This window comes from Arvicola amphibius, chromosome 6, assembly GCF_903992535.2.
Source record: "Arvicola amphibius chromosome 6, mArvAmp1.2, whole genome shotgun sequence".
NCBI lineage: Eukaryota > Metazoa > Chordata > Mammalia > Rodentia > Cricetidae > Arvicola > Arvicola amphibius.
The window spans coordinates 135,948,850-136,093,028 of record NC_052052.2 but is presented as its reverse complement, the minus strand read 5'-3'; the positions used below and the strand labels follow the sequence as shown (position 1 = coordinate 136,093,028).

Below are 144,179 nucleotides of genomic sequence, written 5' to 3'. Positions count from 1 at the left end.
GGCTCTCCAGAAACTCACTTTGTAGACCAGCTGGCCTCAAACTCACAGAAATCTGCCTACCTCTACCTCCTGAGAACTGGGATGGAAGACATGCGCCAGCACTGCCTGGCTGCTCCTAGCTCTCTTTATCACACCCTTTGAGCCACTAGAACGCCTTCTCTTGTCACCTACCTTGATTACACACGGCTTCTCCATGCACCCCTTGTTGTTTCTGTTCTCACACGGCAGCGCCACCCCACGACTCTTGGCCCTTCCCACTACGTCTGAACCACCAGGAAAAGTACCATTATATTCAGTGATACAACACCTCTCTGGTACAGATATCTACCATCCAAATTCCCCCATAAATTTCACACACACACACACACACACACACACACACACCTAATTTAAAGGAAGAAATGAGTTTCAAGTCCCAATCTCACCTGTTCTTTCCTTGCTCTCCTAACGTAGCTCAAGAAAGCATTGGCCCCATGCACAAAAGTGTCATAGGCTTGCGAAAGGAATTCGCAGAGGCTGCAGTGTCTCCCTATGCCTGATGGTGAAAATGGTAATCCCTGGGGAAGAAGGCAGAAGCTGTGGTCGTTTGGTATTTGTTTGTTTTGTAAAAGCATAAAAACCTCTCAGGTTCATTTGGAATTGCAAGGATCCTCAAAGAAACATCAGTGCGGTGAGAAAGAAGAAAATCTTTCACCACACTCAAAACTTAACTCTGATAAATCAGTGACTTAAATAAAAGCATTAAAACAGTAAAGCCCAGAAGAAAACACAAGAGGCAGCCATGACCTTGGATGTGGCAGGGGAGTCTTAGACAGGACGCCAACACAAGAGCATCTAAGGCAAAAACAAAATGTACCTCAGAACTGAAAACTTATGTACATTGAAGGACCTTACCAAGAAAGAAAAAAGGGAATCTATACAATGGGAGGATGATTGCAGACCACACATCTGATGAAGGTTTGATATCCAGGATATGTAAAGAACTGTCATTGCTCAACAAGAGGATCCATAATGAAGTTTATAGAACTGGCAAGCAGGGCGTGGTGGTGCACGCCTGCAATCCTAACGCTTGGGAGGTAGAGGCAGTGGTGGGGGTTGTTCGAGTTTTAGAAAGCATGAGTTTCTTAAACTTATACTCTCTTTAAGCATCTCTGCAGCTTTGCTTGGATGCTTCCAGACCTTCCCCTGGATCAGGGAAGGACTTCCACAGATATTTACTATTAAACTAATGAGTCAGGTACCTGCCAACTGACCATGTATATCCTCAAATATTTAAACCTCCTAAAATGAAACAAGCTTCTCCAAAAGCAAAAATAAAAGGGCGTGGTGTGACTAACGCTTCCTTTGCCCAGAAGTTAAGAGAGGATCTTTAAATGGCGCTTCTGCAGAGCAGCTTTGGGTGGATTGAACACGACAGTGCCATCATTTAGAGCTGTTCTCTTTTGCTTCCTTTGTTCTGCAGCTACCCCACACAGCTGGTCCCAAATGCTCATTGCTAGGACAGTGCCTGAGGGGAAGTGGATTCAATTAGCATCCCTTCTTTAATTACATAGCAAATTATAGATTTCACATGTATAATTATTTATTTTGTGGCACCATGCCATCATATAGATAAACAAAGACTTTGAGAAAATTTACTAGCTTTTCTGGGAGTGTCTCCCCAAAATGGGAGTGTCCCATTTTTCTGGGAGTGTAATTTTCAGCCTAACCAATTACTAAGATGAGGACAATCTCTACAAGTAGATTGCTAGCCTGTTGGCATATAACAAGCTCGGCTCAGAAATTCCCCTCATTAATTTTTTTCCTTCTTATGTAAAATTTCAAAAAAAAAAAAAAGTTCATTATACCAGCAGGCACAAAGGATGATTGTGCAAATGAAAACAATAGAGAGAGGGCTGGGGAGGTGTTCAGTGGGGAAAGGGCTTGCACAACACGAACCTGAGTTAGGATCCCCTCCGCCACATAAAAGGCAGGCATGTAAAAGCACATGCCTGTAACACAGGTGGAGATGGGCAGATCCTGGGGACTTGCTGGTCAGCTGGACCAACCAAAATGGCGAGCTCTAGGTAGAGTGAAAGATCCTGTCTCAAGAACCTCAGGTACACGGGCAGGGAGGAAGTTTGGCGTGTAAAGGCATTTGCAAGCCTGACAACCTGAGTTCAATTCAGGTTGCATGCAAAAAGATTTTTGTTTTGTTTTGTAACTTTAATTTGTATTTAGAAAAAAAAACAAAAAAACAAAACCAACAACAACAACAACAGCAACAACAAAAACCACTCCTACCATGAGATGGAAGGTAGTAACAGGAGAGAGAAAATCTCAGAATTCTCCAGAAGCTCACAGGTCAGCTATCAACAAAAACAAAAGAACCCTGACTCACCAGGGTGGAAGGAGACTCTGGAAAATTGACCTCTGGCTTCCACATGCAAGTCTCAGCACCTGCACACTCACAGTTACACATGCAGCGAATTAAACACTATTACATGAATAAAGAGAAGACATTCCAGTGTCAGCCTCTGGCACTCACAGGCTAGCATGGGAAAGCATTGATAAGCAAGGGGTACAGACAGACTGATAACAGAACAGACGAAAGAGAGTTGGGGTGGAAGATGGGTGGGGTGGGGAGGTTCGCCAGGAGGAAGGAACAGTCCTGGGTGAACACAGCAGACTGAATAGGACTTTCTTCAGGGGCGGTATCAGTGATTCTCATTCTGACAGTAAAGTGTGAGTAGCATTGGGTTACAAAAGTCAAGGCAAACACTCCAGGAATGTGCTTAGCTACAGGAGGAGATTTGGTTGTTTGGGGAGCTTGGGGTGACCACTTGTCAGTCAATAGTGTTGTGGGAGGAAAGGGGAATCAGTGAGACCTGAGACCAGGAGCGTAGGACCTGAAGATACATGTATTATAGGACTTCCACATTTTACCCTCATCTGCAAGAGAAAGTGAGAGCCACTGCACAGTTAGTTTCCCGTCACCTTGAAATATGCACCCTAAACTGCGTTATTGGATTGTAAATCTGGTGAAGGGAAAGTGAACAATCTCAGAAGCCACAGAACCAAGAGTCTTCAAGCTCAACCAGAAAGCCACTGGCATGAAAAAAGTCACCCTCGACACCTCGCCCTCCCAGTTCTCAGAAATGACCCATATATTACAATCAGATAGAGATTTAGTGTGTGGCATTTACCAGTGAATACCATGGTGACTGTCCCCTGATGGGCAATGAGTGACACCAAGGTTCTGTCGTGGCTCTTCAGGCATCCAGTTCCAGACTGAAGAGGTATGGGAACGAAGTCAGAAGCAGGGCAGAGTAAGTATGCGGGCTGAATAAGGGATGCCACAGAGAGAATGTGAAGAAAGGGGAGGAAGCAGGCTGGAGAAATAGTGGAGGAGCAGAGGGACGTGAGTGAGTGAGGATGGAGTAGAGGGACGTTTATGTGCCATTTCCTCTCCCCCGAAACCCCAAAAGATTAGACATGTCTTTGCTTCAAGACATGACAGCAGAGCATGGTGGTACATACTTGTAATTCTAGCTTTGGGGGGCTGATGATGTGTGTGGGGGGGGCGTGACTAGGAGTCAAAGACCAACCTGACTTCCCTGAGTTAGACAGTGAGACAGACCATGGAATGGTGTGTGTTGATCCCAGTATTTGGAAGGCAGAGGCAGGTGAGTTCGAGGTCAATCTGGTCTATATAGTGAGTTCCAGGACAGCCAGGGCTATATAATGAGATGAGAGAGAGAGAGAGAGAGAGAGAGAGAGAGAGAGAGAGAGAGAGAGAACATTTGTAATTCAACAAATTACATTCTTTTTGCAAAGTAAATATCATTTTAGTAAATTATCATGGTGTATTACTGGGAAGGGAACCTAGTGCTAGCTCTGTGGTACTCTAATGGGCCTTCGAGAAGAGAAGTATCCTAAGGAGACACATATGACATTCAGACTATTGAAATAATGGACCCCAAAGAAATAGGGATTCCGTCAGAGATCTCATACTGGTAGAAGGGAAATTCCCCAGCCAGAGAAGATCTTGTCTCCCAGAAAGCAATTTCACAGAGTTAGAACAACTCGTTGTCAACCCTAACAATGATGAACCAGTGGTGGGTTGGACCACACCTTCCCCATGTCTGCTTAGATGTGTGTACCCTTGGCCTTCTATGTCTGCTTAGATGTGTGTACCCTTGGCCTTCTATGTCTGCTTAGATGTGTGTACCCTTGGCCTTCTATGTCTGCTTAGATGTGTATACCCTTGGCCTTCTATGTCTGCTTAGATGTGTATACCCTTGGCCTTCTATGTCTGCTTAGATGTGTGTACCCTTGGCCTTCTATGTCTGCTTAGATGTGTACACCCTTGGCCTTCTATTTAAGCTTTTAGCTCACTTCAGGATCCTGAAGAGGTGTTTGGGAGAACGTACTGGATCCCTTTGTCCTTCTACCAAAGGTGGTCACATTGAATAAACCTCTTCTTTATTCTTTCCTTTTTGGGTTGGCTTACTGAAGACAGGTAACCAGACCTGACTTGGGGTACAAGCTGTGTCCCCCACATTCAATAACAATGCCTATTTTCAGTATATTCTCATTAAATCCACCAAGTGTTCCTGCCAGACCAACACTGCTAACCCTCAGTCAATTTTCTGTTCCTATAGCAAAGATCTAAGTTCAAGGTCAGCCTCAGGTAAACAAAACCCTATCTCAAAAAATAATTAAATTAAATAAAATAAAGCTGGGCATGGTGACACATTTCTGCAGTCACAGCTACCTGGGAGGCTGAGGCCAGAAGAAAAATTGAGTCTTCTACAAGTTTAAGATCTGTCTGGGAAAGAGAGTGAGAATTGATATTTAAAGATATGTAAGGGACTAGAATGATAGCTTAGCCTTTGTCACTCTTGCAGAGGGCTCAGTTCAGTTCCTAGCACCCACACCGTGGCTCACTGCCGTCTATAATTCTAGCTCCAGGGGATCAACTCCCTTTCCAAACCTTCTCAGGTACCAGGTGCCCGTGTGGTGGACATGCATACACTTAGGTGAAACATTCAGGCACATGAAATAAACAAATCTAAAAAAAACTTAATGTGCTAATAAATAAAAGCACATAAATGTAAATAAAATGATGAAACATGTAATACTTTCTTAGACTGGATGAGCCAAGCATATCTGTTCTCGATGTTTTGCTCAACAACACATCATTAGAAGCCCTTGTCTTGGAAGCAATGCAAGGGAAAAAAATCAAAAGAATATAGATTTAGAAAGAAAGAAAAAAACTGTACCCAGAGACAACATGATCCTGTAGATGAATAATCCTCGGAATTTATTTAAAATTCCTAGAACCAACAAAATCGCTCAGCATGGTTGGGGGCAGAAAGCTAATACATAAAACTGTTTTTCAATATATTAATAGTGAACAATCCAAAACTGAATTTAGGGCTGGGAGTGAAGCCCAGAGATAGAGCACATGCTTAGCATGTTTGAGGCCCAAGGTCCAATCTCCAGCGCTAAAAGGGAGAAAGAAAAAATTGTTTCCTTTATTGAAAATCAATTCCAGGATGCTCAGGATGTTCAGATGGCAGAGCGCTTGTCTGGCAGAAAGTTTAGAGTAAAATTACTAACAGTCAAGCTTAGCTAACGGCCTGCCTGCCGATGTGACTAGGTCATGTGTCTGATAAGCTTTAGAATAAACAGGATGTTGACATAGAAACAGACTAATGTACACTATTAGTTGAGAAACTACAAACCCAAGCAGACAGAGGGGGAGATAGGAGCTAGCTAAAATATACATTGCTGTACTCCTGATCACTCAACCGGTGAGGAAAGGAGGAAGGGTCTTCCACTATGGTGCTATAAAAACAAGAACTGTTCCCTGAAGACTGGACACATGGCTCCGAGGTTAAGAACATTTGCTGCTCTTGCAGAGGACCCAAGTTCAGGGCCCAGCACCCATGTCAGGCAGCTTATAACCACCCATAACTCTAGTTTCAAGGGATCTGATGCACCCTCTTCTGGCCTCCAAAAGCACCTGCACACGTGTGAACACCCTTATACACACACACACACACACACATACTTACACACACCTAAAAATAAAATAAATCTTGGGGCTGGAGAGACGACTCAGTGGTTAAAGCACTAGTTCTTCCAGAGGTCCTGAGCTCAATTCTCAGCACTCAACATGATGCTCACAACTGTTGCTGTGTCCTTTTCTGGTGTGCAGCTGCACATGCATACAAAGCACCCATATGCCTGAACAAACTTTTAAACAATAAAAATAACACACACACACACACACACACACACATATATATATATATATATATATATATATCTTCAAAAAAATTTAAGATTTCCTTCTAGTGCCTGTGACTTTCTTCTTTCATTCAGCTGAGTTTTCTGTTGTGTTAAGATGAGATTTATCCAGGAGTTTACCTTTTCCATTGCTTTCTTTGAACATAATCTATTAGTTACTTTTGGTAGCTGTAATAAAATACCATGAACAAAAGCAACTTGAGAAGAAAGGCTTTTTTTGTCGGGGGGAGCTGATCGCAGCTGGTCACATTTTATCCACTCACACACACAGGAAACAGAGAAAGAATAAGAAGTGGAGGGAGGCTATAAACCCTCAAAGTTTGCCCATGACAAGCTTCCTCCAGCAAGTCTGTACCTTTTAAAGGTTTCAAAACTTCCGTGGATAGCAGCACCTCCTAGGGACCAAGTGTTCAAATACACGCGCCTATGGGGGACATCTCTCATGCAAACCACCACACATACTTATCAATCACACTTCTGGATTCTCTGTTATGTGATTCACTCTGGCTGGAATCCATTAAGCTGGAAGTGAGTTTCTGGCACACGTGTGATTAGGTTGCACAGCCTAATTCTAGTTTCCCTCTTTGATGCTCTCTTACTTGCTCTCAACTTAGCTTGGTGCAGGGTGGGGGGGTGCTGAGGAGTGGGGGATGGGAGCCCTTGGTTTCACCAGCAGCCTCAGTGTTCTGCAGTTCATGATCCAAGCAACTTGGGAGAGAAGGGTTTATTCTGCTTCCACTTCTGTATCTCTGCTCATTGTCAAAGGAAGTCAGGACAGGCACTCAAACGGGGCAGAGACCCAGGGGCAGGAGCTGATGTAAAAGTCATGGAGGGGTGCTGCTTATTGGCTTGCTCCCCATGGCTTGCTTGACCTGCCTTCTTAGAGAACCCAGAACCACCAGTCCAGGCATGGCATCACCCACAATGGGCTGGGCCCTCCCCCATCAATCATTTAAGAAAATTCTCTACAAGCTTGCCTACAGCTTGATCTTGTGATGGCATTCTCTTAATTGAGGTTTCCCTCCTCTCAGATGACAGTAGCATATGTCACGTTGGCACAAAACTAGCCAACACAGCTGCTTACTGGGTAACTCCCCATGGCTTGCCCAACTTGCTTTTTTTTTAAAATAGAGTCCAGGGTCACCTCTCCAGGGCTGGTACAGCCCACAGTGAGCTAGCCCCTCCTACATCAATCGTTAATCAAGAAAATGTCCCCCTCCATCCACTTACCTGCCAATCTAAATAAAACATTTTTCTCAGTTGAGGTTGCCTCTTCCCAGGTGACTAACCAGTACTTCATTTCACCCAGAAGCCTTCTGTCTTGTGTGTGTGTGTGTGTGTGTGTGTGTGTGTTACATGCACATGAACATGCAGGCTCATGTGCCCATGCACACATGTGCAGAGGCCAGAGTAGGATATTAGGTGCCTTCCTCTATTGCTTTCCACCTTTTTAACTTGAGACAGGGTTTCTCACTAATCTGGAAGTTCACTGATGCATCCAAGAAGCGCCGAGGATCTGCTTGTCAGTCCCCCAACACTAGTCTTACAGGCATGCAGAGCAATGCCCAGCTTTTTACATGTGAGCTACATACATGAGCACAACTCCTTACGCTTGCAGAGCAAGCATTCTTGCCCACTGAGCCATCTCCCCAGCCTTCAGAAATCTTAGGAGACTTTTTAAAACATAGAATTTGTTAAGCTGACTCTCAAAGTTATGGGGGGGGGGAGTACCAGAGGCGAGACAAACAATTTTGAAAAAGGATGAAGTTGGCTCTATTGTCTCATCTTAAAGCTTACTATAAAGCTGAAGTGATCCAGATAATCTTGTGTTGCAAGATTCACATAGGCAGAGTCACATAGAAGAGTGGGCTAGAGCCAGCCAGCAAAGTCTCGTATGTATGACCAGCAAAGATACGCTGATGTTCTCCCAAGGAATCTTTACCAAATAGCTATTTGCTTAGACACCCTGATGCTAAATTTGGGCCAAACCCGTTGCATAGACTTGTCTGCTGTTTTGGACACCTCAGCCAGAATTTTTCTCTGTTACCAGGTTTATCAGGCTCTGTGTTCCTCAGAAGAGAGCCCATGCCCTCACCAGGATAAACACCCTCAGTGGAGGAAAAGCAGCGCACGACGCTGACCCTAGAGGGACCGAGCAACCCCAGATGGGTTCTGAGTCTGGGTGGTTTTTTCATTTGTTTCCTTTTTTATTTTTATTTATTTATTTATTTTTGAGACAGGATGTCAGCATCGCGCTCTGGCTATCTTCAAATCCAGGGCAATCCTCCTGCTCCAGCCTCTGATGTGCTGAGATTACAGGCATTGAACTACCATGCCCTTCTCTAGGTGGGTTCTGGATTCAGATTTTGTTTGAGACAGTGGATTCTAGAGAATCTGAGCGCCATTCCCCTGAACTCTCAGGTGTAGCTATAATCAGCCATTTGTTTCGTTGACGTGAAGACGTGACACGGAAAACGAGCCCTTCCCAGAGCTTTTCACCACCTGGTCTCTGTGGCTGAGGGCTGAGAGCAGGTCTAAAATCCTAGCTCAGCAGTGTGGTGGAGGACTCCACTCACCTAGTGCCGTCCCAGCAGCCTTGGCATCACCTATCGGGGGCCAGGGCCAAGCCTGCCTGAACAGGACGCCTCCTGGGCTGCCAGCTGCAGTGGATCTTTCCAGGATGCTGGTATACCTCAGGGAATGGGCACAGCCGGAGAAATAAGGTCTGTGCCTGTGTTCTGGGCGGCTTCCAGCTGCCGGGGTGGTTTTCTTGCTTGTAGTTCAGGAATAGGTGTGGAGAGCAGCAGGCGTTTCTTCCCTGCTAGTGGCTAAATCGGGGGTGGGGGGGTGGGGTGGAGGGGGGGTTGTGCCTGCACCAGTTCTCACATTCCTGATTCTGTTTAGGGATTAACTGCAAAGAAAAGTAAATCCTTCCCAGGAGAACAATGAAAGGAAGCTATATTCTAAAACAAGGACAGACAGCCAAATGTGTTTTCAAAGTCATCCTCTTACAAACACTTAGAGCATTACATTTAATGATTATCAGGCAAGGTAGACCTATAATCCCAGCACTCGAGACGCTGAGGCAGGAGGATTGCCATGAGTTTGAGGGCTTCTGGACTACACATTAAGTACCAGTCTAGCTAGGGCTATATAGCAAGACTCTGTGTGTGTGTGTGTGTGTGTGTGTGTGTGTGTGTGCCTGTGTGTGTCTGTGTGTGTGTGTGTGTGAGAGAGAGAGAGAGACAGAGACAGAGACAGAGAGACAGAGAGAGATGGGGAGGCTGTGTTTTGTTACAAGATTACCTTTCCTTCTGCCAAATAAATTAAACTTTGAAATCTCTATTTCTGTTTAATAGCAATGCTTTATTTTAGAACATGCCAGCGCCCTTAGCAGATGCATTAAACAGCATTCTTTATATCAACAAAGACACCACAATTAAGAGATTACAGCTCAATAGTCACTAGTCTTATGTGAGTGTTTCTCAACAGTGTTCTTCCACCTACCTTTTTTGGAGGGAAAGAGGAGAAATGAAGAAAACGCCAGCTCCCTGTTCCTTTTTTGATATTTTCAATATATTTAAATAAAGTAAAATACAATAAGGAAACGGGGCTGGAGAAGTGGCTCAGTGGCTAAGATTATGCATCGCTGTTGCTAAGAATCTAAAGAATTCAGTTCCCAGCATCCACATCTGACTCACAACTGCTTACAACTCGAGCTCCAGGGGCTGACATCTCTTCTGGCCACCTTGGCCACCTTGCATTCAAGTGTCCTTACCCCCAGGTATTTACGTGTGCCCAAAATTAAAAACAAAGTAATCTTTATAAACAAACAAACAAACAAATAAATAAATAAATACGGTTACAAAGAAGAAAATCCCTAATCCTTCCCCCAAAGGTAATTGCTGCAAACCTCTGTGGCTTGTTTCCTTTAGTCTTAATGTATAATTCAGTACTCCCGACACCTCAAAACTATACAGAAAATAAATCAAAAGCAGTTTCCCATCATGTTCGGTTAGCTCTTTCAGTGCTCAGTATAAAGCCCAGGGTTTTGAACAGGTAAAGCATGTCCTCTACCTCACGGCAACACTCTCCATCCCGCAAGGTGTTATGTTTTGCTTTCCATTCTAATCCACGTGCATCTGGGATGAGGGATGGACAGTTTTTTTGTTTTGTTTGTTTTTTTTTTTTTTTTTTTTTTGGTTTTTCGAGACAGGGTTTCTCTGCAGCTTTGGAGCCTGTCCTGGAACTAGCTCTTGTAGACCAGGCTGGTCTCGAACTTCCAGAGATCCGCCTGCCTCTACCTCCCGAGTGCTGGGATTAAAGGCGTGCGCCACCACCGCCCGGCTGGGATGGACAGTTTTATATTGAGTAAATTTGTTCTAATAGTTCCCTTACTCTTGGTGTTCCAACCATGTCTTATGCTGTTTTGTCCTTCCCTGACACATAGAATCTATTTACCTTCACTGTGTGTTTGTGTGTGTGTGCGCGCGCGTGTGTGTGTATCTGTGTGTGTGTGTGTGTGTGTGTGTGCGTGTGCGCAGCCACATGCTTGGCACACCTACAGAGTTCAGGGAACAACCTTGGTGGTCTATTCTTCCTTCCCACCTTGATTGAAACAAGGCCTCTCTTCCGGAGCACCGAGGTAAGGACACACACACTACCACATCCAACTCCGTGTGGCTCTGCAGCTCTGAATTCAAGACTCCATGCTTGCCCAGGGAGCAGTGTAGCCATTGAACCATCTTCCCAGTACCCGCCTTCACTTCTCTTTGACTCTGTTATGTACCCTGCAAAACTCATGTTAAAACAACTGCTACCAGGCAGTGGTGGCTCACACCTTTAATTCCAGCACTCAGGAGGCAGAGGCAGGCAAATCTCTCTGAGTTCGAGGCCAGCCTGGTCTACAAAGCAGGTTCCACGGCAGCCAGGGCTACACAGAGAAACTCTGTCTTAAGAAACCAAACCAAAACTTAATTGCTGTGATGACAGGAGGTGAGTCCCTGAAGAGGTGATCAGGACAAGAGCTTTGTCCCTTGGATGTGTCCCTGCCTTTGTTTGGGAAATGGGTCCCTGACATGAAGGACGCTTGACTCAAAACTCACATCTCTCTTCTCTCGGCTCTCAGTACCTGATGCCAATCTAAGAAGGCTCTGATCTTGAACTTCCTAGTCTTCTAGTCCCCTAAAACTTGGAGCCAAATAAACTTCTAGTGTTTGTAGCCTGCCCAGTGTGCAGCATCCTGTTGTAGCGCAGCAAACAGACTGAAAGGAGCCCTTTGATTCTTGGGGACATGAATTACACAGGGAAAACGCCACGTGACCAGTTTTTCACCGCATGGCACACAACAAAAAATGAGTAGGGGTTTTTAAGATGCAGCATTCCTTACCGTGCTGCGTGCTTGGGGTTTTAACCTAGCTTTATATTGCCTTTGTAAGGCGGGAATTTCAAAAGACGTGAGATGTCCAACGTCAGGCATCTCTTCATATCTAAGTTCCAGGAGATGGTAAATAATAGTAATAACACTCTTGCTTCCACTTGGGGGATGTGCTCAGAGTTCAGGATTAAGAAGAGGAACCACCAAGAACGTGATCAATAGCCCAGAGGCCTCTGCTAGTCAGAATCACTGGTTCAACCCTCTTTCTTTTCTCTATTTGGTACCCGGGATTGAACCTAGTACTCACACACACTACAGAAAATCACACTATGGTGTCGCTGAGCTCCATCTCAGCCCAGAATCACTGATCCTTAATCCTCCAAGCACATCTCCTCTCATCTGACTAAACCTTAAACGCTGAAATCAGAAACTTGACAGTATCTGTATTCCTGTCTCCTTGGCTCTCTTCAGCCATGCGTGGGCAGACAGGCCCTGGAGAGTAAGGATCTGCCAGCCCCCATGACCCTTCCTCTGAGTCACCAGGTCTCCGGTTTACTTCATCTGCTTAACCCTGCCCCTGAACCATCCTCTCCTCTCTTCCCCAGAAGCCAGGAACTAGGTTTAAAAAAAAATGACCACATTATACCCGAAGTGTAAGAAACCTGCAAAACAAGAGGCCACCGGCCTTTATGGCATGGCCGTAATGACACACAAACTTGGACCATATCCTCCATCTGAGGGCCCCAGAACCTTTACAATGACGCCCTTGGTACAGTCCTCATGCACTCTCTGGAAATGACATGGGCAGTTTCCAAGCTGAGGAAACTGAAATATGATGTGGTTACGGTCATGCTGCATATCATGTGAACAGATGTTCCAGTGAGAACTTAGGACTAGAACTAGGACTGTGTGTGTGTGTGTGTGCGTGTGTACGTGTGTGCATGTGTGTGTGCATGAACTTGACGACAGCATACAACTGAGGACCTTGTACATGCGATGCACTTGCTCTACTACTGAGGTTCAACATCAGTTCCAATGTTATTTACTTAACCTTTTCATTGCTACCCTTCCTGCTGTCTCCCAGGATCCACTTCATGTTTCAATAAATGAGAAAAGACAGAACAATTTTGTACCCAACATAATCTGCAAATAGCAATTCCCTACTTGCACAAAGCCAGGTACTTCCAGTATCACCTTGACCTGGCTTCCAGAAAGTCTTCCCTTTCTAAACTCTCTGGAGAGTCAGATCTTCTTTTATTTCCTATTATGCCAGCATCTTTTTTGGAAGACAATGGCTACCTTGGGTTATAAGACTGATTCTCAAACATCAGTGTGCATGAAGCTGGCACAGAGGCACACACCTGTAACCCTGGTACTCAGGAGGCAGAAGCAGAAAGACCTGGAGCCCAAGTCCAGCCTAGGCTATAAAATGAGTCTGAAGTCAGCCTGGGCTACACAGTGAGATCCTGCCTCAAATAAATACATAAGTGAACCATGTTCGTGAAAATCATTGGAGGATCGTGGTAAACAGGAGACTCTGGTGTAATACAACTGAATGGGGTGTAAGATTCTATATCTCTAATAAACACTCCGGGGGCGGGGGGCTGCTGCCAGTCAGTGGAATACATTATTAGCAGCAAGGACCTTCACTGGGCAAGCCTTTGCAGACAATACTCTTCTAGAAGAATGACGGCTGGAACAGATCCATCATTCCGCCTCCAACTGGGTGCTTAATTTTCTGAGCCTTTATTTTTTTCTGGCTCTTTCGCTTCTGATCTGCAAACCACGCTAGTGCTAGGACATCACAGTACTGCAGGGAGGTAAGAAAGCCATGGTTGTTTTAAAGTCTACGCAAGCCCAGGGAACCAGTATTACCTCTGATTGTACAGAACATGGTTAATAGACGTGGCCCTTTACAGGGTAGTATGGGGGCAGTTGTTTGCTAAGCAACATTCCATGCAAAGACTAAAAAAAGAGAAAAAATTAATGAGGTCATTTTCAGGTTAAAACAACAACAACCTTTTCTTTTTCTTAGTTTTCCCAAGTGTTTGGAGTATGTATTCCAGGCACCTAAGTAAAGTTTTGCAACATTCCATTACCAATGTCTGGCATGACCTTTCAACTCCACTGGGTTAATCCTGTGCCCTGTGACTGTCATGGAGCACTGATAACTGGCCCTGGGGCTTTCCTCTGGACTCTTAGGTCATCTAGGACATCTCATTGAAATCTCCCAGTCTATCATCCTAGACACTAAGAGCAGGTACCTCTTGGGGCACAATTTCTGAATAATAGAAGGGGCATTCTTCTGAGCCCTTCCCATGCTGCAGAATTCTCCATGGCTGAGCACTGTGGTGCATTGCTGAAATCCTAGCACTTGAAAGGCTGAGGCAGGAGGATCATGAGTTCAAGACCACCCTGGACCATATGGTGAGTTTCAGGCAAGAGTGTGTGTGTGTGTGTGTGTGTGTGTGAGAGAGAGAGAGAGAGAGAGAGAGAGAGAGAGAGAGGAGAGAGAGGAGAGAGAGAGAGAGAGAGAGAGAAATGCATTCCTCATTTCTCATTTATTCCTTTGCATGAACAAAAATAATTTATTTACTTCCCCGCGGTCCTGTACACGGGTGTTTTAAATGTTTAAATTGGGGCTGGAGAGATGGCTCAGCAGATAACAGCACTGGCCGCTCTTGCTGAGGACCCACGTGAGTTTGATTTCCAGCACCTGTATGCCAGCGCACAACCATTTCTAACTCCAGTTCCAGGGAATTCAATTCTTTTTCTGGCATATGCTGGCTCTTGTACTCACACAAACACATATATACACATAAATAAATAATAAAGTTTAAATTGCTGACTGTCACAAATGATGTCTCTACAAACACAGTTGTCAGTGGGTTTAGGGTGTGTATATTTACAACTCCTGAAGATTTTTTTGTTGTTTTTGTTTTGTTGTTGTTTTTTGAGACAGGGTTTCTCTGTGTAACCCTGGTGATCCTAGAATTCACTCTGTAGACCTGGCTGGCCTCAAACTCAGACAGCCACCTGCCTCTGCCTCCTGAGTGCTGGGATTAAGGTGTGTGCCATCACTACAGACTCCCGAAGATTTTATTTTAAACCTAGGAGTGGAGCTGTTGGGACACAGAAGAGGCTTATTGTTATCATATACACTATTGTCGTGTAACTGGCAGTTTCTCTCCCGGCCACCATTCCCAAATAACCACTCTGAGGCTTAATATTAATTACAAATTGTTTCATCAATGGCTCAGGCTTCTTACTGGATAGCTCTTTCTACAGATAAATCAACTCATTCCTAATAGTCTATATATTGCCATGTGCCCCACGGCTTACCAAATTACTGATTTATATCATTTTATCCACTTTTCCAATTGTTTTAGTTAAGTCGTATATTAAATTTTTTTTTTCTGCAAACTTCTGGGAAAGCGGCCTCCCTGCAGCTCTCAGTGCTTGCTCTACACCTCTGGGCCTTTGGAAGAGACAGACGTGGACGTGCTGTAAAGACCATGACTTTTCCCCAGAGCTGTGCTCACTTCATCCTCCATGGCTGGTAAACCCAGAGCCGTTTGCCTGCATTCCAAAGGATGATAAACCATTGATCTCCCTCTCTCTTCCAGAGTGCACGGGTCTGTGTGGAGGACAAAGGTCTCTCCCCGCATTCCATGGGGAATGGACAATAAAATTCCCTGTGAACAAATTGTTGCTCTGTTCTCTTATCATCCACCCGCTGTTTTCCATGTAAGATACGTAGGAAATTTAACAATATTCTCCCTTTTCTGAGTTTGTAGTTTTTCTCTATCTTTTGCTTATTTCTTATTAGCCTTTGTCTTTTTCTTTTTCCTTTTTTTTTTTTTTTTTTTTTTTTTTTTTTTGGCAAGGTCTTATCATGCAACCCTGGCTGGCCTCTAAAATCTCTATTCTCCCACCTCAACCTTCTCTCTGTGTGTGACTATGTCCAGCAGTAAGTTCTTTATTGTGTGACATACATCAGTTTTACCATTTCAATCGTTTTTATGTGTGGTTCAAAAGCATTAGGTAAAGCTGCCCTCTCTTCTATGCACAGACCTTTTTCATCTTGAAAAACAAAAACGATTTTTAAGAGACTGTGATCTGTTTTCTTAACACTTTATTATTATTAGTGTATGTGTGTGTACGTGTGTGTGTGTATATCACAGCATGCATGGAGAAGCCAGTAGACAACTTCATAGAGTCCGTTCTCTCTTCCTGCCTTACTTAGGGTTTGAGGATTGGGACTGAACTCGGGCTGTCCGTCTTCCCTCACTGAGCAACAATCCAGCACCTTCATCCACTGAGCCATCTTGACAGCACAGAAAACTGAAATTTTATACTCATTAAACACTACTTTCTTCTCTCTCCCAGCCCCTGGGACATCCTGCTTGGTCTCCAAGTCTGTCAAGAACAGTCACAATCATCCAGTGTTGGTTCTTTGTGGCTGGCATTTCACTTAGCAAGATGTCCCCAAAGGTCTCTGGTCTCCATATGTCTGAATTTCCTTTCTGTATGTATACGTGTGTGTGTGTGTGTGTGTGTGTGTGTGTGTGTGTGTGTGTGTGTGTGTGTTAAAGGGCCCAGAGAGATGGCTCAGCGGTTAAGAGCACTTATGCTCTTGCAGAAGACCCAGGTTCAATTCCCAGCATCCACACGCAACTCCACTTCCAGGGAACCCAAGTCCCTCTTCTGACTTCCACAGGCACCAGGCATGCACACGGCGCACAGACATATAGACAGGCAAAATGCTTATATACATAAAACAAAATGAATAAATCTAAAATTATGTTTCATGTGTAAAATAAAAGACAGCAGAAAACAGACCATTTTAACGTCTTTTAAGAACATAGTTGGGTGGCATCCATTCATTTAACTATCTTTTGTCTGATGAGACTGAAACATTGAGGGATAGCTCTCCATTCTCCCCTCTCCCTAGCTCAGCCCTTAAGCTTGGATGATGTTTTAGCCTTGTACAGCACATAGGGTTTACCCAACCATTCACTGACAGACACAGGCTGCATCTGCCTTTTGACTGCTGTGAATGATTCCAAGTATGAAGCCCAGGCCCCTGTTTGAGTCCCTACAAGTATGTATATATTTAATTTTCCTATACTGGGATGGAACCCAGGGCCTCTCACATGCTAGGCAGGGACTCTACCAAGTCCCTGCTCGATGCTGTCTGAGAGGCAGAGGGCATTTCTCTTGGTCACAACACACTGACTTTCTCACCCTGTTCTTCGTGTTCTCTTCTATGTTGTTGGTGACAAGGACTTGGGTAGCACAGCTGGCCTCAAACTCCCTTTTATACAGCCAAGGATGTCCTTGAACTTCCAATCCTCCCATCTCTACCTCCCAAGTGCTGGGATTACAGGACTCATGCAGCCCAGGATGGCTTCAACCTCCCTTTTATACAGCCAAGGATGTCCTTGAGTTTCTAATCCTCCATCTCTACCTCCCAAGTGCTGGGATTACATACAGGTGTGCACCACCGCTTCTCCCTTTCTGAGGTGCTGAAGCTGGGGCTTCATATTTCCCAGGTAAACACTTACCAACTGCGCTACATTTCCAGCCCATCTGGTTTTTGTGTTCTGTTATAAAATATCGGTTTTGAGACTGCCAGGCTTGCTAAATGGCTGCCTGCCTTCTGGCTTTTGATTCCTGTGGTCCAATAGTCATAATCCTGGGACAGCTTATCCACAGCTGAGGCCCCAGACCAAGGAAGGCTGCCTGGATCATAGCTCACGGGCTGGTTCTATTTTGAAAAGAAGGAAAGTTCCCTTCTATACCCCTTAAGAGTGCATTTAGGTAGACCTAGGGATTAATGAGTAATAAAACTACATGAATTTTATTAATATTATATATACATGGGGATCTTCCTGTGTGAGGTCCATAGAAATGAGCAGAGCATCTTAGCAACCAGTTCCTCTGTCAGTGAAGTTCCCAGATCTCGCTCCAGTCCCTGGGGAAAACCAGCCCCTTGATCTGGAAAGAGCCAGGATTGTGAAAGAGTTTACTGTTTGTTCCAGGCAACGCTTGGTGTCAGGTCCTGACCTCCCACTTAGTTCTTTGTTTACTTCCAGAAAACTGGCAGTTGTGAGTCTTTGCGTGTGTGTGTGTGTGTGTGTGTGTGTGTGTAGGAAGTAGGTCCTGGGGGCATGCCTTTTACAATGATAAAATGTTTTGAGACCATTCTTGTCTGTCGGGTCCATTGCTGGCTGACATGGTTATGTAGGATGTGAATGGACGTCCTGTAAGGAGATGAGCAAAATAGAGAACCGAGCAAAAGTCACTACTTATTTCCAAGGGGAGCAGAATATTTGCATCTATGCATTCATTTGTTTTTGTACATAAAAATCTGTGACTCTTGTAACTATGCATGGAAAACTGGTAATATCCCTGGCCTTTTGGAGATAGGCATGGAGTAGCTAGGGCATGGAAGTGAGAGGATTTTAAGTTGATCGTGTGATTATAATGGTATTTCCAGGAAGGTAAAATAAATAACAACAGAATGAGTAAGCTCATGACAGCCCTAGAAATGCATTTTCATTTGCGAATACAAAATTACACATAAAATTCACCCTAAAGTTGCAGTGCAGTGGCTTTTAGCATTTATATATCACTATCCCAGCAACACTGTCTTGTTTCAGCTCCTCACCCCAAAAAGAAAGCCCCATCTCCCCGACCTCGTCCCTGGCGTCGTCCCCAGCAGCCATTCTAACCTGCTGTCTGACTTTGGATTTGCCTGTTGTGAATACGTCCTAAAAATGGAACCATGCAGTAAAAGGATGTTTAGGTCATTTCTATGGTTTGACTATTGGAAATCTTTTTTCAGAAACACAGAATTTCCAGTCTGAGTGTGTAGCACAAACCTATAATCCTTGTACCTCAGAGGCAAGAAGGAGAATGTTGTCTAGGTTCCTGTGCCCAGACTAGCCTGAACTTCATAGTAATAGCCTACCTCAAAACAGCAGTCAGAGACAGAGAGGGAAAGGAGGGGAGAAGGAGAGATGGTGGGAGCTTTAGGTCATGGGCATTTCAAGACATCTTGATACTCAGAGGAAGGGTTGAGTATCATTTGCTGTCTGTCACATGACAGACATCTGTACACATTTAAAGATAGTTAAAACCCATTCTTGTCTAATAAAAAAGAAATCAAAATTTCATCTAAATTAATTACTTCCTTTCTGTGCACTTCTTACACATCCTCCTCGGTGCTTCCCCATCTTCTCGCATCTTCCCGTTCCCTTGGTTTTGCTGCTCTAGTTCCCTGCTTGCAGTGTTGCATATGGTGGAACCCAGGGCCTGCACATGCGCTGTTGCAGAACTAGCCAGGCTCCCTTGCCTCCCAGTCTGTGACTGCACTCAAGGGTTTCCCCCAAACACCACCGGCCTCTCCAGGACACCTTTCCCTGCTTCCTTACTTCAATGTTTTTTTCATTTCTCCCATTCGCCAAGATATGTAATCATCACTCCTGAATTAATTCAGTAAGGAAAAAATGAAAAAGCTGGCACACCCAAGCTTTACTTGAATAGTCATTTTTGCCATTAGCTCTTGCCTGCAAGGCAAGAGGTTTGTTGAAACTGGTCTGCACCTCCTCCAGCACTCCGTCTGGCGTAAATGTAAAGTTGGGGTATTTTTCAAATCCAGGCTTACTGAGCTCAAAGAGATAACCTTAGGAGAGATTAGGATCAGCAGGAAGCTGTGTTCACCTCCTGAAAAGATTTGGTGAGCAAGAGATCTGGAGACGCCACTGGCACACACATGCACAAAAATGCACAAAAGCACACATGTACATAGGAACACATATGAATATGTATGTACACACAGATACAAATGCATGCATAAATGCACTTGCACATACACATATATGCCCGTGAATGCAAACACATGCACTTACACGTGGGTATACTATGTGCACACAAGTACACATGCATACACATGCATAGGTGAGTACACATGTACATACATGCACACATACCATCTTCATGTGTCCTCCTGGAGAGCTTATAAAGCAAATCCTCAATGCCCCAGTGAGAACTGTGACTCTTCTTCCTGTCTCCTCTATCTTCAGAGAGAACCCCACCCACATTGCAGAGCAGGTTATCAACAGAGTGGCGTCCTGAGACCGGAAAGTCAGAGGTACAGACCAATTCTTGCTCAGAAACTGAGGCTGTTCAGCTCCAGCCCGAATGGAACTTGTTTAGGTTTCTTTTTCTTTTATCTGTTAGAGGATCTCATGATGTAGCCCTGCTGAAGTCTATTACATAGATAGGGCTGGCCTTGTTCCCACAGACATAACCTGCCTCTGCCTCCCAAGCGCCGGAACTAAAGGTGTGTCCCACCATGTCCATCATGTTGAAATCTCTTGATTGATTTTTGTTTTGAGTTGTTTTTGCTTTTTGTTGTTGTTTTTATTTTTTGAGACAGTCTCTCCCACTGTAGCCCTGGCTGGTCTCAACCATGCTGCAATCCTTCTGCCTCAGCCTCTCACATTCTGGGACTATGGGTGTGAGCCACATCACCCACCTTCCTTGGACTGTTAAATCATACCTGTTCTCATCCTACCTTATCAGAATGTCCTTTGATAGAACAATACACTATCTTCTCTAGATGCATCTGTTACATTTCTAATCTAGGTGAGATGATGCTGGCTCTCCTTTGAGTGGTCCCCTCTTCTCACCTTGCTTAACATAACCCACCCTGTACCCTTCATCCTCCTGCTTTCTAGCCTTGGCAGTGCCCCTTCCCCACCCCATGTCTCCTGGTGCCAGCAGGACAAAGTCCACTTTCAAGGTCATAGGATGTGCTATGAGGGGGTCCTGTTTGTCTTCCTAAGACCCTGCCACACACCTGATTCCAGTCTAGCATGTTATTTATTCTCCTCTGGGCAACCCAAGGGCATACTGGGTCCATACAATGTATTCTTTGTCCAGAGCGCTCCTCAGTGCCTTATTCAACAGACATTTACAAAGTCCCCACCAGAAGCCAAGAGTTGGAAGTTCACAGTGACACAGCTGGTGATGGTGGCTCACAGGAAAGGGAGCTTAAAGTGAAGTGGACCAAAGGGGCAAGGTGAGCCAGCATCGGGAGGTGGCGGAAGAAGACTAGCTCCAGTCTATTGCTGAGAGCTCCCAGCATCCTAGGGAGCAAGACTGAGAAGTAGCACATGTCACTAGCGCTCTGCTGCCTGCTGCCGCTTCTGCTTGGAGCCTGTCACACAGAGCCCGGTGAGCAGGCCCAGGGGACACGAGCTCTTCTGTATTTCATTTGACAAGCAAGGGTGCCAGCCTTGTTCTCGTAAGCATATTTTCAGCGGAGCATGCATGCTTCAGCTTGCCCCAGATCTGGATATACTATTCCTGTGGGCAGGGTAGTTTCATAAGCACTGGTTTGTACAGAGAAGGCAGTCAATAAAAAATATCTGCCGAGTGAATAAGAACCAAGGAAGGTAGTCACAGGGCCTTGTTACCTGTTCTCAATGGGGCCTCCAACAGGGGACTCTTTCCCACGTTCCAGGGATGCTGGACAGCGTATTCACTGTGTCCCTAAGGAGACCTGAGCTCTTCAGATGAAAATGATTGATTGGATTTTGCTGGCTAACAAGGGAGGATGCATATGGAGTATATCTTACCTGGTAACAGGGGTCTCTGACCCCTTTAACATACGTGTGTGACGTCCCCTACCAGTGGAGATGGAAATGCAGCAGCAGAGAGCCCAATCCCTTTATAATTTTTCTCTTTATTAAATGTCTTCATCCCTCCGCCTTTTTTTCCCAGCATCTAGAATGATCTTTGAGTACTGGGCGTGTGTTGCAAAAACTCAGAAGAAATGTGTAAGTAATGCAGAACCAAGCTGGCATCTGCCCGAGGGCGAGGCAGCCGGGCTTCTCCAACTGGCTCTCTGGGATGCTAAAGCTCCTCACTCAGCAATTATGTCTGCTCCAGCCACACCCGAGCCTGGAGCACCCTCCTGCCTTTGTCTCTGAGGGGGAAATGCTGCTGAGCTCCAATGAAATCCTCCAGGAGATTACAAATAATTAAGGAAGATCCAGAGTTTGACCCTCCTCCCATTTTTTCTGGGGCCTGAAGCTGCCTGCTCCCAAGGCGAAGGGCAGGCTGAGAGGCAGCCTTCAGAGGAGAAGGCTGTTGGGCCTGCTTGACCACATTCTGCTTGTTTAAGGCGTCCTCTCTGGCTGAGGGCCACTAGCCTCCTCCCCTTCCCCTTCTTGGGGGTTTTATTTTGTTTGAGAGGATCTCACATAGCCCAGGCTGGCCTCAAAATCTCCATCCTCCTGCCTCCCATCTCTAAGTACTGGAATTACAGGTGTGTGTGGTCATGCTTGGGAAATTTCTTTTGTTTTGGCATTTTTTGTTTTCCTTTCTCCCTATTTGTCCATATGTCTGTCTGTCTTGTCTTTCTTCCTCCTCTTTCTCTTCATTGGCTTTGTTTTGTTTTTGTGGTGCTGGGACTGGAACCCGGAATTGCAGGCATACCAGACTCCTCCGTCTGTCTACCGCCGTGTTTGCTCTCCTCTCTGCTTTAAGGTTAACGATAGGTTCTCTTCCCATCTCAATCCTCACCTTCTCTCTGGGCCAGTCACTTACTTCCCTGGTGTCAAATACATTCTCCTCCATCAGGGAGCCCCTAGATCTTTCTACCCATTTACATACTTGCCTGTTCATAATGTCCAAAGGGCCACACACACTCTCTGTAAACCCCAAACTCTGCTTATCTGCTATCAGACAGATTGAGCCACTGTTTACTCTGGAGCTAGGCAAGAGAACTGGCCTCCCACAGTGATTCCGCTTCCTTCTTTATAGCCACTTTGAGGGGTGGAGGTGACAGTTAAACCTTAAGGCTCATCTGTTCCATCTCGGTCCCCACCTTGGTTCCTGCCCACAGTCTCCCTACCACAAGCCTCTCAACACAGTCTCCTGTTTCCACTGTCTCCCCGCCCAGCTTCCACAATCTGGGCTAACAGGCTGTTTCTGCTTTAGTCTGATCGCACCGTCTCCTGAGATTCTGTCAGCAGAACTGCAGGTCCTGAAACGGTTTAAAAGCCAGTCCACACACTTGGGGGCTTTTTGAAAGCAGACGATGGGAAATTCCATGGGCTAAGTCAGGGTGTCTAGGGAGTCTCAAGCAGTCAGCCCCACTATTTGCAAAATCACTTGCCTGAAGACTCGTCCTCACGTTTCTTCATAAGACCTCGGCCCTAGCACAGGGCCTCTTTGGGGGGCAGACAGAATGGCCTCCTTCCCCTCTCTGCAGACACTAGCCTGAGGTCTGGATGCCCTGTCTTGCTGCGGACTTGTTTGGTGACCTTGGGGAAAATCAATTCCCTCCTCTTTGGGCCTCCTCTTCTACAACCTGGAAACCCAGTGCCATCTTTACTCAGGCTGGTGGTGGTTAGACTTAATTCCTCCACACACTGCTCACACGCTCTTCCACTGAGTTACACCCCTCTATAGTGTCTCTAAAGAGACGGCTCCCTCCAGCTAAACAATGGGTTAAGCCTCCTTAGTGGCATCTTAGATAATTTTAGGTCAGCTTTTCTCACAGGGCTGACATATAAATGACCTTCAATAAATATATAACTGGATAGGGATAAACGTGAGGAAGCCAACCATTTTCACAGAATTTTAGAAAGAGAGTAATATAATTAGAAACAACTACAGTTTCTGAAAGCTTTAAAACTCCTGAAACCCCAGAAACTTTCTATATTTTGCCTGAAATATAAGCTCTTACTCCATTATTTCTGAGTTATTTTTCCTAGGGCTGCAAAATGATGGCTCCTAAGGGGAGCAGAGGAAAACCAGGGATGGTGTGTATGAAGCTGACTGTAAGATGGCAGGCCAATCACAGTCTCCGTAGTCTTAGTACCACCACATGCTGACAACTGTTTATTTATCCACGATACTGGGGATTGAACCCAGGACTTTCTGCATGCTAAGACATGCTATGCCACTGGGCTACACCACAGACCCACCTCGGATGTGCTGGGAATTGAAAACAATGTCAATCATAACATTCGTCCGCTCCTTTTCGCAATCAAGCAGCCCCATGCTCTAGTGACTCTTGGGTTTTCATTGTCATCATGGTGATCCCTGTGACCCGTCCAGCTTCATCAGTGTGTGTGAGAGAGGAGACTAGGTAAAAAAATTACAGATGACTGAAAACTACATCACCTGCCTCCTTGACCTGATTGACAATGTTTTTAAGATAATACAGAGAGGGTAAAAGAATTAAATGTTTATCTGGTTATAGTTTAAATTCCCTTTCTCCTAGGAGCACTCACCAACAAAATAAAATATTTCTAGTCACTTCTACAGTGTTTGCCTCTGATCAAGTCCACTCCAATGCAGCTCTGGATAAAGATAATAGCAAGCATCTCTAGTTTCCCTGCAGAAATGCTAAAAACAGAACGGACCCCGACAAGGACATAGAGGATCAGGGATAAAGCCTCAAATGCAGGAAACAGATAAAGCGGGAGTCTAGGATTTCAATGAATGCTGTCTCATTGGAGGAAGCTGGGAATGGTGCGTTTTCTGCTGCAGTCCTCATGGTCTCGGGAGTGAAGACACCAGGCATCCCTGAAAGCAAGAGAGGAGTGACTTGCTACCTAAAGAGGACAGCAAGCTGGTGGAGAAGAGGTTAGGGCTGAGATTAGCCCTACCCCACAGCCACAGAAGTCAAATCTACTCAGGGAAGCAGAACAAGGGGTCCTTGGGCTGGGGTCATCAGGCAGGGCTGGAGGAGAGAAGTGGCTACTGTCAGAGAAGGTGACTGGCCAGAGTGTTCACACCCCACAGAGGGAGGTGGTGCAGTGCCACCCTCCCCTCTTGTCGAATGGGACTGTGTGTGTGTGTGTGTGTATGTGAGAGAGAGAGAGAGGGAGTTCACTATCATCTATAATTCCAGTTCCAGGGATGTAAAATCCTTTATGATCTCTGAGGACACCAAGCAGACACATGGCATGCATACATACATGTAGGCAAAACACTCACATATAAAACTTTTAAAAATAAATAAAAATTTTGATTGTTTTTCAGGATGGGAAATAGAGCTTGGTGGTACAGTGCTTGCCTAGCATACTTGAGGTCCTAAGTTTAGTTCCCAGCACAACCACCACCAAAAGAGAAAGAGAGACAGAGACAGAGAGAAATAGAGCTGGGTAGTGGTGGCAAACACCCTTAATCCCAGCATTCAGGAGGCAGAGGTAGGCAGATCTCTGAGTTTGAGACCAGTCTGGACTATACAGCAAGCTCCAGACCAGTCAAGGCTACATAGCAAAACCTTGTCTCAAAAAACCAAAACAAAGAAAAGAAAAAAAACTAATAATTATTTGATTTTTCACTGATAAATAAAAACAAAACTGTGTATGTTAATAAGGCACCACATGTGTTTCAATGTGCTACCTTAAGCACTGGGTAGGTGTTTAAATCAGGAAAAACACACCTTTGGCACAGATAAGAGTAGCATAACTGTATATTTCAAAATGCTCTGCATCTGCACTGATTGCCATCCACTGAAAATGAAACTTCTCTGAAGAGGCTTGAGAGAAGTGTGGAGCTCTCAAGTCTAAATGGGGCATCACATCCCTCCCCACAACTGAGGGATCTTCAAGGAAGGAAGCAGAAAGACTGTAAGAGACGGAGGTAGTGAATGCCTACAGTGAAACTGTATTTGCTGGCCATGGCCATGACAGGGCCCTTACACACACGAGCTCACATCAGCTGTGGCCATGACAGGGCCCTTGCACCCACGAGCTCACATCAGCTGTGGCCATGACAGGGCCCTTGCACACACGAACTCACATCAGCTGTGGCTGTACGTACAACACCTGCACAACACCCAACCAGTACCAACTGTGGTGACCCATATCTTTAATTCTAGCAGACGCAGGCGGGTTTCTGAGTTCAAGGCGAACCTGGTCTACAGAGTGAGTTCCAGGATGCCAGGGCTATGGAGAAACCATGTCTTGGAAAACCAAAAATAAACATAATAAATAATAAAAATTCCAGCCAGACAAAATCCCTGCATGTATGTGGAAGGGCTTCTTGGAGTCCCACCCCTAGCTGAGGAGCCATTAGCAATGCCGGAGAGGGGTGAGTCAGTTTTCAAGGATTTGGCTCCAGCAGATGTTCTACGTACTGGCAGCACTGAGCGGACTCACTTGTTGTTTAAAGAGCACTTGCAGTTGGGAGGGAAAAGTGGTGTGTGTGATCACAGAAAATTGGAGGGGAGGGAATGAGAGTAGATTTGATAAAACATTATATGCATTTATGACATTCTCAAACAATAAAAATTAAACACACTTTAAAACTGTATTATATTGATATTAAGAGAAGAAAATATATTCATAAAGAACAGAAACAAGGCATGGTGGCACAAATACACCTATAATCCCTGCACTTGGGAGGTAGAGGCAAGAGAATCAGGAGTTCAAGGCCAGCCTCTGCTATACAGAGTTTGAGGCCAGGCTAGGATACATGAGACCCTACCTCAAAATACTAAACCAAAAAAGGGAAAACAAAAGATGTACTTCCCCTATATACCCAGTACGTGATGGATCCTTTAAAAGCAAAAGAAATCAGCTGGGCAATAGTGGTGCATGCCTTTAATCCCAGGACTTGAGAGGCGGAGGCAAGTGGATCTCTGTGAGTTCGAGGCCAGCCTGGTCTACAGAGTGAGTGTCAGGACAGGCTCCAAAGCTATAGAGAAACCCTGTCTTGAAAAAAGAAAAAGAAGGAGGGGGAGGGGTGGGAAGAGAGGGAAGGGGAGAAAAGAAAGGAAATCTGGGCCTGGTAGTGTGCAGCTGTAATCTCAACACTCAGGGCGCTGAGGCAGGAGGATCTCTGTCTGTAGGTTTCAAGCTAGCTAGCAAAAGGGAGACTCAGGAGAGAGAGTTGTAGGACCGGAAAGAGAGGAGAGAAGGCAGAAAGAAGGCATAGGGTGAGTGAAAGTGGTCAAAGTGCATGGAAGAAATTGTCTGCAGAGAAACAAACCAGTAAGGCCAATGAAGATGTGCCAACCAGAACTAAAATCAATACCCACGAAAGACAGGCCAGAGAAGCCAAAGAACTCCATTTCTTTATGACTGAAAGGGCTGCGCACTAGGGGTGATAAAAAATATCAAATTTTATCAACTTTTTGGGGAGCAGGGACGGAGCCTTGCTATGTGACTGCAGGCGGGTCTCAAACTCTCCATCCTCCTGACTTAATTCTCCCGTATTTGCTGGGCTAGGGGCCATCTTTAGGCCGTTTTACTTTTGGTGGGGAGTGGGTGCTGGACAAGGACTCTAAAGTCTGCTTAGCATAACAGTTTAATCTGGGGTTGGGATAGGCTGGAGTTTGGGGTGGAGTGGTGGAGAGGGACTGGTGATGGGAGGGGCTGGGTAGGAGTAGGGTGTCCTAGAGAGATGGCTCAGTGGTCAAGAGCACTTGCTGTTCTTGCAAAGGACACACACAGGTTTACACCCTGGCTCACAACCGTAACTCTAAGGAAACCAGCCAGGCAGTGAGAGTTTCTTGAAGAATGTCTCCGGGAGGGGGGTTTCCTAGGACACAGGAGACCACTGCCTTAGTACTCCCTGGTACTGGAAGTCGGGGGAGCCTCATGAAAGAAAATCAAGGAATGACAGCGTGGTATTTCATTATGCTGTTCATTTTTGCTACTTAAAAGGCAAAAGCAAAAATCCCCAGCACTCAGGAGGTATAAACAGGTAGATCTCTGTTAGTTTAAGGTCAGCTTGGTCTACACAGAGTTCCAGAACAGCCAAGGTCACACAGTGAGAATCTGCCTTACAAAAAGAAAGTGTGTGTGCGGTGTGTAAAGTATCAGCCAACTCAAGGAGGCTGAAGCTTTGTCTGCCATATGGGTTGATTCAAAACTGCCTCTGGGGCAACAGAGGTCCCTCTGGGGAAGGACAGGGCACTGTTGGCCTCAGAACTAGGTGGGATGGTGATAGGCTTTCTGGTCCCCCTCACCCTGGAGTTTCCTGTCAGAGATGAGACCCTAACGAGCCAGCTGAGAGCTGATGCTTTGCTACTCCCACGCCACAAGTCACGGGACATTTCTGCCACCGACACTGAACTGATCAGGCTGGCCTGGACAGGTTATCTTCCCACCTTGAGCCGAGGAGCTTGTCTGTCAGAAACAACTCAAGTGTAGGGTAGAAGAATTTACCAGACCAGAATTTAGAGCAAAGTTTGGATAAATAGCTCTGTGGACACAGAGAGCAATCACAACAGGCAAATTTTGAGGAGATTTGGGGGCGGGGAATAGAGAAATTTGGCTCCTGAGAAAAACAGGGTCCTTTTCTTGAGAGCTAAGAAAAATTTATGCAGCCTTACCTCCAGGTGATGTGATGGGGTCCTATCTGAACAGAGGTGGAGGGGACAGTTCCCTATTTTGAGGTAGTAAGTCGGGACCCTTAGAAGTGAGTTGTTTGAACAAGGCATCACAAACCTTGTTCAGGCTCTAAGCTGTCAAATCTCTAAGCTGAGCTTCGGGGGCAGGGAGTGCTGTTTATTTTTGCCCCTTTTGACTCTGTAGACATGACGTGACAAGAGGGGACACAGCTCAAGAGGCCAGATCATCAAACCCATTACTCCAGATTTGTACCCACCCACCCTCTTGGGCCACCCACACTGTGAGGCTGTGGACTCTACCTGAACTTCCATATGCACAGGCAGTTCTAGCTCCTCCAAGCTGCAGGGCTCATCCTTTATTAGTCGTAACCACGTGTCCAATCCACTTTTCCAAGCAAAGGCAGTTTCCATCAGCAGCACATGGCCGGCAGCCCCACCCACACCTGATCTCCATCAGCATCATTGCTCAGTTTCTTTTCCCCTCCAAAACACAAGGTCATGAAAATAAACTCCTGGGCTTGCTCAGACACCAACAGAGGCTGGCACAAAACCCACCCTAAAGGAGGAGTGCCCCTAAGAGGTGACAGGGTCAGAGACTGTCCCCTGAGATAGCGAAGAGACTCCCTTTGGCCAGGACAGAGAAGCTGCTGGAATTTCAAGTTCTCAAATACGATCAGTTCAGGTGCCTTCTGGGCTTGCCCTTCGTTACCGGATGCTTTTCATCATTCAGATTTTTCTAAGTTATATTTTATTTGTGGAGCTGCGGCACCCAAGTGGGAGTCGGAAGACAACTTGGGGAGTAAGCTCTATGCTTCCAGATGTCTGTACTAGGGGTCGAACAGAGGGACAAGCTCCTGGTTCCCTCCTTCATTCCAGCTGTGTAGATCTCCACGGGCTGCCATGAAGCTGGATCAGACAGAAGCAACAGCACCCAGACAGCAAGATCCCTTTCTCCTCCAGGGTCCTGATTAGCAACCAGCTCAATCTGGAGAAACTCTGGAGACTCTAAAGCCACAGCCCACTCTGCACGAGCGTGTGTTACAAGGCACCTGGAGCTGCTGGGTGTGCACCACGGGTCTGTTCCAACCCCATTAGGACTCTCAGGCTCCAAATGGGAGAGGGACTGTCTAGCATGCTGAGAAGGGCATGGCAGTGACGCAGCTCTTACTGCGGCGTTGAGCGAGGGCTGGCCTGCTTCCAAGGAAAACTGTGGAGTCAGTAGCTTTGGTTTTTGGTCATCCCCACCCTCACCTTTCTGCTTCTCTTCACTTCCTGCCACGCCTCTTCCAGCATTCCAGGTTCCTTCACTACATCAAGATTTGCTCAATGAGAATGAGCCATCTAATTGAAATACTAGTCCCGGCTGGGTGTGGTGATGCATACCTGTAATCCCAGCGCCAGAGAGGCTGAGGCAGGGGAACCAGAAGACTGGCCTGGGGTATAGAGCAGGACGGTCTCAAAACGCAATGGTAGGGCTATACAGTGGCTGAGCACGTCCTAGCAGACTTGATGCCCTGGGGTCACCCCACCCCCCCAGCACTGGAAACCAGTGAAGAAACACGTCTTGCTCTGGAGAACAACATTCCCAGGAGCAAAGTGGTGGAAGTGGTCGTTTTTATTCCTTTTCCAATGGCTATACTAGCGAGGTACTTAAAGACCTATTTGCTTGGAAAGGAGCTATATGTATACATTCTTTGAGAACTTCATACGTGTATACTGACTTAGTTAAGGTTTCTACTGCTGCAATGAAACACCATGCCTAAAAAGCAAGTTAGGGAACAAAGAGTTTATTTGGCTTATATTTCCATAGCACTGTTCATCATAGAAGGAAGTCAAGACAAACTCAAAGAGAGAAGGAAAAAAGCCATGGAGGGGGGCTGCTTACGGGCTTGCTCCACATGGCTTGCTCAATCTGCTTTTTTTTTTTCTTGGTTTTTCGAGACAGGGTTTCTCTGTAGCTTTAGAGCCTGTCCTGGAACTAGCTCTTGTAGACCAGGCTGGCCTCGAACTCACAGAGATCCGCCTGCCTCTGCCTCCCGAGTGCTGGGATTAAAGGCGTGCGCCACCACTGCCTGGCCAGTCTGCTTTCTTATAGAAGTCAGGACCAGGAATGGCACCACCCACAATGGGCTGGGCCCTCACCCATCAATCTCTAATTAAGAAAATGCCCTACAGCTTGCCTACAGCCCAATCTTATGAAGACATTTTCTTAATCGAGGTTCCCTCCTCTCAGATGACTTTATCTTCAGTCAAGTTGGCATAAAACTACCCAACACAAATACAATGTATTTTGATAATATTCACCGCCCAGTCCTCCCCCTAATTCCTCCAAGCTCCATCCAGGAATTCTGTTTTTAAGTACCAAATTGTGCTCTTGAACACTTACCTATTTATTTTTTTTCAGGAGACACGCATCCTAGTCTAGCCTTGAACTCTTTATAGAACCAAGGGTTACTTTATCTTCCTGCCTTCACCTCCCAAATGCTAGGATTACAGGTACACACCACCATGCCTGGCTTACCCAGTGAGAGAGCAAACCCAGGACTTCCTGCATACGAGGCAAGATCTCCACCAATTGAGCTACATCCCCACCTAGCTCACACTTCATTCTGGAAGTGACGATGCATGGGGAAACTGCATCAGATTCCCAGACTCCTTTAGACACATCAACATCAGCAGAGTTTCCCGAGCGTCAAGTCTTGGACTTCCCCAGCATCACCTTTGGCCCACACGGTCCTCATTTCAGAGGAAGGGCTGACTTCATCCTGCTCACCACCTGATGGACTTTTAACCACGTGGCCAATTTCATTATTTTTTTTGTTTGTTTGTTTTTTGAGACAAGGTTTCCCTGTAGTTTCTAGAGCCTGTCCTGGAACTAGCTCTTGTAGGCCAGGCTGGCCTCGAACTCAGAGATCCGCCTGCCTCTGCCTCCTGAGTGCTGGGATTAAAGGCGTGCGCCACCACCGCCCGGCCTGGCTAATTTCATTATGGAGAAGAGCTATGACCAGATGAGAAATGATGCCCCCTTGCTACGAGCCACAGCAACCAGGCAGCTACTTAGGTTTCCATTACAGTAATGTCTTCCCTCTTCGACAGAACTCAGTATGCTGCTTTAGTAAAAACCACTTAGGAAATTTAAAAGGCAGAATATATGCTGTAAAAAAAAAAAAGTCTAGAACAGATTGTGGGCTAGAAACTGGGTTTTCTTTTTTACTTGGAGCGGGGAGAGGACTGAGAGTCTCTTTATGTAGCCCTACAATTTTCTATGTAGACCAGACTTTCCTCAAACTCACAGAGATCCTCCCAGCCCCTGCCTGCCAAGTGCTGGGATTAAAGGTTTATACCATGGAACCAGGAAGAACTTGAGATTTTCTTTTTCTGTCTTTTTTTCCCTCCAAGACAGAGTTTCTCTGTGGAGCATTGGCTGTCCTGGAACTCACTCTGTAGACCAGGCTGGCTTCCAACTCAAAGATCTGCCTGCCTCTGCCTCCTGAGTGCTGGGATTAAAGGCGTGTGCCACCCACACCTGGCTTAAATTGGGTTTTCTTAAGTCAAACCTGTAACTCTAGCTGGACAAGGCCAAGGCACACATCTATAGTTATGCCTAATTAGGAATTTGAGGTGGAAAGATTATTTGAGCTCAAGAGTTCAGGACTAAGCTGGGAAACAGTGAAACGTCACCTCTTCTAAAGGAAAAAAAAAAGTCATGAAGATGGTTCAGCTGCTAAAACACATAAACATCCAAATTCAGATCCCCAGAGAGCTCATAAAAAGATGGATACAGCAGCACCCCTGTACCTCCAGTGCCAGGGTCAAGATGGTGTGGAAGACAGCACATTGGCCAACCAGGTTAGTAGAATCAGTGAGCTCCATGTCTCCAAAATGAGGGGAAAGCCACTGAGGGAGACACTCAATGTTGACCTCCAGTCTCCACCTACCCACCCATATAAGCACATACATATGTTCCTAAGCACAGAGGGAAAAAAGCCAAGACTTTCCAGTTAAACCATGACCTCCTACTATCTGCATCAATATTACTGACTGAAAATGAAATGAATGTTCTATATGTTTTATAATATCTTTTTTTTTTCATATAAACAAGTTTAATGTAAATAACATGGAATACAAAAAAGATTAGAACCATTGTTAATAAAGTGTCTAATTCTACCTTTAAAAATCATTAAAATAAATAAAACAGGACAATTATCAGAATAATAATACCATTATAATCATATAAATAGAAAAGCTACTGTTTTTTTAAGGATGGAACAAAGACAGACAGTACCACTTTTTTTTTTTTTTTTTTTTTTGGCAGCTCAAAAGCTTCAGATGCCCATGATATGGAAACCAGGTGAAAGTACCAGGTGAAAGAGCTGCTCACCCACTAATGAAAGAACCCTGGGTCTCTAGACTTGCCCTTGGATAATTCTAACATCACTTAACAGACAAGACAGGTGGTGCAGTGTCTGCACAGAACTATATACCAACACTTAGTAAAATAAACTCTTATACCTTGTCCAAGTTGTGTGGAGTCTTAGAATCAACAATGTTTAGATGATCTAGTTATAACAATAGATGTGTCCAACTCCCTATAATGTGAGAAATGATGCACCCTTAAGTGTATTTAGGTATATGAGGCAAAAATAATTTTATGTGATAAAAGCCTTATTCAATATATATACATATATTTAAAAATGAGCAGCACAGAGCAGATACAACTCTTTACTACCCATACTCTTGACTACTTCAGAAATGAAGACAAACTTTAGAAAAATACAATGCAAGAAAAGATTCAAGTTGAAAATATATTCCTTTGGTTAAAAATCATCCCCTTTATGATCATTTGTATTCCTTGAACGCAGAGCAGTCCCAGCAGCCACAGGCATGCTCTTGTGTCACTACTACAGTTGCTTCCAGTCTAGAAGGAATGGAGCTCACTGGGCTGCAGCAACAGAAATGAACGGAAAAGCCCTGGAGCATTATCTTCACGGTGTTCTTTACTTTAGGTACCTCCGACACATGTAATTTTCTTCAGACACTGTATAACCAAACTTTTGGTAGAAGCCAACGTTTTGTGGTAGACATTCAAGGGTGATCTTGTAACAGTTCAGCTTCTTGCTTAGCAAAGTCAGAGTTGATAATAACAGTTTGCCGAGCTGCTTCCCTCTGCATGCATCACTAACAACGACGTCTTCTACTCTCCCTCTCTTAGCACATGAATGGATAAATTTATGTTCTATTATCAGAGTTGCTGTTGCAACAATTTGTCCTAGGGTGACATCTTCCACAACTGTAACATAGTAATCCCCAGACTTCTTCATATGCTCAAAAGATTCTTTATTCAAGTCTGCAGTACAAAGAGGCCTCAAAACCAAGCCTTCTCCAGGATTCTTTGGAGAAATGGCTGGAGAAAATGTGGCTGTATTCTGACTCCAGTCCACTTCTTCAGGCAGACTTGGGTCAAACATAGGCGTTTCATCGGGTTTCATCTTTCCAGTAAAATCACACCGAAGCGATCCACACTCCCCTCCAGGCGCGTCAGTCTCCCGGCCGGTCACAGCGCCGCATCCGGATCCGGCTGCAGCGCCAGCCCCACCCCCTCCCTTACCACCCCCCACCGCGCCGCAGCCGTAACTCTGTTTTATAATATCTTGATGCATGGTTTTAACTATGCAATTCTGATATGGTCACCATTTTTCAAGTCTAAAAAGATTCTGTTAGCCTTCATTCTAAATGGAACTGTGCCTATTAGGAATGGGTGAGAATAACCCATACTGTGGTGTGAATGTGTACACACACATTCCAATGTGTGGGTGTAAAGCATGAGTGTGGAGGCTCAAGGGATGTCTGAAGCCATCTTCATTTGCTCTCTACCTTATTGATTGAGGCAGGGTCTTTCAACTGAATCCAGAGCCCACTGGTAACTATTAGGCTAGCTAGTCAGCTTGCTCTGTGGACCCCTGTCTGTTTCTATTGCTGTAATAAAATACCACAAGTATAAGCAACTTGGGGAGGAAAGGGTTTATTTCAGTGTACACTTCCACAGCACATTCCACCATAGAAGAAAGTCAGGGAAGGAACCCAGAGGCAATAACTGAAGCAAAGGCCATGGAGGAATGCTAGTTACTGGCTTGTTCCTCATGACTTGTTTAGACTTTCTTATAAATCCCAGGTTCTGCTGGCCAGGGGTGGTCCCACCAAATGGCCTAGCCCTTATACATCAATCACTAATTAAGAAAATTCCCCACAGGTTTACCTACATGCCAATCTTATGGAGGTGTTTTCCTTTGAAGATTCCTTCTTCCTGGATATGTCTCGTTTTATGTCAAGTTGACAGAAACCAACCAGTACAATTTGACACACAAACCAATAACTTACATCATAAACTTTCCTTTCTTGTTCATTCCTAAATTTTCATGTTAATATCAATATCACAATATAAAACATTCCAAATTTTAAAAACTCCAGTCTTTAAAAATTAAATGCTTTAAAAGATTAATCTCTTTAAAATATTCTCTTTGACTCTTGAAAGTCCCTGTCAAAGTTCAGAACCTCTTTAAAATATCTAGTTTCTCAACTGTGGGTGCCTATAAAGTAAAACACAAGTTAAATACTTATTTCAAAAACAAGCCAGAGCATAGTTACAATCAGATCAAAGCAAACCCTGAGCCCAACAGTGTAAATAGCTCAATGTCAGACATCTGGGACCTACTCACAACCTTCTGGACTCCAAAAGACCTAGGCAGATCTGCTTCTCTGGCTCTGCCATCCGCAGCACGCAGAGCTTGTCCAGGCTTGGGTCAGTTCTACTCCACACCACATGGTGATCATCTGACAGTACTCCAAAACGTGGGGAATTTCCGCTGCAATTGTGGGGGTGGGGCACCTCCACTAATAACCTCATACAGCTTATAAGTCCATCATCCAGGAAAGTCAAGGCAAGACTCGAGGCAGGAACTGGAGCAGAGGCCATGGAAAAATGATACTGACTTGCTCCTCGTGGCTTGCTCAGTCTGCTTTCTCATAGAATTCAGGGCACCTGCCTAGGGGTGGCACCACCCACTCTGAGTTGGACCCCTAATATCAATCATCAATCAAGAAAATGCTCTACAGGCTTGCCCACAGGCCAATCTGGTGGGGGCACAATCTCAAAGAGGGCATTTTCCTCTTCCCAAATGACTAGTCGTGTGACATAGCTCACAGTTTCCTCCTTCCGTGTCTAAGATTATAGATGGGTCATCACGCCACCTGACATTTATGCACGTTCTGGAGACTCCAGTTCCTATCCTCATGTTTTCATGGACATCAATTCATCCACTAAACCATCTCCCCCGCACGCTTCATTTCTTTCTTTCTTTCTTTATTTTTTTTTATAAACATTCATGGTGCTAACTTGCCTGTATTACATTTCCCTTAATCCCTGTCGTGTAATAGATGCCATCCATCATTGGCAAAAAACCGGACATCCTAACCTCACAAACACAAACTTCCAAACAGTTAGACAGTCCTGATGTGTTCACCACATGTTCAGTGTGTGATTTCCTGAAGCATCGTCCTCACAACTGAAAACCTCAAAAATAATTAAATAGAAATGTATTTAGTGAGTGGAATGAAAATTTTCTTGTGGATTTTTTTTTGTTTTTAAAACAATAGATTTAAAAGACATGCCATTCTTGGAGGAGGAATGAAAGGAAGCTTGGAGACACATTCTTTCTTCTAATAATTTTTTTGAGGTTTTATTTTTATTTTATGTGTATGAGTGTCTGAATATCTGTGCACCATATGTATGCAGTTCCTTGAGGTCAGGAGAGAACATTAAATCCTCTGAAACTAGTCACAGATGGTGGTAAGCCACTTGCAGATGCTGGGAATTGAACCCCGGTCCTCTGGAGGAGCCGCCAGTGCTCAGAATCGTTGACCATCTTCTAGTCTGTCTTCCCTAACAACTTTTGCAGAAGAATCTGAGCAAATCAACAGGCTAACAAAGTACTCCAGAAGAAACAGAGAACAATGTGAGTCCCCCAAATTGGAAATGCTCCAAAATCTGAGTTTTTTCACAATAACATGATGAAAAATTTCCAATTTTGAACCGGGACGTTCAACCAGTCTATGCAAAAATGGAAATCGAAAAACCTTACATTTCTGATCCAAAGTATTTTAAATAACAGATACTTAATCTTTACTTCATGTCTTGTTTGTTAAGAAGCCCTGTTTTCTTTCATATATTGTACATATAGCCTGCCTGTATTTAAAAAGCTATTAAATAGGCAATTGAACCATTTTGCTACCTTTATTCTTTAGTAATTAAGATTCCTTAATAAGTTAATTTGAAAAGTACAGTGAATTAGCTTATACAGATTGATGAAAATCCTGTTTCTTCCTATTATGTATATACAAAATCCCTGCATAGAGAATTTACTTAAAATTACTATATATACACATATATGTGTGTATACACACACACACACACACACACACACACACATATATATAATGAGGGGACAGGCATATGCCATAGCACACGTACAGAGGTCAGAGGGAAACTTTGAGAAATCAGTTCTTTCCTTCCAGGATGGGATCCAGGGATTAAACTAGGCTGTCAGGTCTGCCAAGCAGGCCCCTTTGTCCACCAAGTCTTCCAACCTGCACCCACATATGGATTTCAGTGTTAATATTGTCCCATCCCAGCATACGGAAAATATCATTTTGACAAGTAGTCAACATTAACCAGTTCTTCATTTTTTTTCAAGTGTCTTTTCCAGCTAGGCCCCCAGTGCACTGCGGCTCCTGAACAGTGCAGCCTCTAAGCCGTTCTCCATTCAGTCCTGATTTGATAACTGAGGAAGGAAACAAGGCCCAACAATGAAGAATCAGCAAGTGAACAGTACATTACACCGAGTCTACGGCCCTTCATGGGTGTATTTCTGTAAACATCTTATTAAATGTGCATTATTTCCAAGGGAAAAAAAACCCACTTCTGCTGTTGTGGTTTTGAGACACAGTTTGATCTTGGCTAACCACCAACATGTGGCTGCCCAGCCTCTATCCCAAGTGCTGTGATTGAGATGTGGGCTACCACACCTTGGTTAGCTACAACTTCTACAAAGTATCTACTGAGGAATAACTTTGTCAGGGGTTCTAGGAAGGGACTAATTTATAAGCTGAGCACCAAATGTGCCAATATTGGGCCAGTGAGTCTTTTTTTATTGTTATTAATTTATTATGTATACAGTGTTCTGTCTGCATGCCAGAAGAGGGAACCAGATCGAATTACAAATGGTTTTGAGCCAACATATGGTTGCTGGGAATTGAACTCAGGACCTCCGGAAGAGCAGCCCGTGCTCTTAACCTCTGAGCCATCCCTCCAGCCCCTTTAGGGGAAAGTAAAGTGGTAAGGCCACTTCTGTGCCCCCTGTGAGTACCCTTCTCCCACTCAAGTGCATTGGCTGCCAATCATGCCCGTTAAACATCAGCACTCAGTAGCATGTCTCCCTCTAGTGGAACAAAAGGACAATTAACAGCATTCCATAGCCTGGTAAAGGCTGCCTAATGACACACGGACTAGCAAACTTGACTTGTGTGGTGGCCTGCACTTTAAATCCATTCATTTTAGTTCTAATAAACAAGAAGTGATTCCAACCTGGCCCTCTGGTGTTTAAAACAGTCTTTACAAAAACACTGATCTGGTCTTTGTGAGTTTGAGTCCAGCCAGGACAACACAGTGGGACTCTGTCTCGGGAACAAAAACAAAACAAAACAAAAAAAAAAAAAAAAAATCACATCAGATAGATTTTAAAATAATTGTAGGCTGGAGATGGTCTCAGTTCGTGTTTGCACAGCCTGTGGCGAGCCCTGGGTTTAATCCCAACACTGTATACAACAGGATGTCAGAACATGGTCCAAGAATGGAGTCATGTGAGGTTTCTGAAAGCTTGTGAAAAAAACTCCAAGAAACAAGAGTCTATGACTTCAGTTTCTTCCAAACACGGCACTGGTCGTGCACTGGGCTTTTGAGTGTCCCTCCAGGTGCAGCAGACAGGAGCGTGTGCTTGAGATTCCTTGCCACAGATGGTCACTGCTACTGGGTCCTAGGCCTCTGGAAACATGTTTGTGACTGGGCACTTTACTCACGTGACTCCTCTTAACCCTCAGAAAGTAGAGTTGGCTACTGCGCGACACCTTAGTCACCTCCTTTATGGGCTCCATTCTCCTAGTCTGCAGACATCAGGGTGTGGTGCCACATTTCCACTCCGAGTACTTGGGAAAGAAATGAAAGCAGAAGGATCAGAAGTTACGACCATTCTTGATTACACAGGAGCTAGAAGCCAGCCTGGGCTCCATGAAACACTGTAAATGAGTGAATTTTAGATGACATTTTTGTGATCATTCCGTCCAAGTCCCACAACTTACACATGAGGACTTCTTCCCCAAAGAGAAGTGACTCCCAGTGTCACAACAAGGTATCAGAACAAGTAAGGAAGCTAAAGACTAGAGCTGGCACCCCACCCCTCAGAAAGTCTTGCCCATGTTCCCTACCAAGGCATCAGAATATGGACTGGGCTGCCCCATTCCCATCTACTTTTGTACTGGGATTAAGTGAACTAACCTTTTAGGTTGAGCACTTTCTGTGGTATCCAGATGGCCTTATTGAAAGTCTGAAGGGTACACACTGATCACACCAATTCCTAATTTCCATCTTTATGAGCAAGAGGCATGTGTGATATCCTCATCTTTGCTTAGTTAACAGAATAACATCATTTAAACACCTACTGGGTTAACTTTATCTTAGCACAGGACAGATGCCAAGATACAAAATATCAAAGACAAATCCCTGCCCTTGTGAGTTAACAGTCTGAGGATATATATATATATATATGTGTGTGTGTGTGTGTGTGTGTGTGTGTAAATTCAATATGCAAGTTACTTTGTCATTGGGAGATACAGAAAAATAATAAATGATAAAGTTTGCAGGAGCTCAGGGACACAGAAGACAGTATGAAACCAAGTGAATAGGAAGGGCCTTACTGAGTCGGTGACTACACAGCCCCGGACTGAGCATCCTATGTAGACCAGACTGGCTCCAAATCCACCTGCCTCTGCCTCCCCAGTGCTGGGACTAAATAGTGTGTCATCATGACTGGTCAATTCTGTTTGAAAACTGAAGACTGGGTAAAACTGAAAATGCTATTCATCTAAGTAGAAACCCTGGCCTGCCATGCAGGATATCTATCTGGTGCAATGATCCTACCAGGAAGTCTACCCCACCCACATGCCTCTCTCATCAGTGACTCCAGTGGTTTCAGTGGCTTCTTGGATGACAAACCCCTGAAGTCACCTTTTACTATTCTGTTCTAGCTCATTTGTTCCCTTACACTAACTCCACATCCACTTCTAGCAACCTAAGCCAAGCTCCCAGCATCCTTCACCTGGGCTGGCAAGCATAGCCAATCAATCACCATCCAACTCTGCAATTCTCCAGACGCCAGAGTGATGCTTTCAAAATACAAGTTTGATCCTGTCACTCCTCTGCTGAAAACAGTAAACACCATCAGATCTCAGGACGACAATGCCCACCCCTTGATTTGGAGGCTGCAGGGCCTTTCCTGGCTGCTTGCTTTGCTTATGTGTTCTTATGCACCTGACTTGGCTTGGTTGTATCCTCATCTGTTTAAGTAGCCCAGGGTGGCCAGAACTTAGAATCCTTCTATTTAGCCATTACAGCGCCAGAAAGCTCAGTGTGACTCAGCTTCAAGTATTTTGTCAAGTATCTCATTGTGTGGCCGTTTTCCCTAGGCATTCTCTTTATTCAGCACTATTTCTCTCTATATAATTTATAACCTCTTGGAAGAATGTGACTTATTTCTCTATAAGAATACAAACAATTCAAAGGAAGTAATTTTGTTTTATTCACTGCTACATCCCAGTACTTAAAATACTTAAATGCCTGATGATCAAACGACCATGACAATGGCTGGATGTGAAATGGCTGATGAGCTGAGGTCTAGCTAGAAAAGGCATTAAACATGAAGTAGGATCATGTGACAAGAACAGAGCCTCTGTGAACAGCAACATCATGGCCACATGACTTCTCTTATGAGTGGAACTCCAGGTTATAAGTCACAGCTCGGTAATCAGTTGATTTCAGACATGTCTTCGGCATGTACAAAGAAAACAAATATCGCCAAGTCTGTCCAAATGCCTTTATGCTCACTTTTATAAAGGTCATGGATGGTCATCACATTTAAATATTTACGATACTTCTGAAAAAGTTTGCAGGAGAAAATATATAAAAATAAAATGTACAAAGTTCTTCATTAAAATAGTACTTTAATCTATTAAAAGCAGAGCCAGTGGCTGGATCCCGACATTAGGAGCTTTGGGCTTTTGAGGCAATCACATGGCCACACTGCAGTCGTCCACAAAGGAAGAGATGGTAGAGACTCAGGTGCAGTCAAGAAGCCGTCCTCCAGCTACAACTTCTACCTGGGGTTTAAAAAGTATCTGAGGAATGTCCACAACATGGCTCTTCATTCTATTTGCCTTTCTTGGCCTTGGCTGTTTTTTCTTTTCTTTTTTTTACGTGTTTAGGGATTTTACTTTTCCTCTTCTCTCTCTGGGCTTCCTTGACCATCTTTTTTCTTTCCTGTAAAAAGCAAACAACACACTCCCAACAAATTTAATTCACTCAGAATATTTAAACTATTATTAGAACTGAATTAATATTCTTACGCTAATAGGATAAAAGTAAATGTAGCATAAAAATAGCAATTACAGGTTGGTGAAACTTGGGGGTACAACTTTTCTTTGAGGTGCCTTCCATCTCACTTCATTCCCTACCCCCACCCCAAAATCTCTGCCTTCTTCCCTCCCTCAAAACAGACTTACTTTGCTGTCCAGACTTTTATTACACATACACACCCCTCAGCTTCCCAAGTGCTGGGATGATAGGTACCTGTCTTCATATGCATGTTATTTTTCTGTCTGTCTGTACCCCTTAGCCCCCCACCATAGCCCCAACCCATCTACCACTAAACTACATCCTGATCCTTGAACTCTGCTGAAATTGCAGAGTCAAATCAATATCCCTGTATGTTAGTTACTTGGTGTTCACAAGCTCCATACTTTAAAAGAAATAAAGATTAGACAGAAACAGTATTTGCTTCTAGTAGGCAGACATCACACGTCATCTGTGCGACTCTGAAGAAGCCCCTAGTAGCAGTCAACTCTCTAATTTACTCCAAAAGTAAAGTTCACATTTAGTTATGAAAACTACAATTAAAGGCACTATTGATCTCCTTTGGTGATAACCCATACCTTTAATCCCAGCAATTGGGAGGCAGAGGCAGGTCTGTGAGTTCAAGGCCAGCCTTGTCTACAGTTAGTTCCAGAATACCCAGGGCCACACAGAGAAACCTTGTCTCAGAAAACAAACAACCAACAAAGGCATTATTGATGCTTCAAAGTCATCATCCTCAAAAAAAAAAATGAAGATCTTAACTAACCTTTTTATCAATGTCAGGGTCAGCAGTGTGTTTCTTGCATTGGGCATTATCTCCCTGCTCTTTGGAGTCTGTGTCAGAGCACTCCGAACTTCCAGCATCTTCCGAATCACAAGTCTCTTCCTTAACTTCACTTTCTAGGAGTGCAGGGACCTTGAAGTTATAGAACCACGTTACTTAGAGGCAGTTACTTATCTATGTGTTAGTCAACATGTTAATGCCACCATTTTACATCAGTATGCCAGATACACTGTAAAGTCATACACCAAAACATCCAAATAGCAGAATCAACATTAGAGAAAGACAGACAACATCCATTCACTCCAGTAGGACTCAAGAACACACACAAATAAAGGATCTGGCACGGGTGTTCAATCTTCTGACACTGTAACATGATGCTACCGTCTACAAATGTGTGGGGCTATATTCACCGCTATCCTGGCACGCAGGTGGTCCACTGCCAAAGGCTGGGCACATGCCTGATTACTAGGATAATACAGGTGATCTAAATCAACAACGTAAGTCTGCTGCTGCTTTTAGCAAGCCAGATGTGGAGTTGTGATTTAGAAAGGATGTGAGGCAAATAATAATGATGATGATAACAACAATAATAAAGATCTAGCTGGGTAACTTCAGAGCTGTTTTTCTATGAACCACATTACTAGCAATAAGCTAATCTAATCAAATGAATAGTCAACTAAGAAGCTTCATTATCCCTGAAATTTATATTTATTTCACTTTTTTCTTGTTCAAAACAGAATCTCATCACATAGTTCAGGATAACCTTAAACTTTCCATTTTCTTATCTTACAGGTAAGTGGGTGAGTGATGGTAACTAAGCACAGGTCCTCTGGAAAACCAGCAAGAGCTCTTAACTGTTGAGCCATCTCCCCAGCCCTGAGAATTTTCAAAACTTATTATAAAAACTACCAAAAAAAAAGTGTATGGTGATCAGTATTACCCCACACAAATGCAGATCAGGATTAAGAATATTTCACTTTTGTTTGTTTTTTGGTTTTTCGAGACAGGGTTTCTCTGTAGCTTTGGAGCCTGTCCTGGAACTAGCTCTGTAGACCAAGCTGGCCTAGATTTTTCACTTTTAACAGAAGAAATTCAGACACAAAAAAAGAAAAGTAAAAAAGGCTCATTTTCAAACTTAATTCTAATACCACTTTACAGTAAGTTTTGTATCTTTTAAAATAGCTTCCATAGGCTGGCAAGATGGCTCATCAGGTAGCCTGACAATCTAGTTGGATCCCAAAGACCTAGGAGGTAGAGAGAGTCAACTCCCCAAAGTCGTCTTACGGCTACCCACCACACATGTGCTGTGGCACACTTCTGAGCACATGCACAAAAACAATGGGTTATAAAGCAATAACAACACATATTCTCCATACCTTCTGGACTCCTGACAAATCTTTTTTCAATCCCGTGACAGTCTGGTATAGAATCTGGTTTTTTTAAAAAAAAAGAAAAAAGATTAAATATAAAAATTAACAATGATATGCACATATTACACTATTAAACACTGTCTCCTGTGATTCTGAGAACATACTCTAAATCTATCACTGTTACATAGAAAGTAGCCAGCATGGTTCTTGTGTGCCAACCATGCGTGCCCACAGGCCCAATACAATCTAAGTCTAATAGTTTTCAGATGAGCTCACAACCCAACAGGTGGCAGCAAACACTAACTTTGAACTTTATTTGCTGAAATGTTACCCACTCCACAAACAGCCCTACTCAACTCTCATTAGTATATCTACATGTAAAAGTTATAGTGATTACTAAAAGTGCTTGTGAGGAGCTAGAAAGATGGCTCGGTGGTTAAGAATGCAAGTTGCTCAATCATGAGGACCAGAATTAGGATCCCAGCACCTATATCCAAAGGCTCAGAGAGTAACAAGGGCCTCTTCCGGACTGAATGCATACACAGATGTGTACATTTGATCACATAGACACATTAATTAATTTTTTTGAAGTGCGTTTAGGCCAAAGAGTTAGTTCAGCAGACAAAGGCACCTGCCATGAAAGCCTGCCTACACTCCTCAGGAGTCAAAGGGGGAGAGAGTGATTTGACAAAGCTGTCCCCTGGCCTTCCTACGGGTACCATGGCATGTGTACACTCACACACATAATAATTTTTTAAAAATGCTTATGTTTCATGCATGAGAATCTGGTGACCACTTCTTAAGTCTTTATATAAAGGCTTACATAAACAGCTAAGTTTTTCTACATGGCTGCAAAGGCTCAAGGGTTTACTTTCTGGTATGCTAACAAAAAAATATTCCAAGGAGACTGGAGAGATGCACACAGGGGCTAAGAACGTGTTCTGCACCTATGTGGGAAGGCTTACAACCCCTTCTTAACACCAGCTTCAGGAACCTAACACCCCTTCAGGACACCCACATTCATTCATGTGCACATACCCCCCACCACATACACACATAATTTAAAATTAATCTACATATTTTATCTCTCCAAATGTAAATGAAAATGAAGCATAGCGTATCAATCTACTGCAGCCATTTTTATCCTAGACTTCTTGTGAATCAATCTTTTTACTAATTATAGTTCTCTAAGCACATGAAAATGCATTACCCCTCTTAAATCCAGAAGTATCCCTTTACAGCCACTGGGTATGGAAGTATGTTTATACACAGGGAGCTGACCATCTCACTAGTACCACTTTACAGCCACTGGGTATGGAAGTATGTTTATACACAGGGAGCCGACCATCTCACTAGTACCACTTTACAGCCACTGGGTATGGAAGTATGTTTATACACAGGGAGCTGACCATCTCACTAGTACCAAGCCAGGATTAAGCTCGGGACAGTCTCTTTTGTTAGAACTGGCTCTACAGACAAACCAAGCTGCTCACATTATCTTGTTGAGTATTCAAAGCCATGTCTTCTTCCTTCAGCCTCATCATTATATCCACATCTCTCTCATAATTTTTCACTTCATTCAAGGTTCTGGGAATATATGCTTGCTTGAACACCTAATAGACGAAAGCAAAATTAAACTATTATTCCTTTACTCCTGCATTCCTTCAGTATCCTTAGCTCTATCAATCATGCAGAAATCTGTATTTCATCTCCAATACTTTCAGTCCACTTGTGTTCACACTGGTGTTGTGTGTGCTATTTGGTAAGCTAAAAACGATTTGGTAAGATAAAAATAAAATTTCACAATTAATCTTAGAAAGAAAAAGAGTCTATACCAGATGATCTTTAGAATAACATTCCTCCCATACATTCTAATTTCAAAAAGCATCTTCTGAGAGGAAGGACAGGATGGAGTTACAGTTAGCAAGAACTGCCTGCCTGTCAGCAACTGAATACAAACACATATTCTTACTATGTAGGGCATCACCACCCAGCTGCTACAAAATTTCTGAGTGAAATAAACTACAATTAAAATAATATAGTAATAATAAGCCTATTGCGGATCTTAATAAAGATGTCTTGACTTCTTAGGACTAGTTTGATTTTATTTTTTAACAAAGTACCAATATTTAAAGTCTGCTATATTTATAGAATCAGTATGTAAGTCATTTAATTCGTACTTGCAAATTAAGTCTTTTCCTTCTTGACTCTTGCACCCCACAAGCTCTTTCCAAACTTTACCTAAACAACAGGCTAAGAGGTTGCTGAGTGCAACAGTGTGACTGAATTTAAATTACATACCATGTACCTATAAAATCAAGTTCATGCTTTACCAACGAAAACAAAACCATGCAAAACACTGTAATTCAAGAATTAGCTGGGAATGATGGCACATACCTGTCATTCTATCAATCAGGCAGCTGAAGCAGAATGAGTGAGTTTGAGGCCAGCCTGTACTACATAAGAAGCTCTAAGACAAGCTCTAGGTTTATATGAAAAGACCCTGTCTCCAAACATATGACAGAACACCTCACAATTCCACAGTAAACCCAAGTATTCCCCAAGGCTGTGGATACATAACAAACCCCACCTCTTCGTCCACTTGATCTTGGCTAGTCTTTTCTTCCTTGGTCCTCTGGGATGCTATTTCCATGGCCTTTGAGAAAAAGCAAAAAATTATTTTCCTTTACCCTCACCCTAGAAAAGACATATTTTTTCTATTTTGTAATGAATTATTTTTTTAATCTTAATAGGTGTCATGTCTTCACACCTTTAAAGCGAGCTTCTACAATGTAGGTTGGCTCTCTACTAAAGACTTGACAGTCATTTAAAAAGAAACAATAAATCCTTCTAGTCTCCCAGGGCATCTAATGCCTCTGGTCTATACAAGCATCTACACACATATGGTCTATACAAGCATCTACACACATACGCAAATACCCACATGGACACGTAATTAAAATAAAAATGTATCTTTTATAAATATATACAGAAGGAAAGAACATTATTTTCTATTTTTTTAATATATTGACTAGACTCGATACTAATGGTTTAGGGATAAAAATACTTTGATAGTTACTCAGTCAATACATGTTTGGTGGTTTGAATTAAAAATGGCCTCCATAGCTCATAGGGAGTGGCATTATTTGGAAGGATTAGGATATGTGGCCTTGTTGGAGTGGGTCTAGCCTTGTTTTAGAAAGTGTGTCTCTGGGGGTGTTGCTTAGAGGTTTCAGAAACTCAAGCCAGGTCCAGTGTGTCTTTTCCTGCTGCTGCTGATCCAGAGGACGAGCTACATCTCTAGCACCATGTCTGCCTGTGTGCTGCCATATTACCCTCCATGACGATAATGGACTAAACCTCTAAACTATAAGCCAGACCCAATTAAATGTTTTCCTCTGTAAGAGTTGCCATGGTCATGGTATCTCTTCACAGCAACAGAAAGCCTAAGACAACATGCAGTTGTCTAGTACATAATACTGACTATATACAAATAAAATTTCTGTTCCTCAAGAGTTCATAATATGCCAAACATGGTGGGGTGGACAGCTATGACCCCAGGACTTATCAGGCAGCAGCAGGAGGAGCATAAAGTCGGGTCAGCCTGGGCTACAGAGTAAGACCTATCTCAAAGAAACAAACACCTCACTAAGAGACAAACCAACCAACGAACCAACCAACCAACCAACCAACCAACCAACCAAGAGGGCTCAAGATGCGCTCAGTTGTTAAGAATGCTAGCACAGCACACACCAAGCCCAGGCTTGATCCCAGCACCACATAAACTGGGTGTAGTGGTGCACACTTAAAATCTCAGAACTCAGCAGACAGAGGCAGGAGAATCACACACTCAAATTCATCCTTGGCTATACACAGTTTGAGGCAGCCTGGATACAGTGACTCAAAAAAAAAAAAAAAAAAAAAAGAGAAAACAATACCCCTGAAAACAGTGTTTCTCCTGATTTTTCCCTTGAGATAGCTTTCTGACCTGAGTTTTAATATTCACCAGGCAAAGCAAGATGGAAAGGTACTCCAAGGGAAAGGGGAAGTATGAAAACCCTGACTCAGAAGTGCCAAGAATAACAAGAGATAAATGGTCTATATAAAAATATAAAACTTCTGTTTAGGGACAAAAGGGTGCGCTCAACAAGAGGGGTGAAAAAGGCAATGCACAGGCAGAAGAAAATGCTGCAGCTCAGGATTGATGAAAAGGAAACAGGTAGGGTTCAGAAGACAAACAAACTACTTAAAGAAGACAGAGTCTGGAACAGGCGTTTCTCCAAGAGAAACCTAAGAAGGTATTTAGTGTCACTCATTAGAGAAACATTCAACACATTCATAATAAGATGCCACCTTACACTCCTTGGGAAGGGTGAGGACAAGATGAGAGGACAATCAGTGCATGTCAGGATACAGAGAAACTGGAAGCCTAGCACAGTGTTAGCATAATTGTAAAACAGTAGTCAACAGTAGGCTCTCAAAACTTAGAGATATTTATTTATATGCTCATATTCTCACCAGTATTATTCCTGATAACTGAAGCGTGGTAAAGAGCACAACTGTCCACTGACAGATGAGAAAATAGACAAATTATGGTCCATACAAATAGAGTGTTATCTGGTCACACGCTAGAACACAGATGAACACTGAGCACGGTAAGTAAAATAAGCCAGCTACAAAGAGCTAGAGGTGGCTCAATAGTTAAGAATGCTGGCATCGCTTCCAAAGGACTTGAATCTGATTCCCAACACGCACTTCAGGTGGCTCATAACCACCTGTAAGTCCAGCTTCAGGGGATCCAATACCTTCTTTGGGCCTCCTTTGGCATCCACACACATGTAGCATACAATCACACAAACACACATATATACATGTAAATAAAAAATGAAAAATTTTGAACTAAAAAAAAAAAAGGACAAACAGTATGTGATTGCACTTATTAACAGAATCAAGAATAGCTCAATGACACCAGAATGGTGGTTTTCAGGAGCTGGTTGGGGGAGCACAGGTTCAGTATCTGATGATTTAGAAAAGGGCTGAAGATAAAAAACTAATGGTTTGCACAGCACTCAATGCTTAGTACTTAATGTTATGCATATTTTGCCACACAACCTGGCAGTTTTCTTACTAACACTTATGAAGTTGACAATCTCTGTAATCCTGCCAGTTAAGTAAAGTCAAGAAACTTGCTGTTTCTAATTTCACTGTGAGTTGAGATGTGCTAACAAGTTCTGGAAATGAATAATTACACTAAGCAACCCGAATCCCTCAGATGTGAGCACAAAGGCAAGTCATACTTCCTCCTCTCCTCAGCCCGGCCTACCTTTTCGAGATAAGCATCCATGTTCTCAGGGGTGATGGAAGGATCTGTAACAAACTCGAAGAGCTCCCGAACAGTCATCACAGCGACAGCATATTTGAAAAAGAAATCTGTCAGAAGAAAAAACATTAGCAACAGCTCTGCAAGGGAAATAGTTACCACTCCAACTAGTGACAGGAAAAGAAAGAAGAATGCACCATATCCAGCCAATGGTCCTAGTGGCACTGGACTGGACAATTAAACAGGACTTGTTTGTTAGTGCTGGGGATCAAATGCAAGGTCTTCCACATGAGAGGCAAGCACAGTGTTCTAATGCCAAACTACATTCCCACTCCGAGTGACAAGACCTGATCCTATGCACACACGCATAGATGCTATCAGGAAATCCCACTTTCCACTCACCATTGACATTCGCACAGTCTTTTCTCAAGAACTCCAATGCATGTGGGTGATCGTGCTCCACAGACTGAGAAACATCAATGATGTACACATCTCCACCATGGTACCTTGTAGGCAATAAGAACAAGGTACAAGTTACTATTATATTTTTGGGTTTTTTTGTTGGTTTTTTTTTTTTTTAAATCTATTCTGAAGCTGGTTGTGTGGCACACACTGGAAGAATTTGGTGAAGGAGGCACAGCTGAGAAGATCAGGCCAGAATTCAAGGCTAACCTAGGCTACACATTTTTAAGTTGTAGTACACACACCCAACACTTTAACCCAACACTCGTGAGGTAGAGTTCGAGGCCAGCCTGATCTACAAAGTGAGTTCTAGTACAGCCAAGCTATATAGAGAGACCCTGCCTCCAAAAAAAGAAAAAAAATAAAATAGATTCTGTTCTTTGTTTTGAACAGTCTATGTAGCACAGGCTAGCCTCAAACTCTTTAGTCTTCTTGCCTCAGCTTCACAAGTGCTGACATTACAGGCATGCAACTACCATATCTGGTTTAAAAAGAAACAAAACATCTACCTAAAGATAAGTAATTCATAATGACTATGGCAGGTAAGAAAAGGCTGTCTTGACTAATAAAAATATGAAAACTAAAAAAATTTCAAAGCCAATTAAGTCAGCTAAAAATGCACCCCCTCCACTGATACCCTGTAGTGCTGGGGATGAAATCCAACACCTCCCACACACATACTAGACACTTGTTCTACCAATCAAGCTAAAACCTCAGTCCTTCCCAGTAGTCTACTCTGTGACTAAAGTGACTGAAGACAGTGACCACATCTTAATTCCTGCCATGGGAAACCAACAGGGTACAGCATGACTTTATCAATTTGAACTTTTTGAAGGACATGCCATAATGAAGGGGAATTTTCCAGGAAGCAACCACACTCACAGCATGTTGAATTCACTGAGATCCGCATGGACAAGTTTAGCATCCTGATACATTTTCCTCATGTACTGAATGACCTGCAGGTACAACTCCCGGGCCTTTGATTCTGACAAACGAACGTTTTTCAAAAGTGGTGCAGGCCTCAAATAAAAAAAAAAGAACGACAATAAAATTATCAAGATCAAGTTTCCTTGCCTCATTCTACAGTTACATGCACCACTTACTGTAATTTGTCATGTGAACTGACTATGGAGTAATGTACAATGGCAATTATAAGTACTTTCCAGCACTTTAATAAACTAAACAACCCTCAGAAACAAGGTTAACTGTTATTCTGAAGCAGTGCAAAGCTTCACAATGGTAAATAATAACAGTTATGTGCACACAGTAGGAAAGACTCCTGGAAGAACTACGGGAAATACTTAACCTAGTACATAGCTCACAGGACTTAAAATAGTTTCACCTTCCATATACTTACATGTCACCTTTGCCAATGAAGCCCATGAGAAGAACATGACTTCTTAGCTTGATTGGTTTAGGACATGGTATGTTTGCTGTTGTTAGCCTGTGACGTAGATAAAAGGAAAACTGGAAAGTCAAAAGACATATAAGCAAATTACAGCAGCTACAGACCATGGCATGAATACTCTGTTAGGAAGCAGTACCCAGTCCTCTCAACTAGATTGCTTTCATAAACCAGTGGTTTTCAGTGGCAGTATCGTGTGCCACAAAGAACATCAAAACACTGATAAACAATTAAATCCCAAAACCTGTGACACCCAATCCATTTCTAGAAATGTTAAACTGTGAAAAAAAAAAGTACATCTTAGAATTGATAAGACATAGCAACTATGTCAACAATTATCTTTTGAGTTTACTAATCTCAAAAATAAAATCACTGGACACATGCCTAGTGGCTAACTGGGACACAGGAAGATTTCAAAGGACTTCCAAAACAAATGGTACCAGCTTAACAGCAAATTATACTTTAAGTAAAAAATGCTACTCCTTTCTAACATTCTCACAACCTTTGATAAAACTAGGCAAGTGTCCCTTTTAACTGTAGTTATGGCAAAATGACTGTGTCCCAAACTGGACTAAGTAAGAAAAGCAAGTGATTAGCCAAAGAGCTTAGGGCCCGATGAAATCTAGCTAAAATTCCTATAATGTTTTTATATGTCAGAATTGTCATCACCGTGTCTGAATTCCTGTCAAAGCCTTGCTCAGAACAAACTCTACATGCTTTCGCATGGCTCCAGACTCTTCAGATAGTAGAATTCTTCTGCTTAGTTAAGCATATGTAATAGAGCGCCATGGTCTAATGACTCCCCTCTGCTTGGAAAGGGCAGGACACAGATACACAGACAGACACAGCCAAGCGCGTGCACCTCCTCCAACCCACGCACCACCACGCACCTGGATAAGTTCCTCATTTCCTTCTCTGCCCATGTCTTCACCATTTTTCTAGGGTTTCCTTTACAATAGCCACGACGAAATCTGGAGCAAGAAAGCATGTGTTACTTTAATCACTGCATTATACTATTTTAGCACTTGAGGAAAAAGCAATTCAAGAACCTGGACTCACCTAAATTCTCCGGTTACATACTTATCACGATCTTTGAACACCAAAATAGAAGTTTTGTATATTTTGATTGCTCTGCTCTCTCCACTGTTTGTGGTAGCATAGTATACATTAGCCTATTTTAAGCAAAAACAAAGGAAATGAAACATGTGTTAAATAACTAATGTCAGTTTTCCAGTTGATTCTAACCTCAAAAATAAACTGAAACAATATCTGCATCACTGCCATCTCTGAAAGGTGTGAATTAAAATATCAAAATAACTACACCTCTGGCATGCATTCATATGCCAACATATTATGTTCTGGTCAATGATGGGCCCCATATACCAGAGGGGTTCCATAAGATTGCATTACCTATAGTGATGTCATAGACATCTTAGGTTTTACTACATAAAACTGCTTAATGACTCATTTCTCTGAATGTAGACTATTGTTACATGAGGCATACTGCATATAGAAAAGTCCAATTTCAGTGTAATTGGTTTCACACATTTATCTCTAATAAAGATTTTTGCATCTAATTAATTCCCACAGAATGAACTGCTAATTGTGATGGTTTAAATGAGAAATGACCTCTGTACACCCATGGATTTGAACACTGGTCCCACTGACGGTGCTGTTTGTGGAGCTTCTGGAACTTTTAGGAAATTGATATAGCACTACTGGAGGAAGAACACTGCCGGAGGCAGGCTTGGAAGATTAGCAGCCTGGGCTACTTCTAGTTCACTCTGCCTCCTGTCTGCTGCCTGCCAGGCCTCCTCCCTGCCATTAAGGACTCTAATCCTCTGGAACCCTAAACCAAAATAAACTTTCTTCCTTAAGATGTTCTTGGTTATGGATTTTATCATAGCAACAGAAAAGTAATTAATATATTGTTTTTTAAAAGTCACACTTATCTTTTTCTGGACTTACAAATAAAGGAACATGAAAGACTGGCTCATAGCAATGAATCAACAACTTTCATTCATTAATAGCAATATTAAAGGGGACTCAGGACCACTGTGATCTTTGAAAAATTGAAGATCACTGCTGAGCACAGACTTGGTGATACAATACAGCGATCAGGAGAAGGTACACAATTTCATATCAACGAACTATCAAGTAACATAATTTCTAGAAACATTGTTAACAAACTATCTGGAGTATGTAGCCTTCTTTCTTTTTTGAGACAAGATTTCTCTATGTATCCCCAACTGGCCTGGAATTTGCTACCTTGGAACTCACAGAGATCTACCTGCCTCTGCCTCTTGAGTAATGGGATCAAAGGTGTGTCACATTGCCCAGCTTTCCTTTCTTTTTAAAGGCACAAATTAAAAGTGCCTTAGTTTTCCTTGGTATTTGAAATACAAAAGCTAACATGAAAACACTGCCATCCCAACACAAACTCACTTCTTTTCCAGTGCTAATACAGCCATGTATCTCTGATATGTCTTTTTTATCCAACATCTTGAATAAAATCATTCTTGTCCTGGGATCCAAAACCTAAAAAGAAAAGTTATTTTTGATTTGTTTGTTTTCAAGTACAGTCATGAAAACAAATCAGATAAAATAAATTATAGGACAGTAAAAGTACATACCCAGGGTGATCAAGATGGCACAGTGAAAGGTACCTGCCACCCAGAACCCACCCACATAAAGGTGGAGGGATAGAACCAACCCCAGTAGTTGCCCTACGACCTCCACACAGACACCATTGCACAGGGCGGCTTCTCCCATCCTGCACATACACACATTTCAGTTTGGTTTCTGCTGCTGTGATAAACACTATGACCAAAACAACTTGGGTAGAAAAAGGTTTATCTCATCTTACACTTCTAGAAAACAGTTTACCGCTGAGGAAAATCAGGACAGGAACACGACGTAGGAACTAAGGCAGAAACCATAGAGGAAAGCTGCTGACTGGCTTGCTTTCCATAGATTGCTCAGCTTGTTTGTTTATACAGCCCAGGATTACTTATTCAGGGGTGGCACCATCCACAGCGGGCTGGCAAAACAGACTTGCCTACAAAGCCAACCTGATGGAGGCAATTCCTCACTGGAGGTTCCCTTTTCCCAGGTGACTCTAGTTTGTAGCAAGTGAAGAAAAAACTAACCAGCACAACATACAACAATTAGCTAACATTATAAATAGCTCTTTCGTGTCCAATGATTCTTCAGTTCCACAAACTGGTTCTAGACTGCAGGTTAGCCTTTACTTCCTTGGGGGTACAGGACAGAGGGGTGCTTATATCTTAAGTCAAGAAGCTACAGGTCAAGAAGCTGCTATGTCAGAATGTGGAAAGGTACATAAACATATGGGTAGAAGAGAGACCACGTAGGTAGCAATAATAATAATCCCAACTTTTTTAAATAATCATTTTCTTCACATCAAAAATCTAAATCAGAAGATATATACTGTTAATCCCAGCACTCAGGAGGCAAGAAACTGGCATATCTCTGGGAGTTTGAGGGTATCATAGTCTAAATAGCAAGTTTCAGGCCAGTAAGGACTACAGAGAGTATCTGTCTGTCTGTCTGTCTGTCTCTCTCTCTCTCTCTCTCTCTCTCTCACACACACACACACACACATACACACACACACACACACACGAGAGTAAGTTTCAATCATATCCTGCTGGCCATAAGATATTAGGGACTAGCACCCCACCCCTTCCAAAGAATAAAGCACATGTAAGAAAGAGGTCTCTAGTTAGAAATTTGAAGGTATTGCTCTCCCTGCCCTCCATCTATACATGCCCCAGATGCATGGCACGTAGGTACTCAACCTATTTCACAGCAGATATCCAACCTATTTAATGGAAAAGAGAATAAAATTCCTAAAGATGCTGCTTTAAAAAATTCTGGTCTGATAGTCTCTACTTTCCAAACCTCTGAGAAGGGGGAAGCACTGCATAGTACTTCAAGGGTTATAGAAGGATCGTGGCTGTCTTTATCCACTAGGGGTCCTATTATACAGCAAAATGTGGATCACTAAACTTAAAACTGTTTACTCAGGGGTCATTTTAGGTAAGATTAACACCAAGCAAGGAAGTTAAAAACAAGATCCAATTCAGAGAACAAAGAAATGCTAACTTCAAACAAGACCACACAGCACGTGTCAAGCATACCTGTTCTACGGTTGCTCTGTCGGACTTATCTTTAATGCGATACCTAAGCAAAAACAAAAACAGTCAAAACTCAGTGAGAAGTCAGAATCAGACTTCTAAATGGACACGATTCTGTGACAATTCTTAAGGAATTTTTCGTAATTTTTCATCCTAACTTGATATAAACACTTCACTCAGTAAAACTCTATTTCTGAGCACGAGTCAATTCTCCTTAGCAGGCACGCACAATCTTTTGTTATTTCTTTTCATTTTAAAGCTTTTACTTTTTTCCATTTATTATTCGTGTGTGTGAATGAAGTGTAGATAAGAGATTGCCACCCTGCATATGGTGGTCAGAAGACAAGTTTGGGAGTTAGATCCCTCCTTCCACCATCAGGGACCAAACTCTGGTTGTAAGTTTGCATGACAAGCACTTTTATGGCCCCTCTCCCCACCGTCTCCCAGGACTTCTGATATTTCCACAGGACGTGTCATCTACAAAACTGACTCAAGAACCATGCAAGTCTCGTGCTTTAAATCCAATTTATAATTTTCTGTTGGACCATTTTCATTTTTATCCTTAGTCACATATACTCACATATGAGCCCATAGGTTAGATGTGCGCACACACAAATATGTGTGCATATATAATGTTATATATGTAATATATATTTCACATATGCATACAGAGGAAAGGGAGAGGAGGGAAAGGGAGGGAGAGAGGGGAGAAGAGATAAAGAGCGAGGAAGAGGGGAGGGAAAAAGAATTTGTGAGTAGCCGGGCGGTGGTGGCGCACGCCTTTAATCCCAGCACTTGGAAGGCAGAGGCAGGCGGATCTCTGTGAGTTCGAGACCAGCCTGGTCTACAAGAGCTAGTTCCAGGACAGGCCCCAAAGCTATACAGAGAAGCCCTGTCTCGGAAAAAAAATGAGATTTACAAAAGCATATGCTAATAAATGAGAGCACATAAACATCTTTTGCAGAACAACTGTGCTACTCAGTCAGGAAATCAGGCTTCACCAACCATGCTTTATCATGAAAACATTACTTACGATTCTGCTTCTTCTTGTCTACATTTTACGGTGACTTTATTTATGACAGAATCAGTAATATTCAGTTTATCTAAAAATACAAAAAATCACAATGTAAATAATACAAAAGACAATAATAGTCTCTGAGCAGGATACTTCCCCCTCTACCTTCCCCTTTCTATATAGTTTCTTAATAGAATTAAAATATATTTTACTTATGAGACAAGCAACAAATTAAGAGATTGTCTTCACAGTGATTACCTGCAGCACTATAGATATGATTTTTGAGTCAGAATTTTAAAATTTTAGATATAGACAATGCTCAAAAGCACTGGATCTACATATTAAATCTCAGATACTTATATTTTATACAGTATAAATAACACAAATATCTGAATTCAAAGTTTAATTCTGAAAACTTCAGTTTCTTTTCAAGTTAGAGGCACATAACAATTGTGAAATACTTATATACACTAATCTGTTATTTATGGACCATGTACATGAGACACACTGGGTAGGTTTAGAGTCAAAATGGCACAAGGAGAAAATGAAGGCCTTGCATTTTTAAAGCAAGTTTAAAGGATAGTTCAAACTGGGCTGGCTTTCAACTAAACAATTAACACCATCATAAAGTCTCTAACCAAACAAAATAGCATTTTTAGGCTGTCTTAATAAAAAAATCCAATGCACAACAGGTAAGAATTGTAATGAGTATCTGAAATTTCACATTCCTACCACAACAGATAAAAAAGAGAAGCAAGAAAATATGAATTAAGATGTCTTTAGGTCACTAAAAGTTACTTTTCTTCATTCAGCTCTATCACTAAGTTGAATACATTTACTTTTTGAACCAACAGTATTTGGAAAAATCTCTTCATAGCCCAATTATGTAACATTTGTTTGTTCACTTTTTTGAGACAAGGTTTCTCTGTATAGTTATGACTGTTCTGGAACTTGCTCTGTAGTCCAGGCTTGCCTCAAATTCAGAGATCCGCCTACCTCTGCCTCCCGAGTGCTGGAATTAAAGACATGCACCACCATTCCCCAGCTAGGTAATGTATCTCTTTAAAAACTTACTTAGATTTATTTTATTTTCAAATTTTTGCAAGGACTTGTCAATTGGAGTAGACATTTTGGCAGAATTGTAGTTAGAAGTCTGACGATTTGCCTATAAGAAATTTGTTTAAAATAGGATTAGTTATAAATTCAAGCCTAAGGATCATAATTACATTGTTTATTCCCTTAGCCATTTTAAAAATATTTTGGGGGGAGGGGCACCACACATATGGAGGTCAGAGGACAGCTTTTAAGAGCTGATCTTCTTCCACTCTGATGATCCCAGGAACTGAACTCAGGTTGTCAGGCGTGGCACCCGTGCATTTACCTGCTGAACCATCATCTCCCCTTCCCCAGTTCAATTAGTTCTTAAAGCATCATTACATACAGGAGCACACTAAAGAAGAAACACATTCTAAGACTTTTATTTTTTTAAGGTTTTTACAGCTGGAGAGATGGCTCAGCAATTAAGAGCACTGGCTGCTCTTCCAGAATGGGTTTGATTCCCAGTACCCATGTGACAGCTTACAACCATCTGTAACTTCAGTCTAGGGGATTCAAAACCCTTTCTGGATTCCTCGGGCATTTCATGAACTGCATGTACATGATGTGTGTGTGTGTGTGTGTATACACACACACACACACACACAGATAAAACACACATACACATAAAAAAGTAAGGCATTTCTAAGAGAATCCTAAGGTTACTAACTAGAAGAGAGGTCACGTTATTTACTTCCCTTCAATGTATTTTTTGTTATTATAAATAATAATTAGGTTATTTATTTTTTATTTAATTGGTTTATAGTTTTGATACTTAAGAATATTCATTTACCTTCAAAGTGTTTAATAAAGAGCTAAAGATAACATTAAGTTCATTCTAGTAATTATAAGCCTGACATCTCAAGAAAGGAAAAGGGGAAAGAGCCTCAGCCAGCACTTATATTGGTGCATTGCATGACCTTAAATGCCAAAGAGAAGCAGAAACAACACCAAACACTCAGAGAATGCAGCACAGATATAAAGGGCTCTGAATAACTGCTGACTCAGTTTTATTGTATCTAAGCCTGAAACTCGAGACTGGGTTGTCTTATTTGTAAAGAGCTTAAAAGATTAAAAGCTTAAGGTAAAAAAGCTTAAAAGACAGGTAGAACTTTATAAATACAATAAATAAGTAAATAAATAAATAATCTTTTAAATTTTTCTATTAAATTTAATGCAATTTTTTAAGATTTAGTTATGTATGAATGTTTCACCTGCATACATGTATATGCACTGCATGGGTGTCTGGTGCCCATAGAGTCCAGAAGAGGGCAGTGGATCCGTCAGAAGTGGAGTTATATAGAGGGTTGTGAGCTACCATGTAGGTTATGGGAATTGAACCCAGGTCCTCTGCAAAAGCAACACGTGCTCTAAACCGCTAAGTCATCTCTTCAACCCCTTTAACTTTTAAAATAACTTTTGGCCTTGGGATATAGATTAGTAGTACGATACTTGCCCTTGGTTTGATCCCTACCACCACAATAAGTAAAATTCAACCGGTGTTTCCTATCATATACATGTCTGACTAACTGATCTGATTTTTGTCATGCTGGGATGCATGGCAGACAAGTGTTCCAACAATGTACTGTTAGTATTCAGGCATCTGTACTGGGGTCCTTAGGGTCCTGATAGAATACATCCTCAGCTGCAGCCACTAAGAGCACCTCTACCTCCCGTCTCTGTCTCTCTCTTCCGCCAGGGACCGGTCTCTACTCCCCTCTCTGCCCCCTTATCTCTCCTCTTCCAATAAACTCCTATGTGAGCCCTGCTGCATGGCATTTCTCCTTTCCACCATTTTAAAGTAAATTATAACATGCACTGCTCCACAACATAGCAATTTAACTGCTATAATCATCAGCAACCAAAAGTAACAGCTAACACTCAGCATGCATACATATCACAACCAAAGCCAAAATTACCTGAAATTTCAAAGAAAAGATAGAGAACTAAAGAGGAAGATATCTGTCCGTCCGTTTCCCCCCACATATGCATGCAAACACACACACAATATAAACAAATTCACAGAATGACTTCCATACCTGAGGGTTACTGCCTCCATTCCCGGTACAACCTTTGGTGAGTTTTCCAGTTCCATCATCCCAGTACCAATCACTGTCATAATCATAGTTGTCTTCCTCATCGATCTCACCTTCATCCTTCACCTCTGGCGCATCATTCTGAAGGTTTTGAAGTAGCATGTCGTCTTTTGCTTGAATTGACTTCACTTCCATGCTTTCACTAGACATAAGAATGTTCTGACATATTTACACATTCTCTAAGGAGAAAACTATACACATATATACAGTCCTAAAGATTCCCTTACATGCTGGGCAATGGTGGCACCTGGCACGTGCCTTTAATCCCAGCACTTAGGAAGCAGAGGCAAGCGATCTAGTGAGTTCAAGGTCAACCTGGTCTACAGAGTGAGTTCCAGGACAGGCTTATAAACTACAGAGAAACCCTGTTTCAAAAGATTCCCTTACTAATCTGTTTCATCTTCTTCATCTTTTTTATTCCTTTTCTGAGACAGGGATTCTCTGTGTAGCCCCAGCTGTGCTGGAACTTTGTAGGCCAGGCTGGCCTCAACTCACAAAGATCCTCCTGTCTCTGCCTCCTAAATGCTGGAATTAAAGGAGTGCACCACTACACCCAGAGCCAGGTTCAATTTTTATAAAACTTTGTGCATCCCAAACAAAACACATCTAGACCACCAAATTCAATACAATTGTAACCAGCTTTGGCCTTTCATACAAAGAGCAGGCCAGTCATCACATAAAACAACTGATAGTATGTACTAGTTAAAGACATAATGCGCAATTCAGCATCACACCATACAACAGGAACAATACCGACACTAGCGTGGATTTCTGGCAAGGATGACATGCAAATAAGTTAGTGAACTGATATCCCCACTCCTTTTCTTAAAAGACAAGTGCCTCATCATGTAGCCAGGGCCTGGAACTTGTTACGTAGACAAGTCTGGGCTTGAACTCTAAGATCCACCTGCCTCTGCCTTCCTAGTGCTGGGAAGGCAGTATCACCTCATCTGACCATAAAAATAGTCCCCTAGTTCTGAGGACTGAATCCAGAGCTGTGTCCTTTCTAAGCAAGCACTCTATATCATAGAGCTAAATCCCCAGTTCTTCCTTCCCACCCCCCCCCCCAATTATTATTATTATTATTTTTTGAGACAGAGTTTCCCTGTGTGGCTCTGGCTGGCCTGAAGCAAACAATGTAGACAGGACTGCCCTTGAATTCACAGATCCGCTGCCTCTGCTTCCAGGGTGCTGGGATTGAAGGCACTGTCACCACAACTGGCCCCTTGTATTTTTTTAAAAGAAATAAATTCAGTTATCAATTCCAATGTATTAATTGGCTACAGCTCACTGGGCTTCAAATGCCTATGGGCATGAGTAGGAAAAAGCGAGACAATCATTAAATAACTGCAATTTACTAGGACTTCATTTACGTATAAAACATAAACGACTCCTTCACTTAACCAATCTAATAACCTAGAGTTATAAGTTAAAGTCACTACTGTGCAAACGATCCTGGCGTCCTCTACTGTGAGAATGTCTTGCACAAATAGCACTGCCAGGCTCTACCTACCTTCAGATACCACTAGTATAACCCACCCCCAGTCCAGGCATGACATACAAAAATGTGTCTGGAGATTGCCACATCTCTTTGGCGCAGTGGCAGAATCCCGTTCATCAGAAGAGCACTGGTTTATCCTTTCCTGTGTGTATGCGGACAGCGGGTAAGCAGTACACCACCATTACCATTACACATTGACCAGCCAAGCAGGCTGTTTCTTCTTCCCACTAAAACTCTTCAACAAGAATTCCTGCGAGAGGCTCTGGAACCAGAAGACTGGGGCTCTCTAATTCCTCTTGCTAACCCCTATGCATCCTCTACTAACTTATATGCTACTGTTTATTCCTTCCTCCTTTGCAATATTCACCATTTAATTTTAACACAAGCAATTTGCCTCATTATTAATACCAGCTTCCCCTAACCTTTTTTTGTCAATCAAAACAGTAGCTAACACTGGATTTGACACACAGCATGATCCGTATATATCTATCAACATCACTATTAATTGATGAATAACATCTACAAGGCAGAAAACACACAAGATTCTTTGTTGCTTCAAAATGACTATATTTAATTTTCTTTTCTTTTTAATGGGAAGGTTTCCCTCACTGCTTTCATCAGAACACACGTTCAACTTAACGACGAAACCTCAACACTGCTACGGCGAAGCTATCCTATGGCCACAGCTCTAGGAGCCTTCAGGTTTGAACCTGGGTTGTTTGTTTGTTTGTTTGTTTTAATTGGTTCTCTGTTCCACTCTTTTTGTATGTTTGTTTGTTTTTCAAGACAGGGTTTTTTCTGTAGCTTTGGAGCCTGTCCTGAAACTCGCTCTGTAGACCAGGCTGGCCCCGAACTCACAGAGATCCGCCCGCCTCTGCCTCCCGAGTGCTGGGATTAAAGGCGTGCAGCCACCAAAGTCCGGCTCTCTGTTCCGCTCTTACTTTCCAAGAATATCTTTTATGTAACTGACCAGTTCCTTTAATTCATAAATCAATTGACTCCCTGGATCTGCTAAAAAACCTTCCTCTGTCCTTAATAAAACCTGAGCAGTATCTCGACTCCTTCAGGCACCTGTGAGGCTCTACCTGGCTGGTCTCCCTTCCGCCTCAGTTCTCCCATCTGCGTTCGAGGCTCTGGCCCCTAGCTTTTGTTCTTTACAGCCAAGAGGAATCCACTACAGGGCATTCACTTGTCCACAAACGTTGTTTCTCCTCTGCTTCACCGAGTCATTTAATCGGGACTCCTTTGTGTGTGGTTTTAGTATTGGAGATGGAAGCAGAGCCCCATCTGTTAGGCGAGCGGTCTCCCAAGCTATTAAGTCTGGATCTTTCCTGCCCAAGGCATCCGTCTCATTGAAACTATCTGCGTCTGCTCTCCCTTCCAAACACACAGCAAAGACTTGGGTTTGTCTTGTACAGTGGGAGCAAAAATCTGCTCATTGTATGTAGAACCCTGTATGTGGAAGGGGGGAACCCCACGATTCTCAATTATCCCCAACTCTGCTTCTCTGTCAATCATTCTGGAACCCAGACTCCCTCCCTTGACAAGAAGTTTTCACGACCTGCCCAGCTGTAAGGACAAACCCTGAGGAAACCATAGTCCAGACCCGTCAGGCGTCAGCTCCCCGAGAGGACTGGGGAGCTGGTGGAGTCTAAGGAGTCCGTGTGTGGTCTCCGGCCGCCTACCTGTCTGACGCATCCGCGTCGTCGAACTGCCCGGGCACCACCGCGACCATCCTATCCCGACGGCAGTCCATGGCGAGAGAGGCGGCCGCGAGCGGAAGAGACGGCTTTTCACTTGGCGAACCCAACGGCGTCTCCGCGAGTCCCGCCTCACACAAATCGCTCGGCAACCGCCAGGCCCAAAGCAGCAACCAGGGGCCGCGGAGTGACAGGAGACACAGCTTCTGTAAAGACGCCACCGGCTGGCTCAATGCCGGAAGTTCAGCGCCGGAAGTAGTCACACGCAGTTCCGCTCCGTGCCGTACCGCCCTCCAGGAGTAAGTGCGTTACGGTGGCCGGGAATGGCCAATCCACGTTGTGAAGTGGGCGTGTTCGTTGATGGTAGGAGTGGGCGTGTCTGTGGTTCTTCCTCAACTTCTTCTGGCTCCGGCTCGGCGTTTCCCGCCTCAGAAAGTCAGGCTTGTTATCCTCCGGCTGCTCCTGAAGACTTGCGTCCTCTGATCTCCTTCCTCCGGACTGCAGCGAGGGCCAGAGGACGTCACACTGGGACGTTCTTCGAGCTCTCGGCGACACAGCCAGCTGGAGGCAGCCCTCGGAGGGGACGGTTAGAAGGTGGTCTCCCTCCCGCGGACCCCGTGTGCCGGAGGAAACCCGGAATCCTCAGCCTGGGGCCGAGAAGCTCTATGGATCATGGAAGTGAGCACACTTTTGCGCCCTAGAAACGTTGGTGCGTTGTTTTGAGATGCAAATGGGACAAGTGGTTTGGGCTTTGTTTTTAAGTTGGTGTTCCTCCACTGAAATACTAAGTTCAAAATTTCACATTTGGCAGGAACTCTCGTGAGCTTTCTCGCTGCTTTTTTAAATTATTACTATTAGTTTTTTGTTGTTTAAATGATATGTAGGACCGCTCGCGAGCTCGTGTGTGCGCGAGCGCACGTGTGAAGGTCAGAGAATGACTTTTGGGAGCCTTCGCTCCTTCCACCTTGGGCTCCAGGAACCGAATGCAGGTCGTCAGCTCTATTCCGCGTTCAGCCCTCTCGCAGGCCCTTACTACAGATCTCAAGCCGGCGCGGGGCCGGGCATGGGAGCGTGAGCGCGCGCCTTTAATCCCAGCAGAGGCAGGGGAATCTGAGTTTGAAACCATCCTTGTCTACAGAACGAGTTCCAGGACAACCAGGGCTACACAGAGAAACCCTCTATCGAAAAATCCAATACCCCCACAAAAAACAAACACAAAAAAACCCGACTTTAGATATAACGACTAACCAAACATTGATTAAGTATTTTTAAAAGTGAAAGATGGAAAGTCTTTTTTTTTTTTTTTTTTTTTTTTTTTTTTTTTAGTAAATTGGCAGATTATACAGAGTTATAGGTGGCATGAACAAACTTTAAAAAACGCGATTGGAGCAGATGGCCTAGTGGTTAAGAACATGCGAGTTCAGTTCCCAGCACTCAACTGGGTGGGCCACTCACAACTACTGAAACTCCAGTTCCAGGGGAGTTACCTAAATTTTTTAAAGTGTAATTGCAAGTCACAGGTCCATGGAAAAGAGAAGCGTTTTACATCTGGAAAACGACTTAAAGATTTTCACATACCTGTCATCAATCCCCCAGGTAGAATTTATTTGTAAGACAGGAAAGGTGAGCAGAAGGCGGAGTCTTTCATACTTGACCACGTGATGACATCGATTTGAAAACATCTTCAGTAAATTAAGTGATTTAACAAAGTCATTCAGGCAAGTAGGGACTAACTGTAAACTGAAACAATCTGATAAGTCACTAGGATGTAGGATATTTTTCAGCCATCATTTAACTTTGTAGACCAGAGTTTCTTACTGAGGATCATGGCCCCATATGGGAGGGGGCATATGGGATCATGATAAATTCTTGACACCTAAAAAATTGATTCATAATAAAATGTGTAATGAGCTGGGCAGGGGTGGCGCATGCCTTTAATCCCAGCACTCGGGGAGGCAGAGGCAGGCAGATCTCTGTGAGTTCGAGGCCAGCCTGGTCTACAGAGTGAGTTCCAGGACGTCAGGAGATACACAATCTTGAAAAACCAAAAAAGAAAGAAAAGCTGTAAATAAAGTTCTTGCCAGACGATTATAATGTGTAAGTGGGAAATCCCCTTGGGGTAGTAGTGATGCATTAGGAGAAGACAATGCAAAGACTAATAAAACAGCACAGAAAATTTAAAACCAGATGGATAGTGTGCTGTCTTTTTTCAGCTTGGTGCAAACTAGAGACATCTGGAAAAAGGAAACCTCAGTTGGGCACTTGGCTCCATCAGGCTGATCTGTGGGCATTTCTGTGGGGCATTTTCTTCATTACTAAATGATGGAAGGTCCAGCCCACTGTGGTCTCTGCCACCCCTGAACTGGTGGGTCTGGGCTGTGAAGGAACTAAAAAGGTAGCAGCATCCCTTCCTGTTCCTACCTCTCAGCTGCTGGAGTTCCCATGGTGATGAACTGTGAACCAGAAGTAGTAGTCAAATAAGTCCTTCCGGGTTGTTTTTGACTGGTGTTTAGTCACAGCAACAGAAAGCAAGGAAAGTTCTAGGAGATGCACCGGCTTCGGAAGATGGCTGGGATGGTAGAAAGCATCTCTCTGTAGGAAAAGGAGCCTGATCTGCTAGACCATGGAGTAACGTTGGGTAAATTATGTGGGCGTGTGGGTTTGAAATGCCTCCAAGGACAAGTAGAAGAATTGGATTCTGCGGTTGGACCTACTTATCCTACCTCCTGGCAGATACGTATGTTATAAGAATTCAGATCAATGAACACAGGATATGGAATGAAACATGGATTATGGACAAATTCTTATAAAGGAAAAAATGGGCACGATTTGATGACAGTAGCCATGGTGATGACCATGTTCCAGACCCTTGCAAAACATGCAGAAAGTAAACCAAAGCAAAAGTGGAAACTGAGGCTGAATGTCATGGTGGCGCCGCATAATCTCAACAGTCAGAGGGCTGAGGCAGGATTGTCACGAATTTAAGGCAGCCCAGGCTACATAATAGCAAGAACCTCTCTGGAAAACAAAATGAGCCTGGTGGTGGTGGCACACGTCTTTAATCCCAGCACTCGGGAGGCAGAGGCAGGCAGATCTCTGAGTTTGAGGCCAGCCTGGTCTACAGAGCAAGTTCCAGGACAGGCTTCAAAAGCTACAGAAAAAACCCTGTCTCAACAAAACAAAAAAAAAAAAAAAAAAAAAAAACAAAGCAAAAAATAAAAATAAAATTTCAACGCCAGTTTTTTGAAACAACAGGTGTGGTGTGGGAAACCTGTATAGTGTTGAATTTGATTTAGTGTAGTGAAGGAGAAGGCATCGAGCAGAAAGGTGGTATTTTATGAAAACATAAAAGTTTCTGATAGTATTTTTGAAATAATAGACTCCTTCACTTTGTAGAACATTATTGGATAGACACTACACACATTGACTTCTTTTGGCCAAATCACTATTTATTGCCATACTAAATCAGAAAATGACATTTTAAGCAGGGTGGTGGTGGCGCACACCTTTAATCCCAGCATTCGGGAGGCAGAGGCAGGTGGATCTCTGTGAGTTCAAGGCCAGCCTGATCTACAAGAGCTAGTTCCAGGATAGGCTCCAAAGCCACAGAGAAACCCTGTCTCGAAAAACAAAAAAAAAAAAGGAAAGAAAAAAAAAGAAAACGACATTTTAAAATCTGGAGTAGTGAACTTTACTGATTTTTTTACATTCTTATTTTAAGTGTATGGGAGTTTTGTCTGCGTATATGTCTGTGTACCACATGTGTGCAGTGCCCAAGGAGACCAGAAGTGTCAGAGCCCCAGACTGGAGTTACAAACAGTTTTAAGGGGTAGTGTGGTTGCTGGGAATCAAACCCTGGTCCTTTTAAAGAGCAGCCAGTGCTCTAAACCGCTGAGCCATCTCTCCAGCCCTCCTCCCCCCCCCCCCTTGTTGCTTTCCTTTTGTGAAGAGGGGTAAAGAAAGTCTTTGCACATACTGATTGACGCTAAAAGCGTGTCTTTCTCTTTCGTTTGCTTGTTTTGAAGAGGCCTTCTGTCATTCAGCAGTTAGAAATAAGGACTTTCAAAAGTTTTGTTCATCATCCCTGGCAACGCAAAAACAAGAGGAAAGTTCTTGTCATCATCCTCAGATCCTGTACATTTTGAAGTGGAGACTTTCCATGAAAATTTAGAAAGCATGTCAGAATCGGAAACAGTAGATGTCAGTGGGCCTCCTCAATGCGTCTCCTACTCAGACTCGCTCTTCTGTACAGAAGCCAGCTCAATCGCTTCAGACTGGCCTCAGGTGTGCACTCTGCAGTAGTAAGTTTGAGGAGATCACCCAGATTGCTCTCATGTGAACATTTTTTCAAAGGTATGAGGGATGGTAGAAGATCTCCAGGGGACACAGAAGAAAGGGGCATGCAGGGCCTGGTTTTCTTATCTTGGGGTGCAAAAGGCAGTACGATGTTACAGACACAGGGCTAAGACAGAGCCTTCCTGCTCATGGAGTTCCAGGCATGCAGCTAGGGGACATGGCTCCAGCTCAGTCACAAGCAGGATGAGAACCCAAACAAGGACCTGCTTTAGTGCATCTTCCACTACCTGCAAATGCCCACCTATCAGGCATGCCATTGACAGCAGCCATCCTGGATCTTCCTAAGAAGTCCTAGTGTCCTTTTTCATGAAATAAGAGATCATGTCCCAAGATCTTCAGTAATACTGAGTTTTGTAGTTGTTAGCATGAGAATAGGAAGATAGTAGAAATGTTTTAATGGATAAATAATGAGAAACTCATGTGGTCCTGAGTATAAACTGGCAAAGCCCTTCCTAAAGGGCTTGTTTAATTTTAGGGATCTAAGATAAGCTGCCATTTAAAAGTCCTCTTCTAGGAAATATCCAAAGAAGATGCTTAAGGAATTATCCACCATTGGGCTATTGAGATGGCTCAGCAGGCAAAGGCACTTGCCACCACACCTGATGACCTGCGTTATGACCTGACTTCAGTCTCCAGGCCTAGCCAGTGGGAGAGAACTGACTTCTGCAAGCTGTGCTCTTGACTGTCACATGAGTGCCACAGCACACACGTGTCCATACTCATACACACACAAGAATAACTAAATGTAAGTTTTAAAAAAGAATTATCCATAATTCTGCATTAGAAACAAAGTTTTGAGTGGAGAATAATTAAATTATTTTATGGAATACAGTAGATAAATTATTTTATTGATGTGGGCTTATATACTGAAAATATATACTTGCTGACAGAGAAGTAAGTGGTCACACAGGCCAGGAGTGGTGGTACATACCTGTAATCCTAACACCCTGGGTGTGGGCGCAGGAGCATCCTAAATTTGAGGTCAACCTGGGCTACATAACAAAACGCTGTCTCAAAAAAAATACTTTTAAAGATTTACTTTATCATGTGTGTGTGTGTGTGTGTGTGTGTGTGCACGCAAATACAGTTACCCCTTGGAGGCCAGAAAAGGGCACCACATCTGCTGGAACTGGAGTTAGATGCAGCTGTGAGCTGCCCAGTGTGGGTAGTAGGAACTGAACTTGGATCCTCTGGAAGAGCAACAAGTGCTCTTAAGCAGTTACTAAACCATCTTTCCAGCCCCCCCCCCAAATAAACACTTTTATAAAGAAAAGGAAAAAGAAAAATGGTCACATTGGTTTTTCCCTATGTAATGAGCTTTTAGTATTCTCTGTCATGCCAAGTTTTTTTTAATTGTTTACTATATTGTAGGGTGTCTTGCCCACGGGTATATCGATGCGCCATGTGCACACAGTGCCACAGAGTTAGAAAAGGATGGCTGATCCATGGGACTGCAGTTAAAGGCAGTTGTGAGGCATTCACTATGTGGGTGCTGGGGACCAAGTCAGGGTCCTCTGGAATAGCTGAACCATCTCCAGCTCCCAGGATTATTTAATATATTTTTTCTCTTCCTTCCTTCCTTCCTTCCTTCCTTCCTTCCTTCCTTCCTTCCTTCCTCCCTTCCTCCCTCCCTCCCTCCCTCCCTCCCTTCCTTCCTCCTTCCTTTTTTTCCTTTGAGACAAGATCTCACTATGTAACTATGTAGTACTGACCAGACAGAGCTCATTATGTGTACTATGCTGGCTTGGAACTTACAGAAATCCATGGACCTCTGCCTCCTGAACCTCCATTCTTGGCTTTTTTTATTTATTTTTTCAAAAATAGAGGCTAATGTTAACCAGAGTCCAAGATGCTATAGTTCTACATTTTGAAAAATGAATGGTTTAAATTATATAAGGAACTATCCTGAACATTTGTTTATTATAATAAATTTGTGGACCAAAGGAGCAAAATGAATGTTTAGTTAAGAATGGTGAGATCAGAGCTGAAGAGATGGGCTCAGACTTTGAGTCAGCTCCTGAAGAGGACCTGAGTTCTTTTCTCAGCATCCTGATCCAACTGCTCACAACTGCCTAGTGATTCCAGATCTACCATATATATATATATATATATATATATATATATATATATATATGGATATCTCCTGACTGAATAACCCATGTCTTTAATCCCAGCACTCTGGAGACAGAGGTAGGTGGATCTATGTGACTTTAAAGCCAACCAGAGCTACATTGTGAGACCCTGTCTCAAAGAAAGGGAGTGGGGACTGGAGAGATGGCTCTGCTGTTAAGAGAGCTGGCTATTCTTCCAGAGTACCCAAGAACAATTCCTAGCATCCATATGGTGTCTCACAACTGTTAACACCAGCTTCATGGGATCCAACACCACCTTCTGGCCTTCATAGACACTGGACACTCATGTGTTACACAGATATACATGTGGGTAAAACACCTGTACACATAGAATTTAAGAAGAAAAAAAATTAAAGAATAATACAAGAGAAAACTAGAGCTCAAAATTATCCATGAAATTTTGTGAGAATCAGGATCCCCAAAAGACTGTGTAACACAATCTGAAGGCATGCCAGTGGTCCTGTGGGTCCGTAGTAATTTTAAGTCTGATTAGGAGGGATGGTAACAAGCTGCATTTAGCTGTAGCGGTTCTTATTGGATAGGGGCCACTCTATACAGCTTAGTGACACTAGGCGTTCTTCCTTAAGACCCTATGCATTCGTTTGCTTTTTGAGACAGGCTTTCACTCCGTTGCTCAAGCTGGCCTGCTTCTATGTAGTAGGGCATCATTTAGATCCACGTATTTGAGATATGTGATACTATTTATAATAAAACCAAATGTTTTTGTCAAAATTTTGAATATTCCATATGCTATCTTATTTCTAATACTAATTTAATCTGCCCTTTTGTATAGCATTAAGAATACATAGAGAACAAGACCTGGGTGTGTTTATCAATTATGTAGGGGAATCAGGTGTCACCTCATGACTGGAACTCTTATTTTATCTTCAATGTCAAACAAAACAAAACAAAAGGCTAGTTAACAAAAAAAGCATTCCTACTCTAGTGCTGTTTAGACAAGATTTGATAAAAATTAAAGAATTAGCTGAGCTGAGGCTGTCAAGGCAGCTCAGCAGGTAAAGATGCTGCTACGCAGGCCTGGTCACCCGAGGTCAACCCCCAAAGCCCAGGTAAAAAGCCAGGTTTGATGGTACTGTGTACCTGTGACCCCAGCACCCCTATTGTGAGATGTGGAGCAGAGACTGGAGAGTGACCCAAAACTCACAGACTGGGTAACCTGGAGTACTCGTCATTGCAGAAATAGCAAGAGAGGTCCTCACTCCAAAACAAAGAGGAAGGAAAGACAATCAGCTTCTCAAAGTTGTCGTCTGCCCTCCACACTCCTCATGGTGTGTATATGCTTGCCCAGATGATAGGACTGAATAAAGCATAATTACCCAAGATGTATTATATAATCCCACATATAATCCCAGTGCTGGATAGCACGAGGCAGGAGAGTGACCACGGGTTGAAGGCTGTGTCTACACAGTGAGTTTCAGAAAAGTCTGAAATTACTATGTCGTGAAACCCTGTCTCTAAAAGACCCCAACAAAGATCAACAAGAGATATAAACATTCTCATCTATCCCTGTGATTAGAGATAGATAATCTCACTTTTAAAAAGAATACAGAGTAGCAGGCTACTTTTCTTTTTATGTAACTCTCCTGAGTGATCAGCAAAGTTCTGAATACAAAGTGGAAAATGTGCTAACGTTCCCATTCTGCCTGTGAAACAGGAAGTTCTCATAAAAACTGTATAGTAAATTATGTACTCCTTTAGAAGAAGCCGATGTTCTCCTGAAGTGTTAATAATGCTTTTTTAAATTGTTATGCAGGATGAAACAAAGAATGGAGAAAGGGACAATGAGTCCACACACACGCTCTCTGAAGACATACATAGCACTCAAGACTGTTTGCTAGGAGGTAAGTGTCCCTTTGCTTCCATATACAAAACAGGAAAACTGGGCTGGAGAGATGGCTCAGCGGTTAAGAGCATTGCCTGCTCTTCCAAAGGTCCTGAGTTCAATTCGCAGCAACCACATGGTGGCTCACAACCATCTGTAGTGAGGTCTGGTGCCCTCTTCTGGCCTGCAGGCATACACACAGACAGAATATTGTATACGTAATAAATAAATATATTTAAAAAACCCAGGAAAACTGGGTCCTGTGGTAAGAACGATAATAGCCAGATTCTGAGATAAGCACGTTATATATGTTATTAAAGTAAACCACAGACAATCCTATGAAATGTTGGGGTTTTCTTTTTCTGAAATAAGAGTACTTTTTATTTCCATTTTGCATTAAGAGTCTGATTTGCCCAGCATCATGCATCTTTAATCAGCAAGCTGTGATTCAAGTTGTCTCAAACGCTAGAATATCACACAAGCATTTTAGGAGATATTTGTGTTGATATGACCAAAATTTATTATTTTTAGCTTAAATTGATATTGGGTTAAAAACTAGTTAAGAGCTAGGCATAAGATGCACTGACCATATTTATCAATACAAGCCCAAACAGCATATAGAAATTTGTTTTAATAACTATAAAGAATAGTAACTTGAAACGATCTGGCAAACCTTGCTGTAGCATTCAGTATGTACAGGTGCAAGAAATGTAAGTGGTGTGGGGATTAGAAAGGCAGACAAGGGCCAGAGAACAGATCAGCAGATAAGTGACCAATTCCCAGGACCCACATCAAAAAGAAAGGAGAGAATTCCACAAAGTTGTTCACTGACCTCACACATGTGCTGCGGCATGCCTTCCCACACATACATACATATACAATAATAATCATTTTTAAGTTAAAGATAGGAAGGAATCATTTGTAAACATGGTTTTTCTGCATAAGCGCCTAGAAACTCCTAGACCCAGTATAAAAGTTTAGAAGAATGATCGGTCAATATTTTAAAAACTAATAGCATTTCAATGTACTAACAGGAATTTCCTTTCAAAAGAAATGTTTAGGTCTGGAGAGATGGCTCAGCAGTTTGGAGCACTTACTGCTCTTGCAGAGGACCTGGGTTCGATTCACAGCACCCACATCAGGGGTTCACAGTCTCCAGGAACTCCCATTCCAGAAGCCCCCGACACGCTTTCAGCTCTCGGTTGGCACCTGCATGCACATAAACTCATGGCGGCACATACACATAAATGAGACATAAACTCTTTCTAAAATTTTAACTACCATCAGTAATAGCGCTACTAAAATACCTGAGAACAAATGACGCAGAAGGTGCTCCAGGTTTAATGGCCATGGAGAGCCTAGGAACTGAAGAGATGCTGCGTACTCAGTTTCTCACAGCTACAAATTAACGTGATTGCACTTATCGTTAGGAGATCCTGGTATTCCCATTTAGAAATGAAAGAAGTTGAACCTGGTATGAAGGTGTGTGTACAAACCCCAATACTGAGGAGGTAAGGCAGGAAGATCAAGAGTTTAAGCCAGTCTGGGCTATATAATTAGCCACTGAGGGCATCATAACAAGACCCTGTCTCAAACAACAACAAGATTTATTAGAACTATGATTATAAATCAGTGGGGTAAGAATAGATTCATCTGGTCATGCTAGAATAGTTAGTTTTCTAAAATATTAGACATTACACCAGATTTAAAAATTAATTCCATGGGATCATGGCCTACATGTGAGCTACAATGTTCTTAACTCCAGAATGAAAATTTAGGGCCAAAGATGTGGCGGGTAAAGGCACTAGTTGAGCAAACCAGAGTTGAACCTTCAGAACCGTTGTAAAAAGCCAGATGTGGTGGTGCACATCTGTGATCCCAGCACTCATGCAGTAAGAGGGGAGGCACAGATGGAAGAATCACCCAGTTCATGGAACAAAAGTTCACCTTTGATTTTTTTTTTTTTTTTTGGTCTTTTGAGACAGGGTTTCTCTGTGGCTTTGGAGCCTGTCCTGGAACTAGCTCTGTAGACCAGGCTGGTCTCGAACTCACAGAGATCCGCCTGCCTCTGCCTCCCGAGTGCTGGGATTAAAGGCGTGCACCACCATCACCCGGCCCACCTTCGATCTTTATACACATGCCATGCCTCATTTGTATGCTCTCCCTCTCCCTCTCCCTCTCCCTCTCCCTCTCCCTCTCCCTCTCCCTCTCCCTCTCCTTTTTCAAAGTGTGAATATATATACATATATGCATACATACATATATATTATTTTATGTGTTTGAATGTTTTGTCTGCATACATCTGATTCCCCTGGGACTGGAACTGGACAGTTGTGTGCTGTCCTTTGGGTGATAGAGATGAAACCTAAATCAAGCATTGGTGCACACTCCTGTAATCCTTGCACTTGGAGGTAATGCAGGAGGAGGATGAGTCTGAGGCTGTCTTAACCTCAATAATGGGGTGCTAGATAAAAAAAGGAAAAGTAGCCGGGTGGTGGTGGCTCACACCTTTAATCCCAGCACCTGAGAGGCAGAGGCAGGTGGAGCTCAGTGAGTTTGAGGTCAGTTCTACAAAGCAAGTTCCAGGACAGTGAGGACTGTTACACAGAGAAACCCTGTCTGGAAAAACAAAACAAAACAAAACAAAACAAAACAGAGAGAGAGAGAGAGAGAGAGAGAGAGAGAGAGAGAGAGAGAGAGAGAGAGAGAGAGAGAGAGAGAAAGAAACCTTCAACATTTATTTTAAGTGTAACAGTTATTCTATAAGTTTATGGTAACTCATTATCTTCTTTCTTTTTTTTAATAAGATATCAACCTTGGGAATTACTCAGAGGGTGTACAGAATCAACCAGCTAACACTAGGGTTTCTTCCTTGAGACAATTTGAACCCATTTGCAAATTTCACTGGATAGAAGCATTTAATGATGAGATGATATTTCAAGACCTGAGCGAGGCCTTTCCTTCCTTGGAGAAGCCGGAGCTGCAAAGCCATGAGTATAATACAGCGGACACCGGTGAGAAGCCCTATGCACTTAAGGGAGAGAATCCGATGGAAACTAGGATTTCCGAAAACCAAGACCAACTTGTTCACGAGCACGTCAGGAAATCTAGAAGTCTGTCTCTGAACTACCACAGAGGAGAGACACAGCCGTTGATGGAGAAGTCGCTGGCTAGAAGCGCTGTCGTAGATGTCGCCTTCAGCACCAGTCAGCCCCAAAGCTTTCTGCGTAGAGAAAATGTCTCCGCTAGCGGTGAAAGTTCATTTGATACCGAGGATTGTTTAGACCAGCTTGACTTGAGAACTGATCATGAAATAGAGGAGGTAAGATTGATCGGTGGGGTCATGAAAGCCTGTGGCATGTTAACAGATACAGGGGTGTTTTTATTGTTTAAAAACACACAAGCTGAGACTTTCCAAATATCGTTAAATCGTCTGATCAGCTCAAGGGACTGTGCTTCTGAGGGGTCTTCACGTCGGGCCATAACTAGAGAGTAGGTCTCCGAAGTGTGATCTCACTAAGGATTATGACTCGCCGTCCTGCTCCTTAACATGTACACGGCATGGTATCAGCATGGTGCCTACTTAAGTAGGACCCATTTTACGTGCACCACAGCCAACTAGCTGAGACTCGAGAGATGGCCTTGTGGGAAAGGCTGAGAAAGGGAGCTTGTGCAGAGGTGTTTATTAATTATATGACAAAACAAGCCAAAGATTTGTCTGTGTTGTTGGACTTCTTTGGAAGAGCAAATATTTACTTGTCTTGGGTTTCATTGGTTGTGGTCACCGGTGATATCCTAACAGCGCTGAAGACATCAAGTCTGTGTATTCTCTGAACAACCTCAGCAGAAGAGTTTAGTCCTATGGGAGTGTAAATATCACGTTTTCAGCATGAGTTTCATAAGAAAAGGTGTTACTCATCTGCCTGTGACTATGAGCAGGTTGTTCTGTTCATTCATTTGGAAAGTAGCAGCATTTGAAAGAAAACTTATCTTACCATGTGGATTTCTAGAAACCAGCGTTTCCAAGATCTGTTTAGTTAAGGTTTCTCAAGACTGTTTATTCCTTTCCCCGTTGCATTTAGTTTTTTTTTTTTTTCTCCAAGTAGTCATTAGGTATTTCCATGAATCTATTTTGTACTAGGACAGGCTATGTAATAGTTACATAATGTTAAAAACAACTCAGCAAGAAAAGCACATGGCTCTTGTCTTCATGAAAATATCTAATAAGGGAGACAGATATTAGCCAAGTAATCACACAAACCTCTGTGCACTTGACTCTTAGAACTACACAGAGTGATGCTTGCCTCTGCAGAGGGTACTTCACCAGCCAAAAGAGTCTGGGGAGGCTTCTTTGAGGTAGTCCTTGGACTGAGCTCTGATGGGTGAAACAATTGTGGATTGAGAAGCTTTTCATGAATAAGGAACAATATATCTATGGACTTCCTGTATCTGTAAGGTCTATGATACCTACTTAGGACCTCAAGGAAGCCTAGAGTCCAGGGAACATGGGGCTGCAGGAAGCAGGGGTATGGATGAGGATGAGGACAGGGTGGTAATTGCTTCTATCTATAGCAATTAGTGGGCTCTTGGGAACCTTGGTTAGATAACTGACTTTATCCCAGAGCAATGAAAAGCCGTTAAAAGTATAGGGGCTCAGCATCTCTAGGTTGATATAATACTGCCCCTACAGATGCTTCATAAATGGCTTTTAATTTGATAGTCATTTCAGGGTTCTATACTACAATTGTGGAGTCTTTTGTTACATACACCCCCAACAAACACGTGTTGTGGGCATAAAGTCAATCATGAAGTATGTCTGCCATTCTAATGTCCACAGGAGTCAGCATGGAAGAAGTAATGCTCCAAGCAGGATATTATTAAAGGATATCATTACTCAAAAGATCTTATAATCTATAGGGTAATTGATACAGTTGCTTAATTGATTTTGAAATCAAATAAAATACCTTGTATGTGACCAGGGTTTACATCATAGAAGATGATGAGAGTCCAGATAGATTGTTTTCTTTTGTATCAGTAAATACGATCCACATTTCTTGCGTATGCCTACTGCTTCTCTCTGTCATGCAGATGGGAGTTACAGTCACTCAGCAGTCTGCTCTTTCATGTTGATTTTATCTACTGTAATTTACAGCCTGAAGTTTCTTCAAAAGAAATACAGCATTCTGGGGAGATTTCCGAGATGTCCGTTAGTCATCAGCAGCAAGTCACAGAAGACGGTGTAGACAGCCTCGCCATAACTCCTTGGTCTCCAGCGGGCATCTTCAAGAGTACATCTCAGGACAACTGCACGCTGCCCGATAGGGAGCTAAGCCTGGAAAGCTTGGAGCCCCTGGAAGAGGAAATGGCTTTAAATGAAGCCTTTCAGAGATTAAAACAAATTAACAAGAAACAAGAAATGCAGATTCAAGAGCTCCATGGTAGGAATTCGTACCTAGAAAACAGGGTTAAAGAACTACAGACGAAGATCACCAAACAGCACGTATTGGCTGACATCATAAATAAACTAAAGGAGAACATTGAGGAGTTAATTGATGACAAATACAACGTACTCCTGGAGAAGAATGATATCAACAAGAAATTCCAGGATCTGCAGGAGGTTTTGGCTAACACCAAAAAGCATCTTCAGGAATCCAAGAAAGACAAGGAGACCTTGCAGCTCCAGGTTAAAAAGATCAAGACCCATTATGTCCATTTACAGGAAAGGTACGTCGCCGAGATACAGCAGAAAAACAGATCGGTCAGTCAGTGCCTGGAGATAGAGAAGACCCTAAGCAAGAAAGACGAAGAGCTGCAAAGACTACAGCGATACAAAGGAGAGCTGGAGAAGGCCACCAGTTCCGCTTTGAACTTGTTGAAAAGGGAGAAGGAGACCCGCAAACAAGAGATCTTGTCTTTTCAGGAGGAATTCCAGAAGCGGGAAAAGGAGTACCTGAAAGAAAGGCGGAAATTGAAATCAAGAGTTGAGAAGCTGACGGCCCAAGTGAAGAGTTTGCTCTTCACCTTTGAGAAGGAGAGGGCTAAAACTGCGAAGTTCCAGCAGCAGGTGGATGAGCTGGGACAGGAAAACACTGGGCTCCAGCAGCAGTCTGCAAAGGGGGAGGCGCAAACTTGCACCCCTAACTTTGAGATAATTCAGTCAAGGGAGCAGCTGGAGGAAGCGATGGAGCCAGATGGCACCCAGGTATTGATGCAGATGCCGAATGTCTAACACAGCCCCCAGAGTTTCAGGTAGTCTAGCGATGGACCTTTAGACTTGATACTCAGATATGGCATTTGTTTTTAGGAGGAATTGGGGTCTTTCTTTTGTTGTTTTATTTTGTTTTAAAGAGAGAGAGAGAAGAGGAAATGTACCACCAATTTAGAGAAGTTTCTACTGGTTTCTAGACACTCGCCTTAAAGAACAATAATTCTTGGCTTTTTGTGTTGGTTTTGGTAGAGGTGACAATTAACCTGGGAATTTTATAGGTACCCATGGTCAGTCTTAAGGATCATCTCTAGAAGAGTCCTTTGAAAAAGGACTTTTTCCTTTCTTCCTTTCCTTCCTTCTCAATTGTTGTAGGGGGAATTGTAGGACATGCCTGATTTATTTTAACTGGCTCAACTACCAGAGAACTCTTGAAGTGTGGTTTCAAACCCAATTTAGCAATAAACTAAATAAAATTGTTCTTTTTCTTACAAAGTAAAACTATATAGTACATATTACTTGTAAAATTATAAAGCATTGAAAACACTGCATTAGAACCTTTTATCAATACCTTTAGAGAAACTGAATTTTTAATGTCATTCTAAAGCTTTGTTTTGCTTGTCTTCTTTAGCAAAACACCTAAAAGTACGTCCAGGAAGGGGTAGTTTTCCCAAGTTAGGACACACATGTTATATTTTTTTCTTAAAGTATATAAATCTTTTACTTTCTTTCTTTCTTTCTTCTTCTTCTTCTTCTTCTTCTTCTTCTTCTTCTTCTTCTTCTTCTTCTTCTTCTCTCTCTCTCTCTCTCTCTCTCTCTCTCTCCCCCTCCCTCCCTCCCTCTCTCCCTCCTTCCCTCCCTTCCTTCCTTTCTTTCTCTTCTTTCTTTCGTTCTCTCTTTTCTTTTTCTTTTTTTTTACAATTTTTTATTCGAGATAGGGTTTCTCTGTGTAGCTTTGGAACCTGTCCTGGAGCTTACTCTGTAGACCAGGATGGCCTCGAACTCACAGAAATTCACCTGCCCCTGCCTACCAGGTGCTGGGATTAAAGGCGTGCACTACCACCGCCCGCCAAAGTATATGAATCTAAGTAGAGTAAAACTGAAAATCTGTTTTGATTGGCTTATGACAGGCTGGCCTTGAGCTCAAAGTGCTAATGCCTGTGATTCTGAGTGTTAGATTTGCAGGTTTGAGCCACTGCACTGCCTAGGTAAAGTAAAATCATGTCAGTTGACTGGTTAGGAAGAAAGCTGGTCTGGGAACTCTGGTAGTGTATGCCAAGGTAAAGAAAACAAGCCAGTTTGAGCCAGAAAATTGGACAAGTCTATTTTACCTTAAAAATTATTATTTAAATGTTGGTTGATTGGTTGGTTTTATTTTTTTAAATATTTATTTATTTTGTATACAATATTCTGTATGCCTGCAGGCCAGAAGAGGGCACCAGACTCCATTACAGATGGTTGTAAGCTACCAAGTGGTTGCTGGGAATTGAACTCAGGACTTTTGGAAGAGCAGGCAATGCTCTTAACCTCTGAGCCATCTCTCCAGTCCCTAATTGGTTGGTTTTAGATGGTCTTGTTATGTAGATCAAGCTGGTCTCCTGATTCCTGTGATTTCCCTGCCTCTGCCTTCCACATAGTTACAGGCATGTGCCACCGTGCCCAGCTATGTTGATTTTCATGTAATAACTTGAATGGAGCTGGCATATTGCTTTGAACATATTATGGAGTCATTCTCATAATAATTATAAGTGTTATTTAAGAGTAAAATCTATTTTTTTATTTTAGGAAAATACTCCTCTTATCTTAGTTTTAAAAACACACGAACTAAAGGGCTCTCTAGGATTTACCTAGATCAGTGACTCCCAAACTTGGACATGCGCAGCATGGCAAGCAGGGTTTGTTGACTGTGCTAGGGAACATGATGTTCTAGCAAGATCCTGGAGGGAAGAGATGGTGCTGTTTCAGGGGCCACGTTTCAGAGTGCCTACCTTTAGCAGAGACCTTGAGTTTAGCTCTGCTGGAATCATGGAACCTTCCTTTCCAGATGGTTTTAACATGACATTTTTTTTTTCATTTGTTTTCATATTAAGAAGTCAATTTCCTCAAGATCTCCTCAGTAAATTGGTAGCATGGGGACCTTGGGAGAGGGTTGAAGGGGAGGGGAGGGGCAGGGAGGGGAGCAGAGAAAAATGTAGAGCTCAATAAAAATCAATAAAACTAAAAAAAAAAAAAAAAAAAAGGAATGCCAATGGAGAGAAAATAACTGGGAAAAAAAAAAAGAAGTCAATCTCCCGATCTTGACTAAAGAATTTCTTTAGCATCTCCAAATTCACACTCATTTTGCTCTTTATTCTAGGTCCATTTTCTCAAAATATGCTCTGAGAGCATCTGTGAGGTCAAAAGTATCTTTATAGTAATATTAAGACATTATTGGTGTGGTGTAGCTATTTCTTCTGCCTTCCATGCCAGTGTTTTTCCCGTGCTCCTAATAGAGTCTTTCTAGGGCAGAGCATCAGAGCCACTGAGATGAGGGCCCAGGAAGCATTTGCTATTCTCATTGGAAAACAAGTGGCAGTCACTGGTCATGATTGTCCCAGTCTTTCTATCTGCATCTGCTACTCCTTCCTCCTCTCCTTGCCCCCCTTTTCTTTTGAGACAGGGTTTCCTTATGTAACCTAGACTAGTTTCAGACTTGTGTGGTGATCTTCCTGTTTTAGTCTCCTGGTTGCTTGGATTACAGGTGTGAGCCACCATTTTTTGCCTGGTCATACCTTAGTAAGACACAAACTGCTTAAGGAATGCGGTCTGGGGCCTAGAAGACGGCTCCATGGGGAGAGGCACCTGCCATCAAGCTTTAGAGCCTGAATTCCGTTACTGGAACACACATGGTAGGAGCAAAGACCTGACTCCCAAAATTGTTCTGTGACATCCACATGTGTTGCACACACAAAATGAAGTGAAATGTAATAAACAATAAAATATTTTTATTCATTTAACAGATAGAAAGAATGTTCTTTTTATTTTTACATTAATCATAAACTGGCCCAGTATATCAGGCTCTTCTTATTAACTAATTCTTATAACTTATATTACCCCGTATTTCTTGTCTATGTTAGCCATGTGGCTTGGTACCTTTTTTGGTGAGGCAGTCACATCTTGCTTCCTCTGCGGCTGGGTCACAACTGGAGACTGAGCTTCCCTCTTTCCAGAATTCTCCTGTTCTCATTGCCCCACCTATACTTCCTGCCTGGTTGCCCCACCTATACTTCCTGCCTACTGGTCAATCAGCATTTTATTAAAAATACAACAAGTGACAGGATAAACAACTGTTGTCTCACAGTACTCCCCCTTTGTTTTTAAACAAGAACTCTGAATCTAATACCCTTTGTTTAGTGTTTCTCCTGACCATTAGCCATAACAACTTGTAACCAACATTCTAAGCAAAGGAAAATATCCATAGTCCATTTTGGGGGAATGTGGGCATAGTTTTTCAGGCTACTTCCTGCTGATTTGGGGGTGCTGATAATCTTACAGGGACCTAAAGAAAAGTTAGAATTGTGGTAAAGTCTTGACTGGAAAATTCTGTGAGGCTTGATCATCTCAGACAGCAGTCTTGAATCTGCTCTGAATGTAGAACTCAGACATCTGGGACATCCACTCCTAACAGAGATTTCTCAGGGGGTCATCTTTGATCAAACCCGATTTTTCTTAACCTGGAATGAATCCACAGCCTCTCATTTCCTGTGGAAACAAAAGCAAAACCTCTTCTCCAAAGAAAGATACCTTTTGACTTCAATTGTGAAGTCAAAGTACTTTCAAAATATCTATCTTGGATTAATTCAGCAGCATTTATAAACAAATATCTTTTAACAGCTGTTGTTCCTTCCTCGGCATTCAAACAAGTCAAAGAGAGCACAATAATGAACAGTATCCAGATTCTCTGTATGCTTTCCATCTTTACGTGGCTTTATTTTAAACTCTATTTCTTTTAATTTTTGGCTTTTTGAGACAGGGTTTCTCTGTGTATCTTTTGGCTGTCTTGAAATCCACTCTGTAAACCAGGTTTTCCTTGAACTCACTGAGATCTACCTGCCTCTGCCTCCCAAGTGCTGGGATTAAAGATGTGTGCCACCATACCCAACTACTCTTTTTTTTTCTTTTTTCTTTTTTCTTTTAAGGACATTTATCCTTTTTCTTTTATCTCCTAAGCCTACATATATTTTTAAACACACTCTAAACCATTTAGAGGTTTTCTTCATCTGAATCTTTCTTTACTGCATATCTCTCTTTTTCTGACCATGACTCTTTAATTCACTAAGCAATATGGCTATGATTAAAGCCGTGGCTTTGACAGCTGGATCAAGCCCATTCCTTAGCTTTCTGAGATTCTAGCTTCATGGTGGAGGTACTGGTCAGAGCCATGTTTATTTCCACAACTCTACAACATTTCAAGGTCCCTGCCACCACCAAAAGCATGCAGTCAGCTTTTCATCAACACCGTTGAAGTGTTTCGTGGCAGGACCTCTTAAAAGAGCTCCAAGGTTTTGCAACTAAAGCTGAGTCAGGAAGCCTCTCTTAAATGAGATGTGCTTGCCTCTAGGATGCAGAAAAAAAACCAAGAAATTGCTGCTACCAAGAAGCCATGCTTAACTCTGTTCTCAGGCTCTCTCAGGTTTTCTGTGGATACGCTTGTCCACATGTTGGGCACCATTTGTTGACCAAGGTTTCTGTTCTGCCCAGTCCAACAGCCATCAGCCATTCAGTCCCAAAGAATTCACACAGAGGTCTACATTAATCATAAACTGATTGGCCTAGTATCTCAGGCTCTTCTTATTAACTAATTCTTGTAACTTATATTAGCCCATATTTCTTGTCTATGTTAGCCACGTGGCTTGGTACCTCTTTTGGCAAGGCAGTCACATATTGTTTCCTCTGTGGCTGGGTCATGACTGGAAACTTGACAAAGAATGTTCTTAAAAGGAAAAATCAGTTTGAGAAGTGGATCAGATTCTGGAACTCATATAGCATACTATATATGTTTGTAACTAAGCTAATAGCATGGGGGGAAAGACATTGTTGCTGGGTTGATGCACATGCTTATAATCTCAGACATTGGGGTCTGAAGCAAAAGGATTCCAAGTTCAAAGCCAGCCTAGGCAACATGCTCTTAACATTTTAAAGGTTGGGCAGGGGTAGATAAGTGGTGAAGAATCTGGCTCTGCATGTGGGAATACTAACTTTGATGACAGCTCTCAAAGACATCAGTGCTTTTCCCATTGTTATTTCTTGGATGATAGTATTTTAGAAGCTGTACGATGTATGGAGACATAATTGCCCTCCAGGCTGATGGGATGTGTATTAGTCACTATGGCCAGGGCAACTTTTATAAAAAGAAACATTTAATTAGTAGTTTAATTATAACATTTAATTATAGTTTCAGAGGCTCAATCCATTTTCCTCATGGCAGGGAGCATAGCGGCATGCAGGCAGGCACTGAAGCAGTAGCTGAGAGCTTCACAAGATCTGAAGGCAGAGGGAGAGACTCTAGGTCTGGCATGGGCTTTTGAAACCTCAAAGCCCATCCCTGGGCTTTTGAAACCTCAAAGCCCATCCCCAGTGACACACATCCTCCAACTAGTCCGCACCTCCTAATCCTTCTAATCTTTTCAAAAAGTGCCACTCTCTGGTGACGTTCTGATTAAAACCACCACACGGTATGAGTCCAAGATGAGAATCCTTCTGCCTTTCCAACAATACAATTAAAATTGGTTGCAAATGAGCCAGGGTTGTAGCAAGGCATAGGAGGAGTACCTGCCTAGCACAAGTGAGACCCTGAGGCTGATCCCCAGTGCCTCCCAAACTGCAAATACTAGAAAACTGCTCCTCCACTAACATTGTTATTTTGGAGAACATAATTTTAATAAGAGGCCTATTTATGTTGAGGCATAATGGATTGTTAGCCAAATGAACTAGTAAACAAATACTCTAAAATATTGTTACAGTTTCTAATATAAAAAACATGGTCCTCAATATTTTTTTGTTTTTAAAGTTGTGCTTTGTTTTTCTCAATAAATTTTAAGAGTATCAAGGCATCCCAAGGAAGAATGCTTCAGAACCACTGCTCAGAGCTTTTAAACATAGTGTTTTACCAGCATTTTTATTTAAGCTAATATGGATCCTCTGACTTTATTGTGACAAATCTGAATTGTGTACATATAGGGTGCAAAGGGGCTACCTTCTAATTTGTTCCTGAATTGCTCGCCTTGTAAAGAAACCTCGGAACTCCCACCTATGAAGAGAACTTCTCCACTGGCCTCTAGAATTCACAGTCTTTTGGCCCTGACAATAGGACTTCTCACATGTCAGGTAAAGATAGATAGATAGATAGATAGATAGATAGATAGATAGATAGATAGATAGATAGATAGATAGGTAGGTAGGTAGATAGATAGATAGATAGATAGATAGATAGATAGATAGATAGATAGAGATAGATAGATAATTTTTAAATGAATTATCAATGAGTTCAAATTGTGGCCTCGCATGCCTTGGTTATGTGACTTGTCCAAATAACATGACCTTTCTCAGCCTGTTTTCTTAAATAAGGAACCATATTTGCCCTATCCTGGGCAGCAACTGCACTTAACAAAAACAATATGAAAGGGTGTGTACTTGCTAGATTTTCAAATTAGCCTTTTCTTCTGTTGTGCATTTCTTCCATTTTAAGTACACTCATCTGAGCTGAAATATGAATGCATCACTTGCCATGTTTTTTGTTTTGTTTTTTTATTATTTATTTGTTTATTGGTTTTTGAGATGAAGTTTCTCTGTGTAGCCTGCACTCTGCAGACCAGGCTGACTTCAAACTCAAAGATCCACCTGCCTCTGCCTCCTGTGCTGGGATTAAAGGTGTGCACCACCACTGCTGGGCGCTATCCACTCTTAATAGCAATAATGTATTTGCATGTGTGAGTCACGTGCAGGCCTTCCTATTAACTCCTACTGAGATAATAAAGATTGTTTGGAGCATGAACGCAATGTGATTTATCTCTTTTGGGCCCTTATTTCTGAAAGGGGGTTTTCCTTCGCTTCAGAGAAAATTTTTCAATCTAGTTTCTCAAATCATTATCCTTAGGATATCACCAATCCTGATGCCAAACATTGCCAAGATAGTAAGAAAACTAATGACATAATGCTGCAAAAACTGAAGAGCCTTCAGCTTCAAAAGAGAGATTTAGATAAAGAGGTGCTGTATTCTTCATTCTAAAACCTGATTCGCTGTAGTAGGATGAAATAGTTAAAACATCACAGAACAGTTGCTTCTAAAGTTTGGATTTTTTAAAGAAGTGCTCAGGGACCAGACTAGCTTATTATGCTTGTTAGAAGTAGATACACTAGCCAAAATTTGACTTGTTTTCAAATTAAAAATAAAAATTCTATGAGCAAGTGGTTTTCTTGAACTTCCCTGGTTTATTTGACCCTGTGATCACTAGTTAGTGCTGGGGAAATAATGTGCAGATTTCTGTGATTTCTCCAGGACACCTGGGGACCTGGTTCCTTCCAATGCGACCCCACTGTGCCTTTCTTTGCCTGGCTGCTTTTACCTGGTAGCCTTTTTGTATAAGATATCAGAGCTAGGGGTATAGCTGGATGCTGAGTCATGTTTAATGCCTGGAGTTCATGGTGGAGGTGAGAACCAACTCCTGAATATTGACTTCTGACTGCCACACATGTGCCATGTCCAATATGCACTGCCCCAACATGCACACATTGATAAGTACAGTTAAATTTAAATTTTTGGAAAAGCAAGTGTTCAGTCTATATAACATGCTGTGAACAACAGAGTTTGGCCTAGTGAGGCATCCTTAGCAAGGGCAATAGAAACCTCATGCAAATCAGGACTCTAGGTGACTTGCTAGCTGGGCTTGCTAAGCATAGCAGTCTTGGGCTTGCTGTAGAAACTCTTCATCAGGGAAGTGGTGAAATCACTAAATCATTTCAATATTAAAGACTGGACTTTGTGTGGTTGCATGACTTTATGGTAAATGTTCTAGCAGGTAATTTTATTTCTTTTCCTCTAAAATATAAAATGCTTTTTTCTAGTTATTGAAACATAAAAACAGAATTGCAACTCTTAAAGAGTTAATTGCTAATGAAAAAGCACTTCAACATCACACTCTTGAGGTGAGTTTAACACGTTATGCTCTGTCCTCAACATGCTAATACACTGAGGTATTGATGCTCTCTTGCCAAGTTTGCTGAAGTCCTTCTAACTCTTAAATAGCCTTGACTGCCCTGTAACTCACTCTGTAGACCAGGCTGGCCTTGAACTCACACAGATCCACCTGCCTCTGCCTCCTGAGTGCTAGGATTAAAGGCGAGCACCACCATCACCTAGCAAATTATGTACTTCTAAGAATCCAGTCACATGTCGCTCAACCCTCAATCTTTGAGTCTTAAAAAAAAATTGTGTGTTTTTCATGCATGTGTATGCACCACATGTATGCCTATGTACCACATGTATGCAGTGCCTGAGGAGGCCAGAAGAGGGCATTAGCTCCCATGGGACTGGAATTACAGATGTTTGTGAGGCCACCCTGTGATGCTGGGAAGTGAACCTGGGACTTCTGCAAGATCAGCAAATTCTCTTAACTGCCAATCATTTCTCCAGCCCCCATCTTTGATTCTCAGTGACACTGTGAAATGATAGGAGTGTGTAACTACTGTAATGTGTGCAAACATATTTAATCTCAGGTCACAAATTTTGATGTGGACGAAGCCAGGAATGCCAGAGATGTACCTGTGTTATTGGCAGTCAAACTGGATAAATACCACAATCTAAATGAGGAGCTTGATTTCTTGGTAAGACAGACTAATACGTTATGTTATGGTCCCTTTTATACCCAATGCCATCCAACACATTTTAAAAAGTTATCAACCGGGCTGGAGAGATGACTCAGGGCTTAAGAGTACTGGCTGCTCTTCCAGAGGTCCTGAGTTCAATTCCCAGCAACCACATGGTGGCTCACCATCTATAATGAGTCTGGTACCCACAGGCAGAATGCTATATACATAATATATAAAAAATAAATAAATAAATAAAAATAAAAAGTTATCAACCTTCAAAGTATTGCTCATTAAAATAGTCATACTGGCATTGTGGAAGCATTACCAATAAAAGTATAGAAGTATTTTCATGTTTTAAAATTGGAAAAATGGCTCAGTGGTTAAGCTGTAATTCCAGAGGACCCGGGTTCAATTCCCTCACAAGATAGCTCACAACTGTCTATAAATCCAATTCCAAGAGATCCAGTGCCTTCTTCTTGCCTCTCTAGGTACCAGGCATGCAAGTAACATATAGATGTTTGCAGACAAAACATCCATACACATAAAATAAAAATAAAAATGAATTGTAAAAATAATTATAAAAAATTTAAATATTGTCCAACTTGATTTGTATTTATACTAGTAAAGGCCTTTCAAAATGCAGAAGCCAAAAGATCAACATGCTTTTATTTTCCCTAATTCTAAGCATCAAACCCAAGGCTTACTCCCTGCAGACAAGCATGCTACCACTAGCTATATCCCTCTTTTTGTTTTATTTGAAAAGAAAGGTTATTATTTATTTTGTATGTATACACATGTGTGTATGACATCCATACAGTTGCCCTCAGAGGCAAGAAGAGGGTTTCAGATCACCGGGAGCTGAAGTTCTAGTTGGTTACGAGCTCCCGGATATGGGTGTTGGGAACCAAACTTGAGTCCTCTGAAAGAGCACCAAAAGCACTCCTAACTGCTGAGCTATTTCTTTGGCCCCTCACTTATTTTTTCGAGATGGGATCTTACTGTGTAGTTCAAGCCAGCCTTCATCTCGGGGTAGCCCACCTCAGCTTCTGGAGTTCTAGGCTTATAGATACACACCATGCACAGTTCTCCAAAATAGAGCTACTTTTCACTGTGGATAAAGCACACTTACACTTTTGTGTATTCTGCTATAATAGCTGCATTAAATAACTATAGTTGAAAATAACTTAGTTTGTATCAGGTGGCACAGAAAGAGAATGCAAAAATATATGAGGAAATAAAAACATGATTTGGGTGTTTAGACAGTTACAGAATAATTTTTAAAACACTGAGTTGGTACAATATAATATTTTTTCTATAATATATTTTAATATACATATACAATGTGCAATAATCAAAGCTTTCTTCTTACCATAACTTTGTGTTTGGAGTTTTTGACACTTCCCTTCTGGCTATTTGTAGAATATGTTGCATGTTGCTGCGAACACTGGATCTTATTACTACTGTATTTTGATACCTGTTATCCAACCCCCTACCATTCTGTCTTCTCCTCTATTCTTCCCTCCCTCTAGATATCACCACTACACATTCACTTCAACTGTTTAAAAGCGTATTTCTATCAAAGAGATCTTACAGTGTTTATCTTCCTGGGTCTGACTTATTTCATTTACTATAATACCCTCCTGTTCCACCCATTCAGCTGCATAAATATGTATTACTGTCACATGATGATCAAAGGTTTTTTGTTTGCTTGCTTGTTTTGTTTTTCGAGACAGGGGTTCTCTGTGTAGCCCTGGCTGTCCTGGAACTCTCTCTGTAGATCGGGCTACCCTGGAACTCAGAATTGTTTGCCTTGGCCTCCAGAATGCAGGGATTAAAGGCATGCACCACCACTACCCGGAAAAGATTTTTTTAAAAAGTCTATGAAGATGGAAATCTGAACTCTTAATTTTATCACTATAGATTATGTGTTAGATTATTACATTGTGCCACAAATATAATTTGAATAATACTAGAAAACCCTATGGGTCTCACTATAATGACAAAGACTGACAAGGTCTCTGGTATAGCGCAGGTGTCGATCCTTGTATTTCTAAACCAATTAGAAGCAGAAATATGTACAATATTTGCTGCATAGCCATTAACCTTTGAAAGAGAAAAAAAGTGGAGATACATGCCTAAAAATCCTATAACCCTGAAGACTGGGGAAGGAGGGTTTCAACTTTGAGTCTAATTTAGGTTATATATAAATTGAATTTAAAGCCAGCTTGGTCAACTTAGGGAGACCCTGCCTCCAAATAAAAAAATATAAAATAAAATAGCCTGGAAACAGAGCTCACACATCACACACTCTAGGCACTTAGTTCTTCTCACATGCCTGGAATAGAGAGAGAAGGAAGAGAGAGGGATGGAGTGTTGCAGCTTCTTCAGCATGGGTCCTCTGCAGACACAGAAATATATTTCAAGTGTGAGAAGGCTGGAAATCACTCAGTACTGCTACTTAATGGGAAGTTTTCTCTAGTTTTTATTCTGTAATTGCTTTGAAAATTTGCCAGGTGGTGATAGCACATGCCTTTAATCTCGGCACTCAGACAGGGGGATCTCTGTGAGTTCGAGACCAGCCTGGTCTACAAGAGCTAGTTCCAGGACAGCTATGACTGTCACACAGAAAAACACTGTCTTGAGGAAAAAATTAAAAAGAAAGAAACTTCCGAAGAAAATGTTAGTAAGGTTTCCTGATGACCCTAAATGCCCCTTTCAGAAAAAAAAATTAATTTTTTACTTAAAACTTTTATTACATTTGGGGTGTGTGTGTGTGTGTGTGTGTGTGTGTGTGTGTGTGTGTGTAAAACCATATTGGCATGCAAAGTGCCATGGCACACATGGAGGCAGAGAACAACTTGCAGGAGTTGTTCCCTTTTCCTTACTGCCTGAGGTTAGTATTCAAGTCACCAGCTGGGGCTGCAGGGGTCTTTACCCCATAAGCCATCTTGCCAACCTACATAGTCATTAATTTTCAATAACATTCTTTTTTTAAAGATTTATTTATTTATTATGTTTATTTATTATTATTTATTTATTCTGCCTTGATGTATGCCTGCACGCCAGAAGAGGGTGCCAGATCTCAGTACAGATGGTTGTGAGCCACCATGTGGTTGCTGGGAATTGAACTCAGGACCTCTGGAAGAGCAGCCAGTGCTCTTAACCTCTGAGCCATCTCTCCAGCCCCTTCAATAACATTCTTGCAAAAACTGGACAGTAGGCTGGACCATGAAGTACGCTAAGCTGGAACTTAGAAACGAGCATCATTTGCAAGGGAGGGTCTGTCTCAGACACCATCACCCACACCACTGCTCTGCCTCAGACTCACACGTGTCCCTGCATGTGTCATCTGTGCAAGGGATGGTGGGAAAGTAGGATGTGGCTAATGTCCGTAGCTACTAGCAGATGCTTGGTTATTTACAAAGCCATTTCATGTAGGAAATAACAGAATCAATGAAAGTCCATCATAGTTCCTGCTGGTGTGTTTTGTATGCAATCTACCCCCAGATCCAGTTCGTCCATGTCATGACTCACTTAAGTGGAACTCGGTCTCAGAGATACTGGACTAAAATGTAGCTGACTGTTTTCATTTTTCACACCTGTTTCACGGCGGTTTCCAGGTTACATTTTCACTGACGTTTCTCCATAGATCACAAAGTTGGGGGGCCTTCTAGAGAGCAAAGAAGACCACTACAGCAGACTCATCGAGGAGAATGACAAGTACCGGAGACATGTAGGCAGCTTAATAAATAAGGTACATGTTTTCTGACAGGAAAACAAGCAAGCAAAGCCATCAAAAAATGACGCCAGGATCAATAAATGATGGGGATGTGGCTCAATTGGCAGAGCACCTGCCTAGCGCGTGTGCCCTGGGTTTGGTCCTCAGTATAAAAACCAAACCAAGCAACGAAAAAGTTCAACACAAACATCATGTCAGAGCTAACAGAACTCCTGCTGGGCGGTGGTGGCGCAGGCCTTTAATCCCAGCGCTTGAGAGACAGAGGCAGGTGGATCTCTGTGAGTTCTAGGCCAACCTGGTCTACAAGAGCTAGTTCCAGGGTAGGTTCCAAAGCAACAGAAAAACCAAGCCCTGTCTCGAAAAACTAAAAACAAAATCAAGCACAGAGCTAATGGAACTCCTGAGCTAAAAGGATCTGAGGTTTGCCAAGCCCTTTTACTTCCTAAGCACATTAAATGCCCCTTATTAGCCGGATAGCTGGAAAGTGGCCAAGAACCTTGCTCCAGGCACTTTAAATCTTAATTTCCCTACTTTACTCTCAAAGCAATTAAGTATCTTTCCAATTTAGTGTTTTAGTTTACCTTTTGTTTTTATTTTGATCTTTTGAGATAGTGTCCCCACCTGTAGCCTAGGCTGGCCTTGGAATCTCACATTTTATTGCCTCAGCCCTCCCCTCCACACACACACAAATAAGGACTGCATTGATTTTAACTAAATAGGCTGTAATCCTTAGTTGGCCTTGTATCATGGCATCATTGTGTGGAAGACGCTTGTTGGAGCTGTCACGTTTCTGGAACTCACATTTTCAGACCTAATTCATGTTGCTCATCTCCTGAGATCAAAATAGAAAAGGATACGTTGTCTCTTGTATGCTTTTCATTTATTGTAATCAAACAATTAAACTTCAACTTGTAAAAGTTTTTTTTTTGTTGTTGTTGTTTTGTTTGTTTTGAGCCAGGGTTTCTCTGTGTAGCCTTGGCTGTTGGAGAACTCACTCTGCAGACCAGGCTGGCCTCCAACTGACAGAGATCCACCTGCCTCTGCCTCCTGAGTGCTGGAATTAAAGACGTCTGCCAACACTGCCCGGCTCAACTTGTAAAGATTTTAAAAAAGGAGAAAGTAATCAAATTAAACACAAATGTTTGTATTTATTAAAAAATATATACTTATTTTCTCAAGGTAACATCGTATGAAGAAATTATCAAGTGTGCTGATCAAAGACTTGAGATATCCCATTCTCAGATTGCACAGTAAGTTAATAAAACTAATCTTTTAAATTTTGTGAATATTAATTGATGTTATATTTCATCCTCTGGCTTCTAAGATCTTTTACCCTAACTCATAGAAATAGGAAAACTAGGGTGTGTGTTTAGGATGAGCTAAAACCATGTTCAGGACCTGGTTCAGAATAAGCTGCTTTATTACTCATTTCACATGGGGACATCACTGGTTCAGGAGCCCAGCCTGGCCTCTGGTCTTGCTGCTGTTTTCAAGAGTTTACAACATTTTTGAGAATTTTGGTATACAAAGGAACTTCTTAAAAAGGCACTACTAGTTTTTATTTAATCCAAAGAAAAAGAATCTTTGGCAGTTTGGGACTTCTGGTCTTGGGTTTTGTGTCTTAGTTTTTAAAATCTTCATTGACCTCGGGCTTCGAATAACCTTGCTGTTAGGCCAAGAGTCAGGCGCTGTTGCCCTGTGTTCTCCCCACACCTCCACCCCCACCAGTCACAGGAAGAGGTCTATCAAAAGAAGTGACTATTGTCCCAGCCCTGGAGAGGGAGCTACAGTGCTAATCAGGCCGCCCACCCTGAAGGAGACCCAGGAGTCCAAAGACTTCATTGTCTCCAACTGGCTATCCCTTCAAGGGGCAGTGCTAACTGTTTCTGCACTAGCTTCAGCCCCGTCCTCCTCTTCCAGATGGAGCTTTCCACTCTGCCGGTGCCCCATGCCCACTCTGCCGGTGCCCCATGCCTGCAGGGTCTGCATTTGTTCCTTGGAGCAGACATGGGCCTGTCAGCACCATCCCAACCACCCCTCCCACCTGCTGGATAGACAGCCCCCACACCACAGCTCCTGGGGGGCTGATGGGCAACTTGGTGCTCAATGGCCGAGAGCCCTGACAGCAAACATGGCAGTCAGTGGGTCATCAGCTTTGACAGAGACCACTCTGTGCCCCAGAATTAAGCAGGTCAGTGTCCTCTTGCATGACTGGTGGGCCCCTATGGGCCCAGTTGGAAACTGGACCACAGCTCAACCACAGGAAGCAGTGCACAGACTTTCCCTTGCAGCCACAGCTTCATAGCAGGCATACTTCCACAGGGTGCAGAGAAACTGCTGAGCACCAGCGACTGCCACCTGCCCAGCTGCTTACCCCAGGGTGCCATACCACAACTACCCCTGCCAGGGCATCACCTGCCCTGGAGCTCCACTACCAGGAGCCCATGATACCTAGTTCTGCCTGCCAGAGCAGCCCTAACCAGAGTGGGGAGAGAGAAAGAAAAGCTACCTAGGCATCTCAGGTATGCTTGCAAACCCACACACGTGAGAAACCTTACCACTGTGATGGGGGCAGCTGTGGGTAGACATGCCAGCTCCAACGAGCTGATCTTGGCACTACTGCAATACACAGGGCAAGGGTCTTCCAGTGGCAGAAGCATGACCCAGCCTTCTCCAGGTGGGGCTGCCTCACCTTACACTTCCAGAATCATTTTGCAGCTCAGAGTGGTGGTGCGTTTTTAGTCCCAGCACTGGGAGGCAGGTGGGTCTTTGAGTTCAAGGCCAACCTGATCTTCAGGTGGAGTTCCATTGCATCCAGAACAACAGGGAGAAATCTTGTCTCAAAAAAACAAAAAGACAAAGCCGGGCGGTGGTGGCGCACGCCTTTAATCCTAGCACTCGGGAGGCAGAGGCAGGCGGATCTCTGTGAGTTCGAGGCCAGCCTGGTCTACAAGAGCTAGGTCCAGGACAGGATCCAAAGCTACAGAGAAACCCTGTCTCGAAAAACCAAAAAAAAAAAAAAAAAAAAAAAAAACAAAGACAAGCAAACAGTTATTTTTGCAATCCCAAACAGAACTTCCTGGAAATAACACAGAGTGTGCCCTGTACTCAGGCCTTTCACACTTTCCCAAGAAGGGAGGGGCCTAGCCCACAAGCTCTGCAACCAAGGCCTAGCATGGTTGATTGTGAAAGCCTAAGCTAAAGACAGACTAACAGATAGGGGCCTAGACAGATTCATCTCATCCCCATTCCAAATCCAGCTTGAACATCTGTTTGGGGTGTCAGGGTTTATATCAGATCTGAGTTAGAATGCAGGAAGAGAGAAATCTCTTAAATTGTTTCTATGATACAATGTAAACATTCTCTGTTCTTGCTACTTTCCAAAAAAGAATTACTAATGTTAGGAGAGGAAGAAATTCAGGTATAGTAAATGTTCTAGGGCCGGAGAGATGATTCAGAGGTTAAGAGCACTGGCTGTTCTTTCAGAGAACCTGGGTTCAATTCCCAGCACCCACATGGCAGCTCACAACTGTTTGTAATTCTAGTTCCAGGGGATTTGACACCCTCACAAGACATACATTCAGGTAGAACAGCAATCTACAATGTATGTAAAATAAAAACAGATCATTTAAAAAGAAAATATTGTAACAACCTGAATGAAGGCACTAAATGGCAGTCCTCATTCTAAGGGTACAAAATGAAGATGGTACTAAATGATCTACATGATGACCTAACCAGGGAAATTAATCTGCTTTATGTCCTTAACATTTTCTTCGAGTTTTTGTTTTCTCAAGATCCTTTAGTTTGTGTTCATGTATGCACACAGGCTTGCCTGTGCAAGTGTGTGTGGAAGTCAGAGGACAACTTTTGAGAGTCAAGTATGTCCTTCCACGATGGGTTCTGGGCTCAAACTGAGGTTGAGGCTTGTGTGATGAGAACTTTTCTCCCCGGAGCCATACATGCTTCCCACCATCTCTTCCTTGATGTTCCCTGGGCTCTGCTAGCTTAGCTTTGACTTTGGTTCACCGGCAAATTGACTTCTGTCTTTCACTTTCAGTCTGGGCCTGTTTTTGTCATTGAGATACATTTCCTAAAGACAAAAGAAATTTGGTCTTGCTTTTTTAGTCCAGCCAGCCAGTTAGTGTCTTTTTGTTGTTGTTGTTTTGTTTTGTTTTTTTTTCAAGACAGGAACTCTCTGTGCAACCTTGGCTGTCCTGGAACTTGCTCTGTAGACCCAGCTGGACTTGAACTCACAGAGATCCACCTGTCTCTGTCTTCTGAGTGCTGGGATTAAAGGCATACACCACCACTGTCCAGCTTAGTATTTTTAATTGGTTAATTGGACAGTTAAAACCACTTATACTTAGGGTTATTATTGGGAGCCCTGTGCTTATTCCTGTAATTTGATTTGTTTTTTTTTTTGGTTAATTGGATTATTACTTTTATTCTTTTCTCTCTCTCTCCTATTCATAGGGGTTTGTGGGTTTATTGTATTATGTACTTTGCATTCTTTCTTACTTCTTCCTTGCTCATCTTTCCTGCACTCCTTGCTCTTCCTCATCTATACTTAGGATTCGTTTAAGTGTCTTTTGCAATGCTGGCTTGGTAGCCCTGAATTATGTTAGTTTGTCTTGAAATATCCATATTTCTCTACTATTATGAAAGATAATTTTGTGTGATACAACAATCTTATTTGGAAGTTATTTGCGTTTGGGACTTGAAATATACCATTCCATTCTTTACTGGAGTTTAGGGGTTCCTTTGAGAGGGCTGATGTGCTGTGTTTGCCTTTGTAGATGATCTGACTTTTTTCTCTGTAGCTTTTTGTAATGTTTTGAACTTTTTAAGTGTCTTGACCATGTGTCCTAAAGAATATATTTGAGATTCTAAATGTCTCTTTTGCTTAGGTGTCTGTCTGTCTGTCTGTCTGTCTCTTTCTAAATGCATAAGAACAGGAAACTCTCTAACAGGCCAACAGAATGCTGTGACCATGCAATGACACTAGCAAACATTTTCCTGTGGTAAAGCATCCCCAGATAAGGAACTCTGTTAATACACATACATACTCCAGAGCTATGTTACACTGACCTTATTGCAAACAATCAATGCCTAAATGGCATGCTATGGATTTGCCATTATCTAGTCTTATCTTTAGCCCTGTAAACTAAAAAAGGAAAAAACTGACCACATATTCTTTTTTTTTTTTTTTTTGGTTTTTCGAGACAGGGTCTCTCTGTAGCTTTGGAGCCTGTCCTGGAACTAGCTCTTGTAGACCAGGCTGGTCTCGAACTCACAGAGATCCGCCTGCCTCTGCCTCCCGAGTGCTGGGATTAAAGGCGTGCGCCACCGCCGCCCGGCTGACCACATATTCTGAATTGCCAGGAAAAGACCCAGATTCCTGTATTGTGAGATGGACAGATTATGTATGATTAGCTTTGGATTTAATGTTAGTTATGAGAAAATCTGATCATAAAATATTTAACAGGGTAATTGTATTATAGGTAGCAATCTTAGCTCATAATCCTTACAGTATTGACTCACAGTCTCTGTGGTGATTTAAATGAGAATGGCCACGTAGCCTCATTGAATGCTTGGTCCTTAATTATTGGAACTGTTTAGGAAGGATTAGGAGGTGTGGCCTTGTTAAAGAAAGTGTGTCACTGGGGATGGGCTTGGAGGTTTCAAAAGCCCATGCCAAGCCCAGTGTCTGTTTCCCTCTGCCTGGTGCTGGTGGATCGGGACATAAAGCTCTCAGCTACTCCTCCAGTGCCATGCCTGCCTGCTTCCTGCCATAATGATGAGGCACCAACCCTCTAAAACTGTAAGCAAGCCCCCAATTAAATGCTTACCTTTATAAGCGTTGTCATAGTCATGGTGTGTTTTCACAGCAGTAGAACAGTAACTAAGACAGCCTCCAGAGAATGGCTCAGCAGTTAAGATCACTGCTTGCTTTTCCAAAGGTACTGAGTTCAATTTCCAGCAACCATGGTGGCTCACAACCATTTGCGATGAGATCTGGTGCCCTCTTCTGGCCTGTAAGAATATATGCAGGCAGAGTACTGTATATCAATAAATCTTTAAAACAATATTCATCTTGAAAAGTCCATTTTTGTGTAAAGTGCAATTGTTTCTTCCTTCAGTTTGGAAGAGAGAAATAGACATTTGGAAGATTTAATTAGAATGCCTAAAGAGAAAGCCAGAAGGCCAAGGTAAGTTTTCATTCCCTTTTTAAAAATATGTCTTTAAGATAAAATTATTTCATATTTTTCTAGTATAAAATATTGTTTGATCCAAGTTTTCTTGTAGGCCTTACAGAGTGGCACATATCTAAAATCCTGAGCTATTCTGGAGGCTGGCCTACAAAGTTTAGCAAGATACCGTGTCAGAAACAAGTTTTGTTTATATTATTTTGAGATGGTCTTATGCCTGGGTTGACTGTTTTTTGAACAATTTTTTGCTATGCAGCACAGATGACAATACAAAATCCTTCCCTAAGTGCTCCCATGTTTTGAGATTACAGGCATGTTCCACCTACCAAGTTACAAGTTAGAAGGCCGCAGCCAGCCCTCATAGCAGCTATAAGCAAGATACTGCAAGGGTTACGAACTGAGGTGCTTATCCCCTTTTCCACATCTGTAAACTGACTCCCTTCAGCAACATGAAATCTTAAAGTCTGTAATTTTAGAAAGAGTCTTAGTTATGCAGCCCAGTAGTCAGTCATGTAACCCAATGCTGCAGGACACAAACACAGTCTTTCAGGTTGACTGTCAGTACAGAGTTGGGTCCTAGTTTCAGCAGTACATATACTAAAACCGGAAATTTAGGGAAAAAAATCAGTTACATGATCACTTTGCAAACACTAGTTTAATTCCGTTCAGTTTTGATTTCCAAAACAGCCTGAATTTTATCTGAGTTGTAGAAATATACTAGGGAAGTTTTTTTCTAGAAGCATTTCAGAGTATTTTCATACCATTTTATACATTTATCAGTTGAGACATTTTTTTTTCACTGATCACATAGCTTATTTTTACACTGAATTTGGAGTTTATTTATATGGATTTATTGGCTTTGAAATAAGGGAAAGAGGTGACAAGGCTCTCCCCAGCTGCTATGTCCATCTGTGTGAAAACTCCAGAGCCCTGCAGGCTTCAGCCATGACAAACTCGGAAGTCTTGAGTGACCTCTAACCTCAGTGCACTCTTCAATGCAGTGAGACTTCCTCTGCATCTTCTCAAAATTCCAGTGCTGATTTGTCCAGCTGTCACTGGCAGTGCAACTTTGGGATTAAAAAACAGTCCCCGAAAAAAAAAAAAAAAAAAAAACAGTCCCCGATGTCCAGCTTTTTAAAATATGTTTTTATTTCAAGTATGTATATGTCTGTGTGGGGGTGTGCACATGTGGTTGCAGGTGACCACAGAGGCAGAGGCTTTGCACCCCCTGGATCTGGAGTTACAGGATGTTGAGAGCCACCTGACATGAGTGCTGGGAACCAAACTCTGTCCTCTGCAAGAGCAGCAAGTGCTCTCAGTCACTGAGCCATCTCCACCCCTTCCCTCCCCCCCACCGACACACACACCCTGTGTCTGATTTTTGCTCCTAGTTCTTCACTTTCCAGGAGGTTTTGTAGGTTTTCATTTTAAAACTGAATTTTGACCTAAGCAAAATTGAAGGACTCTATTCAATATAATGAGACTGTGGCCCAGTATTCTATTCACATGCATCAAGGATGGTCCATACTGAAGATGGTCCACACTGAGGACAGTCCACACTGAGGATAGTCCACACTGAGGATGGTCCTCACCGAGGATGGTCCTCACCGAGGATGGTCCTCACTGAGGATGGTCCACTCTGAGGATGGTCCACTCTGAGGATGGTCCACACTGAGGACAGTCCACTCTGAGGATAGTCCACACTGAGGATGGTCCTCACTGAGGATGGTCCTCACTGATGATGGTCCTCACCGAGGATGGTCCTCACCGAGGATGGTCCTCACTGAGGATGGTCCACTCTGAGGATGGTCCACTCTGAGGATGGTCCATACTGAGGATGGTCCACACTGAAGATGGTCCACACTGAGGACAGTCCACAATGAGGATGGTCCTCACTGAGGATGGTCCACACTGAGGATGGTCCTCACTGAGGATGGTCCACTCTGAGGACGGTCCACACTGAGGATGGTCCTCACTGAGGATGGTCCTCACTGAGGATGGTCCTCACTGAGGATGGTCCTCACTGAGGATGGTCCACTCTGAGGATGGTCCTCACTGAGGATGGTCCTCACCGAGGATGGTCCACTCTGAGGATAGTCCTCACCGAGGATGGTCCTCACCGAGGATGGTCCTCATTGAGGATGGTCCACTCTGAGGATGGTCCACACTGAGGATAGTCCACACTGACAATGGTCCTCACTGAGGATGGTCCTCACTGATGATGGTCCACTCTGAGGATGGTCCTCACTGAGGATGGTCCACTCTGAGGATGGTCCACTCTGAGGATGGTCCACTCTGAGGATGGTCCTCACTGAGGATGGTCCTCACTGAGGATGGTCCACTCTGAGGATGGTCCACTCTGAGGATGGTCCACTCTGAGGATGGTCCACTCTGAGGATAGTCCACACTGACAATGGTCCTCACTGAGGATGGTCCTCACTGATGATGGTCCACTCTGAGGATGGTCCTCACTGAGGATGGTCCTCACTGAGGATGGTTCACACACTTTGTGTTGAAAGGTTTCATCATTTTAGTGTCTCATAGTTTGATTCTAAAGAACAGCTTCTTGAAAGTGAGAAGGAAATATGCCAAAACAATGGTGTATTTTTTAACCATATTCATTATTTTAATTCTCTCCCCCCATTTTTACATCATTTTCTTTCTTTTTTACAGACCAAGGTTAGAAAATCACCCAAAGTCCATAACCTTGGTAGGTCATCTTGATGGACACTGTAAAGAATGTTGTTCTATTTCCACGTGAACTGACAGTAACACATGATTAAATGTTCATTCCTGAAGTTATGTTCACTTATTTGGGGTGTGTGTGTGTGTGTGTGTGTGTGTGTGTTTGGCTATGTAAGATAAAGGACAAACTTGGGTGTCCCTCTGCAGGAGTCATCCATGTTGTTTCAGGACGCACAGTCTCTTATTGGTATAGAACTTACCAAATAGGGCAGGCTCGGTGGCCAGCTGGCCCCAGGAATCCATTAGTCTCCATCTCCACGGTGGTGAGACTACACACATGCAGCACTATACCCGGCTTTTTTTAAAATGTGGGTTCTGGGAATATGAATCAGGTCCCGGTGCTTGCGCACCAAACATGTGACCTATTGGCGTTATATCCTGCTTGGTTTCCTGACTCCATGTTTGCCTTCATCCCATTCCATCCCTTTGTCAAGTCCCCAAACAAGGCTGAAGGTCCAGCTGTTGACCAGCACCCTGTGCTGGTGGACATTCCATCTCACAGGGTCAGTGCTACACTTCTGTCAGTCGTTAGGTGCAGGAGTGAGAAGTGTGGCGTGTACAACTGGTTCTGAAGGACATGCTGACAAGTCAAACCATCACACTTCTGTCTCTGCTGGAGGACTCTGTAAGGCAGGCAGTTCCTGTATGAACTTGGAAGCAGAAAATGTGGTGTTTGCTCGAGCCTTGGAACACTTGGAAGGGGTTCAAATAGCCACTATCTTTGGGGAAGGGGGCTGGGTGGATGACAGGCTTAAAACCTTGGAGGGCTCTGAACAGGTAAGGTACAAGGGGAAGGGAGGCCCAGACAGCACTGGGTCAGATGGAATTGACATGCTCAGCAATTCAACTAATTCATTTTAAAGAAGAAAAAAGCAAAAATGATAAATATCAGAATATTTTTAAAATCATATAAAAACACTGAACATAACTTGTGTCCAGGTACAAGAGCTGCAACCATAACGATGTCTCCTTTCAGTAAGGTGAGCGTGAAAGCTGTGAAGCCACCCAAGTGTAAGAAGTAACCTTCCTTATAAGTCACATCCAAAGAACTCTAGTAAAACCTAGCATGCTGGGGGAAGGTGGTTATTACAAGGACAGCTGAGTCTGGAATCTTCACACTGATGGGATGAAACAAGTGAAAGAAGACCAGCCCAGGCTGTCCAAAAGCAGGGCTCTGTGCAGAAACACTGACTTACGGTATTTCCATGCCTCTTGTTACCTACGGAGCATCTCAGAATAAACACACCTCCCTTGGCACGTGGCTTTGAGAAACATTAAATGGGCATTTCTCCCTTGGAGACTCTACCACGCTCAGGAGTTCTTTCTCACTTCTTCTCAAATCTGTTTGCTCTGCTTTTTTTTAAAAAGGGGTGGGGTGGGGTAGGGAGCTAGGCATGATGGTGCACGCCTTTAATCCCAGACCAGAAGCAGAGGCAGAGTTGGAGGGCAGCCTGGTTCACATAGCAAGTTGCAGAGATGCTGAGGGTACAAAGAGAAACAGGCAAAGATCACAAGGGTGCTTGTGTATGGGAAGTTAGATGAGGAACTGTTCGAGATCCCTGTACAGAGTGACAGTCCTGGTCCTACATTGGAGGAGCTGGTGGGAAGTAGCCCTGGCATAGAGAAGACTCTGGGGAGACTTTACAGAAATTCTGGCACCTGATGGGATTGTCAGCCCTGACTGGGCAGTCCCAGGTTGGAAGAAGAAAATCATACATGTCCAACACATTGCAAATCTGAGATGGCTGACCATCCTGGACCAACAAGTCAGGTTTGAAACCCAAGCTCTTCCAGTGGTAAGAAAAAAGGATGATCATGAAGAAAAAGGCCAATCTAAAAGCTTAACCTTGATCCCAAAAGCCCTTGGAGGGACTTGGAGTGGGGAAGTGGAGCATGCTCTTTTGAAAGACCCCCCCCCCAGCACTTAGTAATGATACATAGGGGAGGCTGATGGAGGTGACGTTAGAGTCTGGGAGACAGCAAAGCTACTTTTTCAGGCAAGACAAACTGTGCCAGAGAACTAAAACAGTGACCGTGGACATAAAGGATGTGGTGGTTTGAATGTAATTGACCCCCATAATCTCATTGGGAGTGACACTATTAGGAGATGTGGCTTTGCTGGAGTGAGTATGGCCTTGTTAGAGGACTTGTACCACTGTGTAGGTGGACTTTGATGTTTCCTATGCTCAGGATACCGCCCAGTGTCTCAGTAAACTTTCTATTGCCTGCAAGATGTAGGACTCTGGGCTACTCCTCCAGCACCACATCTACCTGCACGCTGCCATGCTCCCTGTCATGATGATAATGGACTGAACCTGTAAGCTGCCAACTTAATTAAGAGTTGCTGTGGTCACAGTGTCCCTTCACGATAGACACCCTAAGTAAGACAAAGGAGGATAAGAAGCTGCCAGTGATCTCGTGGTAAAGTGAAAGGGTGTGGTAACTAGTTAGCAGCAGACCTGGAGAGAAGGGTTACAGGTGCTGAGAGCTCTGTGTGGATGGTGATCACTGTAAGGAGAGGGTTAAGGGCAGGTGTGGTGGCACATGCCTGTAAGTCCCGTACTCTGATGGCTGAGATAGGAGGACTGTAGGAGTAGTACTTTCCTCTCAGAACCTCCAGCCCACAAAGAACAGCATGGACCTTCTTATTAATTATAAAAGCTTGGCCTTAACTTAGACTTGCTCCTAACTAGTTCTTATAATTTACATTAACCAGCAATTTTTAATCTGCATTCTCCCACAAGGCTTGTCACCTCACTTCTTCACTGCCTGTCCTACTTCCTCCATATCTGGCTGGTGATTCTGCCGTTCTTCCTCCCTGAGCTCTCTCTCTGCCTGGAAGTCCCGACTATACCCCCTGCCTAGCTATTGGCCATTCGGCTTCTTATTATGCCAGTCACAGCAGCACATCTCCACGCAGTGTTCAAATAGCCCACAACAGACTGCCATGAGTTCGAGGCTAGCCTGGGCTACATAGTGAGTTTGAAGCTAGTCTGGCACGCAGTGAAATCCTGCCTCAAAACAAGACAGGTAAGAGGGACAGTGGGTTTTCCGAGGCATGCAGAACTTGAGGGGAAGTTTGAAGCAACAGTACAGCATATTCTGAGAAGGCACGTGCTAAGTTTGAAGCTGAAGGAAGAGCAAGGGATACCCGACAGACAAGGCCTTAGAGAAGAGTGACCAGCTTCCATAGTATAGCCTAGGGATGGGCTAGAAGACAGGAAATCCAGGCAGTGAACTAAACAAAAGTCAGAGACTGGAGGCTCAGGGGTAAGGCAAAGATTGGCTGTGGCCCCTGCTTCTACCTTCAAGGCACCAAGCTTGGCTGCACCTCAGGAGTCCCTCAGATACCCATTCCTGTGCGCTTACTGTGCGCTCCCTTGGCCTAGTCTCTTGGGCCTGATTTGGACCCTTTATGTCTCCTTGATGCCTTATTCCGCCACTTTCACCGTCTCACACTTGGAAATTAGAGGTACTGAGTTCTTACCCTACCTTAAAAACTTCTTCCTGCATGCTTCCCTCCTGACTCCCCACTGGCCTGCTGAGAGACTGTTCCAGCCACAAAGCCCTTGGGTGACCTAAACTCAGGGGGTTTCTAGTAAATATCTTCCCATATTGTCTACCAGTCTTCACAACTCACCCTAAAGACTAGATAATATTCCATAGAAGACACATATGTTTGTCTAGTTACTGAATTCTGTTTTGTGGAAGATTTTTAGACCCTTACTCCAGAAGCCAGTATCCACCACCTTCAATGCTCTGGCTCCAAGGGATGGATATACTTTTGTCCACGCGATCTTCTTTTCCTAAAATGCCATTTCTTTTCTAGCAAACATTCTTCCTTCACCCAGTTAGTTCCTCGTACTCAAAACAGACATCTTTCAAGGTTTAGTTTAAATATCTGAAAGCTTTTTTTTCAAGTTTTTTGTTTTTCAAGTCTCACTATGTAGTTCAAGTTGTCCTTGAATTCCTAACTCCCTGCCTCAGACTCATGTGCTAGGACTATAGGCATGCACCACACATAGTTTATCAAACTTTAATGGCATTAGTATAGTCTTTGTTAAACTGTAGAACAAGAGCCAATAGAAATGGCAAGAAAGAGCATGAATACTAAGACTTGGGTTCAAGTCTTGAGATCACTTGGAGGTACCAAGGCTACTACTTGATGTTTTAGCATTAGATCATATGACATGATTGCCTGGCATTTATGAGGGCCTGCTGACTGGCAAGTTAGATTTGGATTTAGACCCCCAAAGGGAGCAGCAAACAGAATGATGGAGAGACTTGGAAGTAGTAAGGAAAGAATAACATTCAGATTTAATGGTGACCACTACTCCTTTGCTAAGCTAAGCATGTGCGATATCATTGAGCTATATACACGGCCCTCAGATATGTTATTTATTTACTCACTTGCTTTGTGATGGGGATTGAACCTAGGGTCTCATGTGTGCCATGTGAGAGTTCTACCACTGAATAACTGTCTGAGACAGAATCTCTCTATAGCTGTCCAGGCAGTCCTCGGACTTGTGATCCTCCTGCCTCAGTCTTCTGAGTACCTGCAATTACAAGGCTGTGCCTCCCAGCCCTGCCAGATGTGTTCTTAGTTTATTATCTTAGCTGGCTGGGCATAGTGACAGCAGCCTCGAAAAGCATACTCGCTTTCATTTACCCTGCCTGCTGGGAACTGGTATGACGGCTCTTTCAATAAGCAAGTAAGCATGTCTGTTCATCTGTGTGCGCTTTCAGAGGCCAGGTGTAGATCATCTGGTCACATATACCTTCTCATTCTAAAAGGACCATGTTGGCACTCTGCATCCTGGATACGTCACACAGGCCTGCAGTCATCAATTCTCAGAAAGTTTGGGGCTTCCTTCCTCCAAAGCATGAGTGCTATATGGTTTGAAGAATGGTCCCCATAGGCTCATATATTTGAATACTTAGTCACCAGGGAGTGGAACGCTTTGATAGAATTAGGGTTATGACAGATTCAACACAATGCCCATCAAAATCCCAGCAAAATTCTTCAAAGACCTCGAAAGAACAGCACTCAACTTCTTATGGAAAAGCAAAAAACCCAGGATAGCCAAAACAATCCTGTACAATAAAAGAACTTCTGGAGGCATCACAATCCCTGACTTCAAACTCTACTACAGAGCTACAGTACTGAAAACAGCCTGGTACTGGCATAAGAACAGACATAAGGACCAATTAAACCGAATAGAAGACCTGGATATCAATCCACACATCTTCGAACACCTGATATTTGATAAAGAAGCAAAAAATATCAAGTGGAAAAAAGAAAGCATATTTAACAAGTGGTGCTGGCATAACTAGATATCAACATGTAGAAGAATGAAAATAGACCCATATCTATCACCATGCACAAAACTCAAGTCCAAATGGATCAAAGACCTCAACATAAAGCCAGCCACACTGAACCTTATAGAAGAGAAAGTAGGAAGTACACTTGAATGCATTGGCACAGGGAACCACTTCCTAAATAGAACCCCAGCAGCACAGACACCGAGAGAAACAATTAATGAATGGGACCTCCTGAAACTGAAAAGCTTCTGCAAAGCAAAGGATGTGGTCAACAACCAAAACAACAGCCTATGGAATGGGTAAAGATCTTCACTAACCCCACATCAAACAGAGGTCTGATCTCCAAAATATACAAAGAACTCAAGAAATTGATCAGCAAAAGAATAATCCAATTAAAAAAATGAAGTACAGACCTAAACAGAGAACTCTCAACAGAGGAATCTAAAATGGCTGAAAGACACTTAAGGAAATGTTCAACATCCTTAGTCATCAGAGAAATGAAAATCAAAACAACTCTGAGATTCCATCTTACACCTGTAAGAATGGCCAAGATCAAAAACACTGATGACAACTTATGTTGGAGAGGTTGTGGGGAAAAGGGAACACTTCTGCATTGCTGGTGAGAATGCAAGCTGGTACAACCGCTTTGGATGTCAGAGTGGTGATTTCTCAGAAAATTAGGAAACAACCTTCCTCAAGACCTAGTAATACCAGTTTTGGGTATATATCCTAAGGATGCTCAATTGTGCCACAAGGACATGTGCTCAACTATACTCATAGCAGCTTTGTTTATCAAAGCCAGAACCTGGAAACAACCTAACTGCCCCTTGATCAAAGAATGATTAAGGAAAATGTGGTACATTTACACAGTGGAGTACTACACAGCAGAAAAAAATGACAGCTTGAATTTTGCAGGAAAATGGATAGAGCTAGAAAACATTGTTTTGAGTGAGGTAACCTACACACAGAAAGACAATTATCACATGTACTCACTCATAGGTGGTTTTTAAACATAAAGCAAAGAAAGCCAGCCTACAAACCACAATCCCAGAGACCTTAGACAACAATGTGGACACTAAGAGAGACTTACATAGATGTGATCTACATGGGAATTAGAAAGTAGAAAAAGACAAGATCTCCTGAGTAAAATGGGAGCATGGGACCTTGGGGGAGGGTTAAAAGGGGGAGGGGAGAAGAGAAAAAATGTAGAGCTCAATAAATATCAATAAAAAAAGAAAAAAAAAGAATTAGGATTGTGAGGTGTGGCCTTGCTAGAGTAGGTGTGACCTTGTTAGAGGAAGTGTGACAGCTGTGGTGAGCTCTGAGGTTTCAAAAACCCCTGCAAGGCCCTTCCATGCCTTACCCAGCAGCTTGTAGATTAGAATGTAGCTCTTGGCTACTTCTCCACCCCCTGCTTGCTTCTGTGCTCCCTGCCATGATGATAATAGACCAAGCCCCTGAAACAAGCCCTAAATTAAAAGCAAGCCCCCAATTAAGTGCTTTAGAATTGCCTTGGTCTCTTCCCTGGTGTCTGTAGCAATAGAACAACGACTAAGACACTATGTATAAATGGCTGTGAGCCACTTTGAGGGAAATGGGTGTGAGGTGGTTATACTGCACAGTGGTTGTTAGGGTGTCTCAGGCCTGTCACATGAGCCTGGCTTTTGCTTTCCGAGGTTCTGGTATTGAGAATTGGCTCAGGCCAGCACTGGGCTGGGGTGTCTGTTTTAGCTTGGCTCAGCTACTACAACAGAATGCCCGAGGCTATGTAATTTGTGAAGAACATACATTTACTCCTCATAGTTCTGGAGGTTCAAGATGCAGTCACTGATGAATTTGGTGGCTGGTGAGACATTGCTTACAGGGTGACACTTGATCACTGTGCCCTCTAGAGAGGTCGATTGCTGTGTTCTTGCCTGACACAAGAGACAGAAAGGGAAAAGAGCCTAGCTAGCTTCCCTGCCCTCCTGTAATGTCACTACCGACATATGTGACTGTTATGCCCATATGACTTAATTACCCCTAAAGGTCCCAGTGCTACAGAAACTGTGCACCAACCTGTAATCCCAGAATTCAGGAGGAAGATGTTGTGGGAGCTTGATCCTTTTAGCCAATGGCATTTGGGGGTGACTTGATGGGCATGATTTTCTCTGATATGTGACCAGATAAGAACTGAGGTGTGTGGGGGGGTCTCTCTCTCTCTCTCTTTCTCTCTCTCTCTCTCTCTCTCTCTCTCTCTCTCTCTCTCTCTCTCTCTCACACACACACACACACACACACACACTCTCTCTCTCTCTCTCTCTCACTTGGACATGGAAGACTTCCTGATGCACTGTTGGGTGACCTGGTCTGGAGCTTTCCCCATCCTTCTCTGGTGGATAAAGAGGTCAATGGCATTGCTTCCCACTGTTATTTGTGAGCGTGTGTTCCATATTTCATTCCTTAATAAATAAGTCTTCTCAAGCATCTATGAATTTCTCACAATATGTAGTGGCAAGAGGACCGAAATTGAAGGTGATCTTCTGCTCCAAGGTCAGTTTGAGGACAGTGTGAGCTACAGGAGACCCTGTCTCAAAACAAAACTAATCAGCCCTGAAAAGAAAGGGGGAGGGGTGGCACTGGAAAGGTATCTCAGCATTTAAGAGCACACATGCTGCTTCCAGTGGGCATGAGTCTAGTTCCCAGAATCATAACCACATTTAATTATAGCTACTGGGAACCCAACACTCCCTTCTGTACACACACACACACATGAATAAATAAAAATAAAGATAAAACATTCATGGCATGTTAGGATACAAAGAAGGGTATAATATACTGTCTTTTTTTTTTAAAGCCAGGTGTAGTGGTGCATGCTTTTCATCCCAGCACTCGGGAGGCAGAGGCAGGTGGATCTCTGAGTTTGAGGCCAGTCTGGTCTACAGAGATAAGGAGAGTCAGAGCTACACAGGAGACCATGTCCTCTGCCATGTAACAGGAGCAGCAGGTGACAACTAACTTGAGGGGATCAGCCCACCAGGAAACAAAACCCTGATGGGTGAATCTCGGATAGGCAAGGCCATGGGAGCCTCGGCCCCAGAATGTTTCTTGCTGCTGCTGTGTTTTGCATGTTTTCTGCTGCCATTTTTCTCTGGTATTTGGCATGGTGTGAATGGGCATGAGGAGATCCCCACTACCCTTGATGAAGTATGTTCACCTCTTTCCTGGTAACCGCAATATACAGCCTGGCAGTAAAAGAACGGACTGAGAAAAAGAACCTGCTGCTTACATTCTATTAACCTATAGCATATTACTTAGATGTGAATGTATATGTGAGTTCTTGGGATGACTTTGTTTTAATCATGTAAGGGAAATGGAAAACATGTTTGTTACCTGTATTCATTATAATCATTTACTTGAAAAATAGAATGTAACCACATTATAATTTTTGTATTGCTTGAAAGATTTTGCTGGGGTATATAAGCTATAAGGGAAACAAATTAAGTCAGTTAGAAGGAAATCATCAAGAATGAGATAAGAAAAACACCGGGAAAGATGTAGAAAGGAAGTTAGAAGATAGACAGGAGGGAAACATCAGAAGAAGAGAGTAGAACAAGCAGACAGAATAACAAAATGAAGAACTAAGCCTTGGCCCTCAGGGAAGTCCCTGTGTGTCTGTCTGTCCTAGTTCACTGACTCTGTGGATCCCCACTGAGCCCAGGGCTGCTGCTGGAGGCTGGTCCTCACGGCAGTGGTATCTGTCTCAAAAAAAAAAAACAAAAGCAAAAGCAAAACAAAACCCTATACATACATACATACATACATACATGCATACATACCCTGTTTTTTTAAGACTGGCCAGCCGTCAGCCTCTTCAATTGTATGTAGATGGAGGCACATCAATTATATAAATTAGGAGTCCCTGATGTCAACTAGGCAGGATTTGGGATCACTTGGAAGGCTCAATGATAAATGTCTAGATTAGTTAACCTGTGAGCTTGCTTGTGAGATAGTTTGCTAATTAAATCAGTTAAGTAAGAGGGGAGGACCCACTCTGAACTGGATGGAACCATTTTGTGGACTGGGTCCCAGACTTAATGAAAACAAGGGAGCATGTTTGCTGTTTTTTGCCCGTGGGTACAATATGAACAGCTGTCTCTGGATTCCCCCAAATGATGGACTGTAATCTAGAATTTTCTCCCCTAGGTGCTTTTGTCAGGGTATTTTATCACTGCTGAAGTGTCATGGACATAACATGTCCTTCTGCCCTTTCCCTAGGTTGGCGCTTCATTACAACAGCACAGCTCTCTACAGGTTATACCCTCTGCCCACTTCCCCTCACCTCTCCTGTCTTACCTGCAGCTCACCGTAGTGTGCCCAGGCTATGTCTGCCTTTCCCCCATTCCCATTCTTTTATCTCTACTCCATTGGCCCAGTTCTCTCCAGAATTTCTTGTACTTAGCCCTTGCCTCCCAAACAGCACCTGACCACTCTTCCCACAGCCTCTCACCAGGGCCTCCTTCCCATCTGCTGAAGGGAGTGTCCTGCCAGCTTTCAAATAGAGTCAAAGCAGGTAGGACTGACACTCGGAGGTAGTGAAGCCATTCTCAGAGGCTCAGAATTGTTATGTAGTTGTCCTGTAGGGAAGGGGCCACAGTGGTGAAATGGGAGTCAGAGTCTAGAAACATGAGTGCTGGGGTGGGGTGCAGGGCTTTACATGAGTGTCATGGGATTTATCAAGTTTTAGTGAAGAATTTAAAATCCAAGACAATCGAACTATACTGAGAAGAAAACTGCAAAATGACAGTCCATATTGTCACTGTTACGGACACAGGACTGAAAGGAGCGGCCTCTGAGCTCTTAGTTTTGAGAGGTGGCATTAGTGGGCGGTGTGGGTTGATGGGAGTGACGCACTGAGAAGCAGTCACTGTGGTGTAGAGAGGGAGACTCTAGAATCACAACTTTACACAGGTGACAGGATCCAAACCACAAATGGTGACCAGCTTCTGACTGGCCTATAAACATTTTACTGTAAGAGAAAGGAGGGCAAAGCCTGAGGGGACAGAAGCAGGTTAAGTGGTGGGGTTTGTGGTCAATCCGGAGGCTGGATTGCTCATGATCTTTTTACAGTGTGGGCTGTAGAAGGAATGGAGGCTCTCCTGTTAATTGAGACACTGGCCAGGACAGTCTTGTTTCCTGTTCCCTTTTCCCATAGATTTTTGTTCCCTCTGAGAGAATACAATAGAATATTTAATTCTTTTGCTCCTTGATACATGAAAGAACACTTAAGTATATGGTCACAAACAAACACGACTGTTTTGAATGACATTTTATAAGACCTCCAAGCGGATTACAAATTTAAAGAGGAAAGATGTTAACTATAACAGAACCATATCTCATTGGTTCAACAAGTATTTATGAGCTGGGTATGGCGGTACACACCTGTAGTACAAGCAGCTGGGAAGTTGAGGCAGGAGGGTTCAAAGCTTAAGGCCAACCTGGGCTACACAAGAAGGTCCCATCTCAGACTGTTTTCTAACACTGTGGTAGGAGACCCAAGAGCTATGGACTGTATAAGAAGATTACAGATGCTATGAAGTAAATGGGGGGATCTGAGATTGAGAAGCAGGAAGGTCATGGCTGCTAGGAATCAAACTTGGGTCATCTGGAAGAACAGTGCTCTTAGCCACTGAGATATCTCTCCAGTCCAAGGGCTGTCTGTAATTTTAAGGCAGGTCAGGGTACTTGGAGGGAGTAACAGATGAGTGACATTCTGAAGGCCATGCAGTCACCTAGAGAATGCAGAGAGCAAACCCAGGGCTCGTGCAATTTGAACAGTGCTGAGGCAAGCTCAAGTACCAAGGGAAATGACTTTCTGCTCCCACATATTATAAAGGAATCAAAAGACCAAAGCAGAGAATCACCTGTCTGAACTGTCCCAATGTGATTATCCTGGATGTCCCATCTTCCTTGAAAACAAAGCCTTCCAAAAAGTAGGCCAGAGGCTGAAAGAAGATAGGGGGGCATGAGAAGGGGATATTATAGAAGGCTTAAATTAGTAGATGGGACTTTAATAAATACCATGGCCAATTTTAGGGGAACTTTCCTGGTGGGCACTGAGGGAAAGCTGACTTGGCTCAAGGCTCCCTCCGACACTGGCTTCTGCTTTCTATATAACTAAATGGCTGAATGTGCTGGTCTCTTCCCCCTCCCAGTTTCATGTTTTTATATTCCCTGGTTCATTACATACCAGCCACTTCTGAGCACACACATCACTGGTTTCTGCCACACCTTTCACAGCTAATTACCCAAAAGGGCTCCATGAAGTCACCAGTGTTGCCACTGCTGCAGCAGCTACTGCAGAGTACCATGCGACAGTGGCCACAGCTGCTCCCCAGGAGCACCATCCCACTTCGCTGATACTTCTGTGCAGAGCCACAGGGTGGCTGGAACTGCCTTGATGGGCAGAGTCGACTACACTGAGTTCTCCACTGGATAGAACAATCCTGCACCTCCACTTCAAGACCTGTTTTGAAGACTGCAGAAAGAGACACTGTCTCAAAAACCAACAACAAAAACAAATTTAAAGGAACCCTTTTGTGTCCTGAGTTAACTGTTCAGGTCCGCCCTGATTTTCCGATGTTGAGAAGGTTGTCTCAGTAATGTTCTATTGCTGTGATGAGATTCCATGACCAAGGCTTACAGTTTCAGGGGCTTAGTCTATTATCATGGGAGGGACCATGGTTGTACAAAGGCAGAATGGTGCTGGGGAAGTAGCTGAGAGTTCTACATCCTGATCCCTAGGCAGCAGGGAGAGAGACTGGGCCTGCCATGCAAGGCCACACCCCCTAATCCTCCTCCAATAAGGCCATTCTTAGATGACTAAGTATTTAACTGTATGAGCCTGTGGAGGCCATTCTTATTCAGACGACCAGGTTTTGTTTTTTGTTTGTTCATTGTTGTGCCCTTCTATTTAACCTTCTCTTTCAGGGACTGTAACTGAGGTGAAGTTATGCATGGAGGATCTTTCTCTCTGACTCTCCCCTTCTCAGGTCTGACTCCAGGTGGTGAGCACTTCTGGTCCTTTAAAGTTCCTAGAGTTTGCAGACAATCTCTCTCACCTCTTCTCAGCACGCATTTCAGCCGACCTGAACTCACTGGGGTTAAGTTCAGACGTAAGCTGTGACCTCCACTCCATTCACCAATTCCTAGGGGCCTTTATTCCCTATGTGGCTCAGAGGCTCCAAACATCCTGGTGGCCACTTAGCCTCTGTGGTGGTTTGAATGAGAAGAGCCCCCATAGGTTCATGTGTTTGAATGTGTTGTTCCAGTTGGTGGAACTGTTTGCTAAGGAACAGGTGTGGCCTTGTTGGAGGAGATATGTCGTTGGGCTTTGAGCTTTCAAAAAGCCTATGCCATTGGTGCTAACTCTCTCCCTGGTCTTTTTTGGCACAACACTGTAAGCTCTCAGGTACTGCACTAGCAACACGCCTGCCTCATTCTCCCTGACGTGAGAACACACCCTCTGAAATTGGAAACAAGCCTACAAACTAAATGCTTTCTTTTATACACTGACTGATCATGGTGTCTCTTGATAGCCTCTGAAAAATAACTAGGGCCCTGATAAAGGATTGTGTCTGGAGGGTCTCCTGAGTTTCTTTCACACTTGCCAGCTGAAGTTGCCAGAAATACACCAAGTGAGATCTTGTGGAGTGGAAACAGCAGAAATGCTAGGAGATTTCTAAGTCTGGATCCATTACATTAAGAGAAAAAAAAAAATCCCAGGACCGAGCTTGGTGATTGTGATGCAAGCCAGAGTTCAAGTCCAAAACCCACCTAAAGGTGGAAGGAGAGAATCAATTCCCAGATGTCCTCTGACTGGCCTCCACATCTGTGCATGGGCAATTACACACACACACACACACACACACACACACACACACACACACACCACGGGCGCAAACTCACCCAGAGTCCTCTGTCTGGCCTCCACATCTGTGCACCGGCAATTACACACACACACACACACACACACACACACATCCCACGTGCGCGCGCTCACCCAGAGTAAAGTGTAAAAGAATACAATTCCAGAACTCTCATTGTTTATTGCAGACGATGGGGTAGATTCTCCAGCCTGTGTTCCTCTTTCTATCTGCTTTGTTTTGTGACAAGGTGTTTACTCTGCAGCCCGCCCAGACTTGCCTAGAATTCACAACATAGCCCAGGCTGCTCTCTAACTCCCCACAATCCTCCTGCCTCAATCTCCCACATGCTGGGAAAACAGCGTGGGGCGTCTTTCTTTCTTTCTTTCTTTCTTTCTTTCTTTCTTTCTTTCTTTCTTTCTTTCTTTCTTTCTTTCTTTTTTTTTGTCGCTACCCACAGCCCTTCCTTTCTGTCAAAAGCCGCACATGCCGGAAGTTTACGTCCCTCACGTCACCGCTACTCACCGAGGGTCTGTCCCTCAAAGCAACCGCTGCAGGGGAAACGTATCTGGAAGAGGTAGGCCCGCAAGGCTCTCGCGGGAGCCCCGAGGCCCAACCTCGCCGACCGCAGGCCCCGCCCCTGGACGCTTAGAGGCCACGTCGATGGTGGCGGGGCGGGACCACGGCTGGCGCGCGTGCGTGCCCCGCCCCTCCGGCGGAGCCCGGATGAAGTGTAACGCCATTACCGCCAGAGCCGCCGAGAGCCGTAGCGGACGCGCAGTGGACGCTGACCGGCCGCACCATGAGACTCCTCCCCCGCCTGCTGCTGCTGTTCCTGCTGGCCTTCCCCGCCGCCGTGCTGCTCCGCGGAGGCCCGGGAGGTGAGGGACGCCGGGGGGTGGACCCGGCACCGCGGCCGCCCGGGACCGCTTCCCCGGCCGGACTCCCGGAGAGGGGGGCCCGTGCTGCCCCCCAGGACCCGCCGCGGCTCGGCGCCCTCTGCGAGCGCGGGCCCGTAGCCCTCGGTCCGCGGGACCCACGCCTGGGCCGATCTGGTCTCTCTGCCCGCGCGGACCCTCGACCCCCAACCCCCGGCCGCTGCGCTGACGTGTCGCTAGCCCCACGCGGGCGCGCCTCCATTCATTCGCCCAGAGCGGATTCTCTACCGCAGCGCGGTGGATCGCCGTCTCTCGGTCTCCTCGATCGACCATCGCGGTCGGTGTGGACCTCGAGACTCGGTGTCCAAAAACGCCCCCTCATCCTGCTGCTAGTCAGCCGCTACCGAAGAGTCCCCGCGGGATGGCTTTCTTATGCTTTTCTAATTTCTCCCCACTCCCCTCTCCCTTTCCTAGCCAGTTTCTGTTGGATGGAAATGTGCTGGGAAGAAGTTACTTCGAGCTTTATAAGTTTATTCATTCCAGTGTTTAACCTGGGGTAAAAACTTGGCAGAATGTACAAACATAGAAACTTTTTCCTCTTGCCCTTCATGAACTTTGATTTTTTTTCTAAGTTATAAAATGAGTTAGTTTGAGTGATCGCCAGAATTCCTTTCCTTTTTCTAAGTTTCAGCGGCTCAGGGCATAAAACGTAATGATCCGCGTTCAGGAGCTGTTTAGCCAAGCAATCAAGGAAGGATTGGCTTCTGTTTAGCAGCCAATAGGACTTTGAGTTACCGTTAGGGATTTTGGTTGGGGGCGCGGTGGGGACACGGGACAGATGTTGAGACAGTCTCGCGGAGGTAGCCCTGGCTGGCTTCAAAGTCTCTGTAGCCTAACACGACCTTGAACTTCTGATCCTTGTGCCTGTACCTCTGGAGTGCTGGGTTTCAGGTGTCTGTCACCACACCCCATGAATGAGGTGGTGGAGAGGAACCCAGGGCTTCCAGCATGCCAGGCACACAAGACATGCAAGCTAACAACTGAGCTACAACCGTAGCCCCTTGGATTTTCTTTCTTTTTTGAAACTGGCTTTGGAAAATGAAGTATAAACTATGAATGAATCGTTTTAACCCAGGAAAGTGAAAAGATTTAAAAATGCATGGTCCTGAGAACGGATTGTTTCTCTTGGATACTGCACGTGTGGCTCTTCCCACTGAATTGCCACATCATCAGTTTCTGAGAAGTGGTGGGAAGAACTGCTAGCTAGAACTTTGAAGGGCTTTTGAGGATTTTGCCTGAGATTGATGTAGTGTGACTTGTTGAGAAAGTTTTGTCTATAAAACTATGATTTATAATTTAGTGTTATGATTATAATTTATTTCTTGGTATTTTAAATCTATCTGAAAATATGCTTAAAGTCATGTACAAAATAATTGGCTTTTTTTCTTTGCTACTAACCATGAAGATACCACTATTATTTTAATTTTTTTATTTCATTTAGTGTGTCTGTGTGTGTGTGTGTGTGTGTGTGTGTGTCTGCCAGCCAGCCAGCCTGCCTGCCTGCCTGCCTGCCTGCCTGCCTGTCTCAGTCTGTACTTGTGTCTTGCAGTATATATGCAGAGACTAGGGGACACTTTTCAGGGTGAATCCTAAAGATCAAATTCACATGGTTAGGTTTGGCAGCAAGTGCCCCTAACCCATTGAGTTTGTGCCTTTTGATATTAGAAACATTTCCATTAAAATTAACATACCGAAGTTAAGACTACGGGTAAGATATTATAAATATTTTTGTGCAGGGGCATTGTTCAGCTGACCAGGAAGACTGAATTATTACTACAGGCAGAACTTCTTTTTCTTTATTATTTATTTGAGACAGGGTTTCCTCTGTGTAGCTTTTGACTATCCTGGAATTCACTCTGTAGAAGAGGCTGACCTCAGACTTACAGAGATCTGCCTGCCTCTGCTTTCCAAGTGCTTGGATTAAAGTCGTGTGCTACCACCACCTGGCTAGAACATTTTCTTGTTTAGACCTAATGTTTAAAAACACTGATAAAATTTATGTGCTCATTTTTTATTTTATTTTCAGGGTCATTAGCAGTGGCTCAAGATATTGCAGAAGATGAAGAAACAGTGGAAGATTCAATAATTGAAGATGAAGACGATGAAGCTGAAGTAGAAGAAGACGAACCCACAGATTTGGTTAGTGCTACATACTATATCTAGAATGTATATGACACATGAAGATGTCCCCCACCTCCCCCCTGAATTTTTGAAGTAGTCTCAATGTAATTAATGCAGCTGGTCCTGAGCTCAAGGTATGAGGGATGGCCTTGAACTTCTGGTTCTTCTGCCTCTTCTTCCCAAATACAGGACATGATGGGTTAGAGACATGTACTACAATGCCATGTTTTATGTGGTATCAGGGATTGAACCCAGGGCTTCAGACATAGGGAACAAGTATACTATCAACTGAGCTAGATATTCAGCCCAAGCATATATTCTATTTATAGGCAAATTTGGTGATTATTTTTTAAGTTATGTATGAATGTGTGGATACTTGCATGTGAATGCAAATGCCTGAGGAAGCCAGGGGCTTTGGATCTGGAACTGGAGTTACAGACAGTTGAGGGTTTTAGACATGGGTCCTCTGCAAAAGTCATACATGCTCTTAGCCTCTGAGCCATCTCCCCTGGGTTGAAGTTGGCCTAAAGCAAATCATTGAGAATGAACTCGAGGATTTTCTGGAGTAGGGGAAGAGAAAAGGTGCACTGAACATGTCAGGATCGTTCCTATGTGAAGGCTGGAGGAGAACAGCATAATTGGGTCAACAGCAGACCCTGACTGTTAAATTTGGAGTCTAGGTCTTAGCTTTCTAGGTCTGTCTTTTGTGTGTATGTGTGTGCTTGCTTCTATTCATTCAGTAACCTGCCATGACTCCTGTAGGGGCATCTCTACTATGTAACAAGGCTCTGTTCTGGGTACTAAGTTGAACAAGTGAGGTATTTCCTCTCCTTAAAGTTCATGTTTTTGTGGGTAATGTGAGTGTGTTTTGGGAGCAGGGGATGAAGAGCGGGTAATAAAATACGCTTTATGAATAGTAACAGAGATGATCTCTTTGAAGTTTGTCTCTGAAATTTATACTCTGTAATAATGACAATAAGAATATCTGGCTCAAGCCGGGCGGTGGTGGCGCACGCCTTTAATCCCAGCACTCGGGAGGCAGAGGCAGGCGGATCTCTGTGAGTTCGAGACCAGCCTGGTCTACAAGAGCTAGTTCCAGGACAGGCTCCAAAGCTACAGAGAAACCCTGTCTCGAAAAACAAAAACAAAAAAAACAAACAAAAAAAAAAAAAAGAATATCTGGCTCAGAGCTGGAGAGATGGCTCTGTAGCTCTTCTGGCTACTCTCCCAGAAGACCTGAGTTCTTTTCCCTGCACCAACATAACTCACAAACATCTGCAATCAGTTCCAAAGGATCTGGTGCCCACTTCTGAATTCCTGTGTACACATGGTCTATAGATGATATACATATATCCGGGGAAACCATCCATACACATGAAATTCAAAAATTCGAACAAAAAACACCAGCTCAGATTAGGGTCATTGCTACAACATTCTTCCTCCTAATTTTATTCCTACCCAGAAATACTGTAATCCTCCTTCATGAAGTTTGTTTTCAAGTTTGTTTTATGGATATACTTGACTTTTTTTTAAGTTAACATTTTGATATATAGGCACATGGTATTTCATCTGAATAGAATACCCTTAATTTTTATGCTTTGCCGGCTCCCCTTTCTTTGAGAGACCTTTACTGATGAACCTGTGCCAAGCCTTACACACGGAGGCTCTGCCTCTTCAACTCATTTCAATAGAGGAGCAACTTTTTCACCCATGCTACCTGCTCTCTCCTCTGCTTATGGAGGTGGTCTGGATACATGGACTAGTCTGCTGTTGCACCAGGTAGTAGACAGTGGGCTTTATATTCCTTTGAGACATGAGGTAAATCGTAAGGTTATCCATCTTTCTTTGATATGCTTTCTATGTTGTCAGCTGCTCTCGCAAACACTGCTTGCTTTAACTCCCCTCTGGCAGGAATGTTGGCTTTGGTGTCAGAAAATAAGGACCTTCAACAGTGAACTATCCCAAGTTCAGCTTCTGTGCATTTCCCTAACAATGAGGTGTGTTCACTCTAAGGATCTCCATCTCAGCCTGTGGACTGTACAGGATTCTTTGGTCCTTCTTGTTGGCATTTGGCCCTGGAGCTACACACACGCAGATATGCTTGCTGTCTTCCCTCCTTCAGTTGCTACTCCCTTTTTTACCTTTGCTGGTACTTTTCCCTCTTACTTTAGCTTCATATTCATTACCCATCAGGAACCATCCTATATGTGTAGTGAAAGTTGCTATGGTCACCAGCAACCCAATTGCTAGCTTGCCAGTCTCTAGGGACCTTGCAGTTCAAGTGTGGTTGAACTCCTATCCATGATGGCATTTCCTGAATGTGTGGAAAAATTGGAACGGAATTTCAGTCTACTTGCGGTAGAGTTACCAGATTCCCAGTGACTTAGTGTCCACATTTCTATGAGCGGTTCTAGGAGTTCTGTTTAATTGACGAAGTAGAGCAGAGTTACACCATTGTACTTACCTGTGGGAGAGATGCTGTGACCCAGGAAGTGGCATTCCCAGAGAGAGGCTCTTCCTTTGCACTGGGCTGTGCTGACTAGTGAATTCCCAGAGCAGGAACCTCCACTGTATAAACCGTGATAGTGGGGAACTGTGTCTGTCACCACCAGCACCAGTAGTCAGTGCTTTAGCCCCGTCTAGTGCAGTCTGCACTGCGGCGAATGTTTTCACCCCATTCACAGCAGGCTGTTGTTGATGTTGTTGCCTTTAGGCAGAAGATAAAGAAGAAGAAGATGTGTCTGGTGAACCAGAAGCTTCACCGAGTGCAGACACAACTATCTTATTTGTAAAAGGAGAAGGTAATGCAAAATCGTCTGTTTAATTCCAATCTTTTGTGTGGTAATGCTGGTATTTAAAGGGGAAAATAAATGTATTTGGTTGCTAGAAATTAAACATTCTTCTCAAAAAAATTTTTTTGAAAAGTGTGTGTGTGGGTGCACACGTGCCTCTGGGAGCATGCCGAGGCTCCAGAGTAACTTGCAGGACTGTCCTGTCACAGGTTCTGAGCCCTGGTTATCAGGCAGCCATCTTGCCAGCCCCAAAGGTCCCATTCTTGAAACTTTCCAAGCTGTGTCAGGAATGCCGTTTTGTTTTGATGACTTGGGTTTAAACCCTGAAACTCATGTTAAAGATTAGCCAGCAGTCACACGAAAATGCCAGTTGGGGGGCTTCATTGAAGATGTGAGGCAGCGTGGAGTAGGCAGCACTACAGAGACAGGAGGGCTCTTTCCTGAGCAAGTGGAGGGAGAACTGATGCCCCAGAAGGGGTCCTCCGCTCTGTTTGCTTCCACACTCACACACACGCTCACTTTTAAAAAGGAGTTTGTTTTGTTGGTATTGAACTCAAGGTCCTCTTGCCTCAGCCTCCCAGGTGTTGGGATTACAGGTACATGTTATCAGGCCTGTCTGGAATTTGATGGTAGTTTCGAATGTTTAAATATCAATGAAATACTAAATGTCTACAATTAGGCCTTGGTTACAGAATAGCATTAACTTAAAAAAGAAAATTAATGTTGCATATTTTTTGCTCCAAATGTATGGGACCAGAAGTGGTTTTGAATATTTTTTTTGAGTTGTAGAATATTTTTATGTGCATAATGAGCTATCTGTAGGGTGGAGTTTGCTTCACGTACACCTCACCACTTGAGATTTGGGTTCTCCACTTCTAGCATCTTGTCGGCAGCTCACAAAGGTTTAGATTTTGGAGCATTTCCAGTCTTCCTGTTAGGGCTACTCAAATTCCTGAGTACATTTATTTATTGAGGACTTTATGAGGAGCATTGGTCTTTATACTTTGCAGTGCTCATTTAATCCAGCAAACCCTGAGGATATAGTTATTGTTGGTCTTGGGCTTACAAGGGTTAAACTTGTTGTACAGTTACTCAGAGACAAGATTCAAACCCATGTCTGTCTGCTCTATAGCCTATTATACTGGGTGGAATTCAACCATTAGCCTGCCATGCAGTGTAATGGAAGACTTAACAACAAAACCCACTAATTTTCTTGGCCTTGAGTGTTCTGTTTTCTATGCGTTCCAACTTAATACCTACAAAAAGTGATTTGCTTGCTGGGGATGGGCTCAGTAGTTCTTCACATACCTGTAATGTACAAAGCCACTGTTCTATTCTCCCCACCTAAGAGAGGGAATTTGAGTATGTGATGATACCTTCCCCCATTTATTTTTGTAGTAACATACTGAGTTATATAAACCTCTTGCATGAAAATCTTGCTGCCACGAATTTCTTAGCCTCTTAATCTGAATGTGATTTGGCTGGAATTGCAATACCCAGTTTATCTCCTAAATTGGAACCCAGAGAGCAGCCAAAAGAATTTCAGTTTGTACTACAGCTCTGATTATTCAGAGCTAGTGTGCAGTCACGCTAGAATGCTCTGGTGGAGAGAATTCTGAAACCAAGTCTATGTCTGTGTTTCATTTTGAACTCTGAATGTGTTCTGATCCCACCCCCAACCTCTCCTATTTTGTGTCTTAGATTTTCCAGCAAACAACATCGTGAAGTTCCTGGTAGGCTTTACGAACAAGGGGACAGAAGATTTTATTGTTGAATCGCTAGACGCCTCATTTCGTTACCCTCAGGACTACCAGTTTTACATCCAGAATTTCACAGCTCTTCCTCTGAACACCATAGTGCCACCCCAGAGACAGGCGACTTTTGAATATTCCTTCATTCCTGCAGAACCCATGGGGGGACGGCCTTTTGGTCTGGTCATCAATCTGAACTACAAAGATTTGAATGTAAGAACTTTTGAGTTGTGTTTTGTCTTTGTTAGGAACCACATGGGAGAATGGCCATTGTTGAATAGTTTTCTGTCTGTATAAGTGCTTGTTTTGTAGTTCAAACTATAATAGCACCAGGAACACAAATGTCTCTAACTTCACTTGTAAGGTGTTGAGGGAGATGGCCAAAAAGAAGCAGTAGCATAGTGGGAAGTGTGCACACCTGGGCTGTGTGTCACTAGGCACCGCTGTGTATGTGAGAAAGTGACTTGAGCTGGATGTTGACAAGGGAGGAAGTGTGCAGTGGAGTTTGCCTCTGCTTAGACCCTGTTGAATAGTAAGACTTTTGTTCTGTCCCATTTTGTTGTAGACCTTTTCCCTTTTAAATGCTTCTAAAGACTTTTACTGTTTTGCTCTTTTGTATGCTCATAGGTAAAATACAACCCACTTTTAAATACAATTTTTGCAGTAAGGCTTATGTGTTAATTTCACTTATGCCTGAAAGGAATCCAGTACCGCAGGGAGTAGACCCCAGGTGACAACTTTTACATTCTCTATTGCATGAGGCTGAGTTTATTCCACTCCCTTTCCCAAGAGCATCCTTCAAGGAGTGGGTTCCACCTTCCCTCAGCCTGTTAATGGCTTCTCCTTGTGTCTTCAGCCAGGCCCTCCCTTGTGATTAGCACAGAGGAAAAGCTTCTCATTCTGTCTTCAGAGTGACATTTAAATAGCTAAAGAGTTACTCCATTTTGTTTCTATTATTTCATCTTGTTTTCAAGTAGGATTGAACTGAGTTCAGGTTCAGTTTCAAAGTACTACATTTGTAGAACAACCATATGTATATGTCCGGTGCTTTTCTGTATTGGAAAACTAAAGTTTTTTTTAAATTATTGAAATAGTTTTAAGATGATAATGGAAAAAATGCTTTGAAACAGGAAATAAATCATTGGTTCGTTCCTTAGAGTGGAATTGGTTTCCATTTAGAGCATGGGCCTGACTTTGTCTGGTTTGCTTCCTAAGTGGTCTGCTCCTGCAGCTGCTGAGGAGCTCTGTGGGCTGTGCTTCTTCCTACCAGGGCTCTGTGACCTTCACAGCTGCCCTGGCTCCTGAAGCCACCACCGCCCTGCTCCCTGCAGAAGGTAGAGAGTGGTCTTGGCAAGTTCCTAGGCATTTTTATTTTAAAGGTGAAATAACATAAGTTTTGTACCTGGCACTGAATCATACAATTACATATGACTTTATTGTCCTGTGTGACAAAGTGATGGAAAGTTAAGTCTGGTAGGATAGCAGGTTTAAGAACACTTGTAATTTTTATTCTTTCAACACATCTCATGTGATTTTTTTAAACATCTCTTTCTTAAACAGGGCAATGTATTCCAAGATGCTGTTTTCAATCAGACAGTTACAGTTATTGAAAGAGAGGACGGGCTAGATGGAGAAACGTAAGTAAAGCTGTACCTGTAGATCTGGAGCAAAGGCAAGTGTGCTCAGATCACAGAATGTCTAGACATGGTCAGAATGTGAAATCCATACATTATGTGCTTCTTGCGCCTATTAGACAAGTCAAAGAAGATGGTGGAACCTGAAAAACTTTTTACAGCAGGAGTAGTTGATTTTTTCCTTTCCCAAATTCTCTTCTGCTTTAACTGAGCCTTAGCCTATCTAACATGCCTCTAAGATAGATCATTGCACAGATTAGGGTGTTTTCTTGAAAAATGTTTTTTCTGAGTGAAGAATCATTTGTGAACATAGATGTGACTCACTTTAAATGTGACTCACTTGACGCGATTTATAAGGCCAGTTATGAAATAACGATGTAAATGTGAGGCGAACAAAATTACTGAAATTGTCGTAAACTGTGAGTTTGAAATAAAACACGTTTTAGAGGTAGAGTTTTTTGACAAAGTGTTATTAACTATAAATAAAAGGAAATTTGTAAAGCTTGTTGCCTGGAATTAATTAAAATGCTGTATTTTTCCTACAAGTTATTTGGAAAGCTGTTGTAGCATATGTTAGGATTTTGTTTTTAATTAGATACAGTATATATGAATTAACACCAGCTCTATTTTCTTTTCCTTTCTTTTTTTTTGCCAGAATTTTTATGTATATGTTCCTTGCTGGTCTTGGGCTTCTAGTTGTTGTCGGCCTTCATCAACTCCTGGAATCTAGAAAGGTAATTATGAATGAGCAGCTGGCAAACCACACTTAGTGGTTGCGGTACTAACTACACTCTAGTTCTTATTGTAGTTTTGTAGGCTTGGAAGTTTGTGGTGCTTTTTTTAACAGTACCCAGAGATGAGACTTTGAATATGTGACTTGAATTTGTTGAGATGTGTGCACAAATCTAGTTAGTGTGCTAGTTACCCTCTCTAAAGTGATCTTTGCTGTCTTACGGTAATGTTCCTTGAGTTCAGAAAGATTTTTCTTCTACTTAATACATTTTCCTCATGGATATGTTGAATTATCTGTAATCAAACAATTTATTTGGGTTAGAATTCTTAGTGAGAGGGGATACTTTTTGTGTTTTCAGAATTTATAGACTGTGTAAATCTGTTTAAATAGATTATCAGAGTTTCTACCTGCTAGGCAAGTCTTTTATACTGAGCTATAGCTATAGCCCTTGGGTTTTGAGACAGGGTTTTTCTGTGTAGTTCTGTCTGGCCTTAAAGTCCAGTGTAGCTCAGTCTGGCTTGGCATGGTTCTCTTGTGTCCTCCCAGGTGCTGGAATTACAAACTTTCTCCACAGAATTTTGAGGTAGTCTTTTACTATGTAGATATGGCTGGCTTGGAACTTACTATGTAGACCAGGTTGGACTCAAACTTATAAAGATTCACCTGCCTCAGCCTTCTGAGTGCTGTGCTTAAAGGTGTGTACACCATGCTTCCTGCACAGGTTTTTGATTTTTAAATTTCAGAGCAAGACTAAAGAAAATGGAATTAAGTGGGCTTCATAGTCCAGTATTGCAGCAGATAGACTATAGAGAAAGTCTCACCCTGTCTTTGTTTTGTTTTGTTTTGTTTTTGAAACAGGGTCAGCCTACACTGACCTTGAACTTACTATGCTGCTAAGGCAGGCCTTGAACTTCTGATCCTTCTGCTTCTCCCAGCAGTGTCCAGGAATTATATATACATACCACTGTGCCTTGAAACCTTCATGCTCTTAATGAGTTCATTATTGTCAACCTATTTGAGATTTTGTGGGGTTTTTGTTTCTGTACCTACTTTATTTGATTATATTGAATGATATATTTAGCTACCAATAATTATCTTGAATGTCACTGACTGGAATTTTATTTTTTATGATTTGATTCCCAAATGGAAAGAACGTTATTGGGTAAATAGTGTTTTTTATTTGATCTATCAGTGGTATAACAACAAATTAGACTCTCAAGATTTATTTTTTTAAAACATTTTCCTATTACATATATTTGGTTTTGGGTGGGCATGTGTACATGTGCATTCACATGTGTGTGCTTTGGCACATGCGATGAGGTCAACTTGGAGAAGTTGATTCTTTTATCATTTGGGACTCTGGGGTCAAATACAGGTCATCAGGCTTGATGACAAGCATTTTACTCACTAAGAAGACATGTTTTCATCTTCTTGCAGATAAAGTGTATGTTGGGGTGTTTTAAAACAAGAAAAGAATGTAATTTGTCTGCTAAGATACTCAAATTATATATATTGATCAAGGTTTTTTAAATTAGAATAAACAATGCTATGACATGTATTTAAATAGTCTTTTATGTTCTTGTAGCGCAAGAGACCTATACAGAAAGTAGAAATGGGTACATCGAGTCAAAATGATGTTGACATGAGTTGGATTCCTCAGGAAACTTTGAATCAGATCAGTAAGTATTCTTACAAACTTGGTGAGAATTTTTCTCTAAATGGAAATTTAATAGTTTCTAATCATCAAAAAAAAAAAAATCCTTGGTCAGTACTATTTAACATTGATCTTTTCCATTACTTGTGCAGACTCTAGTATAACAAAGCACTTAAAGACCTTTTCTGTTTATAGTGTTTTTATGATTTAATTTAGAAGTGCTTTCAAACACGCAGCTTTGTAAATGTCTGAGTTCTCTTCCTAATCTGTTTCCTGTCTTTTTTTCCTTCCTGTTGCTTCAGTGCAGAGTAGAAGAGGTGAGGTGACTTAATTTCCTCAGTGGTCTCTGCTGCAGTTTTGGGGGCTCTTGCATAGTGCATGACTACAGCAAGTTTAATAATGTATTTTAGGGGGAAACTACTGCAGACTACTTTTTGTTCTTTGGGGTGTTTTGTTTTGGTTTTCAAGACAGGGTTTCTGTGGATCAGGCTAACCTTGAGCTCACAGAGATCCACCTGCCTCTGCCTCCCAAGTGCTGGGATTAAAGGCGTCTGCCACCAACAACTGGCTACATGCTAATTTTTAAAGAATGGATCTAAAATATTACTTAATGTATTCTGGTGTTTTTTTTAATAGGAAGTTTGTTAAAAGTACTAATTTTTATGAAGGAATACAGTTTACCCCATTTGGTGAGTGGGTCTTTTAAAAAGCAGTTGTGGGTCTGAAAGGTGGCTTCAAGGTTAAGAGCACTAAAGCTCTCCAGAGGGCCAGGGTCAGTTCCCAGCACCCACGCGACAGCTCACAGCTGTCTGTAACTCCAGGTCTAGAGAATCCTCTGACCTCCACAGGCACTGTACACATGTGGTGCACAGACATCCATGAAGGCAACACACACATACACATTTTTAAAAAAAGAAGAAAATTGAAAAAAAAGGGGGGGGAAGCATTCAAGTTATCCTCACTGCAAAAAAAAACTTTTAATTGTACAAAAATATAAAATTCTGTCCTTGACTTCACTAATCACAGTTTCAATAAATAATTTATACTTAGATACTAAAATGGCTTTCTGTACATATTTATTTCTCTATGAGTGTTCTGTCTGCATGGTGATGACAATGCCCATGGTCTCACTTTTCTTGCCTAGGGCTCATATGCTTTGAGGATGTTTTTCCTTAACTAGTATAGGACACTTTGAGGCATTTTGAGCTTCCACTAATCTGATTTCTTGATAAGTATTTTACATTTTAAGGTGAAGTGGGTCTACTTCCCTGAGTATTTTTTTAACCTATAAACTCACAGGTTAACTAATTTTTTTTTTAAATAGAAAAGAATTAGGGTCTTTGCTAAATATTTTTTATTTATTTATTTATTTATTAGTGTTCTGCCTATACATGCCTGCAGGTCAGAGGAGGGGACCAGACCTCATTACAGATGGTTGTGAGTCACCATGGAGTTGCTGGGAATTGAACTCAGGCCCTCAGAAGAGCAGCCAGTGCTCTTAACCTTTGAGCCATCTCTCCAGCCCTGCTAAATAATGTTCTAAATGCATACAAAATCTTTTTCAATCATAAAATTTGTTATGTAAATGCTATTTAAAGGGTTGACAGGATAGTTCAATTGGTAAGTGTGTGTTGAATAAACATGAAGACCATTACTATGGCCCCAGAACCTGTGAAAAAGCCGAGGGTGGTAGGATGCCTTTGGGAGGCAGAAACAGAAACAGGCAGCCCCTGGGGTCTGCTGGCTGCCCAGCTTACTGATGAGCTCCAAGACCAGGGAGTCTCTGAGAACAAGGGGGAAGCTCCTGCAGAACAACACCCAAAGTTGTTTTCTGGTTTCTGTGCGCGCACACAATCTTCATAAGTGCACACTCGCTAATTTTAGGAAGAAATAGGCGAGGTGTGGGGGTAAATACCTTTAATTTCAGTACAAAAGAGGCTAATGCAGGAGGATCACATTTTGGGACCTTTCTGGGCTCTATACTGATATTCTCTCTTCAAAGCCAAAAAAAAAAAAAAAAAAAAAAAAAAAAAAAAAAAAAAAAAAAGAGCTGTAGTTGACCTGCGTGGGCTCCTAGGTGAGGGGAGACTGAGCTGAGGGGACTACTAACATGATGCTGATGGCCTTAGTAAAAATGAAGAATTAAACTGTTTTTTTGTGAAGTGGTTTTGCTTTGGTCAGCCTGTTTTAAATCAGTGGTGCATGCACTTGCAGGTCTGCCTTGTGGAGTCTGGTGTGGGTTTTTTCCACTTACATGATTCTTTCCCCCCACATATAGTTTAAAGTTTACTCTGGAAAGATAAACTATATTGACTTTAAGTAATTTAGAGTTAAGTTTTTTCCTTAAGCTTTGCTTGTTTCGTTTTGCTCCCCGCCCCCCCCAACCTTTATGGCAAGTAATGGTAATTTTTTTTCCTTTGGTAGCTGAAAAAAAATCATGATATACATTTGTGATTGCTTTTTATTTAAACAGAATGCTTTTTTCTGCTGTTGAGGTATTTGAAGTGATTTTTTCTAAACCCAGATGACCTCCAGGTACTATCTTACAGACTTCTTTTTCTGTCTTCTGCCTAGCCTAAGCAGGTCATCATGGTGAAGGCTGGCTGAATTGACTGTCTTTTTAATGGAATTTTATTCGGAAACTGAAACAGGCATCAAAAGTCCTAGACTACTCTTTCTTCTCCTTCTCTTCCTCCTCCTCCTCCCCCTCCCCCCATTACCATGCTCCAGGTGACTAGGATTTAATGGTCACATGTCATCGCTAACTGTTCACAATGATGGCTGTTAGATTGTGGGTGCTTTTTGAATCTTCAGAGATGAAATATTCAGCTTCTTATTTTTTACAATAATCTGGAAATTGGTCACTTGGGAAAGTAGTTCTTAGTCTTATCTTTGGGGAAAATCTGATAAAAAAGTGTTTTCTTCACTAGGAAAACGTGTTCTTGCTTAGAAGTGAGTTTTTAGGCAAAAAAAAAAAAATACCCTCTTGGAGGCCTTGTTTATGTGACTTGTAGGTTCAGTCTTACTAGATCTTTTGGGGGGGGTGTTTGTTTGGGTTTTTCGAGACAGGGTTTCTCTGTATAACAGTCCTGGCTCTCCTGGAACTTGCTTTGTAGACCAGGCTGGCCTGAAACTCACAGAGATCTGCCTGCCTCTGCCTCCCAAGTGCTAGGATTAAAGGCTTGCACCACCATCACCCAGCTGTCTTTAGATATTTTTGATAAACATTTATTATAAAATGTATTCTGTCCTAGTAACTTTTTTAAGAAAAAGACTGTTAGGCATTCTTTTTCATTTCATAAATAAACCTCACACCTTGGTGAAAGTATCTTTTTCCAGTTTTTTACTTTTTTTAATCTGCAAAAATCATTTGGTGGTGATGAGGAAGTGACAGGTCTTGTATATTGCCCAACCCAGCCTTGTACCTTGTTTCATATGATCATCCTGCCTCAGTAGTTAGCACATGTCACCAGGCCGTATACATTTTCATTATTCATTTTGAAAAAATAATAGCTTATTTCATAGTGAGCTATTCTTCCTGGTGCAGAGTATTCCTAGAAAATAAGGAAATGGTATGTCAAACCTGTTTTTGAAAAAGCCTTATTAGATATAGCCCAGACTGGCCTCAAACTCAGCTTCCCAGGTACTGAGATTACAGGAATGTACCACCATACCCATCTGGGCCCTGTTTTTAAAAGAAACATATAGATTATTTCTTTTATAGAATAGAAGAAACTCAACACCCCATGTATTTCTGTTAAATTCTAAAGAGAGGCTGTGTCTCAGAGTGGTTTTAGCATTGAAGTACTAATGCCCTTTGCTTGCTTCTTCTAGTTAAATTTGTATATTTGCCAACACGTATGTACCCACAAATACTAAATCTGGTGTTAGTGCCCAACATAAATATGCTCCAAGTGTGCATACCTTTTAAACTTTTGTATTTGTTTTTGAAACAGGATCTCATAGTAACCCTTGCTAGCTTGAACTCCTAATTCTCCTGCCTCTGCCTCCCAAGTGCTTGAGTGTGGACCACCATGCCTGGGTTTATACAGTATTTTCAAATTCTTCCTTTTGTATGTATAAGCGTGTAATGGGATGTGCATAGTGTTCCCAGTAGCACAACATCCATTGTCAGATCATTCCCTACACAAGTATGAAAATTTTATTTTAATTGTTATTACCCTTGAAAGATATTTTTAACTTATTTTAAAAGCCTAGAGCTAGGTAAGAGGCATTTGTTGCCACATGGTGTATGTGTGTGTACACGCGTGTGTGTGTTAAGTTTACTGCTGAAAAGACAAAATGTCCTTGAGTTAGTTAGCTTCTTTCTTGCTTTTTCTTTCAGATAAAGCTTCTCCAAGAAGGCTGCCCAGGAAGCGGGCACAGAAGAGATCAGTGGGATCTGATGAGTAAATGTTCTTTGTGCAACAATTCAGTCTGTGCTTCCCCTGCCCTAATGTTTTTCGGCCTGATGGGAATTAGTGCAGAGAAGCCCTATCACCACAGAAGGCAACTCCTGCTTATGTGTGGACTGAGCAATCAGAGTCTGTGGCGATAATCTTGCTGAAAATGCACTGCATTCGTTTTTCTAAAGTAACAAATTTGGTTTTTCTTTTTTTTTTTTTTTTTAACCATTAAACTGTGTGGGTGTGAGTTCTGAGCAGTTGTCTTACCAGAATCATTGTCAAACTACCTGAAACAAGCCTTTACAATACTCAGCAAAACGCTGTTGCTGCCTCCCTTGTGATATTTTCTGATTTTTTACCCTAAGCTCAATTGATACTTGTCCCCAGTGTAGTTTTAGATTTTCTGCCTTTTGAGGAAATAATTTGTTTATTTCCTCGAATCAAATCTGAATTGATGGCACAAACTGGCCTTTTGCTTGCTGTCTGCTGCAGCTTCTATTGTAAAGGCACAGGCAGGTGTGGCTGCTGTCTGAGCACAGGGGCATGTTGTTGGGTGCTTGCTGCTGTTCACTGTGCACACCTTCAGGAACTTACTTTACCCATAGCGTCAAAGAATTTGGAATCTCTAAGCAACAAAGTTGTGAAATCTGACACTTCTATTGATATTGGTATATAAATCCTAATTCCACACCTGTTTTTTGTTTGTTTGTTTGTTTTGTTTTTAAACAAAAAATAGTATGCTTGTGCAAAGTGGGTTGTTGTGTTGTCTGTTGTTCTATGTGACTTGTGAGAGCTTTGCAGTGACCTCCTTTCCTTGCTTCTTTGCTTGTTGTTGGGTTTAAGCAGAGCTTTTTGTTCTTAGAAATAATCTTAAAAATTGTCATGGTCTGCAAGCCAATGGGATCAAATTTTCAGGGCAGGGTACATTTTAGTTAATCCTAATCTACAAAAACATTAATTGGATAGATTTAAAATAGTTACAAGGTTTATCTTTTAACTTGGTCTTTTGAGGTTTTGATTGCTATCTTTGTTAATGTGAAAAATTCCCAAAATTTAAGCACTTAAGATTTTGGGACCAAAATTAAGTTGGTTTTGATAACAATACCTTAAGTTACTCTTGCCTAAACTAGTGAATTAAGTTTGACATTATTGGCAGACTTAATAGAAATTAACATTGAGTGTGAATGGGTAAGAGACTTGGCTCTGTGTTTAAGCCATATTCTCCTTGGTGTATTACAAGGAAGTAGTAATTTCAGTAGGTTCTTTTATTCCTGACTTCTCATTTTTATTGGAAGGTCCAATCCCTTCCCCCCACACCTACAGGAAAACAACAAAACAAAACATAGACAGAAACAGAACTTCCAAGCTGTGTAAGATGTAAGCCAAAGCCAATAATGATAGAAGGTCTTCTGTAATTGTTGATCACGTCGCAAAAGGGGCTGAAGTGTCAAATTGCCTGTGTTTGCATTGTTGAACTGTAAACTTTCTATGCCTGTAATATAATGTGTGCGGGTTTTTAAATTGAGCTGTATAATCAGTTTATTTTGAAAAGGTGCTTTGAGGCCTGAGGAACTGTATGGTTTTAACTTGATGTAATATAGGAGACGCTTCTCATTCTCAAGCATTTTCCAGAATCTTCTGTGAATATCTGCGTTTGTTAAGCTACTGTAACATACTACAGTAAGATATACATAATTAAAACCTTTAAATGGCCCGTAGAGTTTGACTAAACACCTGGGTAAAAACATGGGTAGTTGCAGAAACCACACTTACAGCCGCCACGTTCTCATCCCTGCGTAATTGCCTTATACACCAGCTCTTTGTTTCTGAGGCCCAGATTAGAGCCTCGGGAGTGTAGAATGTATTACTTTTTAGTGGAGACTGGGGACAGCTGAAACTCAAGTCTTCAAGTGCCAGGCGCCTACTATAGCATCAGTAAGTATTTAGCAGAAACTAACTCCATAATGAATGGAATTCAATTCCACACATGGTTTGTTCAAAGCACACTTAATAAGTAGTCAACTTTTAAATGTCTTTTTAAAATGTAAATACTTGGATGAAACGCTTTTTCTTTTTTGTTTCAATATAGTCATTTGCATCATCAACCTTAGTTCCAGAATTTATCTTGTTTGAACAAGTGGGTTTCAGAATCTGTTAAATGAATTTAAGGATCATGTGTATCAGACCTGTGACCCAGACCTTTGAGAATCGTGTGTCATAAAGCATGGATCCCACTCTGGTTGTGTAGCTTCAACATTTGAATCATGTTTTGTAGTAAGGGACTTGGGACTGATAAACTGTCCCCTGCAATATTGCCTGAGGAGTTTTAGGAGCGGTGAGACTTTGTAAAAGCCTAAGGGGAAAGAACCTGGTAGAACTGAGAGTAGCAGTGACGACAGAAAATCAAACTTCCGTAGGAGGAATAACTTCAGCTAGAATTGTTAGGGGAGAGAGGCAAGTGATACAATATTGGAACAGTATTGCTAAGATTTGGGAGGTACAGTAGATGACATTTCATGTAAGGACATCCAGCATTCATCTCTTATAGGGCAAAGGTGTTCATACTCTTGGGATAAAGGAAAATGTACTTGGTAGTGCATTTGGGTCATGAATTCCTACAGTATGACGTGGAATACTCAAATTTAGCTCAGAACAATATATATACTCTTATCAAGAGGTTGATAGGCTAGTCCCTTGGTTTTCTTTGAGTTGCAAAATTGTATGTTAGCTTAAATTAAGACTATTTCTAGATGCAGTCGAAACACTTAACAGTGTGGGTGGCATTTATACCATAGAGCTAGTCCGTATACTTGATCTCTTTCTTAGTCCTCCCTTACTCAGCTAGTGAAGAGCACCTAACACCATGTTTCCTGGTAGCAGTGAATGTGTGATGTTGGGTTTCATGGTTATTCTCATATGTGTTCCAGAAAAAAACCACCTGTGCAGAGCACTTTCTAAGAGGAAGGAATAGGGCTTAGCAATTATTGCAGATAGCTAAGCAATAGTTGATTCCGGGTATTAATTTTGATGATATTTACATGGTTTTCTTACTTTTTCATTTACATAAAACCAAGACTTGTGATTCTCTCTGAAGTTCTAGGGGTCTTTTCTAGATGGTGGGATTGTGTAGGGGGTACACACTAAAGCTGGTACCCGTGGTTGCCTTTGTAAGGGAGTGGGAAGGGAAGGAAGCTTGTTTGGTGAACGTTGTTCTCACGTAGTATGTGGGGAAAAGTCACTGAATTTAAGTGAGTTGGAGGCTTCAGAGATACTTGTTTTGAAAACGTCTGTGTTCTTTCCTTGTACTCCAGGCAGCATGGAAATTTTATAAAACCAAGCATCTGGGCAGCTTGCAAATACTCATTTTCCAGAATCCAGCAGCTAGAAAGTGGAGATGGCTTTTGGTACTGGATGTCCAGTATGTGCTTGTACCATGTACACATTGAACACACTTGCCACTTAGCTCATAGGCACTGCAGAAATGCATCTTTACACTTAGCTTGTGGGGTGTGTATGTGTGTGTGTGTATAAATTACTTGAACTGGTTACATAATTTTTATAATTTAGTTAACCACAATACCCTAACATTTAGTCTTCATTAAATAATATAGTTTATATGTCTCCCTAGTAAAGAGTTTATTCTTTAAAAGATGTCTTCTGACAGTGTGTCGTGGTGCACATCTGTAATCCCAGCACTGGGGAGGCAGAAGTAGAAAGATCATGAGAAAGTCCAGCCTGGCCACATAGTAAGTCCCTGTTTCAAAAAAATGAAAGCAGTTTGTTTGGATTTTTTTTTTAGCTGAACTATCTATATTCATGTGAGAGATGTAATAGTTGTTTGTAGTACACAGGCAGGTGGGGACAGATCTAGGGTTACAAGACCTCTCATCTAGTTTCTGTTCAGTTTGGATTTTCTTTAGGCACAGTAAGATATTGTAAAGAAAATCCAGTGTACCTGGAAAGCCCAAAGGTTAGGTTGTTAGTCTTCAAGGCACAGAGATGTAATTTGTGCCTGTGTTGTTCTTTGCTTTCCTTTATACAGACTACTGAGTGTGCCTGTGACAGTTGTCCTGTTGTCACATCTCCCTCTGCTGGACTGTGAGCCCCAGAACTTGTGTTTTGGCAGTCTCTAGCTCAGTCAGGTGGAGACCTGTTACTGCCTAAAGAAGCATCAAGGGCAAAGGCCAGTGAGTTGTAGGCCAATCAGAACTACATAGTGAGACAATGTCTCAAGAAAAAAGGCAACACAGACTGGGAACATAGCTAAGTTGACAATGGCGTGGTGGGCATGAAGACTTGGGTTTAAGCTCCTGAGTCCATATGAAAATGCCAGGTATGGTGGCATGTGCTGGCCAGCTCTGTTTCAAGGGTAGAGGACAGCATTCCTAAGGATGATACCCAAGGTTGTCCTGTGCAGTCTGAAGGCATTTTACACAAGAGGATGGGAAATACTGAAGAATGGTGTTCATGGGCTGGTGAGATGGCTCAGCGGTTAAGAGCATTGCCTGCTCTTCCGAAGGTCCTGAGTTCAATTCCCAGCAACCACTTGGTGGCTCACAACCATCTGTAGTGAGATCTGGTGCCCTCTTCTGGCCTGCAGGCAGAATATTGTATACTTAATAAATATTTAAAAAAAAAAAGAATGGTGTTTATAGAGTTTAGCGCTTGGCTCATGTGCACAAGACCTGAGTTCAGTTCCTAGTGCCAATAAATAAAGGTGTTCAAGTCAGATTTATTGAGTCCTTGCTTCATGTTCATTCAGTCATCAGGCATGTGGCATAGCCTCTGGGAGTCTGGGACAACTACTTCTGTGTTCAGTTGCTGCCTAGCACTCAACTGGAGGTGTAAGGAATCCCTTGATGAGTGTGTGTTCATTGTGCACACAGTAGGCTCCCCTGTGTCTTAGTGACAGCCCTCAGGACTGTATGAACCTTAACAGTTCTGGAGGACTTTCTGTAGTAGACTGTTCTCAATCCCTAGATGGACTCTTCCTTTCACACCATCCTCTGCATCTCCGACTTTGCCTGCTTCGTGAAAGCTTCATCCTAAGTCCTGCAGCTCCTCCTGCTTCCACTGTGTCTGCTTTCTCCTTTGTCAGAATGTCCCCTGTGCTGTTTCCTTGCTTTCCCTTCACTAGGCTTGTAGCATTTCAATTTTCTTCTGACTTATCCCTGCCCTGGCAAAGCCTGCTCTTCTAGGGTCTCGAGGCACCCACGTGGCCAGAGCCATCTCCATTCAGTTCCCTGGTCTCCATTAGCCTTAAGTCCACTTTCTCGTCCAGGCTGTGCTGCTGGCTGATCGCTAACTTCAGCACGCAGTCATTTCTCACCACCACTGTTTCATGTTGGTGGTTTTCAGTCTTGGGTTCTTCGCTCTAAATTGTTTACTTTAGGGGCATTCTAACTGCCTCTGACCTGTTAGTCTCTTTCCCCAGGCCAATAACATGTTCTATGGCTCTCTGTAGCTCTTGGGTTACTTTTGAGCAGCGCAGCTCCCCTTTTGTCTAGCCTTCATCAACGAATGGCAGCTAACCCTAGCTCTGCTGGGAATGTTCTCTCTGCTTCTGCGATATCTCTGATTCAAAACATCACTTCTCTATTTCCTGATTCCCTTCAGGAGACTTGGAGCTGCTATTTTAACGCTTCCCCGCTTGTGGTTTCCCGAGTGAGCTTCAAGCAGGTTAATTTATTAGGAAGCGTTCTAGGGTGTTCTCCATGGTGATGTGTCTGAAGGTGTTCTTTGGGTGTCTTTTGTGTCTGTTCAGTGAAAATGGGAGTAATGAACCAGTAATTCTCATGCAACTTCGATATGCATTCCACATGAGTATCAAGATTAACGAGCTAAGTCCGGTGAGCCCAGGATGTAAAGGTGCTACCTCTGGAACTGCTTTGCTTCTGTTTCCAAGGCATGCCTATTACGGCTGACCGGGAGAGCCTCACTGCAATATCTGGAGAGATGAGAGGCACAAAGATACCTAAAGTACCAAACAATAGACTAGGTATAATGGCACATGCCTTTAACCCCAGCACTTAGGAGGTAGCGGTAGGTGGATCTCTCATGAGTTCTGGACCAGCCTGGTCTATGTAGTGAGATCCTGTCTAAAAATAAATTACAAACTTGATCATTATTTTTCTCAGAATTAATGTTTTTAAAAGTTAGTGCATTCTCTACATACAAAAATGTTGCCATTCCAGACAACAAAGTAGTGTCAAGTCAAGTGGACTAACAATTTTATACCTAGCTTGATGATGTAGGCTTTTAATCCCAGCTATTCGGGTGGCTGAGGCAGCGGGATTTGTGACTTATAGGCCTGCTTGGGCTGTAAGGTGAATTTCAAGACCAGCCAGCACAACTTAATGAGATCCTGTCTGGGAAGGGCTGGGGATGGAGCTCAGTGGTAGAGAGCTTGTTTAGGGTATGAGGCCCTGGGTCCATCCCCAGCACTGCACATGCTCACGCGTACACATGTGCACACACACATTTCACGTGTGCTGCTGAGCTGTTGACTGCAGATCATGGCCATAAAATATACGTGAGGGTTCCAAGACCTACCCTCCTCCCGTTCTCACTGATACTAAGAGTAGGCTTCCAATAATCACACCCCACAGAGCAGCCAGTTAAACCTGCTGTCACCTGGACACCCAGTGAGACAAGCACCAGGTGTCTCTCCAAGTTCTGCTCCGCAGTCACACTATGTTCCTCACAGAAAGGTCATTTGGCAGTGGCTGGAAACCTGGAGAATGTGGCTTTATAACTGATGCTTCCAGCCTTCTGTGAAAGAAGAGCATGCTCTGAAGAATTAGGAAAAACAAGGACTATAAGAGCTGATGTTTTATGTTTTCTTCTAAACGCTTGAACAGTATTAAATTTCAGATTAACTTTAAACGCCAAGTCTAGGAGAACCTAGGATGCTGATGCTGTCTGTGCTAGGGTGGTGGATTTTTTTTTTTCTTTTTCAAAATGTTTGTAAAGTGCTTATATTTTATAATGAAAGCAATAAATATGGATGTTGAATTTATCTGGGCCTCCAAAGATGAGTGTGATCCTCAAAGCAGTTACCAGCTTTCTTGTAACCAAAAAAAAAAAGAAAGAAAGAAAGAAAGAAAGAAAGAAAGAAAGAAAGAAAAGTGAGCCAGTGCCTAAAATGCCTTATCACACTTCCTGTTTGAAGGTCGGGATAACTGTTCACAGACAGCCCCTGCAGGTATTTTATGTCATCCTTGCTGTGAACTGCCAATGTCCCATTCTCCCCTCCACTCTGCACTAGCCCAGCCCCCACCTTCAATTCATTGCCACCTCCCTGACCCTGGCATGTCAGGACCTTGACTTTTCCTGTGGGCACTCCTGTGGCTGTGGTGCACCACTGTGGCCTGCAGGGTGCACCAGGGTCTCCATTAGAGAGAGCATCCTCCCTGCCTTGCCCTCACTGCACACCCTCTCCAGCCTCTCACTCCAGCAGTGGGGCGGTACCAGCTTACCTTGCAGCGCTTCCCCTGACCATGCGCATCACACACCTTCCTTTGTTGTCCTTCTCCTCCTCCTCCTGGTCCTTAACATTGTTTCACCCGTGTGAGATGTGAGCTTTAGGACCAGAACTGCTCAAGGCCTAGGGATATCGCTCAGTGGTAGATCCATTGCCTCAGATGTACATGGCCCTACACTGCACACACCCAGCTCAACCAAAACAAAGTCACTAGATGGAGTCTTCCAATAGTACCTGAGTGGCAGATGTTTGATGATAGAAGTTCTTTACACAGTCACACTATGATACATTTGCAAATAAGGAAATTAAAAGTTCCAGTTAATTTGATTTTTTAAAAAAATTCCACCATTAAGCTGCAAAACTGAGATTCAAACATAGGTTCATGTGTGTATCCTGAGCTCTGATTGTACTGCCTTCCATATAAAGTTCCTTCCAAACCAAAACTCCCTCCTGGTCACCATCCACTGAAAACCCAGGGGAGAGGAGGCGTTTGCATGCCATGCTTGGGGTTTTCAGACAGGACCTTGCAAGTTGCCACACCTTGAGTCTCTGCAAAGAGCTGATGGTATCTGGAGTGTAGACTGCTGCTCATTTCAAGAAATGGCAGGAATGGCCTCCTAATTGCTGAGCAGTGGTTCCTGTGAAATTCCATCGGGTGGCTCTAGAAAAGGCACAGGAGCATGGCAGCTGTAGCTTCAGTATGAAAAGCTTGTTTCTAAACTAAGTTGTAACCACGGATAGCTTCTTATGTGCATAATGACCAGGCATTAACAAATGATGCCAAGCAAAAATCACTAACCCCTCACTGACAGCACAAGCTGCCCGCTAACCTTGACAGTAGCGGGAGGAGAGGGACAAGAAAACGGTCAAAGTTTAGCCCCTCCGTTGTTCTGCTTCCAAAGATTAGTGTGGTCACTAATATTTAAAACTAAGTACCAGCTGGTCACAGATACAGTAAAAATCCTAGTAATCAGAAGGCCGAGGCAGGAGGCTTGCTGGGCGTTTAGAGGATAGCCTGGGCTAAAAAATAAAAAGTGAGTCCTTGTCTCAGACAACCTAATCAGAGCTATTGAGATGGCTCAGAAGATTAAAGAAGAGCTGCACAAACCAGAATCAAGAGAAGCAGAGAGCCAGCTTCACAGAGTTTGGCCTCTGACCTCCACATACGTACCTGCATACACACACACACACACCATAAATTTTAAATTTCAATAAAAACAAAAAAGCAGGGCAGTGGTGGCTCACACCTTTAATCCCGGCACTCAGGAGGCAGAGGTAGGTGAATCTCTGAATTCAAGGCCAGCCTGGTCTACAGAGTGAGTTCTAGGACAGCCAGATCTATACAGAGAGACCTTGTTTTGAGAAAAACTAAAGCAAACAAAAATACAAAGAAATGCACACATTTCTAAATGTGTATAAAAGTCAGTTTCTGTATTCTGCCCTTCAGGGAGCTTCCAAATGATAAGGTATTGCTAGGCAGGCAAGATGGCTCATCAAGTAAAGGCATTTGTCACCAAGTCAGAGTTGGATCCCATATGGCGGGAGGAAAGAACTGACCCCACAAAGTTGTCCTCTGATCACACCATGGTGCATGCATGCACACACATGCACACACACGCACACTAATCACAAAAATAAAAAATTTAAAAAGAAAACATTTTAATGTGGGAGGTATCCCAGACTCCCTTGAAGCCAGTTTGCATAGACGTCTTTTTGCTGCCCTCTGCTGCCCATCGAGGGTATGGCGGTGACTTAACCACCCATTCCCAGGGCCTCCTAGCTGGTTCATATTACCTGAAAGCTGGAGAAACCTGGGAAGACTTCTCTCCTAAACACACTACTTAGGCCAGTTGGCCCTTTGCACACCATGCCTGTGATGTGCCCCACTCCAAATTACACGTTACAGCAGAATGGAAAATACTGCTTTATCAAGAAAGCCATCAGTGAAATGCCCTTGGTTACCAGAACGATTTGTCAGTAGGAAGATGGTTTCTGTGATACACATCCTCCCCCTACAGGCCATCCATAGCCCGGCCAGTCACAGGCAGTATGTGCCCTCTAAACTCATCGCTTCTCCCCAAGACCGTGGTTCTCAACCTATGGGTCGCAACATACAGACCTCCTGCATATCAGCTATTTACATTACAATTCATAACAGCAAAATCACAGTGATGAAGTAGCAACGGAAATCACTGCCCCAAGAGAAGCAAGCTGAGCAAAAGCAAGCCAACCGCGCCTCTGCTTTGCCTGCTACAGGCAGGCTCTTATTTATGTGTGTGACGTCACGAGAACAGAGCAGTTGGTTTCCAGTCATTGGCTGATGATGGTGCACTAACTGGTTCAGCTGCTGGGATGAACCCTTACCTGAATCCTCCCACCCATTTACTGCATGGCTAACCGTCCTCTAGTCCCCTGACTTACCTCCGCCTGTTTTGTCGCCTGTCAAGGAGGGACAGTAGAGTTACTAGTTAATCCAATGAAGGTCTAAGTCTTTGGGTTTACCTTAAAAAAAAAAAAAAATGCAGCATGTCAGAAAGCTGATCCGATGCCCACCGTGGCTTTCCCGTTTCTCCCCCGGTGTGTGTGTCTGCCGCTAACAGAAGTGCTTGAACTTTGTTCTCCAAACCGTGACCTGTTTAAAAGGCTTAGTTCTGTCATCCTCCCTCATTTCATCCGTCTCCGAGCAATCTCAGGCTGCTCCTGTGCGTGTAGCTAGCCACGCTGCCAGCTGCGCAGCCCACACAGGTGTGCACGGATACACCTGGTTCCTGCCTTCTTAGAAAGTACATGCCAGATGCCAGTGTCCCCAAGTGATGGTCGTGGCCCCTTCCCATGGTACTGCCAGGGCCTTGATCCACTCTGACTGCCATTCTTGTCCCTTCTGAGTCCACCCAGCATTATATGGAGTCTGGGGATCCAAATTCTGGTCCGCACTTGCCTGGCAGGCCTTTTATGAAATGAGCCGTCTTGCTAGTTCCTCTCATTACCTTGTGACACAGCTTTCTTGAACTCTGCCTCGTATTGGAGGGTGGCTGTCTATTTCATAATCGCAGGCAGAGGGTTTCATTCACTCATACTTGAGTTCTCAAGGTGTGTACGCTGCCATTGGCTGAGAGGGTCATATCTTGCTCCCTAGGACAGCAACAACGACAGCTCCTAGTCTGGAGCCCGGGACTCAAAATTTGTTGGGTGGGTAAAAATGGTCAGGCACTGATTTGGTTTCTAGAGCAAATCCATACTGCTTTTCAGTCCTCTGTGGCCTCTGCTCTAGGCCCGCAATGTGGTGAAGCTTGTTTGCACACCAGGTTCCCCCTGAAGCATGAGTGACTAAATCTCACTGAAGAAGCATGCTGATTGGCCCTTCTTTCTGGGAGGGGCTCATACTCTGGGCCGATTTTAATAACTTTGAGCTCCTGGCTTAGACTTTTCTCTTTGAGTCTTCATAGGGGAGAGTTCAGATTCACACAGCAGCAGAAAGATACCTTTAAGATGGTCCTAGGCCCCATTGCCCCATTCCACAAGCTCTGGACACCGGAGCAGTGGCCGAGAGTACCTCGTAGGTCACCCTCTCCCTTTGTTTTTTCAGGCGCAGAAAGAAGGACGCACACTGAGGGAACCCTGCAGCTCGGCCATCCTCCTGTCTCAGGTGCATGACGTGCCTGCCTCAACTGCTTCCGGAAGTTTGCCTAGACCGGTGGTCCCCGGATGTCTTCTCTGCACCGACTTGCTGTTTGTGAGATTTAGGACAGCACCAGCTGCTCAGCTGAACCCTCTCTGGCGTCGCCGCTGGGAATGGCTGTCACCAGGGCTTTGTGGCTGATGAACAACCGCTGCTGGGTGTTGTCTCAGGGTGGGGTGTTCCCAGGAAGCCCAGCAGCTCTGACAGCTAGTGTGGAGGAGAGGAGGAGCCCAACCAGCCAGGAATGGAGGAGCCTCAGACCAAGCTCTAGGGTCACTTGGGTCAGTGGGCTTTCGTGTCCCCACATCATCTATGTCCTCATGACAAAGGTGGCGGGAGACAGAGGAGTCTATGAAGCGAGCTAGCATACCTCCTTCATTGGACACAACTCAGCAACTTCCATGATTGAGGAAATGGTCATGATGCGCGTCCTCAGCTGTGCTTACAGGAGGCCTCATAGGGCTGAGTGGCCCCGCCCCCACTCCACAGGCCCACTGGTGGGGTTGAGCCAGACACCGGAGTCAGTACTGCTTCCTACAAGTGTAGATTCCCCTAGCTGGCTCTCGGGCTGTTTTCTGTGTGTTGACGCTCGCCGTGAGCTTGAACCACGTTGTTGGGAACCGAGTTAAATTGCTTTGGATCAAATTGGATGGAAATAAATTGATGTGAAAGGCTTACAGACATGTGTGAAGCTTGCTGGGTGCCAGGCCTTGGGAGGTCAAAGGTGAAAGCAATCCCCCTTCCCAGGTGTATCCAATGATATCGCTGAGAGACTCATGGGAAGAGCACATTTGGGGTGGTGGGTGGTGAACGTGGGAGGAGGTGGGAGCAACACACTGGCTGAAGGAAGCAGCCTCGCATCTGGTCCATCACACAGGCACACAGCCAGGCTGGGTCACCAACCCTGCCAGTGAGCCACGTGCATCCGGGTCCCCTGGAAACAACCCCTCTCCCTACACCACCAGCCTAAGTCAAAATCTGGGATTTCAGAGAGCTGGCCCAAGAAGCTGCATTCAAAAAGAAAAAGGAAAAGAAGAGTCGGGTGGTGATGGCCTTTGACCCCAGCAGAGATAGGCAGATCTCCGTGAGTTCCAGGCCAGCCTGGACAGTCAGAGCTGTTACACAGAGAGACCCTGTCTCAAAAACAAAACAAACACACAAAGAAAAAGAAAAAACTCTGAAAGAGCTGCTGGGGAGGCAGGGTGCTGCTGCATCTCAGCAGGGCGGCCAGCACCCCGCCTGTCTTTCCGAACTTCACGGTCACTTTATCTTAGATTCAGATGAAATGTTTGCACCTTTGAAGCTCTTGGGCACACAGGTAATGCTCGAGCTCAGGAGTTAGAGGCTGAAGAAGGCAACATAGTAAGACTCATCTCAATTAAACACCAAAATTTGAACTCAGGACCCAACAGATGGCATGATTATGAGACACTAAACAGACACCCATTGGTTAGTGATCCCTGACTGCCTGCTGGCGTTCACTCTACTCTGAGTATGACTTGTGACGAAGGGCTCACACCATGGACAGGAGGAGAACTTCCCCCGAGTCTTTTGGATGAGGTGCAATTCCAAAATAGGCCCACAGAGGACGCCAGCACCCAGCATCACCACAGCAGGCCGCAGCCCAAAGCGCTCTGGGGGTTTTCCATCGCCCACTTCCCTTTTAGAAAAAGAAAGATTCACACCACAAGAATGACACATCACAAGGATGATGTGTCCAAACTTCCATGACCATTTGAGGAAATGTTCAACTATGAGCATCCTCAGGCTGGGCTTACAGGAGACCTCATAAAGGGTTGAGTGGTCCGGCCCCCACTCCACAGGCCTTCTAGTGGGGGTGAGCCCCCACATCACCCTTGCCGGTGATTAATCTTTTTTTTGTTTTGTCTTGAGACAGGGTCTCACTGTTGTGGTCCAGGATGACCTAAAATTCGCTACCCTGCTTCACACTCCTGAGTGCTTAGATTGCAGACCTGAGCAAACGCTCCTAATTTATAAGTGATTAGCTTTCTTTTGTCTGCATTTATTGTATGCATGCATGTGCCACTTCAAGCAAGTGAAGGGAGGTCTGAAGACAGCCTGTGAGAGCCGATCTCTCCACCATGTGGATACAAGAGATAGGCTTGTTGGCCTTGGTAGTAAGTCCCTTTACCGGCTGAACCATCTCTCCAGCCCAGAAGTGATAATTTTGCAAAATGGACAGAAGTATTTAGATAGGTTATGTAGGGGAGACTTTACATCCTCTCCCCATAATCAGAGATAAAAGGAGAGCCTTACCTTCCCCATCTGGAAGATAATAGTGGACATTGTTGGAGTCACCTCTTGATTTAAAAAAAAAATTATTACATTTAAAAATATTTTGTGTTTGGGTAATTTGCATACCAGAGCTCGTGTATAGAGTTCAAAGGCCAGTTTGGTGGGAATCTGTTGTTTCCTTCTACTATGTGGGTTCCTGGAATCAGTCATCAGGCTTGATGGCAGGGTGGTACCCACACCCACTGAGCCGACGGGGTGGCCCCAAGCCACCTCCTTTGGAAGGACCTCTTTTCCAGGGCTTTCCACTGACTTTTAACTACTTCACCTCCCACAGGACTCACTCCTGGCTGTGGCTCACAGCAGCTCCGTAGGTTTCAGTTGCGCCACCTAGAGGACTCTCAGGGAACAGTTGTCCCCTTCCTGGCTACACTGCCACCTTTTCTTGGGGACCACCCTCCTAATGACCACCTTCTGGGTGGTCACTTCCTCTCGAGGACTGCTTCCTGGAGAGAGCCTTCCTGGAGCCCAATTCCCAACCTCCTGGCTTCCATCCTCTTGGGGGCTACCGCCTTTGGACCACTTCTTAGGAACACATCCTGGGGTCCAGTCTTCTGAGGACTGAGTCCTGGGAACCATCTCTCGGGGAAAGAAAAATAACCAAGTCTAAGGCTCAGTCAACACACCAGTGTTCTAACTTGGGAGTGGGAGGGCTGACTATTCTGTCTCCCTCTTCTGATCTTTCCAGGTAGTGAGGGATGTCTGGCTCATCCACTTGGATTGTGGCCTGACATGGGGCCCTGGTTCAGGCTGGGCAGGAAGAAGAGCCCCTGGTCTCTCAAGAGAACAAGTTTCTCAGTTTGCACAGCTAATTCAGTATCAAAGTGACCTGGCGTGGTCACCATCAGTGCTGTCCTGTGGACGACAATGAAAGAACAGGGAGGGAGGAAGCCGAGTGTGGCAGCAAGGTCTGGAGCTGGCTCCAGAGCACCTGAATCTGTCACACATAGGGTCACTGTCTGGACTCCCATGACATAGGCTGACACATGGACCCCCATGATATAGGCTGACACACACATGGACTCTCATGACATTGGCTAACACACACATGGACTCCCATGTCATATAGGTTAACACATGGACTCCCATGACGTAGGCTGACACACACTTGGACTCCCATGATATAGGCTGACAAATGGACCCTCATGATATAGGCTAACACACACATGGACTCCCATGTCATAGGCTGACACACACATGGACTCCCATGACATAGGCTGACACTTTTATCTGTATCAGAGCTGGCCTGATTCAGATTTTCCTTACTTGCTAGCCAAGGTTCCCTTGGGTGTCTCAAACAAGCCAGAACCTGCAATCTCATGATCCATCAACACAGGTCCTTTGTAGGCTTCCTCCGCTTATCATGACCTCATCTCTCCCAGGCCCCAAATTACGACACTGTGTGTTGCCTTAGCCCTTGTCTTTATTTTTTCCAGCCAAATAGATCGCCCTTGCTCCTCTTAGCGCCATTCCATTCCAGCCCGACTCCCTCTTGCCTAAGCCAACATGATGGTTAATCTTGTTGTCATATTGCCTAGACCTAAGATCAACGAGAAGGCAAGCTGCTGGGGCTCCGCTGAGGATTTGCTCAATCCGATTGTTTGAAGTGGGAAGACTAGCTCGAGCTGTGGCCAGCACCTTCTGGTGGCAGTGCACAGATGAAGGGAAGCTTTGCGTTTGTGCTAAGTTTATCTCCCTATTGCTGCTACTGTTGATGCCTCTGCTGATGTAAGAACCAGGTTTTGGGGGGCTTCCGATGTGGACGGAAGACCAGCGGCTCTCTAGAAATCCCCTAGGCCTTCAGAGGCATGGCGGGACTGTAGAGGGAAGCATCCAGCCTCATGGTGTGAGCGCTACTTCTGGCCTTTCTCGTGTAAGATAGCCATGGTTGGATAACAACCACGTCGTCTAAGTTGTCTAGAGAACCCTGAGCAATACAGCTGGGTTGCATAGAACTCAATTAGCCCCTGCCCTTACTGCTGTGCTCAAGAACCTCCCAGGGCTGTCTCCTGAAGTCCTCCCAGCTGGCTTTCTCGATGAGCTTGGTCTGCATGTCCCTCCTGTGACCTCTGACTATCCTTGGTGCCCTGTGCTTGCAACCCCATTGAGCAGCATCTCTGTCCCTCTCACCTCAGCATCTTCTTGTCCCTCCTGACCTGCTGGAGGTTGGTCTGCTCCCTCCCTTGACTCAGCATCTGCATGTATTGGTGCTCTGCAAATGTGTGCCAGGAAAGGAAGGGTGGACAGGCTTAACCACCGTGACCCCAACCCAAGCTCAGCTCTCGGGTCTCCTGCTGGCCTTATTCCTGGTGGTCCCAGCATCCCACAGGGGGGCCGGAGCCTTTTGCTTCTTGTTACCTGGCGGGCTCCTGCTTTTCTCTGAAGGCCATTTTAAAGCTCTTCTACCAGAAGCCAGTCTGCAGACACACACGCCCTTACCCTCAATAAAACATTAAAAAAATAAGTTTTACTATACTCATTTAGTCGGTGTGTGTGTGTGTGTGTGTGTGTGTACGCGCGCACGCATGCTCACCTGCAAATGTGCATGGGGTTTCCAAAACACAATTTTCAAGAGATGTTTCTTTTACCATGTGGGTTCTGGAGATTAAACCCAGCTTATCAGGCTTGGGAAAAAAAAAAAATCTTAACTCACTGAGCCATCTTGTTAGCCAGTTTAAAAAAGATTGTACACACATAACAGAAAAAATTTGGCAAGACATGCTATCAGCTAAAAGTGCTTAGGCTGGGGTCTGGGGAGATGGCTCAGTGATGAGATGTTGTCATGCAAGCCCTAGGACCTGAGTTCAGATCCCCGGAACCCATGAGCAAAGCTGGGTGTGACGTCCTGGTCCTGCAATCCTAGGGCATGGGCTCACTGGCCAGACAGCCTAGCCAACCTGAGCTTTCCAGTGAGAAACTCTGTCTCAAAGAAAGTAAGCTGGGGTCAATAGATGGAGACATGTCAGTCTCTGACGGCCACACTTGCGCATACAAGTACACATATCCACACACTCAAGTGCACACACATGTGTCTAACACACACACTAATAGGCATTTTCATCTTTTGATGTCACTGCCCACATCTCCCCTTTTTATGATTCTTCTTTTCTTCCCGTGGAGTCACAGAGGTCCTCTGATGGGTTCCACGCCTCTTCTCACGATTTCACTCCAACTTTTCTCCAGCAGAATGCAAATCCCTGAGAGTCAAGACTTTGTAAACACAAAAATAATGAATTAATTGATTTCAGTTTGACAGGGCCGCAGCAAACTCGCTGCTGTGCAAACCAGGCTGGCCTTGAACTCACGGAGAACCACTTGCCTCTGGGAAGAACCAGGACTTGGTGAAATGCGTGAGGCTTGGAGCTGGGAGATCAAGGGAAGCAGAAAAGATATGGAAGACTCCACGGAGCAAAGGTGAGGCAGGGGTGGGAAAGTTGTTTGTTGGTTGGGCTCCTTGAGCGCTGAGAGCTTAGGGACAGGGCGTGGCACAGGCTGTGTGTGGTAAAGTTCAGAGGTCTGACCCAGCTCTGAATGCCACCTCAACAGAGGCTCACCATTCTGTTTATGACACCCGATAACCCTTTCATTAGGGACAGCAAAGGAGCAGTGGGTCAGAGGACAAGTGTCCCCAAGGACAATGATGCCCAGGCACAGGACACAGG

General features: G+C 43.3%; 4 protein-coding genes and 1 long non-coding RNA gene across 8 annotated transcripts; 2 read left to right on the top strand and 3 right to left on the bottom strand.

Annotated features, from left to right (window-relative positions):
- Positions 1 to 32,698: 32,698 nt before the first annotated feature.
- LOC119817041 (glucosamine 6-phosphate N-acetyltransferase-like) lies at positions 32,699 to 33,606 on the bottom strand. Its single transcript, XM_038334209.1, has one exon. The coding sequence runs from the start codon at positions 33,554 to 33,556 to the stop codon at positions 33,065 to 33,067; it is 492 nt and encodes a 163-aa protein (XP_038190137.1). The 5' UTR covers positions 33,557 to 33,606; the 3' UTR covers positions 32,699 to 33,064.
- A 6,343-nt stretch (positions 33,607 to 39,949) lies between these two features.
- On the bottom strand, positions 39,950 to 61,953 carry Riok1 (RIO kinase 1). Its single transcript, XM_038334782.1, has 17 exons — positions 61,697 to 61,953; positions 58,454 to 58,652; positions 56,394 to 56,484; positions 55,338 to 55,407; positions 54,308 to 54,350; positions 52,590 to 52,682; positions 51,204 to 51,316; positions 51,035 to 51,115; positions 50,097 to 50,183; positions 49,622 to 49,759; positions 48,680 to 48,783; positions 48,281 to 48,387; positions 45,548 to 45,613; positions 44,451 to 44,570; positions 42,964 to 43,017; positions 41,570 to 41,719; positions 39,950 to 40,710 (listed from the first exon to the last, which is right to left on the bottom strand). Exons 1-17 carry the CDS (start codon positions 61,765 to 61,767, stop codon positions 40,600 to 40,602), a joined length of 1,698 nt encoding a protein of 565 aa, XP_038190710.1. The 5' UTR covers positions 61,768 to 61,953; the 3' UTR covers positions 39,950 to 40,599.
- A 144-nt stretch (positions 61,954 to 62,097) lies between these two features.
- Cage1 (cancer antigen 1) lies at positions 62,098 to 95,739 on the top strand. Of its 4 annotated transcripts, none has more exons than XM_038332568.1 (7): positions 62,098 to 62,389; positions 69,974 to 70,061; positions 72,850 to 73,364; positions 75,195 to 76,244; positions 88,744 to 88,848; positions 90,013 to 90,083; positions 94,974 to 95,739. In XM_038332568.1, the coding sequence occupies exons 1-7, from the start codon at positions 62,384 to 62,386 to the stop codon at positions 95,044 to 95,046; spliced, it is 1,908 nt and encodes a 635-aa protein (XP_038188496.1). In that variant the 5' UTR covers positions 62,098 to 62,383; the 3' UTR covers positions 95,047 to 95,739. The 4 variants fall into 4 exon arrangements, with proteins under 4 accessions (XP_038188496.1, XP_038188498.1, XP_038188497.1 ...); XM_038332570.1 differs by having other exon boundaries at positions 62,098 to 62,420; XM_038332569.1 differs by lacking the exon at positions 88,744 to 88,848.
- Positions 94,837 to 111,596, bottom strand: LOC119816200. The gene is made up of 3 exons (XR_005285699.1): positions 111,539 to 111,596; positions 109,013 to 109,093; positions 94,837 to 94,866 (listed from the first exon to the last, which is right to left on the bottom strand). It is a non-coding gene; the product is annotated as an uncharacterized LOC119816200 (long non-coding RNA).
- Positions 111,597 to 111,727: 131 nt separating this feature from the next.
- On the top strand, positions 111,728 to 138,883 carry Ssr1 (signal sequence receptor subunit 1). The gene is made up of 9 exons (XM_038332573.1): positions 111,728 to 111,894; positions 113,978 to 114,090; positions 116,786 to 116,873; positions 118,566 to 118,828; positions 120,176 to 120,252; positions 120,905 to 120,983; positions 122,568 to 122,661; positions 126,982 to 127,045; positions 138,112 to 138,883. Exons 1-9 carry the CDS (start codon positions 111,816 to 111,818, stop codon positions 138,134 to 138,136), a joined length of 882 nt encoding a protein of 293 aa, XP_038188501.1. The 5' UTR covers positions 111,728 to 111,815; the 3' UTR covers positions 138,137 to 138,883.
- The last annotated feature ends 5,296 nt before the right edge of the window (positions 138,884 to 144,179 follow it).

Excerpts from the sequence above, each read along its gene's own strand:
- LOC119817041 (XM_038334209.1), bottom strand. The coding sequence starts at position 33,556 with ATGAAACCCGATGAAACGCCTATGTTTGACCCAAGTCTGCCTGAAGAA.
- Cage1 (XM_038332568.1), top strand. Across the intron at positions 88,849-90,012 it reads TAGGCAGCTTAATAAATAAG|GTAACATCGTATGAAGAAAT; the intron begins GTACATGTTTTC and ends TATTTTCTCAAG. Across the intron at positions 90,084-94,973 it reads TCCCATTCTCAGATTGCACA|TTTGGAAGAGAGAAATAGAC; the intron begins GTAAGTTAATAA and ends TTCTTCCTTCAG.
- Riok1 (XM_038334782.1), bottom strand. The coding sequence starts at position 61,767 with ATGGACTGCCGTCGGGATAGGATGGTCGCGGTGGTGCCCGGGCAGTTC. Across the intron at positions 51,317-52,589 it reads GTATTAGCACTGGAAAAGAA|GCTAATGTATACTATGCTAC; the intron begins GTGAGTTTGTGT and ends TGCTTAAAATAG. Across the intron at positions 44,571-45,547 it reads AAGATCAAGTGGACGAAGAG|GTGTTCAAGCAAGCATATAT; the intron begins GTGGGGTTTGTT and ends TTCGTCTATTAG.
- Ssr1 (XM_038332573.1), top strand. The coding sequence starts at position 111,816 with ATGAGACTCCTCCCCCGCCTGCTGCTGCTGTTCCTGCTGGCCTTCCCC. Across the intron at positions 120,984-122,567 it reads AACTCCTGGAATCTAGAAAG|CGCAAGAGACCTATACAGAA; the intron begins GTAATTATGAAT and ends ATGTTCTTGTAG. Across the intron at positions 127,046-138,111 it reads AGATCAGTGGGATCTGATGA|GCGCAGAAAGAAGGACGCAC; the intron begins GTAAATGTTCTT and ends TTGTTTTTTCAG.